The 128,547-nt window shown below is 43.5% G+C and overlaps 3 protein-coding genes across 5 annotated transcripts; 2 read left to right on the forward strand and 1 right to left on the reverse strand.

Moving 5' to 3' along the window:
* Positions 1–2,454: 2,454 nt before the first annotated feature.
* LOC129507656 (creatine kinase B-type-like) lies at positions 2,455–15,181 on the forward strand. Its single transcript, XM_055322221.1, is given in 5 exon segments — positions 2,455–2,517; positions 13,339–13,610; positions 13,612–13,880; positions 13,883–14,164; positions 14,207–15,181. Coding segments are annotated over 4 exon segments (1,221 nt in total). The 5' UTR covers positions 2,455–2,517; positions 13,339–13,404; the 3' UTR covers positions 14,671–15,181.
* Positions 15,182–25,071: 9,890 nt separating this feature from the next.
* On the reverse strand, positions 25,072–67,441 carry ACAD10 (acyl-CoA dehydrogenase family member 10). Of its 2 annotated transcripts, none has more exons than XM_055322220.1 (13): positions 67,419–67,441; positions 62,499–62,698; positions 57,983–58,131; positions 55,897–56,091; positions 51,437–51,595; positions 50,572–50,731; positions 49,244–49,385; positions 45,455–45,523; positions 42,420–42,601; positions 36,979–37,129; positions 35,361–35,512; positions 33,927–34,100; positions 25,072–26,123 (listed from the first exon to the last, which is right to left on the reverse strand). In XM_055322220.1, exons 2-13 carry the CDS (start codon positions 62,683–62,685, stop codon positions 25,984–25,986), a joined length of 1,860 nt encoding a protein of 619 aa, XP_055178195.1. In that variant the 5' UTR covers positions 62,686–62,698; positions 67,419–67,441; the 3' UTR covers positions 25,072–25,983. The 2 variants fall into 2 exon arrangements, with proteins under 2 accessions (XP_055178195.1, XP_055178194.1); XM_055322219.1 differs by lacking the exon at positions 67,419–67,441 and adding an exon at positions 67,324–67,406.
* Positions 67,442–67,540: 99 nt separating this feature from the next.
* BRAP (BRCA1 associated protein) lies at positions 67,541–96,050 on the forward strand. 2 transcript variants are annotated; one of them, XM_055322223.1, is made up of 12 exons: positions 67,541–67,815; positions 70,696–70,857; positions 71,564–71,762; positions 73,084–73,273; positions 78,063–78,176; positions 80,415–80,563; positions 82,702–82,777; positions 83,458–83,596; positions 83,954–84,063; positions 86,222–86,311; positions 90,986–91,089; positions 93,621–96,050. In XM_055322223.1, the coding sequence occupies exons 1-12, from the start codon at positions 67,734–67,736 to the stop codon at positions 93,982–93,984; spliced, it is 1,779 nt and encodes a 592-aa protein (XP_055178198.1). In that variant the 5' UTR covers positions 67,541–67,733; the 3' UTR covers positions 93,985–96,050. The 2 variants fall into 2 exon arrangements, with proteins under 2 accessions (XP_055178198.1, XP_055178197.1); XM_055322222.1 differs by lacking the exon at positions 86,222–86,311 and having other exon boundaries at positions 67,602–67,815.
* Positions 96,051–128,547: the final 32,497 nt, after the last annotated feature.

The raw sequence follows: 128,547 nt of genomic DNA on the forward strand, positions 1-128,547 counted from the left end.
CGAGAGCGCAGCTTTTAACTCCCTGGGTCAGGAAGTGACACGTGAGGCCCGAAGCGTCTTCAGAAGATCTTACGCGTCGGCGAGGAGTTCACAGAAGGATGACCTGCTTGGTTGGCATCTTAAACTCACCGGCTTCTCTCTTAAAAAAAAAAAAAAAAAGTGTTTTTTATTATTTATTTACTTATTTATTTGAGACAGAGAGAGCATGAACCGGGCGGGGAAGGGGGCGGAGTGGGAGGGAGGGAGAGAGAAGCAGGCTCCTCACTGAACAGGGAGCCCGACCCAGCCGATCCCAGGACCCCAGGATCAGGACCTGAGCACAAGGCAGACACCTAACCCGCTGAGCCGCTCAGGGGCCCCCTCCTACCGGTTTCTCCTGGTAGAGACGATGGACCACAAGAGAGCACGGGTGGGGGCAAGGATCTTGCAAACTGTTTAATTCCTGGAACATCCTGGAGCTGGGCGCCCGGGAGGCAGGGAGGAAGCAGAGCAGGTTCTCTAGGAAGGGGGACGGGATACAGGGTCAGATGTGTGCATTTCAACCAGATAGTATCAGTGACAGTCTAATAAGGTTAAGAAACCTGGCAGGAAGATCTGGGCTATGTTTTGACAAAAAGGAAGCAGAGGAAAGGGATCTAGGCAGCAAGTGTGTAGGTTGCTATTGAGGCTCCAGCTCCTGGAACCTGGGCTGAAGAGGTCGACCAATGCCAGGTATCAAATACCAAGTATCAAGTACCAGGCAAAGGTGTTGATCTAAGGTCTGAAGGAGACGCACAGAGTGTGGTGTGTGTGTGTGTGTGTGTGTGTGTGTGTGTCTGAAGAGCTATTGTGGTATCAAAAGGATAACACAATAATGAACAGAGCTGCTATAACAGATATGTCACAAAATTCCAGTGATCTACAATAAAGTCCCTGTTCATGTTGTGTGTCACCCAGATGTTCTCTCCAGGCAGGAGCTCAGGAAACCAGGCTCTTCTCCTTGTATGACTCTGATGTTAATACCTGATTCCCAGAGTCACCCTGGAGCTCAGAGTCACTTCAGACAACCAGAGTAGAAAAAAAGCATTAAATATGGCACACGGGATGTTTTTATGGCTGAGCCTGTTTCATTGGCTCTTCAGTCATTTGGCCATTCTTCCATATAAGGGAGTTTGGAGAATGAACTGTGTGACCAGGAAGAAGGGGCAATAGGTTTGGAAATCAGCTGCAGATAGTCAACTGGAAAGTGAACTGCCCTCTTTTCTGAATGCAGCACTCATTTCCTCTTCCCCAAGACATCTTGCTTTTTTCACTTAATGATGTGTGTGGAAGATGGTTTTGCACCAGCACACAATGAAAGTGTCCCTTTTCTCTTTAATACTTACAGAGAATTCCATGGGATTCATGTGCCATTTTTATTTAAAGAATTTCCTATGGGTGGACTTTTGGGCTATTTCCAACCTTTTGCCTTTATAAACAATGCCAAAATATATATCCTTGACTTACTTGGGAAATTCATAGAAACGGAGCTGCTAAAATCAAAGGGTATTAACAATTTTAATTGTACATTGGCTCTGGAACAAGGGGTTTGAACTATGCAGGTCCATACTCGTGCAAGTTTTTTAGAGTACTATAAATTTATTTTCTTTTCCTTATGATTTTCTTAACATTTTCATTTCTCTAGCCTATTTTATTGTACAAATGGGGAACATAATGCATATATAAAATATGTTAATTAACTCGATGTTATCAGAAGTCTTCTCGTCAACAATAGGCTAGTTAAGTTTTGGGGGCCTCAAAAGTTGCATGTAGATTTTCAACTGCATGGGAGGGTCAGTGCCCCAACCTCTGGTTGTTCAAGGGTTAACTGTAGATATTGCTGTATTACCCTCCATAGAAGTTTGATTAATTTACAACTACCCCCCCCATCTTATATGAGTTTCCTCACATCTTCGAAATACAATTTATCAGGTTTTTAATTAAAATTTTTTTTAAGATTTTATTTATATATTCATGAGAGACACACACACGCACACACAGAGGCAGAGACATAGGCAGAGAGAAAAGCAGCCTCCATGCAGGGAGCCCAATGTGGGACTTGATCCTGGGACTCCAGGATCACCCCCTGGACCAAAGGCAGGGGCTCAACTGCTGAGCCACCCAGGTGTCCCTGTCAGGTTATTTATTTATTTATTTATTTATTTTTAAGATTTTTTAAAAAGATTTTATTTGTTTATTCATGAGAGGCACAGAGAGAGAGGCAGAGACATAGGCAGAGGGAGAAGCAGGCTCCCTGCAGGGAGCCTGATGTGGGACTCAATCCCAGGACCCCGGGGGGATCATGACAAGCTGAAGGCAGATGCTCAATCACTGAGCCACCTAGGTGCCCCCTATCAGGTTTTTTAAAGCTTTATTAATCAGATAGGTGAAAAATACCATTTCACTATATTAATTTGCATTTCTCTTTTCAAGAGTGAGCTTGAACATTTTTCTATATGAAGTCATGTGTCCTTCCTCTTCTACAAACTAACTGTTCAGGTACCTTGTTCATTTTTCCATTGGATTCTTGTTGGTTTCTTTAAAACTGATTTGTAAATGCTTTATATATATATCAGTGCAATTAACATTATATGGTGCAAATATTTTCTATCAATCATCACTGATCTTTACCTAGTTTATGCCTTTTTTTTTTTTTGGTTTTGGTTTTGTCTTAAGGTTTTTATCGTTGTTTGGGGCAGGGCGGGGTGTTTCTTTTCTCTATTTTAAGTTTACTTATTTATTTAAGTAATGTCCACACCCATTGTCAGGCTCGAACCCATGAACCCAAGATCAAGAGTTGCATGGTCTTCTGACTGAGCTAGCCAGGCACCTCATCTAGTATTTTCTTTTATATCTGTGGCTTTTATGTCATGCCTAGAAAGCCCCTTCCACTCAGATTATTTTTTAAATGTCTCCTATATTTTTTCTGTTATTTTTCCCTTTAACATTTTATTTATTTATTTATTTATTTATTTATTTATTTATTTATTTATTTATTTATTTGAGAGAGCAAGCAAAAGCATGGGGAGCAGCAGACAGAGCATACCCTCTGTTACTTGTTTTTCAACTTTATGGAGATATAACTGACAAAGTTGTGTAAGTTCACAGTTCCCTCATATATTGCAAAGTGATCGCCACCATAGTGTTAGCTAACACTGCCATCATGGTACATAATTACTGTTTTTTTGTGTGTATGGTAAGAACATTTAAGGGGAACCTGGGTTGTCAGTCAGTTAAGCATCTGCTTTTGGCTCAGGTCATGATCCTGGGGTCCTGAGATGGAAGCTTGCATTAGTCTCTCTGTTCAGTGGGGGGTCTGCTTCTCCCTCTCCCTCTGCCTGCTGCTCTTCCTGCTTGTGTACGTAGGTACGTAGGTATGTGCTCTCTCTCTGTCAAATAAATAAATAAAATCTTTTTTAAAAATTTAAGATACACTCTTTTAGCAACTTCCAAGTATATAAATATATAAAAACAATACTAGTCATTGTAATCACCATGCTGTACAGATCCCCAGAACTTATTCATCTTATAACCAGAAGTTTGTACCCTTGACCAACATTTTACCATTTCCTTCATCACCTAGCCCCAGGTAACCACCTTTTTGTCAGTTTGGCTTTTTTAGATTCCAAATGTAATAGAGATCTTCCAGCATTTATCTTTTTTGTTTGACTTACCTCACTTAACGTAACGCCCTGAAGTTTCATTCATGTTGCAAATGGCAGGGTTTCTTTCTTTCTCATGGCTGAATCATATTCCATTGTATTCATATACATTTTCTTTATCCATTCATCAATTGCTGGACGCTTAGATTGTTTCCGTATCTCAGCTGTTGTGAATAATGCTGCAGTGAATATGAAAGTGCAGATATCTCTTCAAAATCGTGTTTTCATTTCCTTTGGATATATACTCAAGTGGCATTGTTGGACCATATGGTAGTTTTGTTTTGTTTAGATTTATTTGTTTATTTTGGACAGCAAGTGCATGCAGGAGGGATGGGGAGAGAGAGAGTTGCAAGCCGTCTCCCTGCTGAGCTCTGAGCCCTACGCAGGGTTGGATCCCATGACCCTGAGATCATGACCTGAGCCAAAATCAAGAGTCAGATGCTTAACCACCCGAGCCACCCAGGTGCCCTATGATAGTTCTATTTTTAATTTTTTTAGGAAACTTCACACTGTTTTCCATAGTAGTTGCACCAACATACGTTCCCACCAACAGTGCACAAGGATTCCCTTTCTCCATGTACCCACCAACACTTACTATCTTGTCTTTTTGATGATAGCCATTCTAACAGGTGTGAGATAACGCCTCATTGTGGTTTCGAATTGCATATCCCTGATGATGAGTGATGTTGAACATCTTTCCCTGTACCTGATGGCCATTCGTGTGTCTTCTTTGGGAATATGTTTGTTCAATTCCTCTATGTTTTTAATAAGATAGGGATTTTTTTTGCCATTGAATTGTGCAAGTTCTTTATATATTTTGGATATTAACCCCTTATCAGATACATAATTTGCAAATATTTTCTTTCTATTCCTCTTACTTTTGTTGATTCTTTCACAGGGTAGAAGCTTTTCAGGTTGATGTACCCTCACTAATAATTTTTGCTTTTGCTGCTGGTGCTTTTGAAGTATTTTACACTCTAAAATGTGATTCTTTTATTAATTTTGATAGGAAGGAAAGATTTAGAGATCCAATTTTTTTTCTTTTTAAAGATTTTATGCATTTATTTGACAGCACAAGCAGGGAGAGTGGCAGAGGGATAGAAGGAGACAGACAGAGGCTCCCTGATGAGTAGGGAGCCCAATGTGGGGCTTTATCTCAGGACCCCGGAATCATGACCTGAGCCTAAGGCAGATGCTCAACTGAGTGAGCCACCCAAGTGCCCCTTTTTCTTTTTTTTTAAGTTTCTCAGTATATCTAACACAATTATTCAATAATCTCCCCCACACCATTATGAAAAGCCATCTTTTGTATACTAAGTGCCCTTAAGTAGTTGAATATTCCTGAATTATATTCTGTTTCCTGGATCTGTCACTTTATATCCCAGTAGGTTGCTGTTTTGATCACTGTACTTTTCTTGTAAGTCTTGTACTATCATTTTTATCATTTTTCTTAATCAAGATATTTAAGCCTGGAGGTGACAAGTTTGCAAATGTACTTTGAGGGATCCTCTAGAGATGACATAGAAAATTGGTTGTAGAGAGGAGACAGGCCCGTGGCAGAGAGCTGACATGAGAGATGACAAGGGCCTCTTTAAAAGCAGTGGGGCTGGGCAGCCCCGGTGGCACAGCGGTTTTGTGCCGCCTGCAGCCCAGGGTGTGATCCTGGAGACCCAGGATCGAGTCCCATATCAGGCTCCCTGCATGGAGCCTGCTTCTCCCTCGGCCTGTGTCTCTGCTCCCCCCCCCCCCCCCGTCACTCATAAATAAATGAAATCTTAAAAAAAAACAGTGGGGATGGAGGGGAGGGAGCACGTAGAGGTAGAATTGATGGGTCTCTGCCTGAGATCAAAGCGAAGGAGGAGCAGAAGATGGTGCTGGGTTTCTACCCTGTGCTGTTTGCCAAGAAGGGAAAGCTGTAAATTTGGTTGTGGGGATAGGAGGAGGAAATTCATTAGCTTACAGACATTCATATATGTTGTGGGCCGCAACGTGCCTGGGCCTGGGTCCCTGCCAGGAGACCAGTGCATGGGTGCATGGTTGTGTGTTGCGGTGCAGCATGCACTTTGGCTCACAGATTTATTTACCTTAGTTTGTCCATCCGTGATGCTCACCAGCTCCCACCAGCAGGTCTTAGTTTTGGGGGCCCGTCTTCCCCATGTCCATCCTACCCTCTGTTTAAGGAAATTTTACCTATCAAGATTCTGGCCAAATCCCATCTTCCAGAGAAGTCTTCCACAACCACGTTAGCCTTCATCAGCTGCTTTCACACAATCTTTAATTCAAAGTCATCCAAATGCTGCGACTAAAATCAACTGGATATGCTGAAACCTTAAAATACTTACGGCTCTGTGTGATTCAGGCTGTCCAAAGCATTAACTAAAATTGAACTCTCCACCTAGATTTCTCCCTGACAGCATGTGCTTGTCTTTTATCTCTTCTTTCTTTTAATTCATTTTCTTGCTCTTAAGGCTTTGTTCTGATTTTTTTTTTAATTCTCATTTTCCTTAGATCCATCTTTCTCTCTTGCTCCCCATTGCACTTTGTCTGTGGACTCTGCCAGGAAATGAACTGACAAAAGCAAAGTCTCCTTGAAGGCAGAAGCATAAAGCAGGGAGAGGAAGTAAGCAAGCAAAATGAAATTTCTTTCTAGCCCGATGCAGCCAGGAGAGATGTGAACCCTTGGACGTGAGTGTGTCGGTGTTGTGTTCCCACTGTGCTGCGATCTCTGGGAGAAGCACCAGATTCAGGAAGAGTCATTTCAGTTGCTGAGGCAATACAAACTCTGAGCTTTGCAATACTTCACAACATTTCATGGTTGGAGCCCAATTGTGTGTTTTCAGGTTGAAAATAATCTAGTTCCACCTTCTTTCTCTAACGGGTGGTAACTGAGGTATCCTTTGGAGTCGCAGAGTGGTGAGATTTTAGCTATTTGGTTAGTATCTGTTTCTGGAACCCTGACTCTATCTAATGGAAGCTTCCCCCCTGCCCAAACAATAGATGTGAGGTGCTTTAATTTTTTTTATTTTAAATATTTATTTATTTATTTAGAGCAGAGGGGGAGGGGCAGAGAAAGCGAGAGAATCCCAAGCAGACTCCCCATCATTAAATGCAGAGCTTGATATGGGGCTCAATCTCAGGACCTGAGCTGAAATCAAGAGCTGAAATCAAGATGCTCAACTGATGAGCCACCCAGGTGACCCCAAAGCAACATTTAAACAGGAAGATATCCTGCCTTAGGAGCAGGAGAAAGATGTAGTATAGCCCTAGGCCCAGGCTGCCCTCCTTACCTGCACATACACAGAAACTTGTGGCACACAGCTGGCCCGGCATCCCACACATGCCACCAGGCTGACAGAGCAGACCTCTCCATGCCATGCTGGCTGCACCCCAAAAGCAGTCTGAGATATTCCCAAGATTACCCAGCTTCGAGAGTAGAATCATTGCGAGAAATTCACATACTTTCTTTATGGCAGGACATGCTCCCCTTAACTAGATGGGGCTACCTTTTCCTCCTTCTCCTTTTCCAGGTGAGGCAGCCAGCACCTCTCAGGAAGCCCTACAGAGATCATAAAAATCCATGCCTCAGAGTAGAAAGAGCTCTGCCATCTCTGATTTTAGGTTCAAGTTCAGTGAACTTAAGCAAGTCTCTTTGAACTTCAGTTTTCTCACCTCCAAAATGGGCAGAGAAAAAGTAGTGGCTAATTATTGTAAGGGCTCAAGGTGTAATATTCTTGCACCTAGGCTGTACTAAATACCTAGTGGCTATTATTCTATCCAGGTGGTACAACCTCACTCCCAGGGGAGTCTAGTCATATGCCTCATTCTTGCTTCTCCAGGTGAGGTCCCCAAACAAATAGCAACGCCAGACTTTCTGAATTACACTCTGCATTTGAAGCAGGTCCTCAGGTGATTCCTTTGGACATTATAGTCTGAGAAATGTTATAGTCCTAGCTGGTCCCAGCTGGTCCTTAACCCTGGAGCTCCCACAGACCCAAATCTCAACTAAAGCACAGCCTCCTCTTTAGCCTCCATCACATACAAAACATGCACATGCCTAGCGAGCTTCTTACAAGCTGAGCATCATCTCATCCAATCCCCAAACTGTCTTGGAGGGGAAGTGCTGTGCTCTCCATTTCTCAAATGAGGAAACCAACTCTACCAGATGAAAAATGGCTTTCCAATGTCGTCCAGCTGGTCTGTCACAGAGCCAGGATTCAAAACCAGGCCCATTTGAATCCAGATCCATAGCTGATAAAGACTCTCTCTTTAACCAGACTCTACCTAGCCTGAGCTTCCTGAGCTTCCTTCTTGAGTAGCCCTTGAACTTGGCCTGTAAAACTGCAGACTCTCAGCACAAAAGATTTTTTAGCCTACCCTCCACCCCCACACCACCACATCAAAAGACCTGAACAAACACCAACATAGTTTCTAGCAACTCAAGGCTGCATCCCTAAAATGACCTCAGCCCCCAGGAAAGTGCTGCCTGAGAAAATTTAAGACTGCCCACAGGAAGGTACTCCGCTCCAGCCAACACCCCAAGAGAAGGCATTTATCTCCCAGTCTCTGGGAGACTCGGGACCCAACTTCAGTAAGCAAGTACCACTTAGCAGAACTCAAATGGGTTTCACGTGGACTAGCCCCCACTTCCTGCTTCTCATAGATCCACAGGAAATTCCCTGTACAACTGCCAGCACCCACCCCCTCTTCCCTTGAAAATGCCCACTATAAAAATGGAAGTTGAGGTCAGTGTATGCTGGATCCTCTTCCCTATCACAACAGTAACTTATTGATTAATGTCTATCCCACTGTAATTAGCGTCTGCCTTTGTCTTTGACAACTCTTTACTCTGTGCTAGCTAGTGCTGATATGATACAGAATTCCCAGAAGCCATTTCTCTACTTGGCCATCCTAGTTAAAAGAAATGCTGCTCCCATAGTACTTCTTTGACAGATGGTCACAGATTCGGACCTCGGGTTGCTATAGTCTGAGAATCCTTCATTTGTGTGCTCTGATGCCACACCCATCAGCAAAGTTGACAGAGGGTACAAGTCTGTAGCCATGTGGCAGCACAGAGGGCAGTATAAACACCGACTAAGATGTGTCAGAGATGTTCAGCCATTGCTTCCATTCTGGGCTTCCACAGAGTTTCACTATGACTGTAGAGGGGCAAGCTGCAACAGTCTGGCATGCCCACATTTTCCTTGGGGAGCTCTGCAGCCCTGGGGGGGGGTGACAGGCAGGGGATCTCTGAGCCACCAATGAAGACCCTGAGATGGGGGATATGTGGTGAGAGTACGAAGCCTGTTCTTTGAGATCATTTCCAGCAAAGTGAGGGAACCCCAGCCAAGTGAGGATTATTCTGAAGTATCTGAAATCAGGGCTTGTGGGAGCACTGGCGGCTTGCAGATGCCATGCCCACAAGTTGCTGCCGGGAGAATGAGGAGCAAAGAGAATGGGAAGGGCTGAAAGCCCCCATCAGAGTGATCACTCCTGAGGGAATCCTGAGGATGCTTGACTGTCACGGGATCACTGGGGAGAGTTCAACCCTACAGGAATCCACCCCTCAATGCTTGTCAAGAGTGGAATGGAGGGATGTGTGTTCAGTTGCTTTGGGAGAGAATATTGCTGTGAGAAGGAAAAATTGTTAGCTGTTATGATCACATGGTGTCCCCTTTCTCATAGCTAAGAAGAAGACAGGTCCAGCCATGTAGGTAAGGTGGCAAGATATTTAGTGTTCCACAAATAAAACCGGTCAGGCATGATCATTACCACACCAAGCTTGTTCACGCCCAAGGGTGCACCCGAAACCACAACTGACACCGATTCCAGAGAAGTACAATGCTGAGAGCATCATCCCATTTATTACTACATTTGGCTAACCACAAATGCCAATTGTTTGTTGAAGGTAGAAAAAACATCAGATTAGGACCAGGTTAGATTTCCTATGTTCTCTTGATCCTTTTCTCTATATCCTCTTAAGGCCTTGCCCCTACTTCCTTTTCTTTTTTTTTCTCTTTCTTTCTTTCTTTCTTTCTTTCTTTCTTTCTTTTCTTTCTTTTCTTTCTTTCTTTTTTTTTAATTTTGCTGGTGATTCTTTTAGAGCTGTATGAAATGTTAGGAAACTTCAAGCCAACTGTAATCCTCCTTTATTCCTCCTTCATTCTGGTGAACTTTGGAGAACATAAAGATCTTTTTAAAACTCACATCAAGTCCTATCACACCACTTTCTAAACTCACCACTTTGTTACATTTAGAATCCACACCAACTCCTGACCAAGTTCCTGGAGGCCCCACATGACCTGGCATCTCTGTTATTTCTGCTTCTCACCCCAGGCTTCCTGGGCTGCTCACCAGAGCCTTCTGGACCTCGCTTGCCTGTTCTCGTCATCCATCAGTGGCTCAAAGGTGTCTCTTGAAAAGAGTCCCCTAAGCTCCCAAAGTACCCAAACCTCCACCTGCCCAGCAGTACCTACCAGAGCTTTTTCAGCAGAGGATCTGAGGGAACCATGGGGCCTATCTATTTTCATCTCTGTAGCTGCAATACTTAATAAGCAAAGTTAGCCTTAGAGGCCATGTCACCAGCCCAGGCACTTCCTTTTTTTTTTTTTTTTAAGATTTTATTTATTCATGAGAGACACTGAGAGAGAGGCAGAGACCCAGGCAGAGGGAGAAGCAGGCTCCATGCAGGGAGCCCAATGCGGGCGGGACTCCATCCTGAGCCTTGAGCCTGGATCCCGGGCCTCCAGGGTCACACCCTAGGCTGAAGAGGGCGCTAAACCGATGAGCTACCCAGGCTGCCTGGCACTTCCTTTTTTTAAACCCCCGCCTCCCTCCTGTGGCTGGAGGCAAGAATTCTGCTGGAGTTTGCAAAAGATTGTATGCCAGGGTGGCTAGTGTTTTAAGAGCAATTAGTTTGGGGGTCTGAATTGAACTTTATTTTTCCAGAGCAGCAAGCAGTATGATTGAGGAGGGCTTGCCTCCCCAGACTTCGGGGTGGGGCACCAATCTCTGGTGGGCCCTTTCACAAGTCACCCGAGACTCTCCTGTACCCTGACGGCACAGGGTAGAGCTGTAGCTGTAGGATGTAGGTGCTCTTGGGGCAGAGCGTTGCCTTTGAGGAGGTCGAGTCTGCAGTGCAGCAGATTTGAACAGTCCCTGCCCACCTGGACTAACCAGGAAAGGGCACCTAGCTTTTGGCCACATCATCACAAATTATGAGATTAGCAGACTGGGTCCTAATAGCCAGTGGCTTATCTCTGCATGCCACTTGGGTTCATGGGTCACCTATTTCTCAAAGAACTCAGACCTCAAGCAAGTGAACATTTCTACCTTCCCCAATGAGAGAATATTACTCTCGAAATTGTGATGGCATGCCATCTGCCATCTCCCCTCCTGCCAAATATGACTGAAGCACGTGGCAGCGTGTGGAAGTTGTAGGGGCCCTCACACCCAGAGAGTGTGGGCCTTTGGTAACATCTACATGCGTGTCAGTGAAGTGGCTGATTCAGGACCTACCAGGGCTCATAGCATCTGCATACACACACACACACACACACACACACACACACACACACGTGTATAGGCCAATGCACTTGGTAGGATCCTGTGTAAACACAAGTATCAAGAAGGAATTTACCACTGAGACAGAGGGGCTCTGGTGTGAACCTTTATTCTCAATTCCTTTGGAGAACATTCACTAAGTCTCTCTGATGTGTTTTTTTTACTCTTTGTGTCCCCAGAAGCCTTCTCCAAAATAATATCTTAGTGTTCTGTGCTATGGACATTCAAATGAAGAAAATCAGATGCCAATGGCTTCGTGGTTTTGGTTCATTTTATTTTTCTGGGAGTGCTCTGGCCCTGGGTCCTTAGGTTGTGGCAGGCAGGGAGCCCGACATGGGACTTGATCCCGGGTCTCCAGGATCACGCCCTGGGCTGAAGGTGGTGCTAAACCCTGAGCCACCCGGGCTGCCCCATCACAGCAATTTCTAAAGCTGAAGCTTGCAAGGATGAGGAAGAGATATGGTTCGAAGGGCACACGGGAGGGCGGACGGACTGCTTGGAAGAACCATCAGTTTCACAAGGAGGAGTAGAAACAACAGCTCAGAACAGAGATGTGAGGTCCAGCTGGGCCACAAGCTCCATAAGCAGCCCCTGCCTGGTATGTGAGGTGTGCCCAGTACCTAGTGAGGTGCAGTGGAGGACTCAGTGGTGGTGGGGACTACAGGGGTGACTCAGGATGTTGTGTGAGCAAGTGCTCAGCGAAGCACAGGTTCAGAAACATGGGAACATAGACATCAGCCCAGAGGATGAGGAGCATTACCAGCACGTGCGACTCAGGACAAGGAGCGGCTTGTACTTCACTCAGGGTCACAGCCAGCTCTGTCTCCAACCTAACAATGATCAAGGCCGGCTGGGACTCTGGGGAATCGAGCTGCCAGGATCTGTCCTGGGTCCAGCATTCGAGGCAGGCCCTTGCAAACCTCCTCCGTATTTGGCCCTAGAGGACCAAGAAACCAGGCCCTTGAGCCTGGGCTGCCCTCCCCATTACTGAGGCCTCTCAGCTAAGGGGTGGAGGCTGCCCTGCAAAGAGCTGCAGAAGGCAGGGGTCGCCATGGCCATCGCACCTGCCCACAACAGATACTCAGGAAGAGCCGCTTAAGGAATTGTATCACACTTGGAAAGAAACCTCTTTTGGTTAGTTCCTTTGCTTACTCTGTTTGCCTGACAGCCACAGCAGGTGGGGCATAGCTAAGGCCGTGGAGCCCCATGGCCCCATTGCCCCACTATCTTGGACAGGAGTTCACCAGGCCAACAAACAGAAAGTTCAGGACTCTGTTAGTGTCCCTTTTATATTTTTGAAAAGCTGCCCAAATATTTGCAAGCAGAAGTAAAGCAAAGTTATTAATGTCAACGAGCCACGATTTCTGGCCAAATGAGGAAGTGTCAGGGTCTGTAGATAGCTCAGTTTGGAGTCCCTGACTTCCACCTCAGAACCCAGCCTATGCGAGGCCCCTCAGCCTCCTATCTTATTTCCTGCCACATCCACCCACAAGGTGGGTGGCTTTCTGCACCCGCAGCTGGGACTGCTCCCTCTCCACCCTCCTGGGTGATGGATGTCTGCCAGAGGCTTCCCAGAGGCCACATGGGGCTTCACCCCTGGACATGGGAGATGCAGCCAGAGACGTGCCCGGTAGACGCAGGTGATTTCCAGGGAGAAGATCCAGAACAGACAACATTCACGTGCACCTCAGAGCTAGTCATCACTGCTGTGGTGGCGGTTGCACAAGTAACTTCCAGGCATCCCTTTACTCCTGCGGTCCAGCCCACTCTGGGCAGGCCTGGCTGCGAGGCAGGAGCAGTTTTTTAGATCTGAGCTGGCAGCTGGCCCAGGGCTTCTGGAAATGAGGTAGTGGCTCTGAGCTCCTCACAGGCTAGCGAGGGTGCCCTGTCTGTTGCTGGCCCAGCCTCACATTGGCAGGGCGCCTGGGAGCAGGGTCAGGGTGCCGGAGCCCCCTTGTGGGCAATGGTTATTGCAGTGGGGATTCTAGAATCTGAAACTCACAAGCTATCCGAAAAGGTTGTAAGGGATTCTTTTATTTTTTTCCAGTTTTTTTTTGAAACTAAACACAATTATACAAATAATGTATCTCATTAGCAGAAAAGGTATACATTTTCAGATTAAAAAAAGGGAAGCTGTTCGTCTGCACCTCACCCGGAGCTGCCGATGGACCTGGTGCCAGAGCTGCCGACAGACTGGGTGCCCCTTCCCCACCCAGCCACCTGCCTGCCACCCGCCTGCCGCCCCGCCACCACCACACCCTTCTCCAACAGCCACAACACATTGAAGCTCCACTTCCCGGCCGAGTTCTCCGACCTTAGGGGCCACAACCACATGGCCAAGGTGCTGACCCCTGAGCTGTATGCGGAGCTGTGCCCCCAGAGCACCGAGTGGCTTCGCGCTGGATGACACCATCCAGACCGGCGTGGACAACCCGGGCCACCCCTACATCATGACCGTGGGCTGCACGGCAGGCGACGAGGAGTCCTATGACGTGTTCAAGGAGCTCTTGGACCACATCATCGAGGACCAGCACGGTGGCTACCAGCCCAGCTACGAGCATAAGACCAACCTCAACCCTGACAATCTGCAGGGCGGCGATGACCTGGACCCCAACTATGTGCTGAGCTCCCGGGTGCGCACCGTCGCAGCACCCGCGGCTTCTGCCTCCCCTCCCACTGCAGCCGCGGGGAGTGCGATGCCAGCGAGCAGCGAGCCATGGAAGCTCCGTCAAGCCTGGGCGGCCACCTGGCTGGCCAGTACTGTGCGGTCAAGAGCGTGACCGAGGCGGAGCAGCAGCAGCTCATCGACTACCACTTCCTCTTCGATAAGCCTGTGTCGCCTCTGCTCCTGGCCTTGGGCATGGCCTGCGACTGGCCAGAGGCCCGCGGCATCTGGCACAATGACACTAAGACCTTCCTGGTGTGAAAAAAAAATTAAAAAAAAATATCTTCAACGAGATCAATGAGGATCAACGAGGAAGACCACCTTCAGGTCATCTCCATGCAGAAAAGGGGCAACATGAAGGAGGTGTTCACTCGGTTCTACAACGGCCTCACCCAGATTGAAACACTCTTCAAGTCAAAGAATTACGAAGTCATGTGGAACCCTCACCTGGGCTATATCCTCACCTGCCCATCCAACCTGAGCACAGGCCTGCGGTCAGGTGTGCACATCAAGCTGCCCCACCTAGACAAGCATGAGAAGTTCCCGGAGGTGCTCAAGTGGCTTCGGCTTCAGAAACAAGGCACAAGTGGTGTGGACACAGCTGCTGTGGGTGGCATCTTTTATGTCTTCAACGCAAACCGCCTGGGCTTCTCAGAGGTGGAGCTGGTACAGATGGTGGTGGATGGTGTGAAGCTGCTCATCAAGATGGAGCAGTGGCTGGAGCAGGGCCAGGCCACTGATGACCTCGTGCCTGCCCAGAAGTGAGGCCCCAGCCCGCATCTGCCACCACCACCAGCCCCACTGCTTCCTAACTTATTGCCCGGGCAGTGCCCGCCATGCACCCCGCCGATGTTCGCCACTTGGCAGCTTAGCCCTTAGCCTCGTTGTAGAGACTTCTGTCGCCCTTGGTAGTATTTAATTTTGTGATGGCTAAGATGTTGCTGATGCTGAAATAAACTAGGGTTTCGGCCTGTAAAAAAAGGGGGGGAGTGGCTGGGGAGAAACAAGTGCCTGGCTCAGTCGGTAGAGCCTATGACCCTTGATCTTGGTTGGAGTTGTGAGTTCCAGTCCCACGTTTTGTATAGAGATTACTTAAGTGAATAAATAAGCTTCTTTTTAAAAAGGGAGACAGGGACTCCTGTGTGGCTCAGTCGGCTAAGTGACTCTTAGTTTCAGCTCAGGTCATGATCTCAGGGTCATGAGATACAGCCCTGCACCGGGCACCTTGTTCAGTGTGGAGTCTGCTAGAGATTCTCCCTCTCCCTCTGCCCCTGCTCCCCACCTCCAAATAATAAATAAATAAATAAATAAATAAATAAATAAATAAATAAATAAATCTTTTTATTTTTTTATTTTTTTATAAATTAATTTTTATTGGTGTTCAATTTACCAACATACAGAATAACACCCAGTGCTCATCCCGTCAAGTGTCCCCCTCAGTGCCCGTCACCCATTCACCCCCACCCCCCGCCCTCCTCCCCCTCCACCACCCCTAGTTCATTTCCCAGAGTTAGAAGTCTTTATGTTCTGTCTCCCTTTCTGATATTTCTCACACATTTCTTCTCCCTTCCCTTATATTCCCTTTCACTATTATTCATATTCCCCAAATGAATGAGAACATACACTGTTTGTCCTTCTCCGGTTACTGTGGCCAAGTTCAAAAAGGGTGTTGCCTGAGTTCTCCTCTGGGATTTTGATGGAATCTTGTCTCACATTTAGATCTTTCATCTATTTTGAGTTTATCTTTGTGTATGGTGCAAGAGAGTGGTCCAGTTTCATTCTTCTGCATGTGGATGTCCAATTTTCCCAGCACCATTTATTGAAGAGACTGTCTTTCTTCCAGTGGATCGTCTTTCCTCCTTTATCGTATATTAGTTGACCATAAAGTTCAGGGTCCACTTCTAGGTTCTCTGTTCTGTTCCATTGATCTATATGTCTGTTTTTGTGCCAGTACCACACTGTCTTGATGAACACAGCTTTGTAGTACAACCTGAAATCTGGCATTGTGATGCCCCCAGATATGGTTTTCTTTTTTAAAATTCCCCTGGCTGTTTGGGGTCTTTTCTGATTCCACACAAATCTTAAAATAATTTGTTCTAAGTCTCTGAAGAAAGTCCATGGTATTTTGATAGGGATTGCATTATACGTGTAAATTGCCCTGGGTAACATTGACATTTTCACAATATTAATTCTGCCAATCCATGAGCATGGAATATTTTTCCATCTCTTTGTATCTTCCTCAATTTCTTTCAGAAGTGTTCTATAGTTTTTAGGGTATATTTTGAGAACCATTTGAATGGTAAATGGTTCTCCAACCTTTTATTTTCAGGTTGTAGGTGTCCTTCTGTCTAAAATGAGTCTCTTGTAGACAGCAAATAGATGGGTCCTGCTTTTTTATCCAGTCTGAAACCCTGCGCCTTTTGATGGGGTCATTAAGCCTGTTCACGTTTAGAGTTACTACTGAAAGATATGAGTCTAGTGTCATCATGATATCTATTTAGTCCTTGTTTTTGTGGATTGTTCCACTGAACTTCTTCTTAAAGGGGAATTTTAAGAGTCCCCCTTAAAATTTCTTGCAGAGCTGGTTTGGAGGTCACATATTCTTTCAGTTCCTGCCTGTCTTGGAAGCTCTTTATCTCTCCTTCCATTTTGGATGAGAGCCTTGCTGGATAAAGTATTCTTGGTTGCATGTTCTTCTCATTTAGGACCCTGAATATATCCTGCCAGCCCTTTCTGGCCTGCCAGGTCTCTGTGGAGAGGTCTGCTGTTACCCTAATACTCCTCCCCATGAAAGTCAGGGACTTCTTGTCTCTTGCTGCTTTAAGGATCTTCTCTTTATCTTTGGAATTTGCAAGCTTCACTATTAAATGTCAAGGTGTTGAACGGTTTTTATTGATTTTAGGGGGGGATCTCTCTATTTCCTGGATCTGAATACCTGTTTCCCTTCCCAGATTGGGAAAGTTTTCAGCTAGGATTTGTTCAAATACATATTCTGGCCCTCTGTCCCTTTCGGCGCCCTCGGGAACCCCAATTAAATGTGGGTTTTTCTTCCTTAGGCTGTCATTTATTTTCCTTAATCTGTCTTCATGGTCCCTTAATTGTTTATCTCTTTTTTCCTCAGTTTCCCTCTTTGCCATTAACTTGTCTTCTATGTCACTCACTCGTTCTTCCACCTCGTTAACCCTCGTCGTTAGGACTTCTAGTTTGGATTGCATCTCATTCAATTGATTTTTAATTTCTGCCTGATTGGATCTAAATTCTGCAGTCATGAAGTCTCGTGAATCCTTAATGCTTTTTTCTAGAGCCACCAGTAGCTGTATAATAGTGCTTCTGAATTGGCTTTCTGACATTGAATTGTAATTCAGATTACAAATAAATAAATAAATCTTTTTAAAGAGTATACAGTGAACATCTATGTTAAGAAATAGATTTCTCCAGCATCATTTTGGAATTTCACTGCCACTACTACCTGGATTTATCTGACCAGGCTCCACATAGGTTCTTCCCAACATTTTGGTATTACAATCAGTGTTGCAGTGAACTGCCTAGGATCAGATCTTTTGTCCCCTCCTACTTACTCCCTTGTGACCAAGTCCCATGAGTGGAACTGCCATGTTGATGCTGTGCACCTTGTGGAGATTTCTGGCATGTATGATCAAAAAGCTCCACAAGAAGCTGGTCTGAGTTTCAGCACAGGATGGGGCTAAAGTACCATAACTGAACCCTTAGAGAGGAGCACTTTTTTTTAATTTTATGAGGTTTTTAATTTTTTTAAGATTTTATTTATTTATTCATGAGAGACACAGAGAGAAAGGCAGAGACACAAGCAGGCTCCATGCAGGGAACCTGATGCGGGACTTGATCCCGGGACTCCACGATCACGCCCCGGGCCGAAGGCACACACCAGACTGTTGAGCCACCCAGGCATCCCTAATTTTAATTCCAGTGTAGTTAACATATAGTGTTATATTAGTTTCAGGTGTACAATATAGTGATTCAACACTTCCCATACATTACTCAGTGCTTATTCCTGATAAGTGTATTTTTTTCCTTAAGTGGGCACCATGCTCAACATGGGACTTGAACTCACAACCTCAAGATTGAGAGTCTCATGCTCTCCCTACTAAGCCAACCAGACACCCCTGGAAAGTGTCCTATTCAATTCCTATCACCTGTTTCCCCCATCCTCCCAACCCCCCTCTGGTACCACCAGTTTGTTCTCAAGAGTCTGTTTCTTGGTTTCTTCTCTTTTCCCCCCTTTGTTCATTTGTTTTGTTTCTTATATTCCATATGAATGAAATCAGGTGATATTTGTCTTTCTCTGACTTATTTCACTTAGCATTGTATTCTCTTGCTCCATCCACGTCATTGCAAATGGCAAGATTTCATTCTTTTTTACGGCTAAATAATAAATTGTACATTGTACATATACACCATATCTTCTTTTTTTTTTACACCACATCTTCTTTACCCATTCATCTACACTCAGATTTCTTACATAATTTGGCTATTGTAAGTAATGCTGCAGTAAACATAGGGGTGCATGTATCCTTTCAAATTAATGTTTTTGTATTTTTTAGGTAAATACCCAGAATGCGGTTACTGGACCATAGGGTAGTTCTATTTTTAATTTTCTGAGGACACTTCATACTGTCTTCCACAGTGGCTCCACCTGTTTGCATTCCCACCAGCAGTGCATGAGGGTTCCCCTTTCACCACATCCTCACCAACACCTGTTGTTTCTTGTGCTGTTGATTTTAGCCCTTCTGACAGGAGTGAGTTGATAATCTCATTGTGGTTTTGATTTACATTTCCCTGATGATGAGTGATACTGAGCATCATTTCATGTGTCTGTTGGCCATCTGGATGTCTTTTTTGGAGAAAAGACTGTTCATGTCTTCTGCCCATTTTTAATTGCATGTTTTGTTATTTTGGTATTAAATTGTGAGGAGCACTTTCTTTTTAAAGAAAAAAGAACTAGTCAGTATCAGCTCAAACAGGTGTGAATCACAGAGGGTTTGCTTAGTACTCAAACACATTGGACCACCTTTGTTCTTGGTACAGAGATTCTTGTGAGATATTTGTTTGGTCTCAAGGGTTTGCTTCATTTTTGTGAAATCAACACCACTGATTTGAATTACCATTCCCAGAAATAGCTCTTTTACATGGGCTTCCACCCTTTGAGGGGATCAAAGAATAAAGTTTTCTGTGGACATGCTGGGGGAGGAGGGTGGTCTAGGACTAGACACTAGAACCCCAGGGACAGAAGTCACCAATGTGGGTTTTCTCTGGTATCTGATTTTTCTTTTTTTAATTTTTAAAACATTTTATTTATTTATTTATCTATGAGAGACAGAAAGAGACATAGGCAGAGGGAGAAGCATGCTCCCTGCAGGGAACCTGATCTGGGACTCAATCCCGGGATCCCGCCCTGAGCCCAAGACACTCAACCGCTGAGCCACCCAGGTATCCTTGGTATCTGATTTTTAAAGATGACCTAGTAGCAGAAGTGGTCCTCAGCAGCCCATGACCTTTTGGACTATGGAACTTTGCCTTCTCCTGCCACAGAGGCTGGTCTTTTCCTTCCAATCACCTCGACAGAGCTTGAGACTCATTCCCCTCTGAATTTCAAACTTCACCAAAGTAACAGATACAAAGCAAAGACAGGGACTCAGCTTCTTGGCAAGAACATCATCTTGCTTCACCTGCTAAGTGCTCTCAGCAAACGGTTAGGATTTGAGGTTCAAAGGCAAAACAGACAGGTGGCTCCAGGTCAGAGCAGGCACAGGGAGAAGCACTCAGGAGGGCTTTCCTGAGCACCAAGATCCTCTGTGAGGACCTAGTCGGCCACACACATTGATGGATCCTGCTGAGATCCAGTCTACCCTGGTGATCTTGAAGCCTCAGCCAGGGGCCCAGGACCATGTTCTTCTTGAGCACAGCCACCTGCTCAAACAGGACTTCACCAGGGCTACTGAAACACCTAGAAGATTCCCACTGAGCAGTCTGTCTACCTGTTTCCATTGGATGTGTTTATTCCTTGCCTCAGTTCAGGTCACCGGCTGGCAATATTCCTGCCCTTTACTCAGCCTTCCAACTGGGACATGGTTGAAGGGGATGGGAGGGCAGGAAGGAGCCTATTAAAGCTAGGAAATAAAACACTGATTTACAGTGGTAAATGAATATTTTGCCGTTCCTTTTCTAAAACATAGTGACTCTCCCTTGAACTGAATGAAACTCCTTGGTGGGATGTGACCCTAGTACTGTAGCAATCCTTTGGAAACAATGAAAATGCAAATGTGAACACTGTTGGCAGAGAGAAGGAGCCCCTCCAGGCCTGGAGGTCAGCAATCTACTGGGACCTAGAAGAGAGGGTGTACAGGGCACTTCCTGCCTCCTGTTTCTGTCTTATGTGGCCTCTTCATTTTATAGATGATTGTTTATCTTCTAAGTTCGGAAGAGGGAAAAAAAAAGTATTAAAATACCTGTCTGAAATTTGCCTCGTGGGTGAGATTTATGTATGGAAATCAAATGCAGAAGCACAAGGCCCTCCAGATGTCATCGCATTCTCAGAGACCAGAGCCCTCCCCCCCCCCCCGCCCCCCACCGCCAGGGGTCTGGCCTGAGAAGGAGGAGCTGCAGAGAGGCAGTGCCCCAAGTGAGGTGCTGGGGCTGGGTCCTATCAAAATGGGAGCAGGCCTCTCCCTCTGAAAACAAACAGCCAGTGGATCTTTTGCTCCTGGGGCTGTATTGCACTAGAAGCTCCATGTTCCCTGAATCTGGAACAGACCAATTAAATATCTGAAAAGGAGCGAAGGCATAACAGTGACTCCCAGGTGCATATTCAAAATTTCGAATACCCTGGAAGTGGAGCCAGGGCTCCTTCCAAGCTGCATTGCCCTCTGACACTGTCATGAAGGTTTTTCCTGAAGCCCAGCCATGAACCTCCTTTGTTGAGAGTAAATAAACTAGAACTGGAGGGCCGAAGACTCACAGAAGCCAGCTAGGCTTGAGTCTCGCCTGGCTCCTGTGTTCCCTTGTCCCCTGGAAGACTCCCATCCCAAGCTGCTTTCTTGCTCTGGCTCCAGCCTGCCACCCGAAGCTGTCCTCCCTCATGAGCGCTTGAAGTCTGTATCAGTGTTCCTGCAGCCCATGGAGCCAGGGGAAGCCTGTGAGCACAGGATGGGGATGGACATCCTTGGAGAGGACTAGAATCTCCTTGTATGCTCATGAAAATCTTTTTTGTTTTTAAAGATTTTATTTATTTATTCATGAGAGACACACAGAGAGAGGCAGAGACACAGGCAGAGGGAGAAGCAGGCACCATGCGGGGAGCCCAATGTGGGACTTGATCCTAGGACCTCATGACCTGAACCAAAGGCAGACACTTCACCACTGAGCTACCCAGGTGCCCCTGCTCAGGAATATCTTAAAGAAGGAAAGTTAGTAGCATACAGACATGCTCAAAGTTCACGCAGATGTGCACACTCAACATTGGTCAGTCCCGCTCAGGATCAGCCTCCAAGGGTAGGCAAAGCTCCCATGGTCCTTCAGCCTTGGCTTTCTCCTCTCCCAGGAAAAACACATCCGAGAACTACAGTGGGTGATTTTTTTGTACTTTGGCCTGTGGAAAATAGTGAAAGGGATTGGAAGGCAGAAAGTAAATAGCCAGAAATGAAATGATGCCAAAAATAATGATGTCAGCATCATTGGGCTGGAGAGAAAACCTTTGGATTTTGTGGGTGGGATAAGCCTGAGGAAACCTGGGGTGGCCGAGTCCTAGCCAAGATGGTGATGATCAGTTCACTCCCTGCAATCTCCATATCCCAGACACCCATGTATCCCACCTTCCACCATTGTTGGCATTACTAAAGTTATAATGAATCTTCTAGAACATGCTTTGTGAACATAGGAGACTGAAGGATCTGTTAGCGTGCCTGATAGGAACTGGTCCCAATCCATGTGGCTGCAGCCTCAGCTGCTTTGATATGGTGCATAGGCAGATCCCTGAAATAGCTTCCTTTATGATGGGCAACTTCATTCCTCCAACAAGTAACCCCATATTTCTAAACATAGCTGCTGGCCAAGTAAGTAGGAAGTCCAGCCTGACAGTCAGGAACTCTGGCCTTTAGTCGGCCCACCCGGTTTAGGGCCATTCCTGCCATACCGGGCCAATATACTTGACCAGTCTCTTCCTCTGTGGAATAGGTCATGACTACCCATCTGTCAGTCAGGACTACTGAGTTGTAGCAGTAGTACAACTGTTGCTAACTAAAGGCAAAAAGGAACTGAATGGAAAGGTCCTCAGGAGCTCAGGTGCCCTAGAGAACCACATGGACAGGAAGCTCAGCAGTGCTGCTGGGGAGCCAGTGAGTACCAACTTTTCTTCTTGAACTCTTCACTTTCTGAATTCCAGAGAGTCTGGCTGGCCTTGCTTGGCTCATGTGCCCACTTCTTGGCCAGGGAGGGCTGGGCTGGCACCCTGACAGTTATGCCACTATATTCAAAGAGGGGGGAAAGGAGTGCCCTCAAATGAAACTGGGGTGCTGCCACTGAGAAAGGAGACTAAACCCTAGACAGCTCAAATCCAACCAGTGTCTGCAACACCCACCTGACTGGGTTGCTGTAAAGTTGAAATGTGATGACACATGTAATATAAAGTGTCACAGAGAAGCAGCTGGGCTGCACTAAATGCTAGTGATTATGAATATAATCACCATCACTTCTCCTTGGGAGGGCACCAGCTGGCTTGACCTCTACGTGTTTATTGGGCCTGGTCTAAGGATATACTTCCAGAAGCAGTACATGCACTGGTCTGGTTGTATTAAGCTCATTAGCTCAGAGTGCAATGACCAAGGAGCAAAAGGCCAGATTAACTGGAACAAATAAAGTAGGCTGGGGTGGGAGAAGTAAGAAGCAAGGGATTCTGAGGAAGCAGAACAAGGAAATGGATCTAATCGTGTCCTTGTGTACATGTTGGGGGACCCACAGAATTTGTGGGCAGATCTGGACAGGAATCCAGACGCTGTTAATCCTGGCCGTGTCCCTGGACAAATCCGTTTCCTCACCTTTAAACCAAAGTTAACAATGTGTACCTCACAGGAGTTGTGAAATGCACCATGAATGGCCAAATATGTCTTCCCATTTATGGGAGTAATGACACTTGGGATAAAAGCCACGAGCTAGTTTCACCGCTTTGCCCACAAATCTTGATTATCATGATGTTCCTGTTCAGGTATAACTGGAAGTAGAAGGATCTCTAATCTAGGTTTTTCGTTGGCACTCCTTTTAGGGTCTGGAGGTGTTTGCATGAGTGTTTCCTTTTCCTTTTTTAAAAAATTTATTTATTCATGAGAGAGGGAGAGGGAGAGGCAGAGACACAGGCACAGGGAGAAGCAGGCTCCACGCAGGAAGCCCGATGTCGGACTTGATCCTGGGACTCCAGGATCACACCCTGGGCTGAAGGCAGACGCTCTACTGCTGAGCCCCACCCAGGCGTCCTGAGTATTTCCTTTTCCAATGCTTCTGTGCCCTTGACGGGCTTACATCACATGCGTGGGAATGAAGTGCACTGGCGGGAAGCAGTGGTGGGAAGGGCAATACACACATTCTTGGGCATGTATTAGCACCTTCTTGATCAGAACTTAGCAATAGAAAAAAAAAAAAAAGAACTTGGCAATAGTTGGGTGCCTAGCTATCTCAGTTGGTGGAGTGTGTGACTCTTGATCTCCGGGCTGTGAGTTTGAGCCCCACATTGGGTGTAGAGATTAAAATTTTAAAAATCTTTAAAAAACAAACTTGGCAGTCTTTATTAAAACACTAAATGGTCTCATTCTTGAACCACTATTTTTACTTCAAAGAATTTGTCCTGTTCTAGAAACAGTAAATGTACACACTCAGAAGTATGTAAGAGCATTCAATGCACCTTGTTTGCACAGGATTGAAACCACTTTTTTTTTTTTAAGTAGACTTCATGCCCACATGGAGCCCAGTGTGGTACTGAACTCACAACCTTGTGATCAAGACCTGAGCTGAGGGGATCCCTGGGTAGCTCAGTGGTATAGTGCCTGCCTTCGGCACAGGGCATGATCCTGGAGTCCCAGGATCGGGTCCCGCATTGGGCTCCCTGCAAGGAGCCTGCTTTTCCCTCTGCCCGTGTCTCTGCCTCTCTCTCTCTCTCTCTCTCTCTCTCTCTCTCTCTTTCTCTCTCTGTGTCTCATGAATAAATAAAATCTTAAAAAAAAAAAAAAAAGACCTGAGCTGAGATCAAGGGTTGGACGCTTAACCAACTGAGCCACTCAGGTATCCTAAACCACCTTCATATTCTGGAGGATTCCCTCACTATATTCATTTTGATGAGATCAAGGCAGAGTTTCCTACTGCAGAAGGGGAAGGGGGCCAGACATGCCCTCCTCCTCCTCCCTGCTTTGAGGCAATGAAGGCATGGCCTTGGGGCCTGCTCCCTGGCTCCCCTACCAGCTGAAAATTCTCAAACTCAGGAGTCAAGAGTCCTGAGGAAGCTTCCTGAGGAGACCTCCCAGCTGGCTGCTCTTCTGACAGCCGTGGCCACACTCCCTGTGGCCTGCTTTCCCTTGACTTCTGAAACTGGGTCTTCAGCCTCCCTGGCTACGTGCAGCTAGCTAATGTCCTTTGCTGCTTAACTGATTCAGAATGACCTAGGCCTGCCAAATGAGACATCCACAGCATCCCTCAGCCAAGGGGAAGGTAGATGAATTACATACCCACAGTGTGAAAACCCTGGAAGGTCCATCTCCAGGCACTGATATGTCATTAAGTTAAATAAGCAAGTGAGAGAATCGAATGTATACAACAATCCCATTACCACACAGGAATTTGTAAATATGTAATAGAGACAAGCAGCTGGCAGCCTAATACACCAAGCTGTTGACAGTGATTATCTCAGGGAGCAGAGGATTTTAGAGAAGTCTTTCTATGTCATCAACTCCTTTTACTTTTTTTTTTTAAGATTTTATTTATTCATGAGATGGGGGGGGGGGGGTCAGAGACACAGGCAGAGGGAGAAGCAGGCTCCATGCAGGGAGCCCGACGTGGGACTCGATCCCTGGACTCCGGGATCATGCCCTGGGCCGAAAGCAGCGCTAAACTGCTGAGCCACCCAGGGATCCCCTCCTTTTACTCTTGTCATGTTTGAGCTTTGGTTATTTTGCAAAAGGTCTGTAACTAGAAAAAAAATGGTAATGCCATTTTCTTAAAAAGTAGATGACGGCCGCATCACAGGCAAAATGTGCACTCCTGAAGACCTCAAATAAAACTTAAAAACTAACATAAGCCAAGACTCATCCTGACAAGGAACAGGAGGAATTTCCACTATTAGTTAAAGTGGTGTCACTGCATATCAATAGCAGCAATAGTGTACAGTGGACATTAGCCCTTGGGGTTTAACATGATGGGTTTTTTAGAGAGAGACTTTATTAACTGATGTATTGTATATCACACTGCTTCAAATTTACATATTTCAAATGTGCATAAAATAATAAGCCCACATGTCCAGAGGGCATGAAGTACAGATGTGGCATTCCTCTGCCTGTGTGGAGTTATCCATCCAGGACAGTCATGCGGAAAGAGCAATGAAGTGAAAATGGAGTAATCTAGAGCTAGCTCTTCCTGATGATGAGGGAAAGCAAAGATCATTATTATTTTTTTAAGATTTTATTTATTTATTTGTCAGAGAAAGAGAGCACAAGCACGGAGAGCAGCAGGCTCCTCCCTGAGCAGGGAGCCTGATGCGGAACTCGATCCCAGGACTCTGGGATCGTTGCCTGAGCTGAAGGCAGATGTTTAACTGACTGAGCCATGCAGGCGTCCCAGAGATCATTCAAGTCAGCCCTCCTTTTACCTGTCTAGGAGGGTAACAGATGTATCCAGTCAGTGAGCTAAGGTTCTGCTGTGTTAATGACGTCTTACTGACTCGCAACATGCTGCTTTCCATGGAGATATTCAATCAGCAGGGAAGAGACAGGAGGGCTGAGTTGACTACTGAGGTCCTACCAGACTCGAGCTGGTCACAGGCCCTGCTGAGAACCCCAGGCACAGCAGTTATATCCTCATTGGTGGTTTTGTGGCAGGCATCTCTTTGAAAACCCGGAACCCTTCTTTGACTGCAAAATCCCATGCCAGGTTGGACATATATTCAGTCAGCTTTTCATTTTGTTTGGTGGCTGCCAAGCTTGCTTGCCCTAAGCAGAAGCAAAGAAAAACAGTGATTACTCCCAAACAACCCTTAGTAATAATGCTATTAACAGCTACTACCATTTGCTGAGCATTTGCCACGTACCCGGCACAGTGCTGAGTGTTCTGCTTGTATTATTAAAGCTCATTGAATTCCTGAAGCACAATGACGGTTTCATTCCCCACTTTACAGACAAGGATCTGCTCAAGCTTACAGCAGTGGCCTGGGAGCCAGGAGTCCAGCTCAGCTGGCTTGCTCCTTGCTCCTCATCTCTAAAGAAATTAAATTAAATCAGGAAGACCTCCAATCACTTCTGTTGTCACAGGTGGGTATAGAGAGCCCTGCACGACCCCCCACTGCCCCCACTACAAAACTGGTTAACAGTGTCACTGGGGACCAGATTAGCCCCTGGTCTCTGGACTCCGCTCTGCACAGATCAATGCCAGCACAAGCACCACATAACTCACTCCAATTTACATGCTCACTGTTTTTTCCTTTTTTTAAATACATGCATCAAGACATTTTTGAAAAGGATTTTTTTAATGTAAAAATTTTTAAAGGCTTATTTATTTCAGAGAGAGTGTGCACATGCATGTGTGCAAGGGGAGGGGGCAGGAAGCAGAGGGAGAGGAAGGTTAGGGAGGGGGAAACAGACTCCCCACTGAGCAGGGTGTGCACATGCGGATCCATCCCAGGACCCTGAGATCATGGCCTGAGCAGAAACCAACAATCGGACGCTTAACTGACTAAACCATCCAGGTGCCCCTTAATGTAAATTTATTAAAAATTGAGGTATAGTGTATATACACCTTCTTTATAAAAGTGTACAATTCTGGGCAGCCTGGGTGGCTCAGCGGTTTAGCACCACCTTCAGCCCAGGGCGTGATCCTGGAGACCCGGGATCGAGTCCCACGTCGGGCTCCCTGCATGGAGCCTGCTTCTCCTTCTGTGTCTCTGCCTCTCTTTCTCTTTCTCTCTGTGCCTCTCATGAATAAATAAAATATTTTTTTAAAAAGTGTACAATTCTGTGAGTTTAGTCAGGTAACCAGAACTATCATCAAGATTCAGAATATGTCCATCATCCCCAAATTTCCATGGTGTGTCCCTCTGTACTCAATCCTTTGCCCCAGCCCTTGGCAACACTAAACGATTTCTTTTTTGATCCTTTTCTGGATCTCTATTTCTACGGTTCGTCTTTCCTGCAACGTCACATAAATATATATGTCATAGAGTGGCGTTTTGTATTCTATGTATCACATTTGAGATCCAAGCATGAAGTGTGTATATTGTCTCCATATAGTGAGCTTCTCTACAGCCAGCTCTCCTAGGTTATTTTTAGCATTTCCATATTCTAAAGAGACTGTGTTTTCTTCATTCTCTTTGAATCAATAAATGGATCTTTGCAGAGGCCTATTTTTCTTCTGCCCCTGCAGGGGTCAGTTTCCCAAAAGAGCCATTTTCATGCAGCTTTGAGTTAAAGATATTATGCTATTCCTTACAAATTAGGAACCAAATCCATCTGCTATATAGCAGAGAATGCAGGCCACGGGACAAGTCTTTACTCAGCACCTTCTCGGTGCTGGGTGTGGAGCCACCCCCCTGTGAGGGGGGGTGCAGTCAGGAATGTGACAGTCCCCTTCCTGGAGTCACATGTACAGAGAGCGCAGATGAGCACCAGTGGGTTGTGCTTCCCTTCATTACTCAAACTGCATGGGCACATGGATGGGACGAACCTTCTGAAACCCACTGCTCTTCATAATGGCTTTTTCTTTTCCTTTTTTTTTTTTTAAGATTTTGTTTTTATTTATTCATGAGAGACACAGAGAGAGAGGCAGAGACATAGGCAGAGGGAGAAGTAGGCTCTGTGCAGGGAGCCTGATGTGGAACTTGATCCTGGACCGGGATCACACCCTGGGCTGAAGGGAGACGCTTAACCCCTGGGCCACCCAGGCGTCCCCAACTATCAATTTCTAACAGAGAGTACAAAGTGCTCTCTTAATTTTCTTCCTCTTAATTGGATATCCCTCTAAGAGTGCTGCTGTCTCTGTCTCTCGGAAAGTCACTGATGAGAGCTTGGGTTGACTGAAAGCTATCACTTCTGTGTATTTTCCCAAATGTCATCCCAGAGCAGACTGCGGCCTCTTAAGTTGTGGTCACAAGCACTTCTTCCTTTCTAGAGTATCAGCAGCCACCTACCAGAAACCCAAATGTCACCACCCACTTTCCAAATATAAATCAGCCCTTGGCTCTGGTGGCAGTTCTCCTTCTCCCCACCCAGGGGTGAATCAAAGTGTCCTGCAAAAGACACCATAGTGCCTTCTCCACACCCCACTTTCTAGGGCAGTACTAAGTGCCCCAACTCTTAACAGAAAAATGATTTTAACAGATGATTAGAGAAGACAAGCAGACAGATATCATATTCATGATCATAGAGTTGGGTTTTTGGTTTCCTCTTATATAACATCTTTATACTATTACTTCAAAATATGGATTTTGCTGTTTTGTTTCTTTTAAATAAAAATTTTATTTATTTATTTATTTATTTATTTATTTATTTATTTATTTATGAAAGAGAGAGAGAGAGAAAAAAAGTTCAAGCAGGGAGGAGGGGCAGAGGGAGAGAGAGAAGCAGGCTCCCCAAGGAGCAGGGAGCCCAATGTGGAGCTTGATCCCAGGATCCTGCAATCATGACCTGAGCCAAAGGCTGAGCCACCCAGGTGCCCCTGATTTTGCTGTTTTTATGTGATAAAACGTAGCCACTTGGCTCAGAGTGTCTGGCTGGCTTCCTGGGTGGGAGGGGAAGGAGCACCGTTCGGATCAGAGGAATAAAATTCCATAAGGACAGAACATCTGTATTCCTGTGTGCTGGCAAACACGTGGAGTATTTCACCTTGGAGCGAAGAGAAGCATGGAGCTGCCCCAGTGGCACACAGGATCTTGGAAACTGTCAAGTGGTTTCTTGATAAGCCAGTTAGGACAATCCAATGGGGTTTATGGGTGTAGAGATTCTACAATGGTAATTCAAAATCCACTCAGCCTATCCCTGGGCATGCAAGTAGAATCCAATGAGAACACATTTTCCAAGAGAAAATGCCTACAGGCAGTCAGGCCTGTTTGACACCTGATGGACCCCACAGTCCTTCTGCTCAATTAAGTATTTCTGGTTAGCTTTCATTGCAAAACCCTAACACAAATTGGGAAATGATGGTTAGAGCTAATGCTGTCTGGAGGGGAAAATATGATTTCTAAGAATTCCTGCTTATTGAGACCTCTATTTCCAGATCAGGGAGGGTTAAACTTTGGATGCTGATTTTTCTCTGGACACTGTTTTGCTCATGACTTTGGATTGCTAGTACCAGCCGGCACAGTACCTGGCTTAGTAGAAGTTCAGATACCTGTGAATGAATGATCAATTCCCCTACTATAACTGCCTTTCTCTCTTTTTTTTTTAAATTTTTATTTATTTATGATAGAGAGAGAGAGAGAGAGAGAGAGAGAGAGAGAGAGGCAGAGACACAGGCAGAGGGAGAAGCAGGCTCCATGCACCGGGAGCCCGACATGGGATTCGATCCGGGGTCTCCAGGATCACGCCCTGGGCCAAAGGCAGGCGCTAAACCGCTGCGCCACCCAGGGATCCCTATAACTGCCTTTCTCATGAGAATGTGGGAACCTGGTTGAGGTTAACATGCTGCCACCAAGTTTGGGGTGTCGACGCCCTCAAAGCTAAGACGTTCCTCTAGTATTAGCAAACCCACTGCTGGGTTTCTTTCTACTCATGTTTTAATTTTTCATTTTGGAAAATTTCAAAGATATACACAAATAGAGCAAAGAGTATAATGAACCTACAAGTCTATCACTCGGCTTCAACAATCATCAAAGCATGGTCAATCTTGTTTCATTCTCTGTGATCCCCACCCTCACTACCCTGGGTTTTTCTGAAGTAAATTATAAACATGAGATCATTCCATCTATAAATACTTCATTTACGTCTCAAAACAAAGACTTAAAAACACACAATACCATCATCACACTTAAAAAAAGTTAACTGTGCTTCCTTAATATCATGATATGTCCAGACTGTCCAGTGAGAATTCAAATTTCACTGTCATAAAAAATTTTTTTAGAATTTATTTTTTCAAATGGGGATCTAAGTAAGATCCAAACACTGTAAAGTCTGATGTTTCTTCTAAGTCCCTTTTTTAAGATTTTATTTATTTATTTTACAGAGAGAGAGAGAGAGAGAGAGAGGGGGAGAGAGGGAGAAGAGTGCGCATGTGCCAGAACGGAGGAGGGAGGAGCAGAGGGAGAGGGAGAGAGAGAATCTCTAGCAGACTCCCCACTGAGTGTGGAGCCCTGTGCAGTACTCCATCTCATAACCCTGATCTGAGATCATGACCTGAGCTGAAACCTAGAGCTGAATGCTGGATATTCAACTGACTGAACCACCCAGGTGGTGCCCCTTAAGTCCCTTTTGTTTTTGTTGTTTTTTAAAAGATTTTATTTATTTATTCATGAGAGATACACAGAGAGAGGCAGAAACATAGGCAGAGGGAGAAGCAGATTCCCCACAGGGAGCCTGATGTGGGACTCGATCCCTGAACTGGGATAACGGCCTGAGCCAAAGGCAGACGCTCAACGGCTGAGCCACCCAGGCATCCCCTTAAGTCCCTTTTTTTTTTTTTTTTAAGATTTTATTTGTTCATAAAGAGAGAGAGAGAGAGAGAGGCAGAGACACAGGCAGAGGGAGAAGCAGGCTCCATGCAGGGAGCCCGATGTGGGACTCGATCCCGGGTCTCCAGGATCACACCCTGGACTGAAGGTGGTGTTTAACCGCTGAGCAACCTGGGCTGCCCCACTTAAGTCCCTTTTGATCTGCAGGTTCCTTTTCCATTTTTTTTTCTCCCCCCCTCCCCCAGCAATAATTTGTTGAAGAAACTGAAGTGTCCCAGAATCTGGACTTTGAGTGGCTGTGCCTCAGGCGTGCTGTTTAAATGCTCCTCTGAACCCTCTGTTTCCTTTAGGCTGGTAGTTAGCACTACAGATTTTGTCAGATCCAGGTCTGACTTTTAGGGGAAGCAGCAGGAGGTATGTATTGTCTGGCTGTCTCTCTCTTGCTGATGTCAGCACCACTGAGGCTTATTTTCCAGATCTATTCATATATTAGGGGTGGAAAAGTGGTGATATGTGAATTCTGTCATTCTGTCCAGAATGCTTCCCAGAGAAAAACTTTCCCTCACCAGTTACTTGGTTAGCCTCACCTATAATTTGTATACTTTTTTCCCCTTTTATAAATTTTTATTTTTTTAAAAAAGATTTTATTTATTCATTTGAGATAGAGAGCAAGCCAGAGAGAGAAAGCATGGGCATGGGAAGGGTGAAGGGAGAGAAAGAAGCAGACTCCTCGCCCAGCAGGGAGCCCAATGCAGGGCTCAACCCCAGGACCCAGGAACCATGACCTGAGGCAAAGGCAGATGCTTTACCAGCTGAGCCACCCAGGCGCCCCTATTTATCAACCTTTAGAATACTGGCTTGCTTCCCTGGTGCCCTCCAAACCCACCAGTGAGGTTTTGACTCTGTTTCAGTGCTGCTCTTTACTCCTGGATGTAAACATACTTGATGGCTTCCCATCCATTTCAGCCTCATCCTTACTGGTGCTTAGTGTATCCCGCCAATAGCAAGTGGGCACCTATTCAGGTTGGCTCTTGAGTCCTTTAGATATGACTCTACAGTCTTCCACAGCTCCCTTGCTTGCTGGTACGACAAACTGTTCCGGGTTCATCTGTAGATGTCCTGTCCTAGACCTGAGCAGAGCCACTTCTCTAAGAAGTCTCAGTTCCTCTGGGTGGAAGTGGAATTTAGAGATTATGACATGGGGAAAACAGGGAGTACATAATGCTACTAATGACATGGGGAAAACAGGGAGTACATAATGCTACTGGGTTAGCCATCATTTCTAGGACTTTCCCACAGGATCTATCTACTTTCTTTCTATCCGTCTTCCTTTCCACATAGGGAGCAAACTGTAATCTGCCTTTCTATCTTCTTGACTAATTTAGGATATAGATGATTTCATTTGCTCTCCCATTAGATTTAGAATTAAAACTAGTATGATTATGCCATACCCTCATATATATATGTAAACACTCTGTATATAGGTGATACATTTATTTACATATCCGCGTCCAACTCAACCATCAGTACTCAGTAGCAACACTTAACTTTTCTTCTCGGAAATAAGATACAATGTGGAACCAACTCCCAGCTAGTTCAATAAAGCATTTTCCCACGTATATAAAACCACCATCTAAGAAGACACATAATCTTTTTTCTCCTTCAGCAATCATCTTGCTGGGCAATTTGGCAACATCTACAAAAATTTAAAATGTACATACTTTTAATTTAGCAATTCTAATTCTGGGAATTTATTTTTCAGGTATATTCACAAGTATGTGAAAAAGGAAGTTCACCAACCACTCTTTGTGATTGCAAAGATGTGCGAACAATCCAAAAATATGTCAATAGGAGAACAGGTAAAATAAATTACGCTATATCCATAGAATGGAATATACCATAGAAATAAAAAAGAGGGGATCCCTGGGTGGCTCAGCATTTTGGCGCCTGCCTTTGGCGCAGGGCGTGATCCTAGAGTCCCAGGATCGAGTAGTGCATCGGGCTCCCGGCATGGAGCCTGCTTCTCCCTCTGCCTGTGTCTCTGCCTCTCTCTCTCTCTCTCTGTGTGTGTGTCTATCATAAATAAATAAATCTTAAAAAAAAAAAGAAAAAAAGAATGCTTTCTATCTATATATACTCATATGGAAAGGTCTCTGTGAAATATTATTAAGTAGGAAAAAAAGCAAGGAATGTATCTTATGTTGTTGTAAAGTATATTTATGATAATCATATACATATATATATACTATACACACATATCCTACATATATACACACAGAAATATTTAATAGGAATTCTAAGCATAAAAAATTTAAAACTCAAGGTACTAAAAATGCATGTAGGCTGATCATATTTTTATAAAACTCAGAGGGGGTGCCTGGGTGACTCAGATGGTGACATGTCTGCCTTCAGCTTGGGTCATGATCTCAGGGTCCTGGGATAGAGCCCCACTTCGGGCTTCCTGCTCAGCAGGGAGTCTGCTTCTCCCTCTCTCTCTGCCATTCCTCCTGCTTATGCTCAAATAAATTTAAAAATCTTAAAAAAAAAAACTTAGAGGAAAAGAGAGGAGTTAGATATATAGAAAAAATTGGGGGGCCCATGAAACTTTTAAGGGTAATATTTATCTTTGAGAAGTGATACTGAGAAGAAAGGAAAATAATTTTGTATTCTTCATTATGATTGAATTCTTATTATGTAGGTTTTTACTTTAATGTTTTTTGTATGTTATATTTAAAAGTTTAGGGCGCATGGGTGGCTGAGTCAATTGAGCATCCGACTTGTGATTTAGGCTCAAGTCATGATCTCATGGATCATGAGATCGAGCCCCAAGTGGGGGGGGGGGTCTGTGCTCAGCAGGGAGTCTGCTTGAGATTCTCTCCCTCTGCCCCTCCCTCTGCTTGGACATGCTCTCTCTCTCTCTAATAAATAAAAAATAAATCTTTAAAAAGTAATTTTTAAAATTTTAAATATTTTAAAGAATACATTATTGTGTGCTATTAATGACAGATGGTTGAATTAACTGACTCTTGTAGAATTTGGCTACACTGGTGCCCCCCCCCCCCGAAGCCTCTGTGGCCATGGATGGGTTTCTAGGGGGAGAAGCTGAGTGGTTGTGACTCAGATCCTCAGGCAGCATTACCTGTGAGCGAGTGCTTATAGATTCCTTGCACAACTGCGGCCATGCGAAAAAAGGAGAAAGCCATGTAGAAGTTCCAGTTCTCAGGGGGAGGGATCTCTGAGTGAAGACAGTACATCCTCAAATACTCCTCTGCAGTAGGGATTCCCAGCTGAGTGAAATCACAGTCACTCAAACCTGAGGAGACAGACAGAGCCATTTCTGAGCAGTCAGTGATTTCTGCTCCCCTGTGGGTGCAGGCTTCTAAATTATGAAAATCACCTCCTCCCTTGGTAGTGAGTTCACAGCTAGTTTACAGGGTCAGCTCCTTGTTTCAGCAACTCTTCTGCCCTCACAAGGCTGGGATCCCAGCATGAAGCTAGTCACAAATCCCTGAAACATTTTAGACTAAATTGGCAGTAAAGGAAGGAATAAAAGGCCTCCACCTCCATCTGGATCACAGTTCAGGGTGGAAGCATATTATTTTCCATCAACCATTTGATAAAAAGCAGTATTAAAAGAAAAGTCCTGATCCTGGAGCACCTGGGTGGCATCCGACTCTTGATCTCAGCTCAGGTCTTGATCTCAGGGTTGTGAGCTTAAGACCCACATTGGGCTCCACATAGGGTGTGGACCCTACTTTAAAAAACAAAAAGGTCCTGCCATATTATGAAAAAAAATAATTACAACAGATAACATTTTTTACTGATTTGTTTCATTTGTAACCTTTTCATGGCTAGAAGCATGTAATACATTTTGTTCTTAGGGCTTTGTCCTGGAGTATACCTGTCCAGGAGTATGCTATTCCTTATAGCATTGGTAAAGTTATTCCTACAAAGATGTCCACAGCCTTTTTTTGTGAGGTTGGGAGGAGGTAATATAAAAGAAATCAGAAACAAATTAAATATCCTAATAGGAATCAAATGTCTTGATTAAGTTAATTCTATTCCATAAAATCCTATTCCATCGTTAAAAATGATGCTGTAGAAGAAATACTTAATGGCATGAAAACATGTCCCAAATATATAATTAAGTGAGAAAAAGCTGGCCATAAAACTATAGAATAGCTTTCATTTAATCCAACATATGTACGCACACAAAAAGATGAAAATATTGGCAGTGGTCATCTCTGGGACTAGCGATGACTTTAACTTTTCCCTTCTATTATCTGTTGGCTCCAACATCTTTAAATAAACTTGTATTTTTCATTTAGAAAATTAAATAGAAATTAGTTTTGCAAAAACAGAAGAGGGTTCTATGCACACATCCTTCTCAGTTAAAATACCCCCTCCACCCATTTCCCCTCACTGACAGGAATGCATCCCACGTGCATTTTCCACCAAAACCACCAGACTCTCAATTTCTCGCATCCATGCTGGCACAGCTACTCTGGTGCTGCAGATGCTCAGAGAATGGAGCTGCCTCCTTCCCCGTTCCTTCCCCCAAAGCAGGTCCTACCTCGCAGCAGGGAACTGGGAGAACTGGATGGCAGGTAATGAGCCAGGCAGCTGCAGGCCACATCCACAAGGGGGTCGCCTACGGTGGAGGACTCCCAGTCGAGGACAGCAAGCACCTCGGCCTTTTCTGGATGGAACACTAGGTTGTCCAGCCTGAATAAACCACAGAAGGAATGGAGAGACAGCTCTGCGGAAACTGAGCATTGGGGTGTATTCTGTGCCAGGTGTCTTCCATTTGCCCCTCCAAATGCACTCCCCACCCTCTTTGCCCCTCAGTCCCCTTGTCTACGAGCTCCTTGCCCTCTGGCTCAGGTGGACTCAGCCAGTGAGGACACCAGCAGGAGACAGGAAGGAGCAGACACATAAGGGACACTGGGGTCCTTTCCCACAGCCCACAGCTTTGGTCAGGCAGCCCTCTCCACATAGCAATCCTCTGGGTTCTGGTAGCTCCTTCTCCACTGTGATGGCTTTCAAATACGGCTGCAAATTCTTTGACACTTAAGAGTCTACTTCTTTGGCTTCTAACAAATATAATGCAAGTAGAAGTGATGCTAAAGGACTCCAGAGCCTAGCTCACAAAGGGTGATGAGCTCCCAAACAGTCCTCTCTTGGAACACACACCTTTGCGGCCCTAAGCCCCCAGGTAAGATGTCCGGCCACCCAGATGCAACTCCACTGGAGAGACCATGTGAGAACCACAGAGACAGAGACATAGAGAGACGCAGGGAGCCCAGCTCTTCTGTCTTCATGCCAGGCATGTGAGTGACCCTTCAGGATATTCCAGCCCCCAAATGAAACCAGCTATCCTGTCCTCAGACTGCCGATTTGTGAGTGAAACAACTGTCATTGTTTCTAGCCATGCAGTTTTGGAGAAGATTTTTATGCAGTCATCATAACCAGAGCACACATGTGAGCGCCATGCTCAGCTCTTTTCTTTTCTTTTCTTTTTTTCTTTTCTTTTTTCTTTCTTTTCTTTTCTTTTCTTTCATTTTTTTTAAAATATTTTACTGGGGGATCCCTGGGTGGGTTTGGCCCCTGCCTTTGGCCCAGGGCATGATCCTGGGGTCCCAGGATCAAGTCCCACATTGGGCTCCCTGCATTGAGCCTGCTTCTGCCTCTGCCTGTTTCTCTGCCCCCCCCCACCGCCATACATGAATAAATAAGTAAAATCTTTTTTTTTTTGAAGATTGACAGAGAGAGAGACAGAGAGACAGCACAAGCAGGAGGAGGCACAGATGGAGAGGGAGAAGCAGACTCCCTGATGAGCAGGGAGCCCTATGTGGGTCTTGATCCCAGGACCCTAAGATCATGACCGGAACTGAAGGTAGACGCTTAACCCACTGAGCCACCCAGGCACTCCTACATGTGTACTCTCAAACCTGGGGCAGTAATAACTCCCACTGTTGCACAGGAGAACAAAAAGCTATCTGGCCCCAAATGTCAACAGGCCAAGGTGAAGAAACCCTGCCTTAAAAGGCCACACACAAGCAGATCCTCCATAAAGGGAATAATTCTCAACTGTAAATCAGGCTCAGACCAGCTGCTTAATTTTCCCTTTGAGTGCCCTGCCCATCATTTTTCACATCTAGATATTCACCCCTCCTCACAATGGTGCCTACCTGAAGTCCCCATGCACCACTGTCATTTTCTGTTGCCTTGGAAGATGGCATGGCAGCCATTGGATGAGCCTCTCCATGGCCGGGATGATGCGGGTTTCTGAGGCTCGATACTGTTTAATCCAGGTTTGCACCTGATGTGAAATATAGTCCCCTGAGGAAAGAGAATTAGAACATGGTATGCCACTCTAACATCCTCCAAAAGTTCCAAAAAGTAACCAAAAACAGTAAAAGCCCTAGTAATGCTCTGTGGTATCATCTTCTGATGACTTATGAGTTTCTCACACAATGCTCCTGCTGCTGTGGCTGGATCATCGTGATGTGGGTATTGTTCCCAGCCACGTGGCCTGCAACCCTGATCCCTGGCCCTCTCAGACATCTGATGAGCTTCCTAACTGCCCTTAAGAAATCCCTTTTTGGCTAAATAACAGTAGTTGGCTAAGAGCATGGACTCTGGGGCAGGCTGCCTGGGTGTGATTCCCAGCTCCGCCATGCTCTCTTTGTGATCTCAGACAAGTGACTTAACCTCACTGTACCTTGGTTTTTCTTCATCAGTGAGATGCTCCTCAGAGAGTTGTTGGGAAGATAAAATATGTAAATCTCCTGGAAATGTTCCTGGAGTGTAGAAAATACTCATGCATATTTGCTATTATTTGGTTGTTTGCTAAGAAACCCAAGACATACTACCATAGAGGAACTTATAAGTTATATCTGGGATCAGACACTGGAAGTAGTTCTGGAGTTAGCTCAACTCATAGTCAAGGCCTTCAACTGATTTAAGCCTCTCTGAGCCTCCCTTGCTTCTTCTGTATGAACATATTGACACCTAAATTCCACAGGACTAAATCCATACATAACATGCCAAATACTGAGCTGCACAGAAGGCTGCTCAATGAATGGTGGCCATTATTATTGTCCTGATTATTGTCAACTGGCAATTATTGTCACTGTTAATATAATTAACAAACGTGTCAGGTCCATGGCTCTAGTGAGGCCCTCATGCCTTATCTGAGAGAAGAATGGTCCCCAGAGGCTGAAGGGTTTGAAGACAAGAAGAAAGAGATCAAGCTCTTTCTGCAGAGTCCACTGCACAGCTGGAGCATCCAGATACCTGCCCATTGGAAGATCTAGTTGAGCCATGAGAAGCAGAGATTAAAGTTCATAGGAATTTAATCCAAAACAAATCAAACCTTTAGAAGTAATTTCTAGGGCAGCCTGGGGGGCTCAGCGGTTTAGCTTTGGCCTTTGGCCCAGGGCGTGATCCTGGAGACCCGGGATCAAGTCCCATGTCAGGCTCCCTGCATGGAGCCTGCTTCTCCCTCCCTGTGTCTCTGCCTCTCTCTCTCTCTCTCTCTCTCTCTCTCTCTCTCTCTGTGTGTGTGTCTCTCATGAATAAATAAATAAAATGTTGTGTTTTTTTTTTTAAAAGAAGTAACTTCTAGTTTTCAGAACTACAGGAAATAGAAGACGGAAGTAAATGAAACCATAAGGGAATAATCAAGACGAATATATAAGACGACTGACTTAGTCTGTTAAAAAACTCATTGAAAAAAAAAAAAACAGGTGTGTGGGGGGATGTTCTAGACTCCTTGATCAGATCCCGATTTAAGGGGGAAAAAAATTCATGTATAAAAGATAAAAGGGGAGGGGCACCTGGGTGGCTCAGTCGGTTAAGCATCTGACTCTTGGTTTTGTCTCAGGTCATGATCTCAGGATTCTGAGATCAAACCTCATATCTGGCTCCACACTCAGCATGGAGCCTCCTGGAGATTCTCTCCCTCTGCCCATCCCCCCTAATCTTTCTCACTCTTTTCTCTCTAAAATAAATATTTAAGAAAAAATATATAAGGGGATAATTGATTAAATTTATCTGAATATGGCTGGGTTTTATTTTACTTTATTTATTTATTTATTTATTTATTTATTTATTTATTTATTTATTTATTTTTAAAGATTTAATTTATTTATTCATGAGAGGCACAGAGAGAGAGAGAGGCACAGACACAGGCAGAGGGAGGAGCAGGCTCCATGCAGGGAGCCTGACGTGGAACTCGATCCTGGGTCCCCAGGACCACGCCCTGGGCTGAAGGCAGCGCTAAACTGCTGAGCCACCCAGGCTGCCCTGGACTGGGTTTTAGAGATTCAGGGAAAATTGTAAATTTTTGTGGATGTGATAATGGTATTGGGGAATGTCCTTATTTTTAGGAAATTCATACTGTAGTACTTAAGAGTCAAGTGTTAGGGCCTCTACAACTTGTTTATATATATATATATATATATATATATATATATATATATATATATATATATATGAGAGAGAGAGAAGCGTGAGAGAGAGACAGAGACAGAGATAAACAGAGTGAGAGGGAGAGAGAAAAGGGAATATGGCAAAAGTTAAGCATTGTTAAAATTAGTAGTGGGCATATATAGTTATTCATTGCATTATTTCACATTTCTGTAAGTTTGAAAATTATCCTAAGAAGTCAAATACAAAAACCACAATTGCTGAGCTGGGGCACCTGGGTGGCTCAGTTGGTTTTAAGCATTGGACTTTCAGTTTTGACTCAGGTTGTGATCTGAGTCATGGGATCGAGCCAAGCCTCAAGATCTATACTCAGTGGGGAGTCTGCTTGAGGATTCTCTCCCACTCTTTCTGCCGATCCCCTGTCTCACAACACTCTATCAAAATAAATAAATCTTTTTTAAAAAACAAATAAAAAACCCCACAGGAGCTGAATCTTTGTGAAAGAGCCTTTCAGGAAAATCTCTTACATGGATTTGGGACCTCCCACCACCCCAAACACACCAACCAGCGCTGTACACATTCCCTTCTCATGGGAAACAGTTGCAGCTGCCCCTGTTTCTGTCTCTGTTGGCCACTGGTCTCTATCAGGCCTGCCAAGGCATGGAAACATCCTTCCTCAAGGAGACTGCCCCTCTGGGATAAGAAAAGAAGATTATGTGCTCCCTGCAGGTCAGAAAGGTAGAAAGTTTCTTTGTGGTAATTGGACTGTAACTAAAGGATCTTTGTCAAAAGTGTCTCTTAGTTAGAAATAATGTTTGTGTGCAATCTCTCTTTTTTTAAACAAATTTAAATATGTATTCTTGAAATAGATAATATATTCACATGGCTTGTAATAAAGTGACAAAAGGGCATACAGTAGTCTTTCTCCCACCCCTCTGCGACAGCCACTCAGCTCTTTTTCCCCAAAGGCAACTCATGTGACCAGTTTCTTAGGTACCTTTTTGGAGATACTCACTTGTGCAAGCAAATATTTAAATACATTTAAATACGTAAATATATTTAAATATGCTACCCTTCGAGCAAATGGTAGTATCTGTTTATAGTTAATGCCCTGCCCAGCAGCTGGATTTCTGACATAACCAGAGAAACTGCAGGTTTCTTGAAAAGGAAGGTATGATGCTGGATCAGTGATCAGTGAATCTGAAGCATGATGAAACTGCTTTATGCTATCAGGCTTAAAATATAGCCAATAGCTGGGGCTGGTCCCCCTTGGGTCACATGGGGACAAATGCAATCACATCAGATTTCTGCTTTGCCTCTTTGTGCTAAGAGGTCAGTGGAAAGAGCATCAAGACTATCCACTTAAAAAATAAAAAGCAAAGGATCCACTCAGACAACACATGGAAGAGACTTCCATAAGCTGTTCTCTTTCCAGGGCAGGAAGTCACACTGCCCATCACTTACTTTGCCTGAGCCTTTATCTTCATTCCTAGCACTGGGATAGGTACCACCTCATTTGCTTTTCCTGTCAATTGTGTGACGGAGGCAGTGCAGGACTTGTTTGTTTTCTTTTGTTTTTTTGTTTTGTTTTGTTTTAAACCAAACCTTTACCATTGAGAAAACTCTGACAAAGTGAGGTGACTTGCCCAAGGTCCTTGACAAATTAGCATCCAGCTTCTGCTCCAATGCTCTTGTCATCTTGAAATAATTGATCAATATGGACAACATGTGCTGTCTTTGCCTTTTGGCCCTTTTACTGGTGACTAGGACTGCCAGATAAAATACAGGACACCCAGTTAAATATAAATTTCAGATAAAAACAAATGAATTTTTATTTCCAAATGAGGTGGAGGGGAACCCACACTGAGTTGGTATTTCTAGTCAACAGGCTAGAATGGCAGTGGTGGGGGGTGGTATGGATCTAGCTGTACCTGGAAGGGACAGGGAAAACCCTCTCAATTTAAGCTGGGAAGTCAGCAAGCTTTCTCTGTTGTAGCAAAGTGTTTCAAACTGATTGGCTGTGGGGACTCAGCTCACATGTGCCTATGGAGATATGGAACTTTAGGTGACTTGGCAGAAATGGCAGGAATTGACGTACATAGGACATACTACAACCTCTGATGTGGTCCTACAGAAAACACGTTTTGGTTAAAAGCAGACAAAGAAAATACAGCTTAGCTCTCTCAGCTTCTAGTTGACTATAGCCAAGAATACATCTTGGTCAACTGTCAAATACTCACAAACTTTTCAGGGCAGAAAAAGTGAAATTCTTTGGCTCTATGCTAAAGTTTGTGCATGGAGACAATGGTAATGGTGGTTTTAAAATTGTGTATCTGTCAAATTTATAGAATGCTACACTCTAATACACCTGACTTCAAAAGAAACAAACAAACTGACAATGAAAAGAGGATGAAGAACAAATGGAACTCTCAGACATTAAGAAACAAGCAGAACAAGTTCTATAAAAAAAACACCTTGGCATAATGGCATTTTAGAAGTCAATACCTATTGAAAAGAATACTTAGGGAAAAGAGTAAAAAACAGAAGTATCTGAAAGTACCAAAAAAATAAAGATTGAAATGGTCCAGCAAGATCAAAATCGCAGGGAAGAGTGATTCTGTAGTCCATGAAGGGATGTATTCAAGGATATATCTAGGTAAGTGACACCTCCATTAAAATGAAACTGAGGGACGTCTGGGTGGCTCAGCAGTTGTGTGTCTGCCTTTCGTTCCAGGAGTGATCCCAAAGTCCAGGATCGAGTCCCGCATGGGGCTCCCTGCATGGAGCCTGCTTCTCCCTCTACCTGTGTCTCTGCCTTCTCTCTGTGTCTCTCATGAATAAATAAATAAAATCTTTAAATAAATGAATGAATGGGACACCTGGGTGGCTCAGTGGTTGAGTGTCTGCCTTCAGCCCGGGGTGTAATACCAGAGTCCCAGGATTGAGTCCTGCATCCGGCTCCCTGCGTGGAGCCTGCTTCTCCCTCTGTCGCTCATGAATAAATAAAATATTTTTTAAAATAAAAATTTTAAAAAATGAATGAATGAATGAAACTCAATCTCCAAGAAGGGTCCTAAGAAGCTCACCTCACACTTACCAAACAGTAGGTGCATTAACACCCTGACATCATGCCAGTCCTGAAAACAGGGACACCAATGAAGGACCCATCCGGACAAAAGACAAATGGCCTCGTGCTCACCGTGTTTCCCGTAGTCTTGTAGGCCTACAGCCTTGAGGTCCACACTGTGAATTTTGCACAAGACTCTGTTCATGGCAGTGTATATGGCCTGCCTCTGGCTGAGCTCCAAACCTGGCAGAGAGGGGTCTCTGTAGATGAGGCCTGGGCAGTATTCCATCAGATAGAAAGGAATGCCGATGACCCTGGGAGGGACACGGACAGGGCGTTTCACTAGCCTAGCTCATAATATGGCAGTTGTTAGTCATGGCATTGCTCTTTTTTTTTTTTTTACGATTATTGATTTTAGAGAGAGAGAGTACACAAGAGAGAAGGGGGAAGAGCAGAGGAAGAGGGAGAAAGAATCTTCAAGCTACACTGAGTATAGAGCCCAATGTGGGGCTCGATTCCAGGACCCTGAGATCATGACCTGAGCCGAAAAGAGCAGCTCAGAGCCACCAGGCACGGCTGCATTGCTCTTTTTGACGTCCTATGTGTTTGCTCCAAATGCTGGCGAAGGAATTCAGACCTAGAGTACTAGACATTTCCTTTCCTTTAGACATAAGCACAGAGGGTTAGAAGTACCCCATCCCCAAACCAAATCACACACACAGCCCTGTCTGTACTTTTTTGCCAGCATGCCTCTCTTCTGTTTGGTCCACTCAATGAAGCTACAGGAATGCAGTTTAAGTGTGATACTGTAGGCGCACCTAGATGGCTCAGTTGGTTAAGTGTCTGCCTTCAGGGCAGCCCTGGTGGCACAGCGGTTTAGCACCACCTGCAGCCCGGGGTGTGATCCTGGAAACCGGGGCTAGAGTCCCACGTCAGGCTTCCTGCATGGAGCCTGCTTCTCCCTCTGCCTGTGTCTCTGCCTCTCTCTAGCTCTCTCTGACTAAATAAATAAATAAATAAATAAATCTTTTTAAAAAAAAAGTGTCTGCCTTCAGCTCAGGTCCTGATCTCAGAATTCTGGGATCAAGCCTGGAGTTGGGCTGTGCACTCAGCGGGAGTGTTTCTCCATCTCCCTCTGCCCCTCCCACTTCTCGTGCCCACTTTCTCTATCCCAAATAAATACATTTAAATAAAAACTATGGTAAGTTTTTACTAGGAGAACAGCATGTTGACAGGGAGGCTTTGAATCCATACAGAACCAGGTTTAAATCCCACCTCTGCCATTTCCTAGTAGTGTGATGGTGAGAGATTTATTAAATCCCCCTGGGCTTTGTTGCTTTAATCTGTAAAACTTCAAAGGGCTGTTTTAAGAATTAGGGAAGCAGGGGCACCCTGGGTGGCTCAGCAGTTTAGCGCCACCTTCAGCCCAGGGCCTGACCCTGGGGACCCAGAATCAAGTCCCATGTCGGGCTCCTTGCATGGAGCCTGCTTCTCCCCCTGCTTGTGTCTCTGCTTCTCTCTCTCTCTCTCTCTCTCTCTCTCATGAATAAATAAATAAAATCTTAAAAAAAAAAAAGTAATTAGGGAAGCAAATAGGGCAGCCTGGGTGGCTCAGCGGTTTAGCACCACCTTCAGCCCAGGGTGTGATCATGGAGACCTGGGATGGAGTCGCACGTCAGGCTCCCTGCATGGAGCCTGCTTCTCCCTCTGCCTGTGTCTGTTCCTCTCTCTCTCTGTCTGTGTCTCTATGAATAAATAAATAAAATCTGGAAAAAAAAAAGAATTAGGGGAGCAAATATACATGGAATGCCTGGTTCCAATGAGACTTCAATAAATATCCCTTCTTATTGATGTTCTTTCTGTCATTATGGGATAGTATGTGTGATACATATACCACACTATAGTATTAAGGTGACATACCAAAATGTCATTAATCAATTTTTCAGTCATTACTAGAAATCAGTTTTCTATTGTAAAATGTTGTTTTGAAAATTCTATCATTAAAATTGTTTATTCTGACTTGACCATGGGCTAGCTATTAAATTTATTATTAAATTATTGTTAATTGAGGGGATCCCTGGGTGGCGCAGCGGTTTGGCGCCTGCCTTTGGCCCAGGGCGCGATCCTGGAGACCCGGGATCGAATCCCACATCGGGCTCCCAGTGCATGGAGCCTGCTTCTCCCTCTGTCTGTGTCTCTGCCTCTCTCTCTCTCTCTCTGTGCCTATCATAAATAAATAAAAATTAAAAAAAAATTATTGTTAATTGGGACGCCTGGGTGGCTCAGTGGTTGAGTGCCTGCCTTTGGCTCAGGGCGTGATCCCAGGATCCAGGTTCAAGTCTCGCATTGGGCTCTCTGCAGGGATCCTGCTTCTCCCTCTGCCTCTGTCTCTCTCACTCGCTCACTCTGTGTTTCTCATGAATAAATAAATCTTAAAAAAAAAAAATTCCAAAGAACAGGGATGCCTGGGTGACTCAGCGGTTGAGCGTTTGCCTTTGGCTCAAGGCGTGATCCCAGAGTCCCAGGATTGAGTCCCACATCGGGCTCCCTGCATGGAGCCTGCTTCTTCTCCCTCTGCCTGTGTCTCTGCCTCTCTCTCTCTGTGTCTGTCATGATTAAATAAATAAAATATTTCAAAATAAATAAATTATTGTTAATTATCTTAAGTATAACACTGTTGTGATTATGAAAGAAAATGTCTTGGGGTGCCTGTGTGGCTCACTCAATTAGGTGTCTGCCTTCGGCTTAGGTCATGACCCTGAGGTCCTGAGATCAAGCCCACATAGGACTCTCTGCTCCTCAAGGAGCCTATTTCTCCCTCCCCCTCTGCCTGCTGTTCCCCCTGCTTGTGTGCTTTCTGTCAAATAAGTAAATAAAATCTTAAAAAAAAAAAAAGAAAATGTCTTTATTTTTAGGAGATATATGCTGTATGCAGCTTACTTCAAAAGATTCAGCCACAAGCAATTGATATAGAGAAAGAGAGAATACAGTTATTTATAAAATGTATAAAGTTATAAATTATTAGATACTATAATTACTATTACATAAAATTATGTAATACACATATATATAAACATATATATACATATAGAAAGCAAATACAGCAAAATGTCATGAATAAATAAAAATCTTTTTAAAATAAAAAAATAAATAAATCTGAAGATTACCATGAATCTTTACAGAAGTCAAGAACTTTGGGGACAGGCACTCCAGCATTTGCAAGGGCTTTCATTGTCCTGCCAGAACAAAGAGAAATGAGCAATAGTGCTGGCTGAATTCAGATTTTCTTGAAACTATTTTTCTGAATTAAAATCAGTACATGCAGAAATTAAAACAATTATTCAAGTGACCCCAAAATAGGCAAGAAGAACAAAGAAACAGATGGCACAAACCAAAAACAAATAGAAAAATTATAGAACAAAGTTAAATATTAATAGTTACATGACATTAATTAGACCAAACATTTTAATTGAGACAGAGATTGTCATACTGCATAGAAAAGTAAGACCTAACTATATACTATCTATAGGAGAGATTCTTTTTTTTTTCTTTTTTAAGATTTTATTTTATTTTATTTTATTTTATTTTATTTTATTTTGAGAGAGAGCACATATGAGGGAGAGCAGGGAGGGGGACAGAGGGGAAAAGAGAGAGAGAGAAAGAATCCCAAGCAGAACAGGAAGGCTGTTCCTGGGGCTCCATCTCACAACCCTGGGATCATGACCTGAGCTGAAATCAAAAGCCGGATGCTTAACTGAGCCACCTAAGGTGCCCCTTGAGGAAAATTGTAAATGTTTTATTTCATTATTTATTTTTAAAAGATTTTATTTATTCATGAGACACACAAAAAGAGAGGCAGAGACATAGGCAGAGGGATTAGCAGGCTCCCTCTGGGGAGCCTGATGTGGGATTCAATCCCAGAACCCTGGGATCACGAACTGAGCCAAAGGCAGACGCTCAACTACTGAGCCACACAGGTGCCCCGAAATTTTTAAATGAAAAAATAATTCCTTGGTCTTATCAACAGTAATTGGTTCCTGCTTTTGCCTGCCTGGTGTCCTTTCCCGGCTTCATGTTCTGATAATAATACTTGGGCTTTCCTTTTGGAAACGGTTCTCTGCAGCTGCTGTCGGTCCACATGGTTTGGGTGGGAGGAGCCCAATTGCTGGTTCCAAGGATGGGCACAAGACCCAGATTTGGCCAATCTGAATAATGCATCCTCCTGACCCCAAATGATGATTCACATTGGCCCAATGAGTCAATCTCTGGAGGTATGCCAGAACATTTGCTGAGGTTATGGAGGAAGAAAGAGTGGAGACATGGAGGGAGAGAGAAAATGAACAGGTCCTGGTGACATTATTTGGCCCCTGGATCTAGTCATACCTGAAAGACTTAAGTACTGAAGCCAATAAATTTTACTTCTCCTTTTTAAAAACAAACAAAAAAAACATTTAAGGGGCACCTGGGTGGCTCAGTTGGTTAAGCATTTATCTGATTTTGGCTTAGGTCATGATCTCAGGGTCCTGGGATAGGATAGAGCCCTGTGTTGGCCTCCCTGCTCATCAGGGAGTCTGCTTCTCCCTCTCCTTCTGCCCCTCCCCGCTGCTCCTGCACACATGCACGCACTCTCAAGTGAATAAATACAATCTTTTAATTAAAATATTTTTCAAGGGCTTATAAAAGGCAGTGTGGAGGGGTGCCTAGGTGGCTAGCTCACTCGGTGGAGCCTTGATCTCAAGGCTGCAAGTCCGAGCCCCAGGTTGGGTGCAGAGTGCTAAAAAAATATAAAACATAGTTAGGATAGTATTATATGTGGTTTGTATCTGTTTTTATTACACTAAAATTTTATTATGACATTCTTGCATTATTTAAGTGTACTTGTGTTGGATGCAGTAACAGCATAGTCATGAAGGCTGTGGAATCCTACTGCCCCTGGGTGTGAGGCCAAACCCCGTCACTCACAGGCTAGTTTTGTGTCCCCGGGGACATACTGCTTTATGACCTTTAAGCCTTGCTTCCCTCACCTGTAAAATGGGACCATAAGAGTAACATATCAAAGGTTGTTGTGAGAATGCTTTGGGTTAACAGTACATCTAAAGCATTTATTATAGTACTTGGCATATACTAAACACTCAGTAAATGTCAGCTGTTTCACAAGTAGATATGCCAAGGTTTAATCGTTTCCCAATTATTGTACCATTAGAGTGTTTCCAATTTTTTATTTTTATTTTTTTTCCAATTTTTTAAATTATAAACAACATTGTGGTGTCCCTATTAATGCATAAAGCTGTTTTCCCTATTGAGAAATATTTTTTAAAGAGAGATTCCCTGGGTGTTATTCTGTATGTTGGCAAATTAAACACTAATAAAAAAATAAATTTATTATTACAAAAAAAAAAAGAGAGAGAGAGAGAGAGATTCCTCTTGGGATGCCTGGGTGGCTCATCAGTTGAGTGTCTGCCTTCAGCTCAGGTCGTAATCCCAGAGTCCTGGGATTGAGCCCTGCATTGGGCTCCCTAAATTAAAAATCTTTAAAAATAAATAAATAAAGAGAGATTCCTCTAACTGGAATTTTTTTTTAAAGATTTTATTTAGTTATTCATGAGAGACACAAAGAGAGAGGCAGAGACATAAGCAGAGGGAGAAGCAGGCTCCCCACAGGGAGCCCGATGCAAGACTCGATCCCAGGACTCTGGGATCACGACCTGAGCTGAAGGCAGACACCCAACTGCTGAGCCACCCAGATGCCCCCTCAACTGGAATTATTAGATCTAAAAGTGTGACTACCCTAAGGTTTTTAATAGATTGTGTCATGCTGCTTTCAAAAATTCTCCAAATTGTTCAAATTTACATTTGACATTTTATAAGCAAATACCATGTTATATTTCATCTCCAAATGCACATTTTATTCCTTTACTAAAATGGAAATTCTCTGCATTCCTGGATTTCTAGAATGTCAGTGTAGCAATCCAGAATTCTTCCGTACCTCTGGGAATAATCAGAGGTGTTTGCAAGCAGGGTGCATAAGAACAGAGTGAGGGCTTCACACTTTTGGGGTTTCTCTCCTATAAATACACACCTGCTACTGCATGGCCAAATATACAAATGCTCAGAAATAGCTAAAGGTTTTCTCCTCTAATGACACCCTAAGGCTTCATAATTATCAGTCACCAGTGTGTGCAACACTTGAAAAAGTCAGATTCCGAGAACTAAAAAGTCCAGAGGAGGGCCAGGAAACAATGCAGACAAGAAGGGGCGAAGAGATGAAATCACATTTTCCTTACTACTCTGTGACACTCCTTCTGTAGAGCAGGCTGGGCTGGAAGGAAATAGAGAGCAGAGGAAGAGAAAGGCTTCCAGCGCAGTAAGCCCCAGGCTGGAGCCCACCCAGAATTTTCATCTCATTCTTCGAGTTTGGAGCTAGTTTTTTTTCCAACCTACTAAGTTTAAATTTTCCTATTTGCAAAGGAAACTATTTTATATGGGAGAAGTTGTGATATATTTATTATTTTACACATTTTCTTATGGAAAACTTCAAATACACAAGTAGAAAGATTTATATAACAGACTCCCACATACCCACCGCCCAGTTTCACCAACTATCACATCGTGGCCATGCTTGTTTTGGCCTCAGCCCCACTGATACACTGAATATAAGACCAAAGGTCTTAAGGTCTTTAAGACTCAAGGGTTAGACTAGTAAGTATATCAATAATGCCTTTCTTTCACCCAGAGGTGAAAAAAGTCTAGTTTTCTACAGGGTTAGGTATAGAAAAGAGAAAACAAACTTCTGAATAAATTTGGTTACACGTTCTTATTTGAAATAATTTTGGAAATTCATACTCACAGTGTTAAGTGTGTCAGGGCACTCTGACAGAGTGCTCGCTTGTCATTTCAGGGCTGAGCTGCAGAGACAGGCTGGGGGTGGTGAGAATACCCCAGCTCTGAGAAGTTACCTGAACTCCCTCTCCAGTGCATGGGTGGATGGAACAAGTGTTCCCGGGGGTTTCCTCCTCAGAACCAGCTGGTGGTTGGCGAGCCTGACATAGTAGGTTGGGTTTGACTGCCCCTGCTCAAACTGGAGGAGTTCCAATGGGCCTGTGAGTTTGAAAACCAAGAAAACTAAAGCAGTTCTGAAGACCAGAGCTGGGCATTCCTGCTCTAATGAGCACCACAGTTGGGACACAGAATGTTCCAATTTGGGATGCACCTCGTCTTTGGGCGCTGGAAGCTCAGGTGTACCTCCCGGCTCAGGTCCACTACCATGTGGCAAAGGCTACTCCATTTATCCCATAGTCATTCTCACTTCATACAGTGTCCAATTTTGTTCCTCTTGCCAAATCCTGTTCTGTGAAGAAAAGCTTTTTGGTTGTGGTGTGTATCAACCACAAGTATAGTCATGGCAACCCATCATGCTAAATGGAATGCTTTAAGCCTGAGGATAAAAAAGTGCCCCTGTGTGTCCCTCAGCCCATACTCGGCCAAACCATGCCTGACGCTGGCCTGAAAGCTGAAAGGAGTTTTTAGAGGCCTACAGCCTGAGCCAAATGCTTTCACCAGATACTCTCTCTCATCCCAGGGGACCGAACTCTGTGGCTCCCTCCCAGGAACATCCTAATTAACCCTCAGCTTCATAACAAAACTGAACCTTGGACACAGATTCGTTTCACCTCAGAGGAGCAGGCAATGGGAGTTTGTCTGAGTTAGCTGGCCTGCTCCAAAAGGGCCCCTCAGCTGCGCAGAAGGCCCTAAGAACAATCCAGTCCCCAGAACAGAATGTGAAGCTCCACACAAGAAGTCTTTTTCAAGGACTGAATGGGTGAGGCAAAACCTTATCACCAGGTAGAGATGTCTTCAAAAGTCCTGGAGGCAACTTTTTATAATCTAAGGGTGAAATTCAAAGAATGAAAGAGGGACCTTTGGAGAGATGGAGACAGCTTGTGCCATTTAAACTCATGCAGCTTCTTAAGTCACTTTCACAAAACAGGCCATTATCTCAAAACAATTAGACTCACCCCAGTGCCCCGGGGCACATGCCACCGGCTCCAGGTCCCAGAGGACCCCTGCCACACCACACTGTCAGGTGGAAGAGGGGGCGCATGGCCTTTTGGGGTTACTGCCTTTTCCCAAGCAAGACTGAATGCTGCACACAGATCCACAGAGCCCAGGGGATCTTTTCCTCCCCACACCACCTCTGTCTCCAGCATATTCCACCGGGTTTTGAAAGTGAGGACCAGACTGAAATAACCCTTAGAGAGTCAGCAGAATACAAACACATAAATACCTGTGCTTTGGGTCCCCAGCAAGTCTCTGAGGTACTTCTCCAAGGAATCTCTTGGAATTTCCACTGTTTTTCTCACAGGGCAAGTGTTTGGAATAACCATTCTCAATGTAAAGCCCAAAAGGGTTTCTAGTTCCTTTATGGCAGTCTCTGGGTCATTGACCTGGTTTCAAGGAGAATATTGAACACGTGATCACCAGTCAACCCTGACCTGGCTTCCTGTCTGTTCTCTAAGAGTAGTTCTTTAGGGGGAGATGGCCAAGGAGTCAGGTCTCTGACCATGGGCTTCAGCGGCCAGGATATTCAGCTAATGAAGAAGCTGGAGAATGAGCTTCCTCTTCCCATTTAACTCCTAACCACATTAAGCCTTCTTGTTGGGAAGAGTACCAGTTCAGAGTCCATGCTGCTCCTCCACGCCAGGAGGGCAGACTACTGAGCTGTGGCTCCCACCCTGTCCCAAAGGCCCATCAGCTTCATGATGAAAACCCAAACATAGGGAGCAGATGGGAGACCTCCTCTCATGTGGCTTCTTGAGCTTCGCAGCCATGACCTGGGTGGTCGTGCGGCTGGGAGTTGCTGGCTCCCCACGTCACTAGGACAGCCAACTGCCATCCCAAATGTCTTCAGCCTGCCATCCACCTCCTTGTGTAATTCTTTCTCAAACTCTCTTCTTAGTACGTGCTTGTCCTACTGCCCTTTGAAAATGTGAGGGGCTCATCACATATAGACTTTCTAATTAATAAAAAATAAAACTACAGCAGCATGGGGGAAAACCACTAAACACAACCAGGATTATCAACAGGACTGCACAGAAATGCTTAGGCAAGTGCCAGGTACACAGTGGGGATTCAAAAAATAGTGATATTACCTGTATGGTGTGAATGCCAAGGCTGGCAGCTGCTTTTAGATTCGGTCCAAGATCATCAAGAAAAATGGACTCAGAAGGCTGCAGGCCAAGCCGTTCCAAGCACAGCCTATAGATCCTGGGGTCTGGCTTACAAACACCTTCTAGGCAGGATTCCACCACCTGAGCAAGGGATAGAATGACAGATGAGTGTCTCTAAAACATGGTGCTCCCACATGCATATTACCAGGTTTTTAGAAAAGAACAATAGGATAGTGGAGATTTGTTATAACAAGTTAGCTTAAGAGTGTTATGATATAAAATAATGTTATTTTTAAAGTCAGATATGGAAGGCACCTGGGTGGCTCAGTTGGTTGAGCATCTGCCTTCGGCTCAGGTCATGATCATGGGGTCCTGGGGCTGAGCCCTGCATTGAGTGCATGCTCTCTCTCTCTCTCTCAAATAAATAAATAAAAACTCTTTTTTTAAAAAAAAAATAGGTTGGATATGAAAATACTAGATTACTACTAGGGGGCAAGCTCAGAAAACCAGGGTTCTGGTTCAGACGCAGTGACCTTGTGCAAACAGCAAGGCCCTAATGGGCCTCCGTGTCATCATCAGTAACGTGGGAATACTAATTGTTATCTTACCTATCGTAGCAGTTGTTGAGAACTTTAAATAAAATTTGAATGAGTTCCAAAATGACAAAGCATTTTGCTCATGTTAGACTGTGGCTACACAGAAGAGCTGTAGGTTTCAGCTTTAGGAAAAGTACTTCACCATTTTTTCAAAAAGAAGACACTGTTTACTACTACAAAAGACACATGACCTTAATGTCTATATTTCAGAAGTTAAACACAAAACAGCCATCCGCAACTTAGGTAAATCCCACAGGACAGATGGACACCAAAGATACTGTTTGTGGCAAAGATACTGTTCCTTTTACTCAAAGAGTTCCTTGTGTCTTGACAGCCTTGCTTCAACCAGGTATGTGATCTGGAACTAGCAGGGGGTCGTGGGGGTGGGGGTGGCTGCCAAGGGTTCATGAGAACCCAGCAAAAGCTGTCCCTCTGCCAGGCTACCTCTGATCCATCAATCCTTTGCAGGTCCTCACACTGTCCCCAGGGCTTAATCTCCTATAAATTGGGCCTATACTTGATACCCTCTGGTCTACCCTGAGAGTAGAATTCAGTCTCTGCTCACCCCTGGGAGGACTCACATTCTCCAAGACCAAGGATAAACCTGAGGGCCCCTCCCTCCCTCTACTCTACACTGCATTATTTAGAGTTCAGTGAGAACTGCCCTTTCAGGTAAATACATGTCCTGAATATTTTGGACCTCTCTGCTTAGTCTCCCCTGTCTCTTAAACACCTGAATAAGCTAAAAAAGACAAGCTCCTGGCACACCTGGGTGGCTCAGTAGTTGAGCATCTGCCTTTGGCTCAGGTCGTGATCCTGGGGTCCTGGGATTGAGTCCTGTACTGGGCTCCCTACAGAGAGCCTGCTTCTCCCTCTGCCTGTGTCTCTGTGTCTCTGTCTCTCATGAATAAATACACAAAATCTTTAAAAAAACAAACAAAAAAAAAACACACACTCCCTATAAAGAAAACGTCAGTAGTGGGTAGTAAAGAAGCTGGGTGTTTCAGACGCAGCCCAGTGTCTGTGCCACAGGGCAGCAACACAGCTGTACTGGCTGACAGGGGAGAGGGCCACATTCTCCAAAACAGACATCTCTTGGGAGCCACTACTTTGAGAGTCACCGAGTTGAGGAAGTGAAAAAAATCCTTCAGACTTAAGTTTGATAAGATCCCTGGCCTTCTCTTTCTATTCCATTTTGCAAGTTGAAAAAGTTCTGGAGATTTATTTCACAACAAGGTGAATAAACTTAATGCTACTGAACACTTAAAAATGGTTATGATGGTAAATTTTATGTTATGTGGGTTTTTACAATAAAAACCAATGTAAAAATTTTTTTAATTAAAAAAATTAAATGAAAAAAATATTTTTAAAAGATTTTATTTATTTATTTAAGAGAGAGAGAGAGAGACCGTGAGTGGGGGGGAGGGGCAAAGGAAAAGACTCTCTACTGAGTAGGGAGCCCCATGCGGGACTTGATCTCAGGAGGCTGGGATCATGACCTGAGCCAAAGACAGATGCTTAACCAAATGAGCCACCTGGGTGCCTGAAAAAAATTTTTAAGCTGAGACAGATAAATCTCTAATAGAGTTCAGTCTCTAATGTTGACAGAGATTACAGGATTGCTTATACTATCTTTACGCCATCAAAACATGTATGTGTGTGTGTGTGTGTGTGTGTGTACATATGTATATAGCCTTAGAACTTTAGAGAACAAAAACCTAAATCCTTGCTCTTGAGGAAATGTTTTTAAAACTCCGGGTCTTCTGGAGACCTAAAATATGAAAAACAACCAGAAAAGCTGCTGGAAAGCACATGCCAGAAAGCCTGTGAAGTATAAATAAACAAGTCCATTATTTATTTATTTTTTTAAAACAATTCCATTTTTAAAAGAAGCTCATAGGTCTTTTAAGTTGTAGCTTCATTTGGAGGGCTCAATGTGAGCCTGACCAACTTCATTGTCCAGATGAAGATTAGCTGTACTTAGATAGAAGGAATCTCTGAAAAATAACTGAAATATATAGAATACTTGCCATGTACCAGGACCATGCAGGGAGCCTTGCTGTGAGATGCACAGAGCTACCCTCCAACAAAGAAATTCCTATTCCTAGATTATTGATGAGGAAACTGATGTTCAAGGCAGCAAAGATACTGCCTGTGGTCACCTGGTTTGCAAGGCACAGGGACAGTATTGAATTTGGCTGAGGTCCCCAAGCACTTGCAGGGGAAGGGGCTTGGAAGAGGGCTGTATGTGTAATGTGGGGAATCCAACAATCAAAGCAGGTGGACAGCCAGGCCAAGCATCGAGAGGGGAGAGGACTCTATCTCTGACGGGCTTTCTAAAAGAAGGAAGAAGGATGTGGGAGGTAAAAACAACACTATGTTGGGAGGTGAATTTCCAGCATTTGTGCTTTGAATTTCTGCCTGTTGATTCTACTAGATTTTGTGTTCTAAAACAGCACTATTCAATAGAACCTTCTGCAGTGATGGAAATGCTGTATCTATGCTGCCCAATATAGTAGCCAGTAGCCACATGTGGTGACTGAGCACTTGAAATGTAGCCAGTATGTCTTCCCATAGGGCAAAGACTGTGTCTGTCACATTTGACAGCATCCTTTCATGCCTCACCAGTGCCCCGCACACACTAGGTGCTCAATAAGAATATATTTTCTAACTAAAGTTTAAGCAGATCATCTGTAAATAATTCTTTTTTTTAGATTTTATTTTATTTGTTTATTCATGAGAGACACACAGAGAGAAGCAGAGACACAGGCAGAGGGAGAAGCAGGCACCTGCAGGGAACCCAATGCAGGACCCAATCCCAGAATTGGGATCACAACCACTGAGCCACCCGTCCCCATCTGTAAATAATTCATATCTATCCCAGGATAATCTATTTTCTCTTGCAGAAATGGGGAATCTTTATAGGAGTAACCTCATGGCACAGATCATCTCTTTACTCAGCATGTTCTCAGTGTTTGATAGTCTAGTCCTAGGCCATCCAATACAGTAACCACCAGCCATATGCAATTATTTACATTTAAGCTAATAAAAATGAAATAAAATTCAGTTCTTCAGTAATACTTTATCACAATTTCAAGTGCTTAACAGCCATATGTGACTAGTAGTAACCATACTGGACATTTCCATCAGTGCAGTAAGTTTTATTAGACAGCACTAGTGTCAGGATTAATGCCACAGAAATAGAGGGTAACATCATTGGTCATTTCTTTCTTTCTTTTTGAGGGGGGAGGAGCAAGGAGAGAGGGAGAGAGAGACATGTTAAGCAGAAGCTTCATCTCACAACCCTGAGATCATGACTCAGATTGTTACCTTAGCCAAAATCAAGAGTCGGATGCTTAGCTGACTGAGCCGCCCAGGCGCCCCCCCCCCCTTTCTTAAAATATGGATTTATTTAAATAATCTCTACACCCAACATAGGGTTCAAACTCATGACCCTGGGATCAAGATTCACACAACTTCCAACTTGTTGGAACTGAGCCAGCGAGGCACCCCAACAGGGTTAGTTTTTGAAGAGAAAATGTAGACAGTCCCTTTAAGATGTGAGAGCCAGCAGAAGTTTGCGTTAAAATTCAAAATGTGTGAAAGAGGCTCTACAGCTGAGGTTTCAACCAGTTATCAAACCCCATCAATGCTGGACTTTGCTGAGAGCTCAGTGACATTTTAAAAGACCTCTTTTCACCTTGTTATGTCTAAACCGAATTTAATCAAGTTAGTCAGAAGAAGAAAACCATTCACTAGACACCTGCTAAAAGACAGCTTTTAATCATGCATCCTGAAGCAAGGACAGAGACTCTGTTTTGATTGTTTGGATCACGTTGAGCTTACCACATCAAACTGCTTCCGGTCCAGGGGCAAAAAGCTTTTCCCGTTGGGAAGATAAAAATTATTGCTCAAGACTGCAGTCCGAAGGCCCTTTGCTCGAATTTGAGTTATGGCATCAGTCATCACTGGGAACTGCTTTGCCACTTGCTCGCTGGTCAGCAGAGACAAAAAGGAGCCCACCGGGACGGATGTCTTCGACTAAAAAGCAGGGAGAGGAGGAGAACCAACAAAAAGTAAGAGTAGGAGGAACAGCTTACCAACAGAGAAAACTCTTGCTACCTACAGTTCTCCTCTAGCCCTTGTACAGAACTTCATGGACAAGGCTGTAAACACTGACTTCCAGTGCCAGTGGTGAGAGGGTGGAGCTATTTATACCAATATTCCAGTTAAGTGAATTCTTCATTTTACTCATGGATTGGCAATCTTAAAAAGTATCAACTCCAAAAGTCTATGAAGCAGATCTAAGTTAATTCTGAATGATCCAGAAGACGTGTAAAGACTTGTCTTGCCTCAGCATCACCACTACAAACTTCCATTTCTGACCCATTTTTCGTTTTTAAATTCAGCCTTATGTAGGTTTTAAAAACTCTTCTCAAGTTTCAAAATCTGCAATGGCAGGCACGTGGTTGGCTCAGTGGTTAAGGGTCTGCCTTTGGCTCAGGTTGTGATCCTGGAGTCCTGGGATCGAGTTCCACATCCACATCGAGTTCCCCATGCAGGGAACCTACTTCTCCCTCTGCCTATGTCTCTGCCTCTCTCTGTGTGTGTCTCTCATGAATAAATAAATAAAATTTAAAAAAAAATCTGCAAAGGCAAGTCTGCTGTTTTACACACACACACACACACACACACACACGCTATAGAACAGCTTCGCTGAAATACAATTCACATAATTCACACAGTTGTACCACACAATTCACCACTAAACTGTACAATTCAGAGATTGTTTTTTTTTTTTAAGATTTTACTTATTTATTCATGAGAGACACACAGAGAGAGGCAGAGACACAGGCAGGGGGCTGAAGCAGGCTCCATGCCTGGAGCCCAATGTAGGACTTGATCCTGGGACTCCAGGATCATGCCCTGGGCCAAACGCAGGCACTAAACTGCTGAACCACCCAGGGATCCCCACAATTCAGAGTTTTTAATATGTTCACAGAGTCGTGTGACTATCACCATTTTTATCACCCTGAAAAGAAACCCCATATATACTAGCAGTCATTTCCCATTCCACTCCCCAACTCCCCAATACTCTCAGTACCAGAAAATCAGTAATTATTTTCTGTTCCTATAGATTTCTCTATTCTGGACTCTTCATATAAATGGAATCATACAAATTGTGGTCTTTTTTGACCGGGTTCTTTCTTTCATTTAGCACAAAGTTTTACACATTTATTTGAATTTCTGGTAAAATATACATAACATTTACTATTTTAACCGCTTTAAAATGTGTGGTTGGGTGGCATTAAGTAAATTCATTTTCGTGTAACCTTTAGTACCATTGAGCCACAGAACTTTATTTACTGTATAATAAATCCTAATTTAATAAAGTTATTATTAAGTCTACACTGGAGTTAATGTAAATAAAGAACTTAGAACAGTGCATAGCACAGAGAAAGGGTTCAATATTATTATTGCTTTACAATAAACTTTCTGATCAAAGCCATTATGCAGACAGCTCTTGTTACAGATGAACAACAGCTGATGGAGAAACTTAGTAAAGAATACTTTTACTTATTTATATATGTAGTGAAAATTGAGTACCTGGGGATGAAAGAAGTACATTAAAAACTTATAATGTATATGGGTGATGGGCATTAGGAGGAACACCTGTGATGAGCACTGGGCGTTCTATGCAAGTGATGAATCACTGAATTCTATTCCTGGAACTAATATTACACTGGATGTTAACTAAAATTTCAATAAAAACTTGAAAAAAACCAACCAACCCAAAAATAAACAAAATAAAACTTATGACGGATTATCAGGTTTTTACCTCTTTATTTGCAGTTTAATCAACTTAATGGGTGAGCACGGCATTCACACTATAGCAAAAAAATATGTAAATTTAAGTGTGCTTATCACTCACAATTTCAGAGCAAAGTCTCCCAAATTCTTGCAAGAAATCCTCTGTTGTTATCGCTCCCCTCATAAATTTTATCCAGGGTCCATTTTCGCCACCTGAGATCCAGGCCTTCTGTATAGTTCCAGGAAGGATATGGTTTTGTAGCTCCCATTCTATAGGAAGTAAAATATGCAATAAGTGAAGTATGTTGACAGATGGCTGGGCTTTGGAAAGCTCAAGGGAATTACCATACCAATCCCTGCGGCACTGCTGTGGTGCCAGGTGGATTCTGCTTGGAATTTGGAGAAACTGAGGAAATGTAAAATCTCAGCCTTAGACAGTAATACTGAGGGGACATTGCTGCTAAGCGTCAGGTCCTTACCACCTGCTTGACGTGACTCTGGACGCTGCATTATGCATTTTCTTCCCTGGTCCCTCATTAGTTGGCTTGTGTACACTCTTATTAGCTGGCTCACTCATACAGTCCTGGCATGTAGTAAGGAAATACATGCATAACAAGCCAGATTCTGACACCACTCCAAAACAAGCCCATCCTTTTGTAAACTGTAGTAATCCTCTATGTCAGTGGCGCTGGTGGTATGCTGAAACATTCACTTGGGGGACACTGTCTTTGTGGGCTAAAGAAGAAAATTTCTATCCACAAGAACCCCAGGCAGTGAATGGATCAGCATTTGTGTACACTGGGAACCTTTAGACAGGGGCTGCTTTGTCTTGTAGAAGATTGGTTTTTCGGGATCCCTGGGTGGCGCAGCGGTTTGGCGCCTGCCTTTGGCCCAGGGCGCGATCCCGGAGACCCGGGGTTGAATCCCACGTCAGGCTCCCTGCATGGAGCCTGCTTCTCCCTCTGCCTGTGTCTCTGCCTCTCTGTCTCTCTCTGTGTGACTATCATGAATAAATAAATAAAATCTTTAAAAAAAAAAAAGATTGGTTTTTCTTTCTAAAATATAGCTGCTGTGGGGCAAAAATATATATAGCAATCACAATTATTTCTAAGACATAATATGCTTTACACATTTTTTTATTTTGATAAAGTAGGGCCTGTGCATTGAAAATATCTGACTATAGAAAGTATAAAAAAGGAAAGTAAAATGACAAGCACTTTCGTTCTTCAGAAATAATTGATCTTTCTAATCTGAGATATATCTTCTGAGAACACCAAGACTTTTTTTTTTTTTTTAAGAGAGAGAGAACACACACGCAGGCGAGTGGGGAGGGGCAAAGGGGACGGAGAAAGAATCTGAAGCAGACTCAGAGCTGAGCACAAGAACCTGATGAGGGGCTCAATCCCACCACTGCAAGATCATGACCTGAGCAGAAACCAGGAGTTGGACACTTAACTGGCTGAGTGACCCAGGCATCCCAAGAATAGCAAAGACTTTTAAAGCTGAATCCAAATAATCATACTTGTTTAATTTGAGAACTAAAACGTGTAACATTTTTTTATGGTCTCAGAATTGGCAAGCACATAAGGAAACTGGCACTTTCATATACTGCTGATGGGAGTGGAAACAAGTACAACCTCTATGGAGAGCAAAATTTTAAATGTACATCTGATGTAGTAATTCCACTTTCTAGGAACTTCTCCCACAGATAGATCTACTGAAAGTCGGCAAAGATGTATAAGGCTGTGCAGAATTGCTTATAATAAAAAGAACCAGAAGGGGCGCCTAGGTGACTCAGTCAGCTGGCTAACCCTCTGCCTTGGGCTCAGGTCATGGTCCCAGGGTCCTGGGATCAAACCCTACGTGGGGCTCCCTCCTTAGCTGGGAGTCTGCTTCTTCTTCTGCCCCGTCCCCTGTTCATGCTGTCTCTCTCACTCTCTCTCAAATAAATTTTTTTAAAAAGTAAAAATGTTTAAAAAACTAGAAACTTAAATGTATGTTAATAAATGGCTTGTTAAATCAACTATGGTACATCCATATAATGGAATACCACACAGATGTATAAACTAGACCAAGGATACACAAAATATGACCTGGAAACCAAATCTGTCTCCTGTCGGTTTTTGTAAGTCAAGCTTTATTAGAACACAACCATACCTATTAATTTACAACCGTGTGTCACTGTTTTGTTGCCACAACAATAGAACTGAACAGTTGTGACAGAGATTGTACAGCTCACAAAGCCTACTTAGCCCTTTATAGAAAAAGTTTGCTAATAACTAAAACGCACCTTGGTAAAAGTTACACTGATCTGGGAACATGCTAGCCAAGGACATTCTACCCAGGGAGGAGGTCAAAGAAGTCTTCACAGAAGAGAGGTCCTAAAATTAATATGAACAACCATCACAAGATTTACTGAGTGCACAAAAGACTCTAGGCACTCTGCGGAGTAATACACTGCTTAACTTACCATCAAAAGTACCGGTAGAAAAAAAAAAAAGTACCGGTAGGATTTGAACACGTAGAGGGAGCAGGGAAGGGTAGCTGCCAGCAGAGGGGAGAGAACTGGCAAAGACACAAGAGGGTAAATGTGTTTGGCAAGTTTTAAGAACATCAAGTAGTCCACACACAGTATGGCGACACAAGGTCCTGAGGGCTAATTTGCCAAGAGGTCTGAGATACCACGCAAAAGCTTCTGGACTTAATCTAAGGGAGAAAGTACAGGCACTTAAGGATTTGAAGCAAGGGAGTGAAGGGATAAGATCTGTATTTCAGAGAGGTAATTCTGGGGGCTGTGTAGGAAGGTAGTGCAAAAAACCCAGAGTGCCACGAGACAAAGACAAGAGTTAGGAGGCTCATAGGGTGATGTAGGTGACAGAAGATAGGGACCACATCCTAGGCCAAGGCAGAGGGAGTGGAGTGAAGCAAACAGGTTCTTAAAATATTCTGGAGAAAGTTGAGAAACTCCTGTCCAGTGATCTTTGATCTCTCTAAAAAGAGGAGATTCAGCTGTCTGCCAAGTATGAAGGTTTGTGGCAGGGGGAGCAGGATGATTGATGGGCGGTCAGAACAGCCCTGTGGTAAAATGCCAGAGGAATACGAGCAGAGTAGAGAGGCTGAGGGCCCAGATGGAACTGGGACTAAACATCTGCTCACCAAGTCAGCTTTGCTCAGCCGGCTCACGTGAGAAGGGAAACCTCGCTGAAGTGAAGCCCGGAGGCCAGAAGGGGGAGCTCTCACGCCCTTCCAACTGTTGTCAATTACCCCCAACAGAAGACTCCTCTGGGGAAGGATCATCACAAACTAGCCTCAGCAGATGTATGCTGAACTCACTCCCCCAGCAACTCAGCTAATTAGAAACCCTCATCATGGGCAGCCCAGGTGGCTCAGCGGTTTAGCGCCGCCAGCGGCCCAGGGCCTGATCCTGAAGACCTGGGCCATGTCAGGCTCTCTGCATGGAGTCTGCTTTGCCTCTGCTTCTCTGTGTCTCTCAGAAACAAATAAATAAAATCTTAAAAAAAAAAAAGATCATCGCCTTGAACTCTTGCCTTTTTCCAGTGGACTTTTGTTCCAAACAAGCCCTCCCAATTTCCTCCTCTTTCTCAATAAAATAATGTTCCTCTCCTTTATTGGACTAGCCTCTGGTACTGGCCATAGCTTGCCTGTCCCAAACTGCAATTCTCTTGCTATCCCCAAACTCTTTTTTTCTGGTAAATAAACCATTTCATGTTTAAGGTCAATAGTAATTGTTTACTCAGGGGCAGATAAAACCTGTACTTGGGTTGGTTTAGCAATGGAGAAATGCCCAACCAGCCACCATAGGAGGTCAGCTCTTCAGCCTTTTTTCCTTTCCTGCTGGCTGCAATGAGAACGTGATGGTAAAGGTGAAGCACCCAGACAGACCAGGTGAGACTGGAAATGAAGAGGACTCAGAGCAATACAACAGAAACAATCTAAGTGCCCAATATCACAGAGCAACATACTAGCCCTCTACCACATCCCTGAGCTTTTGTGTGCAAAAGAAACTTTGATCTTGTTTCCATCACTGTTCTGTTAGGGTTTCTAACCCTTGAAGCCAAAATTAATCCAACTCAAGTTAGTGGAAATGAGTAAGGATAAAAGTAAACCAGGAGGGGCTGATAAAGGATCGGAGACGACAGGTTTGACATAGTAGGACCTAAAACATGTTTCTCAGGGAAGCAGTGTGGTTCTCAGAGAAAGGTAGTTAAATTCTACTAATACCAGTAACTACAGTAACAATGGCAACTCATTATTTATTGCGAATTTACGATGACTCACTCACTGTGCTATGCAAGTGCTTCCTGTAATTATTTCACTGAACTCTCCCCAAATCCCAAAGAGGTAGGGGGTAGGTACTATTATAAGCATTAATTTAATGGTAAGAAAACGAAGACTCAGAGAAGTTGAATAATTTGCCCAAGGTACTCAGTCACAAAGTGATGCTTGGAATTTGATTCAAGAACCCGGATGTCAAAAAAAAAAAAAAAAAAAAAGAATCAGGATGTCAACCCACTGGGATACACTACTGTCCAAATGTTTCTTTGTCTCCCTTTACACATTTTATTCCCCCCACCCCGGCCCTAGTCTCTGAGAGTGAAACAGAATGAAACACTCACCTGCAGCCACTCTCCCTGGAGACGGAATGAGAACTCCACCCATGTCAAAAATCACCGCTTTGTAGGTGCCGCCTCCAGAATGTGCCCATCGCCTGGCTCGCTGATGCCTGCCCTGGATGTGTTCCAAGAAGGCTGCCCTCCAGGCCCACTGGAGACGTGAGGACTGGAAAAGCTGCCTTATGTACATTTTGAGGCCAAGACTGCATGAGAAGAAGACACAGGGCCCAGCTTGCCTTCACCGCCTGCAATCCAGACCTCCATCCTGGAGCTCAGGCATGCCAGCTGGACATCTCCACTGATCTGCAAACCCTTCAAACCACAATGGGATTCGAACCCTCCTGGACTACTCTGTTCTTGAAGCTCCTTAGCCCAGTAAAGGGCTCCACCATTCAGGTAGCTGCTCAAACTAGAAAACTGGAATTCACCCCTGACTTCTCATAGTCCACCACCTGGCCACCTCAATTCCATATGCTCTGTGCTGTGATCTTTCCCCTGAAAATTGCCATCTACCTTGTTCCACTTACTGCCCACAGATGATCTTGCCCACAGATCATTGCTACAGCTTCCTAACAGATCCCCTTGCCTCTTCTCAAACCTCATTCTTTCTCCACTCTTCAACCAGAGTAAGAGTGCTCTTTCAAAACTGCAAATTTGGCCACGTCCTAAAATCATTTAAAACTTTCAGTGGCTCCCCACTGCCCTCAATATAAACTCTCAGTTCCTTAACCTACTTTAAGGGGCCCTCTAAGATCTGCCCCTGACTTTTGGCAGCAACTCTCCCTCTTTTTCCACCTTAATCTGGATGATGTGGACATGCAAATCTACATGCAGCTTCCTCAAACACATGATATTCTCCTCCAGCTACCATGCTTTTGCCTGTGCTGTTTCCTTGCCCTGGGCTGCTCCCTTCCACCTGTTACCCGGCTAATTCCAAATTGTCCTTTGGTTGAAGTTTAGCTAGCACCTCCTTCATGAAACCTCTACCAGAAATGACAGATGAGGAATCTTTCCCATAGACTCGCAGGATGCCCAGTATTGACCTCCATCACACCTTACGGTGCCCCCATCACACCACCAGCCCCCTATACATCACTGCAACAGGCTCCTAACTGTTCTCCATTTGCCTTTTTTCTAAACATACTTTCAAAAAGCTCAGGAAAAAAAAAACCATACACACACAACACAGACATATGTATACAGACATACACCTATATATGGGTATAGAAATAAACCAAATGTAGCAAAATGTTTTTAGTCGATACAGGTGAAGGGCATATGATGAAGAGTGTATGAAAGATCATTATTGTACTATTCTTTAAATTTTTCTGTATGTCTGAAACAAAGAGCTGGGGTAAAAACAAAATAAAGCAAATTCTATTTGCAGTCAGTTCTCATGAAAATCTTTACACTTTCTGTGTGACTTCTATAATTTAAACGCTTACAAAAAATCAGGTTTGAACAAAATAGTTTGGTAAGACAGCCTGTAAATTTATGGGAGTCACTTCAATGCCACCATCAAGATTCAATAAGCCACAAAAGACTCCAAAGAAAGGGTCCTCAAGAAGTAAATCTTTGGGGGATCCCTGGGTGGCGCAGAGGTTTGGCGCCTGCCTTTGGCCCAGGGTGCGATCCTGGAGACCCGGGATCGAATCCCACATCGGGCTTCCGGTGCATGGAGCCTGCTTCTCCCTCTGCCTGTGTCTCTGCCTCTCTCTCTCTCTCTCTCTCCCTCTGTGACTATCATAAATAAATAAAAATTAAAAAAAAAACTTCTCTTAAAAAAAAAAAAAGAAGTAAATCTTCAAGATGATACAATGTGTTTTTAATGTAATTGGAAATATGCAGAATTGGGGGGGCGAATTTCAAAATAAAAAACTTTAAAGTTGATTTGCATTTTTTTTTTTTTTACTATTGTTCCCATGCCGAGGGCAATGTTTATGGTAGAAGGAGTTTATTTATAGGCTTCTAAAAGCGTCAAAAACTTTGTGTCAGGGCTTCACAGGGATGAAAAGTGTCTCTGGGGCCTGAAGGGCTGACTTGTATCTTCACTGAGGTTACTAATGGATGAGTGGGCAATGCTCCCATGACCAGCTTGCTTATTCCTTCCAACTAGAGATGATGGTTCTGTTCTAGCCACTTCCCAGCACTTTCTTCAGACTGGCCAAACACTGATTTCTCATACCTCCAAGGCTTGGGTACCTGTCCATTGACTCTAACACCTTTCCCTGCTTCATCTACCAGTACACTTCCACTTATTTTTACATCACAGCCTCAGCTTTATCTCCTCTGGAGAAGCTTTTTTCTTTTTTTTTTAATATAATTTTTAAGTAGGCTCGACACCAAATGTGAGACTTGAACTCAAGAGTCTCGTGTTCCACTTACTGAGCCAGCCAGGCACCCTGAGGCTTTTTTCTTTTTCCAGGTAGGCTCTGGTACTACTTTTTTTTTTTTTTCTTAAACTCCTATTGCTTCTTCTCTATATATACCTTCACTAGAGCATTTGCTCCATTACACAGTAACTGTTTTCACACCTATCTGCTCCTAAAATTGTAAACTCCTTAAGGCAAGGCCTATCTTGGGGAAGGCAGGGGATAGGTTTAGTTGTTGATAGCCACAAAGAACTGTAACAAGCTCAACTTGCCCATCACTAGCTAACAATTCTAGTTCTCTGGAACTGGCATCTTCCTTCTGTACCATAGAGAATATTTGTTTTCTGGCTTTCAGAATAATGAGATTAGTATGACAATATAGACTTGCTACTTAATTTATGCTTTTATAAATAAGCACACATAGTATGTGCTGTCACATATTAAGAAATAGTTTAGTGGGCAGCCCGGGTGGCTCAGTGGTTTAGCGCTGCCTTCAGCCCAGGGCCTGATCCGCATCGGGCTCCCTGCGTGGGGCTTGCTTCTCCCTCTGCCTGTGTCTCTGCCTTTGTGTTTGTGTCTCTCATGAATAAATGAATAAAATCTTTAAAAAAATGGTTTAGTAAAGAAGTTGCATGTTGGCTCTGGAATCAGATTGCCTGGATTTGAATTCTAGCTCTGCCACATACTAAGTGTGAGATCCTGAGCATGTTTCTCTGAGACCCAGGTTCCTCCTCTGTAAATGGGAATAATTATACACCAGTCTCATAAAGCTGTTGTTATTATTGCATGAAATAAAGTATATAAAGCTCTCAAGTTAGTACCTGACACACTATTAAATGCTATCTACTCCTGGGGCACCTGGGTGGCTCAGCTAGTTTAGCATCTGACTCTTTTTTTTTTTTTTTAATTTATTTATTTATGATAGTCAGAGAGAGAGAGGCAGAGAGAGAGAGAGGCAGAGACACAGGCAGAGGGAGAAGCAGGCTCCACGCACCGGGAGCCGGACGTGGGATTCGATCCCGGGTCTCCAGGATCGCGCCCTGGGCCAAAGGCAGGTGCCAAACCGCTGCGCCACCCAGGGATCCCAAGCATCTGACTCTTGATTTCAGTTCAGGTCATGCTCTCAGGGTTATGAGATGGGAGTCCCGTGTCAGGCTCTGTTGCTAGGCATGGAGCCTGCTTAAGATTCTCTCTCTTCCTCTCCTCCTGCTCCCCACTCCTTTAGCTCAGGTCATGATCCCAGGGTCCTGGGATGAAGTCCTGCATCGGGCTCCCCATAGGGAGCCTGCTTCTCTCTCTGCCTGTGTCTCTGCCTCTCTCTCTCTGTGTCTCTCATGAATAAATAAATAAAATCTATAAAAAAATAAAGAAGAAAATGTTACTACTGTAATGCACTATAAAAAGTTCACGAAAAAAAAAGTTCACGAGGTCTCATGTTATACATATATAAGTGAATATGGCATATGCATTTTCACAGCAATTCTCAACAGTGTAATTTTGGTTCCAAAGGGATATTTGGCAATGTCTGGGTACATTTTTGGTTGTCACCACTTGGGGGGTCCTACTGGTATCTAGTGGGTCAGGACAGGGATGCCATTAAACATCCTACAAAGTGTAGGAGATACCACCCCAAAGAACTATGGGGTAACGCAAAGACCGAGAAACCCTGATATAAAGAGTGTGTACTGCAACATTTCATAGGATGCAGTCACAAGCTTTATATACACACGGCATGTTACATGCACGTATAGTCCATAGAGCTACACGTGTCCAGGATGCGCTGTGACACACCTTAAATATCCTTATAGCATATGCTTGGAGTAGCATCCTGCCACGTGTGGGACATGGATTGTGGCTCTCAATATCTATATGCCAAAGACAATCTGAGGTTCTGGAAAGAAAGCTGAATTTAGAAAAAGTGATATATGTGGCTCTATTTATTTCACGTTCATGGCTGTCTGTTATCCCATTCTTATGCCAAAACCTAGCTCAAGGTCCCATAACTGATCAAGGTTGACACAATAAGAACAGGCAGTGTGTGTTTATCTCATTCACGAAAATATCTCCACAGTCTCAACAACGCTTAGGCTCTCAGGAAACATTTGTGAAGTTATGGGGAAGGGAGGAGGGCCCAGACCTGGCTCCAACACCGTGAGCTTAACCCGCCAGCCGCCCTACCTCCACAGTCACAAACACTGCAGTCGAGTCTGTAATCCTCAAGGGCCTTCAGAGAAGCGGATCCACCTCTCTGAGCTTTGGCAGACCTACCTAAAGTGTGGCTAACACAAAGCAACCCCTCTAACGCTAGAGCGAGAGCCCAAACACAACAAAGGCAAGAGCTCGCCACATGGCAGTTTCTCGTACAGTTAGAGGACCCGGGGACCCTTCGCTGTCGGGAGACAGCCTAAGGGCAAGGCCTCTCGGGCAGGTAAACTCGGGCCTGGGCGCAAACCCACCGATAGGCTTCAGGGGGTACCCAGGGCCCGCAGCCTTAGTCGAGTTCCTCTTCCCCCGAGCGGCCGGAGGTCCCGGCCGCGGTGCGCAGACTCACCTCCGCGGCGACACGCCGGTCACGTGGCCGCCACCCTATCCAATCGGAGCGCGCGCTGCTCCGCGCAGGCGTAACCCCGCGGGTCGGCGACGGCGGCCGGGAGGCGGAAGTGAAGGTGGTTGTGGCTCGGAGGGTTGCTCGCGGAGCTGCTGCTACGGAGGCAGCCGCGGAGGCAGCCGCGGAGGCAGCCGCGGAGGCAGCGGCGGCGGCGCTGAGGCGGTGGCAGCGCTGCCGACCCTGGGCCGCTCGGCCTCTCAGCCGTCCTGCCAGCCTCGCCTGAGCCCGCCGGGGCCCGCGCCGGCCAGCGCCTGCCCTATGAGTGTGTCACTGGTTGTCATCCGACTGGAGCTTGCGGAACACTCGCCGGTCCCCGCCGGCTTCGGCTTCAGCGCCGCGGGTGAGTCCCTCGGCGTCGCAGCCTTCCCTTTGGCCTAGCGCCTGGGCCCGGGAGGCTCGCCCTCCCAAAGTACGGGCCCGGGGGTAGGCGGCGGCGAGGGCCTTTGTGTCGGGAAGAAGCTGAGAGGTGGTTGAGATCCCCCTGGTTCCATCCATCCTACAGGGGCCTCTCGGATATCATCACTGGGAAGCCCTTCCCCGTCCCTCCCTCCTGGTTCCTTCCCACTGGCACTGTTTATACCTGGCGCGTCGCGCTCTCCACCCTGGGTTAGAGTCAAGTTGTGTAACTTGCTTTCCTCCAGGCTTTGTGGAGGGAGCGACTGGATCCCAGGGATACTGGCGCTTCGTGATAATTAAATCGTTCCTCTTTGGAAGACAATCTCTTTAGGCGCCCTGCAGCTATAGTAGTAACTGTAGCTAAGAAATCTGTAGACATCCTATGTCCCTACTGGGTACTAAAACACTCTGTGTGCGTTATCTTCTTTATCTGCACAGTAACTGTGTTAGGTTGCTAACACTTAGCAACCCTTACACAGACTGGGAAATTGAAGCCTAGTGATTAAATTAAATGGCTTGCCCATGATTGTAAGTGGTGAGGCTGGGATTCTAACTCAGAGGTGGTCTTAAAAAGTCGGAGCTGTTCGTTTACCAGCCACTCCTCCTTGGTGAGGAGTGCATTTATGACTGTGTTCCCTGGACCTTAAGTAATTCCCTAACAATAACATTTACCCAAGAAATAATTACTGAATGCTTACTATCTGCTGGGACTTTAGTTGTTTGCAGAATCAGACATATTCCTGCTTAATAGCACCAACAGCTCAATGAGGTAGACAGATGAACTAAATATAGAATAAATGTGGAATTACGTCTGTAAAAAGAGTTGTGAAAGAAAGGAAGAGTTTGGAAAGCTATCACAGAAGGATCTTTGGTTTGGGAAGGGGGCCCGGGGCCGGCAGGGATGGTGTCCTTGGAAACTACCCTGAGTGTGTGAATTTTGGAGCTGCAGATTAAAAGTGGGATATGATTTAATGAGTTACAAGCACCTTTTCAAAGGTTGCAAGTGATCTCTAAGTTGTGAAAGTCAACTTTGACATTAAGCATATGTACACTATATATACATGGGTCAGTTTTTGATTCATTGATTCAACAAAGCTTTGAAAATGCTAGGGATTGTGGTGTAAGTGCTGGGGATACAGTGGTGGGCAAAACAGGCCTGGTTCCTGCTCTGCTAGAACTTATATTAAGAGTATTTCAGTCAGGTCCTTTTCCATTTTCCAAGCTCCTTTTCGATTTCTGTGTGTTTCATTGATTTAAGACCGTGATCACAGATTTTCATGGTATGATTCATGGCATGAAGCTAACCCAAGGTGTTTAAGAAGACTATTGCTAAGGGTTTTTGAAAAAAAAATTTTCGAAGATTTTATTTATTTATTCTTGAGAGACACAGAGAGGGAGAGAGAGAGAGAGAGAGGCAGAGACACAGGCAGAGGGAGAAGCAGGCTCCATGCAGGGAGCCCGATGCGGGACTTGATCTGGGACTCCAGGATCCTGGAGTCGAACCCTGGGCCGAAGGCAGGCACTCAACTGCTGAGCCACCCAGGTGTCCCTTGAAATTCTTATTAATGGACTTGATACCTTCATTTGGGGCTCAACACAGTTTCACTTTACCAGAGATTACATAAAATGTAGGTTCATCTGGGCATAATCACTGTCGAATCTCCTCTAAAGCTCTTATTCTCGGGGTCCCTGGGTGGCTCAGTGGTTTAGCTCCTGCCTTCGGCCCAGGGCCTGGTCCTGGAGTCCCCATATCGAGCCCTGCATCGGGCTCCCTGCATGGAGTCTGCTTCTCCTTCTGCCTGTGTCTCTGCCTCTTTCCCTCTCTCTGTGTGTCTCTCATGAATAAATAAATAAAAATATTTTTAAAAAAATAAAGCTCGGGATCCCTGCGTGGCGCAGCAGTTTGGCGCCTGCCTTTGGCCCAGGGCGCGATGCGATCCTGGAGACCTGGGATCGAATCCCACGTCGGGCTCCCGGTGCATGGAGCCTGCTTCTCCCTCTGCCTGTGTCTCTGCCTCTCTCTCTCTCTCTCTCTCTCTCTCTCTCTCTCTGACTATCATAAATAAATTTTAAAAAATTAAAAAAAAAATAAAGCTCTTATTCTCGTTGATTTACTTTAAAGTGCATGATTTCGGGCAGCCCGGGTGGCCCAGCGGCTTAGCGCTGCCTTCAGCCCAGGGTGTGATCCTGGAGACGCAGGATGAAGTCCCACGTTGGGCTCCCTGCATGGAGCCTGCTTCTCCCTCTGCCTGTGTCTCTGTCTCTCTCTCTCTCTGTCTCTCTGTCTTTCATGAATAAATAAATAAAATCTTTAAAAAAAAGAGTATTTCTTGGTTTACTTCTCTCTTTTTCTTCTTTCTCCTTTAAAAAAAATAAATAAAAGTAAAGTGCATGATTTTGCTAGAACAACCCTGCATTTCTGGGGATCCCTGGGTGGCGTACCGGTTTGGCGCCTGCCTTTGGCCCAGGGCGCGATCCTGGAGACCCTGGATCGAATCCCACGTCGGGCTCCCGGTGCATGGGGCCTGCTTCTCCCTCTGCCTGTGTCTCTGCCTCTCTCTCTCTCTCTCTCTCTGTGTGACTATCATAAATAAATAAAAAAAATAAAAAAAAAGAACAACCGTGCATTTCTGAATTTATTGCACTGCGTGTTTATTGACTGCTGGGCACTGAGGAACCCCAGAGGTTAGTGAGATAGATACTGCAAAGGCATCTTACTATCTTAGGGAGGACAGCAGAAAGAAAAGGGAAGCTTATCGATGAATACATTGAAAGTGGAGAAAAGCTTGTTTTAATATTGCTATTAATCATTCATGTTCCTTAGCCGGGGAAATGTCTGATGAGGAAATCAAAAAGAAGACACTAGCTTCAGCTGTAGCCTCTTTAGAAGGGAAGTCACCAGGAGAGAAAGCAGCAATCATACATCAGCATCTTGGTCGTCGAGAAATGACAGATATGATCATTGAGACCATGAAGTCCAACCCAGGTATGCTTTTTAAAACCCTAGACTCATGTATCATAAGCCCCTGGTTGCCTGTTTTATACATGTTATCGCATGAGCCCATGATTTGGACCTCCAACATACTTTTATCTTTTACCACCTGTGTGCCTCACATGAGGTTGTCAACCACATTTCAGCATCTCCAAATATTTCACCTAAATTAATATTAACTAGGTGGGTTGACAACTTTATGCAATGAGGAGAGCTACTTACCATCTAGGTTAGTGGCAGATCACAAATGAATCCAGATAAGCATGTTGTGTCTTCCCACACACACACTCTTTGACAGCTCACTCCAACCCAGAGTGGAGACTGGATGTGTACCATTATCTCCAGCATGGAGGTGATCAGAACTGGTAGTTTTGGTTTTTCAAATTAATACCCCTGAATGGGACATCCCATGTTGGAACACATGATGGAAGACATCTGCTTTTATTATGGTACTGCCAAATGTAAGAGCCATCCTTAAGTTTCTGTGGGTATTAATGAAATTTTTATGGGGCAAAGAGTGCTTTCAAGTTTAGATGCCCCTGAAAATTTGGCTGTTCTGTAAATACAGTTCTTAATGCAATACATTACAATTTTTCTGTTGAAGTTTTTTTTTTTTAATGAATCAAAATTTTAACTTAATTAGAATCCTTCCACATATTTCCTATCCGTTTATAATCTGCTAATTTTTGATTTGTGAAAGATGAGCTGAAAGCCACAATGGAAGAAAGGAAGTCTTCAGAAGCATCTCCCACTGCACAGAGAAGTAAAGATCAAAGTATAGAATGCATAAACGCTGCTCCCGATTCTCCATCCAAACAGCTTCCAGACCAGATTTCGTTCTTTAGTGGAAACCCGTCGGTTGAAATAGTTCATGGTATTATGCATCTATACAAGACAAAGTAAGAAAAACCCTTTTCCTTTTGAATTGATCTGGTTTTTTTTTGTTGTTGTTGTTTTGTCTTAGGGCTTTGAAAAATTTCTTGCCCTGAAGAGCAGTGAATATTTTAAGCTTCATCCAAAGGATAGTACTTTTTCATGTATTGTGTTAGAGAATTCTTAGATGTTTTATATTTGGTTAATCTTATAGATTGGGTCAAAGCTTCTTAGAAAAGAAACATGTGGATACACTTGAGAAAATACCTAAGAAAATAATCTGTGAGAAGGTAGGCATGCAAGATGATTGGAAAATTAAAGGTAGAAAGATAAAAAGGAAAAGAAATTATAAATGGTTCCTAATATCATTGCAGTCTCATATCCCCCACTAAATCTTTATTTAAAGAACTTGTCAAAAAAAAAAAAATTGTCAAGTCAGTCAGTGGACTATAATTTCATCATCTCTTTTTTGCCCTTTTTTTTTGTGGTCCAAACAAAACTTAGAAGAAGCCAAAAGAAAGGAAACATTTGGCTGGATAATCTATAAGCTGGGTCATCAACCCCTTGGATAACTAGTAACTAATCTCTTTAAAGCCTATCCTCCTGACGTGTTTGCTAGGTCCCCCTGGGAAACAGTGAATACTCAGGTTGCCATTTTGGATCATACCTGTTGAAATGAGTTGGCAGCATTTCAAAAAGCAAATTGCATTGTGGGAGGTTTTCTCTTTCCTCTATTCCAGCTATTCCAACCCAACAACACTTTCTGTAGTCTTCAGAGTCACATCTTCGTAGTTCTGAATTCTCTTTCTCCTACTTAGAACTCTACTCTTCTAAACCCTTTGAGAGAAGTCCATAGATAGAGCTGTTAGCTTGTAGATTGAGCCATACTCTGGCTGCCTCTCCCCCTTCATTGGGGCAGTTTTCTTTAACTTCCAGAATAGTGATTTTAAAACTGAAAGAAAGGGAGGGAAAAAAAAGGAAAAACATAAAGACATAGAGTTGTACTTCTGAGTTACCTAATGAGAAATTATTACTGAAAAACTAATGAGAATAAAACACAAACTGCAAATTTATAACTGTAATAAGCCTTTAACTGAAGGTTAAAAATTTCAGTAAAATTTCAGTGGTGGGTGTACCTTAAGTTCCATTGCAGACATGTTGAAGGTGTTCTACATTTACCCAGGTAGTGTGTGTTTTCAGGTATTATAACACTCTGTTTAAATCAATCTGTGAAGTATAACAAGGTTTATTTTTTCTATTTTCTTGGACATAAAAGTTGTCTAATTAGTGTTGTCTGAACTAACCATACCTCATCTATTCAAGGCAGTCTAATTATTGTCTTATTAGTAAGATGACCTCCTTAAAAGAAGATGTGAGGCGCAGTGCCATGCTGTGTATTCTCACAGTCCCTGCTACAATGACCAGTCATGACCTTATGAAGTTTGTCGCCCCATTTAATGAAGTAATTGAACAAATGAAAATCATCAGAGACTCTACTCCAAATCAATATATGGTGCTGATAAAGTTTAGTGCACAGGTAAAAGTTAAGATATTAAAAATCTCTTTGCCACAGAAACTGTATTTTTGAAACTGTGTAATACTAGCTATGTGTGATTTACAACATTTTGCACTTAAGATCTTGATATACCTATCTTCTGGGGGGTGTGGTTGTAATTCTAGAAATATTTTTAAATTCATTAACAGACACACAATGCTAATTCATACCCATATGTTTTTATAAAGCAAATTGGGTATGAAATCTGGGGTTGTGTTGGTTATCCAGTGGTAACTTCCAGTAGAGTGGTAGTTCCCAAACTTTTTGAAATTGACACCATATTATTATCTGCCCTTATAACAACTGTGCCCCTGCTTCTCTCATTCTCTTTTTAAAAGATATTTTTTGACACAATTTAGAAAATAAGATCTGTTTTGTATTTTTAATTTTGGTGATGAGGGATTTGGGGACATTCCTTGAAGTATTAAATATGCTTTAAGAGTTGTAATTGGAAATCACTGCAACAGAGAGACAAACAGAGAAGGGATGGTGATATTTTCAGTTTTGAAAAGTACTTGCACATTATTACAGATGCTTTTTGATAGAAGAAGCTTTTGACATTTGCTTCATTTCACTTGTCACATTAAGCAACATTTTCCGTGCGCCTCAGTTCCAAAGTTGTTAGGAAGGTAGTCTCTTGGTTTTATGTATTCATTCTTAATAGTACACGTATTTCTGTACAAATATAGGAGTGAGATAAGCTTTAGCTATTACTCAGGTTATTAAAGAGTCATTCTATCTGTAGGTTTTGATTTGTTTTGTTTTCTTTTATGGCCTGTTAAATTTGTTCATTCATTAGGTTTTGAAATGTAACTTTGTCAAAAGTTACTTCTTTCTCACAGCCTTCCTGAATTTGGCTCAGATCAACAGTTTTAGCTTGCAGATTAACAAAGGGTGGGTTTGCCTTTGGATCATGTGCGGTTGCCTCTGACCAGTTACCAAGGTTTATGGGTGAAAGGGAGCCCATCACACGAGGCCCACTTGTCATCTCCTTCCTCCTTGCAGAAATCCAGAGTTGATGCCAATAGCTGCCACTTGTTGGCCACAGGAAGGAAATTAAGAGAAGTGAGAGCTGCATTATGTTCGTGCCTATACCATGGGCCATGGAAAGGGAACCCTTAGTGTAGCGTTTGATGTATAAGAGCATACACAGTTATCTTTAACCTTTGCAAAATACCTCACCAGTGAGGTGAGACATTCAAAATATGTTTGAACTCTCCTGCATGCAGACTTCACAAGTTGACCATGAGAATGGAAAAGCAGTTAAACAGCTCTGTTCACTGACTGTCAAGAGACCTTCCAAGGTCATTGAGGAGCTTTGCAAACAGTGGGCAAGTGGTATCTTTTAAATCTGGTAGCACGTGTAATAACAAGGATAATGATAATATGCAATCTTACTGAGTGCTTATGCTAGACTACTCTCTCTGCCAAGTGCTAAATGTGCATTATCTCATGCAGTCCTCACTACAACCCTTTGAAGTAGGTAAGTACTGTTATCCTTGTTTTACAAAGAGGCAACTGACTGCAGAGAGAAGTTAATGATTTGCCCCCCGCCCCCCCCCCCCCCCCCGACTGAGCTGGGATTTGAGCCCTCACTTTTAATCCTAGGTCATACTCTTCTTCCAGTAGGAGTGGATGAAAGTGTGGGGAAGGGAAGATAGTCACTTGGCAAGAAATTGGGTAATGACAATATTTTAGTTATATCTTCTACTTAACAGTTAAGGACAGTCAGCAAGTAGCACAGGAAAAGTCACTGTGACAGATTGGGGAAAAATGTTTAAGGGTGTATGAGACTTTAAATAGTTGGAAGTCTGATAAACCCACAAACTCCCTTCGTAGTGTGCAGGTAATGCTGTGGAAATTTTCTGTAACTGTTAATGGATTTTTTTGTACTTGTGCAGTCTCTCTACCTCTGTACAAGTGCAGGTTGCACAAGTTGATGAATGTTAGTTCTGAGCACAAAACCGAGTGCTGGCTCTTCCCCATGGGGATAGAACCCTTGACCTGGGAACCATGAGTTATCTTACTTATTGCTGGATCTTAGGGTGTGAGGCTTATCCTGTCAGGGATTTTCAAAGGTCTAAAAACACCCTCCTAGTATAAGACTTGAAGTTGTTAAATTAATACCCGGCCCTAATGAAAAAATAGCCTCAAACTGGTACCAACTATTGGGCACTTATTAGATGCCAGGCCTAATAAATACTTTTCATGCATTGGCTCCTTAAGTCCTCTCAACAATGCCATGAAGTAAGTGTTGTTACTTTGACTTTTATAATTGAGGAAACAAGCATGGATAAGTTACTTAACCCAAAGCCACAGAGCTAGTAAGTGTCTGAGTTAAATTTTTAACCCGGGCAGCTAACTATATTCTTATTCCTTTCTTTTTTTCACCAGAGAATTTTTATTAAGAGTAATCCTTCTCTGTATCTCCTATAAGCTCTTGAATTTCTGTTGGCCTCAGCTTTATGTTGTAGGTGCTCTAATGTGATATACTTACACAGTTGTACTGTGACCCTTAGGCAACTTAGTCTTCAGGTAAGGAATTTATATTTCATCAGCACACAGAAAGACTGGAGGGGGTTCAGTTCTGTAGTTCTCAGGGACAAAAATGGAGAGAGAACCTCTCAGTAGAGTGTGCAGGCACACTTTGACTTGCATGCTTAGGACAGCCCAGGAGAGCCCTATTTTTAAAAGTAAAATCATGTTCTCAATGCTATAGTTGATCACTGTGACAGTAAAGGAACCTTGATCATAATGGATTTTTCTTCTTCTGAGTTTATCCTGTGAAGAGAACAATTAGAACGAAAAACAAAAACAAAAGCTGGGTTTCTTAAAATGTTGGGCTCTATACAATGCAAGCATTTTAAATAAAAGGGCTGTTTCTTCTGTATTTTTTTGCAGTTAGCTTCAGGCTTTTGTTTTGTGCATTTCAGTGGTGGGTTGAAGTAAGAACCATGTGTATTTTGTTTTCTCCTCTGGTCCAAGCGTGTAGCACAGTGCCTGGCAGATGCTGGGTGCTCAGTAAATATTCAAACAAGCAAAGAATCTACATTTCCAATACCAAGTTTTTAAAGAAAAAGATCCATGTGTATCAAAAAATATATTTCTTTGTCATAGATAAACAACTCCCCCAAGAAAAGAACCATTTATCTGGTGTTGAGTAGATTTTTGTCACCTGCTCAGGATCATAGACTCTGTCCCTTACCCCGAGGAAGCATGCTCGTTGACAGAGTTGGAGGTCTGAGGAGGGGTCTGCTTTTCTGAGGAAGGTACCTGGCACAGGTGCAGCCAGCTCCCCGTGGTGCTTGAGGCTCTGCAGAGCTGACCTGTGGACCTTACTTCTGGGTGGTCACGTCCCTCAGTTCACAAATCCGGTTGCTCTCTGTGCTGCTTTCTCATCCAAAGTATTTCAAGAAAAAGACATTTCTCTTGAAGAACGAGGGAAGCCGATTTAGTCACCTTTTAGTATTGAAGAGATTTATTGTCCAAGAACTGGTTTTAACATTTTGAAGTTAAAATGCATTATACCCAATATAGGTTGTTTCCTGATAAGGAAGCTCCCACCCCCACCCTCCAAAACAAAACCATTCAGAACTGATCATTTTTCCTCAGCTGCTTAGCTCATTTGGTCATATTAAGAAAGCACAAATAATCAAGAATCTACACTTGAATTACATCATTGGAGTGAAATTAAAAGCCCCTGGGAGGCTTACAAGCTTTTGCCGTCAGGTTCAGAATCCTGTGATGGTAGACAGGCCAGACTATTTGTGCCTTGTACAGACTTGAAACTCTTCCTGGAGGCTGACAATGTGGCGTTTCCTTTTGCAGAGCACCCTTCCTCTCCCCGTGCAGCTTGTCTATGTTGGTAGGGCCAAAGCACACAACTTGCTGTGTTTGGGTTAATGTCCATGTGGGAGTGAAATCTAGACAAACCTTGGCCTCCCAGCTGCCTCTCCAAAGTTGTGAATTTAAAAACTGTAGTCATCACTTTGTTACTTTCTACTAAGGCTATACTAGAAGGTTTGATTTACTTGTATTCATATTCACAAATGCACGGTACCTTTACAGCTTTACCTACAGCTTTACCTACTGTTGTCCCCTGATTCTATTTTCTACTCCAAGGAACAAGAATATTAGTATTTTAAAGGCTGGTTCATCTTGGACCTCTTGATCTTAGCCAAGGGTTTTGCTTTCAATATTATACACTAGGTTGTTTAAAAACGTCCTTATCTTTGATGTATTATTATTACTTGGTTTATTGAAGAGAAGGAGCTGGCTTTTCTTCATACCAGAACTGCTAGTCCTTTATTCTAACATTGACGCTGACGTTTTTTAAAAAGAAATCCTCCCTAACAATGGTCAGTTATGATTGAGTTCTAAATTTCGCAAAAATAAGTGTTTGCTTTCAGCTGTTGAGAAAGTGCTGATTCCAGGAAAAGAAATACTGATATCAAGGGAAATGATGACCCTTGCTGATTGAATATTAAAGTCTTACTGCCTGTCAGCTTATTGCACTTCAGCAGCTTCTGCTGGTTTAAGAGAGACTGTAATATCAGGAAATATTGTAGAGATGCGGGATATTGACCTGCAGAGTTCAACTCATCTATGAACCTGCTTTCTTAGATGGTACTTTTGGCAGTTGCTTTCTCTCCTTTAAGTATACATTTTAAATGCTGATGGAAGAGACTATTGAAGCTATGCATCTTGAATAAAAAGCACGTTTTCAAGATATCTCTCTTAATTTTTTCCTTTTCTCCATTGGTAAACCTAGGCTGATGCAGATAGTTTTTATATGGCATGCAATGGCCGCCAGTTCAACTCAATAGAAGATGATGTTTGCCAGCTGGTGTATGTGGAAAGGGCTGAAGTACTGAAATCTGAAGATGTAAGTGTGCATTGTTTTTATGTTTTTTTTTGTGTGTGTGTATGTATATCTATATATACATACACATATATACACACACACTTATGTGAATATGATGACATAAGGTTGAATGTTAAGATATCTGTGGAATGTCCTGAGTATTCCAATCCGTTGTAACTGGAAGCAGGTTGCCAGGGGCTGGAGGAAGAGAAGAATGAGGAGTGACTATAATGAGTACAAGATTTCTTTTCAGAGTGATAGGGATGTTCTAGAATTAGTGGTAAGGATTGTACAACCTTCTGAATATACTGAAACCTGAATTGTACAGTTAAACAGGGCAGATTTCATATGAATTTTATCTTAAATTTTATTTTTTATATATTAATTTTTTTAAAGACTTTTTATTTATTTATTCATGAGAGACACACAGAAAGAGAGAGAGAGAGAGAGAGAAGCAGAGACATAGGCAGAGGGAGAAGCAGGCTCCATGCAGGGAGCCCGATGTGGGACTCGATCCTGGGTCTCCAGGATCATGCCCTGGGCTGAAGGCATGTGCCAAACCGCTGAGCCACCCTGGTGTCCCATTTTATCTTAATTTTTAAAAGTATCCCAAAACATTAAAAAAAAATTTATCGGGATCCCTGGGTGGCGCAGCGGTTTGGCGCCTGCCTTTGGCCCAGGGCGCGATCCTGGAGACCCGGGATCGAATCCCACATCGGGCTACCAGTGCATGGAGGCTGCTTCTCCCTCTGCCTGTGTCTCTGCCTCCCTCTCTCTCTCTCTCTCTCTCTCTGTGACTATCATAAATAAATAAAAATTAAAAAAAAAATTAAAAAATTTATCTGTGTTACCAAAATTGAGTGTTCATCTATTCTATCTAGATCCATGAAATATGGCTTGGAGCCTAAAAGAAGCATTTTTACTTTAAATATCATCCCTTACTCCTAATCTTTAATTCTGTTTGGATAACAATTCATAATTGCTCTGATTTGCCACCTTCCATGGGACCTTTTCCTACAAAATGTGTTCATTTAAATCATTTTATAAAGTAGTAGATTCAGCTCTGTTACGTTTAAGATTTTTTTTCTTTCTTTCTTCTTTTTTTAAGTAGACCTGAAGGTCTTCCTTTCACCTTGAGATCAGTACAGTGGAAATAAGTTTTGGTTTCATTGTTCTATCATAAGATTAGATGATGTTCTAATCATCAGATTCTTATGTTCTATCATAAGATTAGGTAAAATAAAAATTGACAAATGATAAAATTAGACTTCCTTTATGCCAAGTGCTATGCAAGGCTTCAGCTTTAGAAATTCTTTTCTCTAAATGAACTTGGTTTCTTGAAAGAGTTCCTGGGAAAAGCTACTCTTCAGGGACCATAGATTAATGGGATTTTTCTCAGCATGTCCTTATGTGTATACCTCTCCACCTTTGCTTCAATAATTCCTACTCATTTTATAGCTGGTAGGGCTCAAGTCAGACATCACTATCTTGCGGGGGAGAAGTGTGTGCCTTTCTTAACCACAGACCGTTATGGCCCCTATTTCATACCCTATTAGAGCTTCCTATACTTTTCTTTCATAGCACAACCACTAGTAACTATAATTATAATATTATAATTATAACCACTAGTAATTTAAAAAAAAATTTTTTTTGTCTCTCTCAACCAGATTATAAGCTCTATGAGGACAGGGCCTGACTGTGTCGTTTTGGGCTTGCTCACCATCATGGCACACCCAGAACAGTGCACATATAGCACACATTGCAAGACTCAATTAGTATGTGCTAAATGAATAAATAAATCAGTTTTGTTGATACTATTATCACTTAGTAGAAAGTGTTAAGTTTTAATTTACTCGGTGGAAAAATCATTCTGCTCTATTTCTATTCTTTTATTCATTTGTGTGCTATTATAGCTACAGACCCTTAGAAGTAGAGCCAGAAGTCTGGTAACACTTGAGATTCTCTGTTAAGCTTTTGGCAGCAGTCTCCCTTTCCAGAGTCAGCTCCATGAGGGCAGGGATCTCCGTTGGCATGTTCACCACCATATCCCCAGTGCCTTGCACAGTGCTGGGAATATAGAAAGTGCCGCATCAATATTTGTGTGGATAAAAATCTTACCAATTTAAATTATTTGCACAGAGCACAAATATTGAGAACATCCTACCAGCAGTCAAAAAGCACCAGGAAAACTAGTGTTAAAAACATGTATATTAGAACCATGGATAAAGAGAGAGACTTATGTGAGATGTTTCCTTGTAGGGCGCCAGCCTCCCCGTGATGGACCTGACTGAGCTCCCCAAGTGCACAGTGTGTCTGGAGCGTATGGATGAGTCCGTGAATGGCATCCTTACCACGTTATGTAACCACAGCTTCCACAGCCAGTGCCTGCAACGCTGGGATGACACCACGTGAGTGTAGGCGCTAGGCCCCCACACTATCAAAGCCCATTTCCCACAATTTTCTCTTTGCTTGTTTGTTTTGTTTCTTAAATTTCATATTTGAGTGAAATTAGATGGTGTTTGTCTTTTCTCTCACTTATTTCACCTAGTATGACACTCCTAGTTCCATCCATGTTGTTGCAAATGGCAACATTTGATTCTTTTTTGATGGCTGAGTAATATTCCATTGTGTCTATAGACACATACACCACATCAACTTTATCTTTTCCTCTGTTGACAGACACAGGGCCACTTCCATAATTTGGCTATTGTTGATAGTGCTGCTGTCAATATCGGGGTGCCCGTCTGGCCTTTCTTGATACTAAACAAAGAGATAGACTAGATCATTTAGCTTTCTCTTAGGAAATCCAGAGCCTCCTTTTCTGTGACAAGAACTTCATGTTCTTCCTGCTAATTTTCTTTTCTTGGTTTTATTTACTCAGTTGGGTAAGAAATGAAACTAGTTATATCTTTTTTTTTTAAGATTTTATTTTTATTTATTCATGAGAGACAGAGAGAGGCAGAGACACAGGCAGAGGGAGAAGCAGGCTCCACGCAGGGAGCCTGATGTGGGACTCGATCCCAGGACTCCAGGATCACGCCCTGGGCCGAAGGGAGACACTAAACCGCTGAGCCACCCAGGGATCCCCGAAACTAGTTATATCTTAAGCATTTGTCTTGGTGCCAGTCATAATTAGTTTCAACTATAACCAACTTTCTATCATTTTTGCCCATGAAAAAGCATTTGTTACTGGTACTTAGTGTTTCTTTGTCTTGAGTATAACAGAAAGGCATTAATGGGTTTTTTAAATGCCTTTTCTCCCCCAGGTTTATTGAAGAATAATTGGTCACCAAAAGTTGTATATATTTAGGGGTGCCTAGCCGGCTCATTCAGTAGACTGTGCGACTTGTTCTTGGGGTCATGAGTTCGAGCCCCATGTTTGGGGTGGAGGATACTTAAAAATAAAATCTTTTTTTTTTTTTTTGTAAGATTTTATTTATTCACAAGAGACACACAGAGAGAGAGAGGCAGAACACAGGCAGAGGGAGGAGAAGCAGGCTCCATTCAGGGAGCCTGATGTGGGACTTGATCCTGGGACTCCAGGATCATGCCCTGAGCTAAAGGCAGATGTTCAACCAGTGACCCACCCAAGCATCCCTTAAAAATAAAATCTTAAAAAGAAATTGTATATATTTAAAATGTACAACCTGATGACTCAGCATACATATACATTATGAAATATTCACAACCAACCCAATAAACATATTTTACCTCATACCTTTACCATTTTCCCTTTTTTGTCTCTGTGTGTATGTGCTAAGAACACCCAAAGTTGATCTACTTAGTAAATTTCCAAAACAGTATGATATGATCAACTATAGTCACATTGATGAACGCCACTTCTCCAGAATTGATTCATCATGCATAACTGAAACCTTGTAACCTTTGACCAATATCTCCTGATCGCCACCCTTCCCCCAGACCCTGGTATCCATCTCCCTTTCTACTCTCTCTTTCTGTGAGTTTGCCTTCAGTGCCATTTTAATTGACTCTTTATAAATTGAAACTTGAGTACGTAGCACTGGGTATTCTCTTCCACATGTTCATTTTATGGTAAAATGTCATGTGCATTTCAGGAAGTATGTGAACTTTTTGGGGGTGAAATTTATTACAGATTTTCGTTCTAACTCTTGGGAGCAACCCAAAAGAGGACAGAGTACATTCTGAGTGATTTAGATCTTTGGGAAATGGGCATAATATAGATTGCTTCAGGTAAAAATACCTTATGGATAACCAAATGTAAAATTAACAATTTATCTCAAGTCTCTAATTCTAACCGGTACATATTTAGTTCTTCAAGCTTTAGAAGAGTAGAAGGCATGAAGCAGATCAAGACTCCTTACTTTTATTCTTTATCAAAACTTTGTATTTTTTTCATTTCGTTTGAGGATAACTTGCAAGTGTTCTTTGAGTGGTAGCCTTAGTTATGATGTTTAACCATACAGTATGTAAGAGACTGAAGATTTCACATGCAGTTTTGACTTGGTTCTGTAACAGCTGTCTCTTGTGTTTCATGTGTACTGTTCTGGTTTGGTGTCCTGGACAGGTGTCCTGTCTGCCGGTACTGCCAAACGCCAGAGCCAGTAGAAGAGAATAAGTGTTTCGAGTGTGGTGTGCAGGAAGTAAGTACTGGCTGGCTGCTGGGAAAGAATAGTGAGCACAGCTTTAATGGTCTGGGGTTTGCTTCTGCCCTGTGTGGTTTAAATTCTTTTCAATCGTAAAAAAAAAAAAAAAAAAAATTCTTTTCAATCCTTTTTCCAACTGATTCTTTTTTTCTTTTTGTCTAGGGTCAGGCAAGAAATACAAATAAACTATTTTATACTCCTGAGCAAAATACACTCTTTTTATTCTTTGTGGGGTTTTTTGTTTTTTGTTTGTTTTTTTAAAGATTTTATTTATTTATTCATGAGAGAGACAGAGAGAGAGGCAGAGACATAGGCAGAGAGGTAGGCTCCATGCAGGCAGCCCGATGTGGGACTCGATCCCGGACTCCAGGACCACGCCCTGGGCCGAAGGCAGGCACGAAACCACGAGCCATCCAAGGATCCCCTTATTCTTTGTTTTTTAAAAGGGACTAGACTTTCCTTGATAAATTGGGAATATTTGTTTTGCTCTATACTTAGAAGAACAAGAAAATTATTGACCCCATAAACATTCTTGCTTTTTGGGTTTTAAACATATTTATTCAAAACTCCTGTAGAAAGAACTGAGCTTCATTCTGTGTTAGGCTCCTTCCCACTCAGAGTGACCCAGGTCATGTATTTTTGTATAACTCATGAAGATCTTACCTTCTTTGTGGCAGAACCTATGGATTTGCTTGATATGTGGCCACATAGGATGTGGACGGTATGTAAGTCGACATGCTTATAAGCACTTTGAGGAAACACAGCACACGTATGCCATGCAGCTCACCAACCATCGAGTCTGGGACTATGCCGGAGGTGAACACTGTTGTCATTTTCTAATTTGAATTCATCCTGCATGACCATCTCTCCCTCGGAACCTCTCCGCTTTCTCTCCCAGCTTGAAATCTTCCTGACAGCTGAGGCAAACTCAAATTCTCATGGTGCCCCATAGGGCGCTATTTCCTACAAATGACCTGAATTGCACATTATAAAGAGAGTTAACGCTTCCATACTTGCCCTCTCACTCTTAAACTCAAATGGCTTAGCTCACTTGTACAGAAGTATTGCAAGGCATTTAATTTAGAACCTGTAAAAAAAGTTTTATCAGAGTTAAAAGTGTATGCAGACTGTGGAGAAACAAGCCTTAGTTGATGCATTCTTTCTTTTCTTTAGATAACTATGTCCATCGACTGGTTGCAAGTAAAACAGATGGGAAAATAGTACAGTATGAATGTGAGGGTGATACTTGCCAGGAAGAGAAAATAGATGCCTTACAGTTAGAGGTAAGACACATAATTAGTAATTACTTTTTTTTTTTTTTTTTTTTTTTTTTTTACTGCTTCTTACAGTCCTAACTTAAAAGTTCTTTTTTTTTTTAACTTAAAAGTTCTATCATTACTGCAAAGGATTGTTAAAATATTTTTATTCTGTCTGATTTTCTTCTTTGAAAGTCTAAATCTTCTGTGCCTTATTATTTTGAATGTGATGTTCCTCATTATCTCAGTCTTAGTATTAAGGTTGTCCTCTAGCTGCAGTAAAACTGAAAGTTAAGAATCTTCCTTTTGGCATCACAGTAGCAGCTGGAAACTGAGCAGGTCAGAATGAAGAAACTCAAGTAGTATCCTTCCATACCTGGAAAGCTTTTTAGTATATCTTGGACATTTTATGAATTAGACACTTACATACTCATAGTATGTATTTTATGAATTTGATGTCTATATACATAAAACCATTTGGGGGTATGTATATAGTTGAAGAAACAACAAAATTAGCACAATCTGATTTTTCACTGTAGCAGTACATCCCATCTACTATAAAATTGGTGTACTATAAATTTTACATTAATGAAGGGGAAGTTTAACACAAGTCTTGTTTCGGTTTTTTAAAGATTATTTATTTGAGAGAGCAAGCGCATGAGTGGAGGGAGACAGAAGGAACAGGAGAGAATCTCAAGCAGACTCTGTGCTGAGTGCAGAGCCTGGGGTGGGGCTCAATCTCACAACCCTTAGATCATGACCTGAGCCAAAGGCAGACACTTAACTGATTGTGCCACCCAGGCACCCCTCAAACCGTTTTAAAAACAAGTGACCCTTCTTCTGCCCAGCATTGGGTTCCCTACTCAGTGGGGAGTCTGCTTAACCTCCTCTCCCCTTTTGCTTCCTCCTACTCGTGTTCTCCCTGTCTCTCTCAAATAAAATCTAAAAAAAAAAAAGAAGCTTAACCTTGGGAGGAAATGGATATTTGAAAACTTGTTCATCTCCAGACTTTTATGGTCTAACAGATTCAGTAGAATGACTTAAAATAAGGCTGGTGTTTTTACCATTAATTGTATTGATATGAACAGAGTTTAAACCGTTTACATTAATTTTTTAGAATAAGCAACCCTTCCACATTAACTCTACATATATTCATTCAACAAATGTTTATGGAAGGCTGCTGTCAGTTGCACACTTCCTGGTGCTGGGAGTGCAGCATTGAACAGCTCCCTGCCCTTGTGGAATGTACATTCTGGTGGCACATACACGTTCCCCCATCTATCCTTTCTCTCTTGCACCTTCATTCTCTTCTCTAGCTTACAAACACATTCAGATATCTTATAGTTTTTAGGATAGTCCTTCTGAAATGCAGATGTGGTGTTGCCGCTCCATGATCTACATTTCTCAACATAATATCCTAGAGCCTTCGATGAGACTCCATCTGTCCCTACCTTGCATCCTTGCCTCATTGATGTTACTCCTTTATCTTAACGAGATCCTGAATGTCCACAGCTCACAACTGGGTCCAGTAGTTCTCTGGAATTGTATTTTACGCATCTCCTCCTCCTGTCTGTCGAGAGCCCTCCCAAATCTCTCCTTCTCTCAGAAGTCCTTATAAGTCATCTGTCCTTTCTCTGTGCTTACACAGCACCATTCGTTCATTCATGCAGTCAGGTAGCCAACATTTCTTGATATCCACCGTGTGCCAGGCACTGGGGCTACAGAAATAAAGGTAGAGCCCTCACTTTCAAAGAGTTGATGGTCTTGTCAGGGAGACCTGGTGATTGAGTGCTGTTAATGATGATAGCCACTATACTAAGGGAGCTGAGAGGACCACTTAACCCAAGACTAGGACGGACAGGGACAGCTTCCTGGAGGGGGTGAGCCGATTTGAGTTATACTTTGATTTAAAAGCCTGTGGTTCTTAAAAGTTAGCTTGAACAGAAGCTTACTCGTTCATGTATATTTCTCTGCTTGCTTGTCCAGACTAGATGGTAAGCCCCAGGACAGGAGTGTAATTGACATCTCTGCATTCCCCTGGTTTGTTGAGTAGAGTATAACCAACATACAATACACATTCTGATGGTTACACTCTCTCTTCAATAGGTAATTAAAAGTCCAGTTTTAATTGAATTTAAGAAACCACAGTGATTTATGTTTTGGTGTCTGTTCTCTGTGTTTCTAGTATTCGTATTTACTAACAAGCCAGCTGGAATCTCAGCGAATCTACTGGGAAAACAAGATAGTTCGGATAGAGAAGGACACAGCAGAGGAAGTAAGTTTCTGGTTTGTCACTGCTTACGTGCCACATGGCAGGGCTATCTGATGTTAGGGTGGGGGAAGGCAGAACCTAAGAAAAGAGGAATGCTGGAATCTTCCTTTGTCTGATACAGAGACAGGGAATTGTTTTGTCTCTAAAAAGAAACCTTTGTTATACGTCAGTTATATCTCAGTAAACCAGGGTCGGGGGGGGGGGGGGGGGGGGATGCGGTGTGCAGAGAAAAGAAAGAAAACAAGAATTTGGAATCCATTGGCTCACCCCAGTAATCTAACTTTAGATCAGAATTCCAGAAAGAAGTGGTTAAAAACATGAATCATCGTTCTTTACAGACATAGCCCCTGAAGGCAGTATCAGGCAACAAGAAATTCTAGACCACAATAAGAATGAAATTAGTCAAAAAGGAAAAGGAAGAGACAAAAATAGGCTGTTGCAAATGCAGCCAACTGAGCATTATTTTAGAAGGGAGGGAAGCCAGCATATATTCTCACCTACAATCAGTAAATCAAGAAGAATGGATTAAAATTGTATGCTGAACTTGGTATTACACTAAATATGACAGGAAGAAATTAAATACCTGCTATACCCTAAGAAATGAAAACTTGGATTGAAAGGCTTAAGTATTTTTGATTCGGGAGAGGTGTGTTTATTTGTTAACTTCAATCAGGTTTTCTAGTGCTTTGTGCAATTCCATTAAAAAAATAGAAGTATATACATGAGGGCTTGTAATTCGAGTCTGCCAGTTGGTTTGTCAGCTTGAGAACAGCTGCTTTGAGGAGCTGCATGTGGGCTTCTGCAGCAGTAAGATGGTGCTGAGCTCTTCAAAATCGCAGAGAAGAGGGACGCCTGGGTGGCTCAGCGCTTTAGTGCCTGCCTTCAGCTCAGGGCGTGATCCTGGAGTCCCGGGATCGAGTCCCGCATCGGGCTCCCTGCATGGAGCGTGCTTCTCCCTCTGCCTGTGTCTCTGCCTCTCTCAATCTCTCTCTCTCTCATGAATAAATAAAATTTTAAAAAGAAAAAATCACAGAAGAAAAGAAGGCAGAGGCGCTAGAGCTTCAGTGATTCCCGTGGTGCCTTGTTTGTGTAGGGCAGAGGTTTTTGGATTTTAACAAAATGCTTTAAAGAAGATGCCATTCACTACTCCAGCAGATAAAAGAGAAAAGTGGTATGATTTTGGTGGAAACCCAGATGGAGGTCCCAGGCCTTCACTTGCTTGATTTTCCAGTTGTCTCCAGTGTAGACAAGGGAACCTGACAATTCCAAAGAAAGGAGTTTGAAAACGTGTGAGCTTCTGAGGCTTTGTGTATAATGGGGCTCCAAGAACCTTTCTCAGGTTCTGGGACGGTGTTCATAATTCACTGATCCTCTTAGTATTAAATATAGGCTTTTAACTTTTTTAAATGATTATTTTAGTTACTTTGTGAGTTCCCAGCAATAACTAGACCTTCAGATAGGGGCTGCAGAGCCAGGCTTGGGTCTCATCTGTGGGGTAGCTAGGATTATTCTGGAACTAAGCAGGCAGGGCCAGGCTTACACATATGCCAGGCCCCTTGGCCCCAGTTTCTGGATATGCCTATGAATGAGGAGAAATCGGGCTTCTAAAATTAAGGCTCAGCACCAGCTTTAACATGATCTTTGGTTAAATGGTCTTGATGTAGTTCTCATAAAACCTTCCAAGTGATGAGAGTGCTTTTCCAGAGGCACTCAACATCACTTGATGTGCTAGTTCTGAATAGGGCTTGATTGGAGTACATATGGGAAGAACATGCCTCCCATAGCACTCTGGAGGCAGAGCACAGGTCGCTGCCACTTGGGTGTCAAGTTAGTAAGTCCCAGGGAGGAGCAGTGGCAACTCCGTGCAGCCTTAGTAATGGTTTTTTTGCACAAGGGATATACCTAAAGTGCTTCACACAAACACTTGCAAGCATAGCTTAGGGTCCTATCCACCTTTTATTTTAAGATTCTTTAGGATTAACTGCATTCCCTAACAAATGCCCATGAAAAGCAAGTCAAGGGGCAGGAAAACTAAACACTGAAACTTGTGTTTCCTTTTACATAGGGGTAAGATGGAGGCAAGGGCAATCCTACATAAAAAGCTGGAAGAGCTTGAAAAGAATGTTTTGTTTTCTTAACAAATGTCACTTATCCATAAGTTAATGGGTGGTGTAAGCTTTTTTTTCCTGCCACTGTCCTACTTTTGACAGGTTCTCTGTCCATTGGCACCTCAGGCAGGAGATCATGTGCAGGGAGAAACAGTAACAGACCATGGGTTTCACTGACGGAGATTCTTGTTCATGGGCCTTATTGTGGACTTCAGTTACAACACTCTTCCTGCCCCACCCCCACCATGCTTTAGGTAGTGTAATTATTATAGCATGTGAGAGTCTGTTCTAGAAGCTCACGTCCACTCGAAAGTTCTTGTTTCAGTGGAGCTATGTATGAAGAACATTGAGCAGGCAGTCAGGACAGGTGACATATGTATATGGAGTGTTTCTTACTGTGGGCTCATGGTCAGAAATGTCTTAAAAAACACTAGTTTAAACCATCATAACATTTGTCTATAATAATATTAAAAAGCTTTTTGAGGTTACTTGGTTATTTTTCATCTTGATTTAAGTGCGTTCAGCCTAAGTATCTTCAGTGAGCAAAACATACACAGTTTCATTACTTTCGATAGTGATTTTTGTCCTTTCCAATTTCCCTAAACTAACAGGAATCAGTTTAGGAAAAAATGTACAACGGATCTAGTGGTCTTTTATTTTAAAATAATATTGGCGGGGGACCTGGGTGGCTCAGTGGTTGAATGTCTGCCTTTGGCTTAGGTCATGATCATGGGGTCCTGGAATCTAGTTCCACGTCGGGCTCCCCATAGGGAGCCTGCTTCTCCCTCTGTCTGTGTCTCTGCCTCTCTCTCCCTGTGTCTCTCATGGATAAATAAAATCTTTTTTAAAAAATAAAAATAATATTGGGGAGGAAATTAATACCAAACTAGAATTAGAGCAATTTTTAAGTTATTTTTTTATGACATAGAGGAATCTTCCTCTAATTGTGTGTTCTTCCACCTTAACAGAAGTTGGCTATAACATTAATTTCTACAGTTATTTTCTTATTATTTAAAAATAAAAACAGTGCTATTAAATATCTAGGTAGGCCATATGGCAGGTTTTTAAAAGAAAGTACTAAAAGCAGTGGCACTTTTTCTAACATGATGAACATTTTGTGGAGAGTTTACATCTGCCCAGAGGTCATTTTTTCCTTTGCTGTACTGCTATGGCCTGCAGTGTAGTACAGGGAGGTTTAGAACTTGGCTCTGGGAACACCTAAGTGGCTTCTGCCTTCAGCTCAGGTCATGATCCTGGAGTCTTGGGATTGAGTCCCACATCAGGTTCCCTGCAGGGAGCCTGATGCCTATGTCTCTGCCTCTCTCTGTCTCTTTCATGAATAAATAAATAAAATCTTTAGGGGATCCCTGGGTGGCTCAGCAGTTTGGCGCCTGCCTTCGGCCCGGGGTGTGATCCTGGAGTCCTAGATCGAGTCCCACATCGAGCTCCCTGCATGGAGCCTGCTTCTTCTCTCTCCGCCTGTGTCTCTGTCTCTCCCTCTCTCTGTGTATCTCATGAATAAATAAAATCTTTTTTTTAAAAAATGAATAAATAAAATCTTAAAAAAAAAATAACTTGGCTCTGGACCCAGATTTGGGGTCCAGTCTTGGACCCTCCATGCTCTAGTTGGGTGACGTTGGGCAGATTGCCTCACCTTTCTGTAAGTCTGTTTCTTTATTTTTATTTTTATTCTTTTTAAGCCTGTTTCTTTAAAAAGATGCCACATTAAAGACTCTGGCTTCTTATATAAAGGAGATACTGCTTTCAAAACACCTGGCTGGTATGTGGGCCATATGATTTAAATTCTCAGTCCCTTTCAGTCCCTGTTATTACTGATCCACCCAGCCTCACAACTGCTCCTTCCCACCTAGTCTTTGCTCTTTGTCCTTAAGCCAGTAGAGTTCAGGCAGTTGTGTAGTGTCACACCTGAGTGAATCCAATGTCTACTTAGCTGGACTTCAGAAGACTCTTGATTTCCCACACAAAATACACCAGAATTTTAAAATTCTCTTCAGTTTTTAAGACAATGTAACATGAAATTGTTCTCTCTATATTATACTTACAAATGAACTCAAAACAAGAATCACTTATGTTCCATGTGGCCTTGTGGTACATGAGAAAATTAATGAGTTTCCAGGGGGTCCCAAACAGTTAAAATCAGTTATCATCATTTTCATTTTCTTAAATTAGTTTGTTAGATTATTCAGATGGTAATTTTTGAAATGTGATCTCAGGAGGAAAAAAAAAGTTAAAAGGGGGACCCTCTGCTCTTGCCTCTGACAATCTATCTCCTGCTCCACTAGCTGAAGCTCTTCCTTTTGAGTTTTTTGGCTTGACATTCAGCTGCTCCTAATCTCTTGTTCATCCTGGTATAGATTAAAAGGAGGGGAAAAAAGGACTACTCAAAATGTTTATTTCCACGACAGATTCTTTCAAATGATTGTCTCACCTTTTCTTTGGTTTTTTGAAGTTATAGACAGGTGATTGGAGAAACATTGGTGACATTAGCCCCAAAGACCACACAACTATGCCTCTGTGAAGTGAAACTGACTTCTGTTTGCCCTTCCAGATTAACAACATGAAGACCAAATTTAAAGAAACAATTGAGAAATGTGATAATCTGGAGCACAGACTAAATGATCTCCTAAAGGAAAAGCAGTCTGTGGAAAGAAAGTAAGTGTAATTAGTCTCTTTTAATTAGCTTTTTCATTGTAACAGGCTCATAAACAGGTAATCTCCTTCATTCCTGTGGAAACACTTTCCAAGTGTGTCTATCACTAGGTTGTCGGGGTCTCCCTATATATGGAGCAAACTTATTGTGACTTCCTGTTTTTTTTTTTTTTAAAACTCCAGAGTTTCATGTCAGATGAATGTGGTGTGGAATGCAGTGCTCTCCCCTGACATCTGTGCTTATTGTCTGTGTAAATATCTTTCCTTTTTGCCTGTAGAAAGCAACTGCCTTGTGCTCAGAGTTGCAGCTTCTCTGAGCCATGTGGCTGAGAACTGGCAGTTAGGAGAGAAACTGTGTCTAAGCTAGAGATGGTGTGTACTCCCTCCTCAGACAGGAATTAAAGGCCAGACTTGTTGACTATGGAGCGAAAAGCTAAAGAACAGCATAGCAAGAATGTACTCTACTACTGTTGTAGCAGAAGATGATTGCTGCTGATTGAAATTCTCTTTCTAGTTTAAGTACACTCCGGCAGCCAGCCCGGGTGGCTCAGCAGTTTAGCGCCGCCTTCAGCCCAAGGCGTGATCCTGGAGACCTGGGATCGAGTCCCACGTCGGGCTCCCTGCATGGAGCCTGCTTCTCCCTCTGCTTGTGTTTCTGCCTCTGTCTCTCTCTCTGATTCTCATAAATTAATAAATAAAATCTTAAAAAAAAAAAAAGTACACTCACAAAAAATAACTTTTTTTTTTTTTTACCTCCAGACAAATGGATAAAAAAGAAATTTAGGAGGATAACTTTAAAAAGTGTGTGTGTGTGTGTGTGTGTGTGTGTGTGTTTTAAATAAACCTTTACTCTGGATTTACAGAGGCTGCCAGGATAGTGCAGAGTTCCCATTTACTCTTCACCTGTTTTCCCACTTGTCAAAAGTTGGGGTTATTTTAATAGGTTTTTTTTTCTTTTTTATTGTGGCAAAAATCTATAGCACACAAAATTTGTCACTTTAACTATAAGTGTATAATTCAGTGACATGAAGTGGCATTCGCAACATGCTACTGTCACTACTATCTGTTTCAAAATTTTTTCATCACCCACAACACTCTACCAAAGTTTTTTTTTTTCTTTTAAATATTTTTTTTTAAGTAATCTCTGTACCCACCATGGAGCTCAACTTACAGCCCTGATATCAAGAGTTGATGCTCTACTGACTGAGCCAGCCCGGTGCCCGAAGGTGGTGGTGGTGGTGGTGATTTTTAACTATTATAAAGCAACATTATGGCATTAATAGAAATTAAAATATTCTCCTATACTTTCAGCTCCCTAACAAACTCTGTGAAATAATTAAAACTGAAAGTTTTTTTCCACCCTGTAGATTTTGCTATCATCTATGTACTGGTTACGCCCTATTAATTAACAGTGCCAGTGAATATTTACTCTTCCAAATATTTTGCTGTACCTGTATCAACATCTCACATAATCTTTTTTCTAGAAAAATAGAATAATATTAGGTACTCTGTTTGGTAAAATACTCTGTTTTGGAGATTTTTCTTTTCTTACAGGCACATCTAGATCTCTCTTGATCTTCATAGCAGCTGCACGGTATTCCATTGTCTGGAGGTCCCGTAATAATTTTAACCAGTCCCTATTGATGTATGTTTAAGTTGTCTCAAGTCTTAGACTGCTATAATAATACAGAATATATTCTGTAGGAGAAATTCCTAGAATAAGTGAGGCAGAGGGCATGTGAAATTTTGATTTTTTTTTTAAGATTTTATTTATTCATGAGAGAGAAAGAGAGGCAGAGACATAGGCAGAGGGAGAAGCAGTCTTCATGTAGGGAGTCCAATGTGGGACTCGATCCCGGACCCCAGGATCATGCCCTGAGCTAAAGGCAGATGCTCAACTGCAGAGTCACCCAGGCGTCCCGAAATTTTGATTTTTATAGGTATCGCCAAGTGGACTTCCAAAGAGTTTGTACCAGTTCACACTCCAGAGCCAATGCATGGAATTTCTTTTCCCACGTCTGAGCTCTTTGGCATTCTGATACATAAAAATGGTATCTCAGATGGTGTTTTAATTTGTAATTCTTATGATTAATTTTGAGTATCAAAAATAGGACACTCCCTATTCTTGAAAACTCTCCACCAGCAAATATAGTGAGGTCAGAGCACTTGACTCTCTGAGAATGTTCCTTTTCCTCATAACTTCTTTATTGTAGTAGCTGTTATTTCTAAGCCACAGACTACAAAACAGAGAAGCAGTAGATGTTTTACCATGAATCACAGAGTCATTTCTGCAAATGAAAAATTTCTGATGCTTAGAAAAATTTTCTTGAAGCTATGCTGTTAACTGGAGCAAAATCCTTGCTTTGTATAGCTATTGCAATGGCAGCAAACCAGTGTCCTTCCATCACAGGAGGGAAGAGTCCAGTCCCTAAATGGACTCTGAGATCACAGCACTTCTGTTCAATCCCAGAGCCGAAAAGGGACAGTGTCAGCAAATGAAAATCATAGTTTTGTCTTCCTTTATTTCGCAAAAGGTGCACTCAACTAAACATGAAGGTGGCCAAACTCACCACAGAGCTCAAAGAGGAGCAGGAAATGAACAAGTGTTTGCGAGCCAACCAAGTCCTCCTGCAGAACAAACTAAAGGAGGAGGAGAGGGTGTTGAAGGAGACCTGTGACCAGAAGGATCTACAGATCACCGAGATCCAGGAGCAACTGCGTGATGTCATGTTCTACCTGGAGGCCCAGCAGAAGATCAACCACCTGCCGGCTGAGACCAGGCAGGAAATCCAGGAAGGACAGATCAACATTGCCATGGCCTCGGCCTCCAGCCCCGCTTCCTCAGGGGGCAGTGGGAAGCTGCCCTCCAGGAAAGGCCGCAGCAAGAGGGGCAAATGACCTCTGGGAAACAGATGTCCCTGAGACTATTTTCCCTGGCACAGCAAGGGCATGCTGGGGCTTCAGCTAAATGTGAGAGTGGGCCGTCAATAAGTACCAGTGAGGATGGAGCCGCCGTGGTTTGGACCTTTTCTTTGCTAGTGTGTGGTGTAGTAAATGCAGGGGTTGATGGCTAGGAGAGCTGATGGAAATGGGCTGTGTTAAAAGGTGGCTGCTGTTTTCAACCGTAATAGCTCACTAACCTCAGACATTCTAATGACCATTTTGCCTTCCTACTTGATAGAAGCCCCAGCTCTGCTGTGCATTTTTCTGTTGTATTTATTGAGTTGGTGTATTTTACATTCAGTTCTGGGATCGGTTCGAGGTGGCGTTTTTTGTTTGTTTGTTTTTGGTAACCTCAAAGGTAACATTACCTGAGGTCTTAGCAGCTGCTTTAAAGAGAGGTTTGCGCTGGCCACTGAGGATTTATGGAAATTCCCTAGCCACTAGTCTCACGTCATTGTCATTAGTCCGTGTCTAGGAGTTGAAGAATTGGTTGAATGTCACATGAAAAGAGGCTGGGCCTGTAAGCCTTTAGTCACTAGCCTGTCCCGAGCAGCCATCTATTGCTCCAGGGCTAGCCAGGAAAAACAACCCATGTGCGGCAAGCTCAGCAGACCCAGTGTAGGAAAAATAGTGGCACTTCTACTTTATTTTCGACGACTCCATGCCACATTATGAACCTCAAGTAAGGAGGAGGCCAAATGGTTGCTCTAAGACTCAACTCTTAGAGTGGATTTCCTAGCATCTAGCAAGAATCAGCAGGCAGATTTATCATCCATGTGAAAATGCAGAGTGAGGCCTCTGACTAGCTGATTGTGTATTTTGCTGGGATCAGTGTTTTCTGGATGTTTACAAAAGATTGGGCTGCATGTTCAGGTTGCGGCTAGAGGGAGCTTGGGCAGATTTTCAATTACGCTTTCAAGATACAACCAAAGGCTGTTTCTAAATCTGAAAATTAGAATTTTAACAGAGCCTCTTTAAAACAGTCATGTTTTAAAGTGCTTGTTGCAAGCCAACAAAGGGGCTGTGTACTCTCTCTAGAAACCTTAATGTCAAGTAATTCATAATACGCAGTAATTGAGCAAAGTTAAAGTAAAGCCCATGTTGGAATTTAGCTTCCAAAAGAGGTAGCTGGTTTGGTTAACAAGAGATATTGTTAAATGATGGGGTTTGTTTTCTGCTTTAGAGTTAGCCAGAGTTTTCAAATGATCACATTTTAGAATTGTTTTTTAGCCTATGGTTAGGCCTCATCTTCTTTAGCCTGAATGTCTTACATGTTACTTGTTAGCACACAAACTGTATTGTTAATCGCCATCTGTTTTTGTGGGATGTGCTGTAGCATTTCCCAAAAAAAAAAAACCTCACCTGTAACTTTGCAAAATGAATGTACTCAGAACATTCTCAATTTTTACTTGGGGCAGACCAACTCTTTAAGTCCCCTTTGGACTTATATATACAGATATCCTAAAGCAAGAGTGGGAATGTAAAGCATAACCTAATTCTCTTTCCTATAGAGATTCTATTTTATTTAAAATCTATTTTTACACTAGTTAGAATCCTGCTTTTTTGGCCAAGTACTTGTCTTGCATGTCTGACCTTGCAGAAGCTGGGGTGGATCGTAGCATACTAATTAAGAGAATTAGAAGTAATTTGCAAAGCTTGCTCGCTCCTCATTTTCCCATGATCACCTCCATCAAGCAGCCCTACCACCAGCTGGGAGAACAGAGATTTTCAGTACAGGTGGGATAAATGCTCTGAAAGGCTGTGCCCAGAGGAATGAGCAAATAAGCAGATGTTTCCAAACTACTTAAAGGTTTAAAATGTTTTTCCAGAAATAAAGAATCTTATCAAGATATATTAAGAAAATGTTTTTGAAAAAGGTCAAAGAGTCATGTTTGAATTTGACAAAATTACATAAGATAAAAACTGTTAGTGTTTTCTTCAGGATGGAAATGAACCACTTAATATATCCGTACTACCCTGAACAATGAACTTGCATTAAAATAACCAAACTTTGAAATGATTCTGCCCTATGTGAAATTTGTGTCTCTCTGATTGACATTTGTTTGGGAGCTTGTATCTATAACCTAAGAAAGTGTCAGTGACCTGGATTTAAAGGACGCATTGAAAACCTTCCCCTCAAAAAATAAAAAAATAAAAAAATAAAAGAAAACCTTCCCCTCAACAATATAGTAAGCTAGATTATTCATCTTCCCACCCCTTTGCTCCAGCTTCCCGAACTAATAAAAGGTAGCTGAACCAGATACAGAATAAGGAAAATGATCTGAATTTAGGGGCTCGGGAAAGGCTGAGACTCCGCACACAACTCTTCTGCAAACGGAAAGCAGTTTATACACCTGACAATTTTTACCAGGCCTTGTCGCAAGCTGAGATGGTTTTATTTTTTGAAACTGTCCCAAACTTGACTTGTTAGCATACACTGGGTAAGACAAAGCCTTGAAGCAACTGTCCGCTCCAGGCCTGCACAGCCAGGCTGTCCTCAGCGAGAAGGCTGGGAAGGAGTTGAAACAGCCAGCCAGGAGAGTGTGGAGAGCTTGGCAGATCACAAATGAACAGCCTTCTGTCATCACTTGGAAACCCCTCTCCCGGTAGAATCGGGATACACAAGTTACAAATACTATCCTTAAGATTTGGCTGCTGTGCACTCTGCCACGTTGCCTGGGCTGCTGGCAGACTGGGCTCCTGTGAGGAAGTCAATGGGCTCATCTAAAAAAGGAAAGTCGCTCTCACATTTGAGGAAAGTGATTTCGTTTTCTCCACGAGAAAGCTGAATTAACTGCCACAGTGAATTCTGCTGCGTTCATTTTTTTCTTGGCAGCAGAAAGGACATTTTTCAGGAGTCTCTCATGACCCAGCTCCTGCTCCTTCGTGGTGCTGGGGGATGTCCATACTGCTCAGAGACCTGGCTCTCCCCTTCAGCGAGCTTAGGAAGCCACCAGTGTTCTCTGACAGGCCTCTGCTTCTGGCCAGCCCTTCCATTCTTGTCTGTGAAGGTTCTTGAAGTGAGAGTCCTAGAATATCTGCATAGTGTCTACACCAACAGATGTAGCTTTTTTTTTTTTTTTTTTTAAATTTGAGAGAGAGCAGGCATGCTTGTAGTGGGGGCGGGGGGGAGGGGCAGAGGGAGAGAATCCTCAGGCAGGCTCCCTGCTGAGCACGGAGTTCACCTGTGGGGCTGGATCCCAGGACCATGAGAGCATGACCTGAGCCAAAACCAAGAGCCACATGCTCCACTGAGCCATCCAGGCACCCCCAGAATGGAGCTTTTAAAGTTAAAAAAATTGGGATCCCTGGGTGGCGCAGCGGTTTGGCGCCTGCCTTTGGCCCAGGGCGCGATCCTGGAGACCCGGGATCGAATCCCACGTCGGGCTCCCGGTGCATGGAGCCTGCTTCTTCCTCTGCCTGTGTCTCTGCCTCTCTCTCTTTCTCTCTCTGTGACTATCATAAATAAATAAAAATTAAAAAAAAAAATAAAGTTAAAAAAATTGTAGGTTAATAGGAAAGAGTAAAGCAGTACTGGGGATAAAAGCCTTTCCCTTCAGGAAACTCCCCACCCCTTTTGCCCCCGGATCCAAAGTCTGATCCTGTACAACTTTTGAAGTTCATTTTCTCCCCAAACACCGCATTGCCTGCCCTCAGCCCGGAGCAAACAAATACTTTTGCATTGGTGCATTAGGAGACCTCAGGGAAGTTATATAAAGCTTCTTTTTATTTTTTTTACCCTGGGAGTGGGGTTTAGGGAGGAGTTGTGGCCTCTTTATCCTGATTAATGTCATAATTGACTCCTTTATGCCTTCTTTTCATCTTCTAAAGGTAATGGTAACCATTTGCCACTTACCGGTAACCTTTTTTACCCTGCGTCCCTGGGACTCCTGCCCTCCCTGGAAGGCTGAGGCACTTAACAATAATAGGTTCTGTTAGACATTCATTTGGAAAGCTGTACTCTCAGAAGCCAAAACTATCTCAGCATCATGTTAGCTAGTAGACTTTTCATGAACATGGAGCAGTCCCTTTCTGTAATTCTGGAAGCTTAAGCAAGCATGAAGAGGGCTCTGCAGTTGGTTCTTAATCTGATTTTGCATTCTTGCTGCACTAAAGAAGGCGAGGGAGAGATGAACAATCTGTTGTTTTATACAAGATGATTGTGGCCTTTGGGGCCCAATGTTTAATTGCTTCAGGTCAGAAGCTTCTCACTGGAATCATCTGGAAAATGTGGTTTTGGTACTTGGCACGGAGCTGCACTGGTGCAGATAACATTTGTTACTCCAAGGCTAATTACCAAGTGCGCTAAGTGAACTAAAGCAGCTTTGCTTTTTTTCAGACCGTGTTCTAAATCCCCTGACCCAAAACTCCTTTCAGATCCAGCCTCGAAATAAATGTAGAGAGGTTGTATCCTAGTATAATACGACTGATGGTGAAATTCTTCTCCAAAGATAAAAAAATGGAGCTATAGCACTGAGCATAAATGCTGAATGATGCGAAAAACAGTGCTGACTTGGCCTCTGTGGAGATGGCCTTTGCCACCTTTTGTCCAGAAGGAACAGTAGGTCCCAGACCAAATCTGCTTGTGTGTCTTGTATCCTCATTTAAAAAGGAAGAGTGTGCAAAGCCCCCTCCAGCCATATTGATTTGTGATTGTAAATTCTCAATCCCTTGAGTATGGCCCAATGGACCAAGAGTCCACACTTTCCCTAGAGGGCTAGGCACAATTGGGTATCATTAAAAGAATGATGTGTCTCCACCACTGGAGAAGCTAGATAGTATCACTTTACATCATTAGTAAAATCCAAAAGACTTTGGTGCTAACTGAAAAGAAGGAACATGAACGAATTTCTGGGGCAGAAGAACAGTATCACAGAGAAAGACCTAGAAGTGAAGGAGAGTCCATGGAAATTTTTAGGAGAAACAACAGGGCTGCTCTCCTAGAAACACTCCAGTGGAGAACAAACAAATTGTGACTTATCACACACAGCCAGAGGGTCCTCCAACAGCATTTTCCAAGAATTATCTTTTGTGAAAGACTTAGCCTCACTCGTGGCCATGCCCACTCACACATTCTAACTGATTAGTTCTTGCTCACATGGAAACTATGAGCCCAAAACCCTCTGCAGAAGAGACAGCAATAGAAAAGCCACGTCACAAACCCTCCTCTCCACCCTCCTCCCTGCTACCTCCCCGCCCCACCTGTCCTTGGGGGAAAAAATGAAAATCCTCTTTCCAAAATGCATGCCTCAGGAAAACAGCTTCGTTGCATTTGTTTCCATGCTGCAGAAAATCAACACGAACTGGCTTTGATCCCAAACAGGGCCAACTGCAGAGCGCTGAGGTTCTGCAGCCAGGAACTCTTCGGAGGCCTCCTCGAGCCACCCTCCCCCCGCCCCCAGCACATTCGACTTCAATTAAGTGGGAACATGCCTGGGCTGGGGGCTGCTGCCAGAACTTTCCTGGCCCCACTGGAGGAGGCCCCGCGCTGTGGCCCAGGATTTTTCCTAAAAGTCCGTACAGGATCTCTCGGTTGCTGCCAATCGTGCACTCTCCGTTTGGCAAGATTCCTAGTTCTGCTTGGCCAGCGTCACGCTAAGGCTGTCTCTTCTTACTTTCTTCCTATGTGCCTGGTTACCCTCTCCCCACAGCCCCTGCTCCCCTCACACCTAAATAAGAATCTTCCACTGCTTTTCAGAACCAGAATGATCCTGAGAAAGAGAGCCGGCACCTAGCCCTGCCTCTCCTCTCTGGGCCCTCGGGAGACGGCTTTCTGGTGAACTCTTAAAAATAGTTGTTTTTTGTTCACTGCTGAGATAACATTCTTGTGAGAAGGGAGGTAATTGACGCTAAGAACCCTGATTGGGTCACTGTTAGCCTGTGTGAACCCATGTTGACTTGAAAAAACCTAGAAAAAAACCCTTTCCTGCACTGGTTAGTTGCCCCAGGTAGGCAATCCAGAGGGGCCGACCCAGAATCTGTTTTCTTTGGTAGGACCCAAAGCCAAGAGAGAATTCGAAGTGCAGAATTAGAGAATTCTCCTCTGCTTCCTGAGCATTAGAGGCGGTGGTAGCAAGCTCTGCCCTGTGTCCACGTGTCTGATTCCAGGGGCTAGCTCACATCTGTTGAATTCCTGCTGACCGAACCACAGTTCCTGTGCCGAGTGCTCTCCATGTATTAATCCATTCGGTCCTCCATGCCATCCATGTGTGAGAGAGCGAGCTACCCCACTGCACAGATCGAGAAACGGAGGCCCAGTAGGAGACAGTTCAGGAGGTCTGAACTGGCCAGCATTGGCGGGGGTCACATCGCTGACCCCTGAGAAGGGCAGGGCTCCATCCCAGCATTGCCTGAGTCCAGACTCTGGGCTCCTCACCCCTCCGCTCTCCTGGCCCCCCGCTCACTTTGGTACATGGGGACAGAAAGGACACAGCTCCCAGGTCCCATTTTGTGGTTGCTTTGGGAAAGGAGCAGAGTACTGAGCTGCGGCCACTCTTGCATGAGGAGGACAGTCCCACCACCCTCTGCAAGCCTCCCTGCTCTCCCCATGGAACTTAGTTCTGACTTCTCTCTGTCTCCTCTCCCACTTCAGCCGGAGCTGAGCCAGAGCTGATAGAGAAGGAGGAAGAAAACTGGGCCAATGGTTCTCCCCGCACCCCTCCACCCAAGGGCAGGCTTTGGGAAATCCCTTCATTCCGATTGCCTGTTGGGGCCCCTTCACCCTGCGAGGCTGGGGGCCCAGTCCACAGCAGCCATTTAAGCTGACATCTCAGTTCTTTTATATAGAGCTTCATGGAAGCCGGGGTGCTTCCCCAGCTGGAAAAGTTGCTTCTGGAACAAAACTATCTAGACTCCTTAGTCCTTTCTTGGAGAGTATAGACTCAGTTACTGCCCCCAGAGGCACAGGCAGGAATAAACAGGCTAACTGGAAAATTCTGGAGGGATCAGCTTAACTTGCGGCTTCAGTTTATTACAGAATGAATACAAGAGAGACAGCCTAGAACAAAATTCTTATAAACTACCAGGGGAACATTACAAAGCGGTGTTCACTTGGCAGGTATAGACTGGTCTGTGGGTGTCCACATCTAAAGGTCATCCAAGAACTTTTTCTTTTTTTAATAACAAGTCAGATTTAATTTAGAATAGAGATGCAATACCTATTATCCTATTTACAAATATATAATTTAAATGCTATAAGACAATTGCAAGAGCATTGTATTTTAAAATATACACATACAGCATTTGCATGTTTTTTATTTTTGAGATATAATTAGCATATAACAGAATGCAGGTCTCAAGCGTTCAGTTGGATGAGTTTTGATAGTTGTCCACATCCATGTAATTGCTACCTGAATCAAGATGTAGAGCATTTCCATCACCCCCTCGTCAAAAAAAAAAAAATTGGATGGTTTATTTTTAAAATAGAAAAATAGAGGGATCCCTGGGTGGCACAGCGGTTTGGCGCCTGCCTTTGGCCCAGGGTGCGATCCTGGAGACCCGGGATCGAATCTCACGTCGGGCTCCCAGTGCATGGAGCCTGCTTCTCCCTCTGCCTGTGTCTCTGTCTCTCTCTCTCTGTGACTATCATAAATAAATTTAAAAAATTTAAAAAAAAGAAAGAAAAATAGAGGAAAATAAAAGCACTCATATCTCAACAGAGGAAACCATTACACACTTCAGGGGTGTTTCTTCTAGTGTTTTCTAGACATGTTGTTTCTATATGGTTTATTCATTCTCTCAGTAATTACTCGAGGTCCTACTAAGTGCCAGACACTGTCAGGATCCTAGGGCTATAGCAGCAGATACAACAACCTCAGTCACTGCTGCCCTACAAGCAAACAAATGAAACTGTATGAAATTTCAGGTAACATAGTGCTAAGGAAGAAATAGTGTCAGGGGACAGGAGGGAAGGGCTACTTTAGGTAGGGTAGTCTCAGATGCCTCCGTGTCGTCACGAAGGCCCTCCCTGGCTCTGGGACTAATCTGGCCTCCCCAGGCTGTGGTTTCTCTGCACATCAGCAGTCATGGCTCATTTCGGGTCCTCTCCACCAGCCTTCAGAAGGACAGGGATTCTCAGCAATGGGTCCCGGCCTCCCTCTTCCTTTTCCTCTGTCTCTATGTGAGTTCACCAATTCCTGTGGTTTTGAAAGACCATCTCGATGCCGTGAAATCCCATCCCCAGAATTCTACCTGTGGCCTTGACCCTGCTCGGAGGTCCAGAGTCACAGATCCGTAAGGCTTGTTCAACATCTCTATTGGGATGCACACACATTTACCTTCACATGTTTGAAAGGAAGTTTTCCATCCTCCCCCTGCAGTCTGTCTCTGCCCACAGCTCTGGTCTTTTGTCTCAGAATAAGAACCATCCTCATCCATCCAATAACTCAACACAGAAGCTGGGTATCACCCTTGACTCCTCCGTCCATCCCCTCCCCAGCCATTGGCAGGTCCCTCAGATCTCTGCAGAACCCATGGGGTCCAAGCCACTGTCTTCACTCCTGGACTGTTGCAGTGGCTTCCTTGCTGGTCTTTCCACTGATACTCCTGCCCCCTTCCAAATCATTCTCACACCCCCACTTATGACAGTTATAAAACCTATCCATGGTTTTCCCAGACCTCAGCGTAAAATCCAAAGCCAGATCTTGTATGATCTGGCGCTCACTTACCTTTCCAATCTCAGCTCACAGCTCTCTCCCTCCCTCTCACTGCTTCCCAGCTCCCTTGAGACCAACATGGTGTGTTTGCTAGCACAGCCATAACCAGGTGCCACAAACTGGATGGCTTGAACAACAGAAATGTATAGTCTTGTGGTTTGGAAGCTAAAAGTCCGAGATCAAGGTGACCACATGGGGGTTTCCCTCTCAGGCCGGTGCAGGAAGGATACATTTGACGCCTGTCCTTGCACGTGGAGATCTGGCAAATCTACCTCCCAGCCTGGACGGGCAGTGCGGTGCAGAGGTCTGTGCCGCGGCCCTGGGTTCAAACCCCAGCTCCACTGCTGCCTTGCGGAGTGATCTAGGGAAGCCTATGTGACATCTCTGAGCAGCGATTTCATCTCCAAAATGGAGATAGTAGCAACATCAGCCCCTTGAATCCTGTGGGAGGATTCAAGGAACTGGAGCTTAGCTCAGCTGAGTGGGTGCAAATAGTGGTCTGCTCTCTGGTGGCCACTGTACTTATCTCTGTCACTGCCCCCTGGCTATGCAATTCGAAGGTGAGGACCATTTTTCTTCATCTGTACAAGGCCTGGCCCAGAGAAGCCCTTCAACGCTGGACCGTTCAAATGAATGAAGGAATGAAGGACTGGACAAAGCCAGCAGAGTAAAACCAAGCACACTTTGCATGACTGAAGGCCCGCGAAGGGCAACATCACCTGTACAATGCCAGTGCCTTGCCCCTCCCCTAGAATGTACTTGCTTGCCCAGTGAATGAGGAAGGGCAAAAGGAAGAATGCACAAAATGTCTGAGGGGTTCGGGAGAGGGCGGGGTGATTGTGACTCAGCAGACCGGAAATGGCTTTGGGGACAAGGTGGCAATCGAGATCGACCCTGGAAGGACAGAGCAGGCTCGCCTACCCTGTGGCCTCTGTCTCTGGAGCGTTAAAGCAAATCTGCAGAAAACTGCCTTGAGCAATTCTGCCAGAGGAATGTATCTGTGAGATGCCTTCAGATACAAGTAAGAGAATCCCCACGGACCATGACTCACATGGTGAGGGGCTTATCTCATGCAGGGAGAATGGAGGCAGGTCCGGTCCTGAATGGGTTAATTGAGTGGTTCAATAACCTCACCAGAGACCCAGTACAGAAGCCCTCCAAGGGATTTGCCCTCACCTTCCATGGTTCATTTCCCAAGACTGAGGATGGACTTCACCACCCCTACAAACTCAAAGATGGTGAATATCCAGACAACTGTGCTACTCTCTAGCAAATAGGTGAAATCATGATTGGTTGTAGCCAATCAGGATTGGTAGGATGGTCATATGATGAGATTATGGCCAATGAGATAGAGAGGGAAGTCCGCTGGGGGTTTCTGGAAAAGATTTTACCCCCTCTGCGGGGGAGGAAGGTGAAAATGAAAAAGTTCTTTCTATTCTTGTCTCCTTCCTTCTTTCCTTCCTTCTCAGAATGCCTCCATGTGAGGCTGTGATGGTTGGTGTCACAGCAGCCATTCTGTGACCCAGAGGGACAATGTTGCAGACATGCTGAGGATGACAGAGCAGAGAGAAAGAACCTGGTTCTTTTTTTTTTTAAGTTTTTTTTAAGTTTTTTTATTCATTTATGTTAGTCACAGAGAGAGAGAGAGAGAGGGGCGCAGAGACACAGGCAGAGGGAGAAGCAGGCTCCATGCACCGGGAGCCCGACGTGGGACTCGATCCCGGGTCTCCAGGATCGCGCCCTGGGCCAAAGGCAGGCGCCAAACCGCTGCGCCACCCAGGGATCCCAGAACCTGGTTCTTGATGATGTAGTTGAATCACTGAACTGACACTAGGATTGCTTACCTCCAGAGAGCTAATTCATGCAATAAATAAACCGTTATCACTTTGGTCCCATTGTAGGGTATTCTATTATTTACAGACTGAAGCATTCTTAATTGATAGTCTCTAGCTCTTACCTTACTTCCCTCTATACACTTCTTTGGGGGTAATAAATAAATTTGGGGCTGCTGACCCTCTTTTCTGCCATGTGGACAGAGACCACTTGAGAATAAAATCAATACAGCAAAAAAGGAGAGGGGAGAAATTAAGAGGGACTGGATCTAGCTATGCCAGAAAGGAGCTCTAACTCCCAGACTTTGCAGTTACATAAGCCAAGAAATTCCATCTTCCTGGTCTCCCACTTTTTTTTAAAATCCAGGTTATTTGGGGATCCCTGGGTGGCTCAGCGGATTGGCGCCTGCCTTCAGCCCAGGGCATAATCCTGGAGACCTGGGATCAAGTCCCACATCGGGATCCTTGCATGGAGCCTGCTTCTCCCTCTGCCTGTGTCCCTGCCTCTCTCTCTCTCATGAATAAATGGATAAAATCTTTAAATAAATAAATAGATAGATGATAGATAGATAGATAGATAGATAGATAGATAGATAGATAGATAGATAGATAGATCCAGATTATTTTGGGGCATTTGGGTGGCTCAGTGGTTGAGCATCTGCCTTTGGCTCAGGTCGTGATCCGGGGTCCAGGGATCCAGTCTCTCATCGACCTCCCCGCAGGAACCTGCTTCTCCCTCTGCCTGTGTCTCTGCCTTTGTCTCTCATGAATAAATAAATAAGATCTTTAAAAGAAATAAATCCAGGTTTTTTTGATTTTTTGGAATTGAAAGAGTCTTGACTTATATACTGTGTCCCAAAGTACCATTTCAGGGTCTTTCCCCCTCCCATGCCCAGATCATCACAAAGTGTTTGTCAAGGAAATGAATTCACTACTTTACTTCCTCTTTCCTGCATCCCAGACTTTCGGAAGCTACTTATCCCCACCACAGTCATATTACTGGGTGCCTACAGTGAGCAGAGCATTAGACTAGACCACGAGTTCTTACAAAGTTAAGGCCTGTCTTAGTCAAGATCATTCAGGCACAAGTAAGAAATCCAGGCCCAACCTATAGAAGCAAAGAAAGGGAATTAACTCTCGTTAAGGGAAGTCCAGAGGTGGAGCTGGCCTTAGGAACTGTGGTCTCACACCTGGCCAGCTCACTAACCACCCAGAGCTGTTTCCCTCCAGATTGACCTCACTTTTCCATCCAAATGCAGGCTTCCTCCAGGTGGAGGCTGATGAGGAAGGTGGGACCGCCCCCATGGCTCCAGGTGCTATTCACACTGGCTCACCAGCACTGGCTCACCTGCACCTTCTCTCTCCTGCCTCCATGTAGAATCCCATGACTTCATTTTCTTTAGCCCAGTCTGGGCCACATGCTCCCATCTGGGACAACCACTCTGACTTTGATGGATCATACAGAGGCCTTTAGGGCAATGTGACCCTGATGACCTTGTGTGGGGAAGAGAAAGGTCATCAGAGAAAGGAAGGAAGCTATTATGCAAAAAAAAAGGGGCGTCAGGAATGCAGGTCCTGGTGGATGGAACAGCTGACATCTATCATAAAGCCATCCCACTACAAATCGGGACTTAAAAAAATCTTAATGGATTTCACTAACTGCTTTCGGACTCATTAAATATTTTTTTGCACCTGTTGCAGCACGCCACAAGCTATGTGTTAGGAGCTGGGGCAATAAAGATGATGAGGCAAAAGTCCCTAGTCCTACAGACTTCACAATTGTGTAGGTGACCAGATATGTAAACTGATACTGGGGTTCACTGTCATAAATTACTATGCTCTGGGAACATGAGAAAGGGTGCACTTCATTCTCCCCGGTTGTGGGGATTAAGGAAAGCTACGAAAGAGAAGTGCCATTTGAGCTAAGCCTTGAAATTCAAGTTAGGAGATTGGCAGGTGGAAGGGGTGGGCCAGTCCTTCAGCAGAGGAAACAGCAGGAGCAAAGCCACTGAGGGGAGGAAGTGCCTGCTAGATCTTAGGAGAGCTTCAGGAGTGCCCCAGCTGGCTAAAGCAGGGATGTCATACCTTTGTGTACAGTTGTGGGCCCTCAAAGATGGCCACATCCTCATCCCCTGAGCCTGGGCATATTACCTTATATGGCAAAAGGGACTCAGCAGATGCGATTGAGTTAATGATCTTAAAATGGGAAGGTTATCCTGAATGATCCAGGTGAGACTAAATGTAGGCACAGAGGTCCGCATCAGAGGGATGCAGGAGACCACAGCAGTAGGAGGTGGTGTGGCAACAAAAGCAGAGGGAGACAAGGCCATGTAGGGCCAAAGGCCAAGGAATGTGAGTGATATGCAGAAGAGGAAAAGACAAGGAACAGATTCTCCCCTGGAGCCTCCAGGAGGAACAAGGTAGGGCTAACACCCTGAAGTCGGCCCCATAAGACTCAGTGTGGATCCCTGACCTCTGTAACTGTAAGACAATAAATTCGTGTGGTTTTAATGCACCAAAGTTGTGGCAATTTGTTAGAGAAACAATAGGAAACTAATACAGGTAGGGTGGGCGATGGAAAGAGACTAGGATCAGATCATGAGGACCTTGTCTATCAATTCCAGGAAATTTGGCCTGGTCAGTCAGCATGTCCGAATCCCCTGGCCACCCTAATAGATTAATAAAAGGATATGTGACACATTTCAGCCCAATGAGCACTGGCCCTAGGAATTTTGCGGTAATCCTGTCTTCTGGGATTGCCAAACTGGTCAGAATGGAAGCTTGTAGCTAGAGGGGGCCATCTTTGCTACCAAGTAAGGAGGACTTGCCTGGGAATGTAGTCAATGGAGGATAACATTGCCGAGAGATGGAGAGGGACTAGGTCCCCAAGTCTAATACATTCTTCAGCCAATTTGTGCAAGGCTTTTGTGCCACTTGAAATGGAGATTCATGGGGAGAAGTATGATTTTTTTTTTTTAAGTAGACTCCACACCCAACATGGGACTTGAACTCAAGACGCTGAGATCAAGAGTTACATGCTCTTCCAACTGAGCCAGCCAGAATTCCTGAGTGGGTATGATTTTTATTGGACACCTGTTCTCAAGCTCACTCACAAGCTCACACTAGCTGGCCTCAGTTCCTCTCTGGCTGTGGTAGGAGACTGATTCTTGCTACGTGGGCATCTCCATAAATTACCTGAGTGTCCTCGTGACATGGCAGCTGCCTTCTGCCAGAGTGAGCTGTCTGAGGAAGGGAAAGCAAGAGTGCCAACCCAAGATGAAAGCCGAAGGTTGTTTTGTTTTGTTTTGTTTTGCTTCAAGATTTTATTTATGGGCACCTGGGTGGGTCAGTGGTTGAATGTCTGCCTTTGGCTCAGGTTGTGATCCTGGGGTTCTGGGATCGAGTCCCCCACATCAAGCTCCCTGCAGGGAGCTTCTCCCTCTGCTAATGTCTCTGTCTCTCTGTGTGTGTCTCTCATGAATAAATAAATAAAATCTTTTAAAAATATATTTTATTTATTTATTTGAGAGAGAAAATGAGAGTGATCACAGAGGGAAAAGAAGAGGAAAAGCAGACTTTCTGCTGAGCAGGGAGCCCAATGCAGGGCTTGATCCCAGCGAGTTGAAGGCAGACACTCAACTGACTGAGCCACCCAGGTGCCCCAGCCAAAGGCTTTTTAATAACCTAATCTTGGAAGTGACATACCATCATTTCCACCATATTCATTATGTTTGAAGCTAGTCACTAAGTCCAGCCCAGTCACAAGGGGACTAGGGTTAAGCTTCACTTCTTTTTTTGTTTTTGTTTTTAAATTTTAACTAAACTGCTCCCCACATGGGGCTTGAACTCACAACCCGGAGATCAAGAGTGGCATGCTCTACCTACTGAGCCAGCCAGGCAGCCCTAGCTTCAACTTCCTTAAAGGGAGGCATATTGGAGGATTTGTGGGGCATAATTTTTTAAACCGCTATACCACCAAACTTCCCCCCTGATATGTCATTCAAGAGATTCCGGTCACATGATTCTACCTGAACCAGTCACACTGGGGGAACGGGTTATCCTAAGATTAGTCACTTCTGGGGCTGCGCTCAGTTTCCTTGGGGCTCAAGGCCGCTTAGGGGAAGGGAACTGCCTGAACAAAATCGGTGTTCTGGGAGAAAGGAAAGAATGGGTACCAGTGTGGAACCTGCACTGAGTGTGCCATAGGCAGTACCCTGGGTTAGCGGGGAAGGCAGGGGAGAGGTTTCAAAGGAAGAGGAGCTAAATTTAATACTTAATTAAGCCCCAGATTCTTTAGTAGTATATATTTACAAGAGGCAGAAGGAGAATAAGATGAACGGTGTTTCCTTTCTGACTTGGAACCCTGTTTGGTCCCCTCTGCCCTAGAAATTTTGTAATTTGTGTTCTCTACAGAGACACAATAATCCTTTTTATCACTGGGTCTTTGCAAAAATGCTATTTCATAATGAAAGTCAAGGTTGTGCTAATTAAAGGATCTAACATGAAGCCCAAACAGTTTTTTTAATTGAAGTGAAATTCATATAACATAAAATTAACCATTTTAAAGCGAACCTTCAGTGGCATTTGGTATATTCACAAGGCTGTGTAACGACTTCTGTCGAGTTCCACAATGTTCACACACATCCCTGCCCCCAAACCCTGGACCTATTAGGAGTCACTCCCCAATGACCCTCCCCCAACCCCTGGCAACCGCCAATCTGCTCTCTCTCTATGGATTTGCTTGTTCTGGGCATTTCATACAAATGAAATCATAGAATATGTGGCTTTCTGTGTCTGTCTTCTTTCATTTAGCATCATGTTTTTGAGGTTCATTCATGATGGTATGTTTCAGAACCTCACTCTTTTTATGACTGAATAATATTCCACTGCACAAATATACATTTTGTTTATGCATTCACCCAATTATAGACATCTGGATCATTTCCACCTTTTGGTTACTGCGAATAGTGTGCTGTTACGAACATGCATGTACGTATGTTATTTTGAGTGCCAGTTTTCCATTTTTTGAGGGAGGGTGTACACCTGGGGATGAAATTGCTGGATCATGAAGTACTTCCATGTTTAACTCCTGATGAACCAGCAAACTATTTTTCAAAAATAGCTGCATCATTTTATGTTCCCACCAGCAGTGTGTGAGGAGTTAGTTTCAATCTCTTCATATCCTAGCCAATACTTGTTATTTTCCATTATTTTGAGAGTAGCCAACGTAATGGGTATGAAATGGCAAAGTAGATTTTACAGGTGCCCATTAATTACCTAATCATTTATCTCGACCAACAGGGTCAAAATCTTGCGTTTGATTTTTCTTAAGCAAGGTAAAAAGAAAGTAGGCTTCCATCCTTCATCCTTCCCAGTAAGAGCTGGTTTTTGAACAATTTGAGGGTGGAACTATCCTCCTAAATGCTCTTAGGTTGTTAAATTCACTAAAATGTGCTTCAAAACCAATCAGGGGGCACCTGGGTGGCTCAGTCAGTTACGTGTCTGCCTTTGGCTCAGGTCATGATCCCAGAGTTCTGGGATCAAGTCCTGCATGGGGCTCCCTGCTCAGTGCAGAGTCTGCTTCTTTCTCTCCCTCCGCCCCTCCTCCCTGCTTGTGCGCTCTCACTCTCTCTCTTAAATAAATACATACATAAAATCTTTAAAAAAGAAAAATAACAAAGGAAGAATAGTGAAAGCCTATACTGACAACATTGAGCCAGGGTCCTAAATAACTATCAGAAATGTGGAAAGAATTGTTATCTCCTTGTTACAACTGAACAAAGCAGGAAAAAAAAAGAAAAGCAGCCAGAAACCAATCTATGACATGTATTTGTGTTAATTTAATCATGATCAGGGATCCCTGGGTGGCGCAGCGGTTTGGCGCCTGCCTTTGGCCCAGGGCGCGATCCTGGAGACCCGGGATCGAATCCCACGTCGGGCTCCCAGTGCATGGAGCCTGCTTCTCCCTCTGCCTTTGTCTCTGCCTCTCTCTCTCTCTCTGTGACTATCATAAATGAATAAAAATTAAAAAAAAAATTTTTAAAAAAATCATGATCAGAAGAATTTAATGGAAATGGGCCATTAGAAATTAGATATATCTAATATGTATATTTATCTGCCTGTCTATAAAAATATGGATTTCTATGGATATTGATCTATAAATATGGACATTTCTGGGCTCATTTATGTTGAACTTGCTCTGCTGTCTGTATTTATATAGGTAAATAGATACAGGTGTATGAATACAATTGAACCTTGAACAACATGGGTTTGAACTGTACAGGTCTGCTTATATGTGGATTTTTTTCACTAAGTACAGTAGAGTCAATGTATTTTCTCTTGCTTATAATTTCTTGTTTTTTCTTTTTTAAAGATTTTATTTATTTATTTAACAGAGAGAGAGAGCCAGAGAGCACAAGCAGGGGGAATGGCAGAGGAAGAGGGAGAAGCAGGTTCCCCACTGACTAGGGAGCCCAATGCCGGGGCTCCCTCCCGGGACCCCTGAGATCATGACCTGAGCCAAAGGCAGATGCCTAACCAACTGAGCCACCCTGGTGCCCCTATGATTCTCTTAATAACATTTTTTTTCTCTAGCTTACTTTATTGTAAGAATACAGTATATAATACATATAGCCTACAAAATACGTATTAATGAACTCCTTATGTTACCAGTAAGGCTTCCAGCTGTCAATAGGCTATTAGTAAAGGTTTTGAGGAGTCGAAAGTTATATGGGGATTTTCAACTGTGCAGGGGTTGATGTTCCAGCCCTGCGTTGTTCAAGGGCCCACTGTAGAATATAAATAATAGTGAAAGGGAATATAAGGGAAGGGAGAAGAAATGTGTGGGAAATATCAGAAAGGGAGACAGAACATAAAGACTCCTAACTCTGGGAAACGAACTAGGGGTGGTGGAAGGGGAGGAGGGCGGGGGGTGGGGGTGAATGGGTGACGGGCACTGAGGCGGGCACTTGACGGGATGAGCACTGGGTGTTATTCTGTATGTTGGTAAATTGAACACCAATAAAAAATAAATTTATTATTTTAAAAAAAAGGGCCCACTGTATATCTCTTTTACTTTGTCATTCATTTCCCTGGTTCTCCAGGAGTTCATCTAGCTTTTTTTTTTTTTTTCAGTAAGCTCTATGCCCAATATGGGGGTTGAACTCATGACCCAGAGATCAACAGTCACATGGTCTTCTGACTGAGCCAGCCAAGACCTCCCAGGAGTGTATTTAAAAAACATAACACAGGGGCGCCTGGATGGCTCAGTGGGTTAAGTGTCTGCCTTTGGCTCAGATTGTGATCCCAGAGTCCTGAGATTGAGTCCTATATCAGGATCTCAGCTCAGCGGGGTGTCTGTTTCTCCTTCTCCCTCTGCAACCACACCCCCTGCTCGTGTTCACTGTCTTGCTCGCTATCTTAAATAAATAAATAAAATATTAAACACACACACACAACACATAGGGGTGCCTGGTGGCTCAGTATGTTGAGCACTCTTGGTTTCAGCTCTTGGTTTTGGCTGGGGTCATGATCTCAGACTCTTGAGATCAAGCCAGGGATAAGGCTCTGTGATCAGCATGGAGTCTGTTGGAGATTCTCTCTCCCTTTTCTTCCCCCTCTGCCCCTTCCCTATAGTGCATATGTGCTCTCTCTCTTATATATAAATAAAATCTTTTTAAAAGCCCACGCATGGGCAGCCCCGGTGGCTCAGCAGTTTAGTGCTGCCTTCAGTCCAGGACCTAATCCTGGAGACCCAGGATGGAGTCCCATGTTCAGTTCCCTACATGGAGCCTGCTTCTCCCTCTGCCTGTGTCTCTGCCTCTCTCTCTCTCTTTCTCTGTGTGTCTCTCATGAATAAATAAATAAAATCTTAAAAAAAAATAAAAGCCCACCCTCCACACACATAGCTTCATTTAAAATCTGTTAATTTACATAATTATTAATTCATCTAAAATAAGTGGGGTGCCTGGGTGGCTCAGGTGGTTAAGCAACCAATTCATGATCTCTTCTCAGGTCTTGATGTCAAGGTTGTGGGTTCAAGCTCCACACTGGGACTCTGTGTTGGGAATGGAGTCTATTTTTTTTAATTTTTTTCTAAAGATTTTATTTATTTATTCATGATAGACATAGAGAGAGAGAGAGAGGCAGAGATACAGGCAAAGGGAGAAGGAGGCTCCATGCCGGGAGCCCAACGTGGGACTCGATCCCGGGACTCCAGGATCACGCCCTGGGCCAAAGGCAGATGCTCAACCACTGAGCCACCCAGGCATCCTATTTGGGCTTATTTCTAATGGAAGGAAACAGATGATAAAGAAACCACCAAATATATATCTAGTAGTGATAAGTGGTATGAAGAAAAAGCAGATTATTGGGTACAGAGTGATGGGATAGGTTGCTGTTGTACACAATGGGGTGCTCAGGGAAGCCCTCTCCACTTAGAAGGATCCAAAATGAGCCCAAAGATCCAAATAAGGTAAAGGACTGAGCCATGTATATACCTGGAGGAAGGACATTCCAGGCAGAGGGAGCAGCAAGTGCAAAGGCCCTGAGGTGGGGTTGTGCTTGGCATGTTGGAAGGCTATCAAGGAGGCCAGTGTGTGGAGGCTGGAATAAACAAGCACAAGAGTGGAAGGAGTGGAAAACTGAAGAGGTAGTGAAGGTCCAGATGTTTAGGACCTGGTAAGCCTGTGGCACATATTAAGATGTAAGAGCCATAGGAGTATTTTTTAGCAGGGGAACCACAGGCTATGACCTGTGTTTTTTTTTTAAACTGGATGTGTTTGGAAAATAGACTCAGTGGGGTAAGAGTGGAAGCACGGAGACACGTGAGGAGCCCCAGGCAGGCATGGGAGAGAGAATGCAGCTGGGATAAGAGTGGAAGTCCCTATGGGAGAAACAGGCACACCTGAAAATGGAGTATTGCTGGTCGGCAGCGAGGAAAAACTAGCCCAGGACAGCTCTGCAGTGCTGTTGCTGCTTTACCTGAACATGGCAAGACTGGAGGTAGACGTTTCTGAGGTGGGCATACCGGGAAGAGTGGGCTGAGCTACTACTCTAAGAAGCCCACTAGAACCCTTGATGGGAGAGGTCAGGGCTGCAACCAGCAGTTCACCAGGGTGAGGCTGGGGAGGGGCCATCTGCCAGGAATTGAGGTGCATTGGCCCCAGATTGGATGAGCCTCTCTGGGAGTGTGGAGGCTAGGAGGGGTGTGGCCATGCCAGGGAGGTTAGGAAAGGTGAGGGGGTACTGTGAGAGACTCCAGCGCAGAGAGCCAGGTGGCACAACTATCTTCAAAAGGAGGGAGTGGGGGGATCCCTGGGTGCTCAGGGGTTTGCCGCCTGCCTGCAGCCCAGGGTGTGATCTTGGAGAACGGGGATCGAGCCCCACGTCGGGCTCCCTGCATGGAGCCTGCTTCTCCCTCTGCCTGTGTCTCTGCCTGTGTCTCTGCCTCTCTCTCTCTCTCTTTCTCTCTCACGAATAAATAAAATTTTTTTTAAAAAAAAGGAGGGAGTGGTCAGCCAGGAGGAAGTCTGCTGATACGGCAAGAAAGGGGGGATTCTGCAGTGGGACAGCCATGGCAGCTGTTGAGGGAAGTGTTTCTTTGATGTGGTGGGGCTCAGGAGAGAAGGGCAGTGCAGGAGGGGGACCTGGGGGCAGGCAACTCTGCTCAGTGGAGGGCAGTGCAGGAAAGGAGGAGGTAGCCCAAGGCAGGGAAGTATCAACAGAGGATTACTTTTGTAAAGATGAGAGGTAATTGAGTTTACTTTAAAAAAAATTTTTTAAATAAACTCAAAAATTAAAAAGAAATATTTAGTGGCCCCTGGCTTAGTCACTATAGCATGTTACTCTTGATCTTCGGGTTGTGAGTTCAAGCCCCATGTTGGGTGTAGAGTTTACTTAAAAAACTAATAATAATAATTTAAAATTTTAAGAAGATGAGAGGTATTACAGCATTTGGTTTTGCTGAAGAGAATGAGCCAGAAGAGAGCAGAGCACTGGGGATGTCCCTCAGTAGGAGGGAGACGGTAGGATCTAGATAGAATGTGCCATCTATTAGAACAGTGAACCCTTGGGACACCTGGGTGGCTCAGTGGTTGAGTGTCTGCCTTTGGCCCAGGTCATGATCCCGTGCTCCCGGGATAGAGTCTCACATTGGGCTCCAGATGGGAAGCCTGCTTCACTCTCTGCCTGCTTCACCCTCTGCCTGTGTCTCTGCCTCTCTCTGTGTGTCTTTCATGAATAAATACATAAATAAATCTTTAAAAAAAAAAGAACAGTGGACTCTTCTACAAGTGCAAATAATGTTTCTATGGATTAGCCTGCTACTGAACTTTGAATTTGAACTCCTTTGGGTTTATCTAATGATCTAAGAATATTTCCCATGTTCTCTTAGCTCCAAAGCCACCTGGCAGTGGTTTGTTATTACTACTTTTTTTATTATGGTAAAATATACATGAAATTTATCATTTTAACCATTTTTTTTTAGAGACTTGTTTGAGAGAGAGAGAGAGAGCATGTGCATGTGTAAGTGGTGGGAGGGGCAGAAGGAAAGAGACTCTCAAGCAGACTCCCTGCTGAGCACAGAGCTCTCCTTGGGGCTTGATCCCACTACCTTGAGACCATGACCTGAGCTTAAATCAACAGTCAGGTGCCTGACTGAGCCACCCAGGTGCCCCCATTTTAACCATTCTTAAGTGTATGGGGTCATTGGCATTAATTACATCACGACTATGTCTAACACTTTTTCATCACCTCAATAAATATCAATTCTTGTTATTTGTTGGGTGAATTCCTAGTACAGGGTGGTTTGGCCGATTGGTGCTCTCTTATCACTGCAATGGAAGAGGCAGGTATGTTTCTGGTCATTCTGCTCCAATATTAGTTCAAAGTATATAAAGCAAAAAAAAAAAAAAAACAAAACAAAAAAAAACAAAGTATATAAAGCATGTTGAGGTGGGAGTGGGGAATGCCCAGTGGAAGTGCATTAGGATGTCAGCATTCCAAAGAATGATTGACAATATGTGAATATCCTTATGTGATCCTCACACTGGCCTGTCCACATGCAGTACGTAGAGGCTGTTCCCAGAGCTGTAGCAACTCAGGAATACTGGGCTTTGCCTAGAATTTGAGAAGTTATGAATCTATCTCCTCAGTTCCTGACTACCTGGGGCTTTCCCAAGAGGCCAAGTTGGCACCAATCCAGCCTCATTTTGTCGTTGTAATTGGGCCTCTCATCTCTGCCACTTCTGTTTGTCTGCAGAAGGTGGCACAAAACACTCAGGGCTCCATATGCCAGGACACTCATGGCCTCTTTAGGTGAGGGTGGGGAGTGAAAGAGATCAGAAGGGGAGGGTCCTGAAGGAGACATAGAGGCACAGGCCCCCACATACCCATCACGACCCTTCCCCATAGCCTCTTGTCTTTCTTTCCCTCTGAGCCAATACAGAGTGGGTAAGCTCATTCTACTCTTATTTTTCATTTGCAAGGGGATAGAGATGAGTGGGGATGGGTCTATCACTCAATTACTAGAGGTCAGTCTACAAAACACAACTTCCAAATCTTAGCATGAAATAGCCTATGTTTAAATGTAGTCCATCCATTTAGTGGAAACCTATTCAGCCTTAAAAGGGAAGGAAATTCTGCAATGTGCTACAACATGGATGAATCCTGAAGGCATTGTGGTGAGTGAAAGAAGCCAGAAACAAGAGGACCAATATTGAGTGATTGCACTCCAATAAGGTACTTCAAGTAGTCAAAATCATAGAGAGAGAAAGTAGAAGGGTGCTTACTAGGGATTGGGGTGGAGGGGAAAGGGGGAATTAGTATTTAATGGGGACCGAGTTTCATTTTGGAAGATGAAAAAATCCTAGAGATGGATGGTGGTGTTGGCTGCCCAACAGTGTGAATGCACTTGATGCAACTAAACTACACACATAAAGATAGTTATGATGGTAAATTTTATGTCATGTATATTTTGCCACAAGAAAAAGAAAGAGCCCAAGTGGCAGAAAATAGATTAGTGGTTGCCAGGGGCTGAGGAAGGGGGAATGGGGATTGATTGCCAATGGTTATGGGATTTCCTTTGGGGATGATGAAATGTTCTAAAATTATACTGTGGTGATGGTTGTACAACTGCAAATACACTAAAAACCACTGAACTGTACATATTCAAAATGGGTGAATTACAGAGAATGTGAATTAGATCTCAACAGAGCTGTTAAAAGAAGAGTCCAAGTTGGACATCTTAGGAAAAGTGCTAAAATAACAGATTCTTTTCTTGCATTTGCCTTCATTCTCCCTCTTCTTCCTGCTTTCTTGGCCTTCATTTTTTTTTTTGAATATTTTCAAGAACCTACTATCTAGATGCCTTTCCCCTTCTTATATCTCACATTGTTGAGTATTCTGCTGACCTTTAATGACCTTTGAGGCCTGGAGGACAGGAAAGACCACTAAGACCACTAAGGTCAGGCTGGAATAAATGGTGTATTTGTCAAGTGGAATAATAATATTGCCCAATAAAAATAAGATCAAAGCATTTAACCAGGCCTATGAGGGAGAAAAGTTGAATATCATAGTCTCACAGACCATACCAAAAATCAAGATGAAAGCTGCAAATTTCAGCCCCATGCCTAGTCATCTTATCTCTATAAGCAGGAGTTGGACCATTCAGCATGTGGCCCATTCTCCTTTCATTTTCCTGGAACATAACCTCTCAAAGTTCCCTTGCAGGTGCTTGGCTGGCTCAGTCAGTGGAGCATGCCACTCTTGATCTCCTGGTTGTGAGTTTGAGTCCCACATTGCATGTAGAGATTACTTAAAAATCTTTAAAAAAAAAAAGTTTTCAAAAAAAAAAAAGTTTTCTTGCAACTTGAGAACATCTAATGTGGCCCTCCTGGTCAATGAAGGACAATGAGGATGACTTTCCCAAGGTTATATGATTATATTTCTGGAGAATCAGTGTGTTACTTGGGGTTATCCAGAGAAACAGAACCAATAAATTCTCTATATATCCATATATAGAGAGATTTATTGTAAGGAATTGGCTTGTGTATTTATAGAGGCTCAGAAGTCCCACAATTTCCATCTGCAAGCTGGAGCCCCAGGAAAGTGGATGGTATAGTCCAATTTCAAGTCTGAATGCCTTAGAACAAGGAGCATTGATACTGTTAGGTACCAGTCTGAGGGCAGAAGACCAATGACCCAGCTCAAGTGGTCAGTCAGAGAATTCTCCCTTCTTCTGCACTTTTATTCTAGTTAGGTCCTCAATGAATTGGATGGTACCCACACACAGTGGGGAGGGCAATCTGCTTTACTCAAGCTACCAACTCAAGGTAATCTTTTCTGGAAACCCTCTCATAGACACACCCAGAAATAATGTTTCACCAAATATAGCTGGGCATCTCATGGCGCAGCCAAGCTGACACATAAAATTAACCAACACAATCCGCTTTGCAGAAAATATATATGGTGCTATTTTCATCAGGATGCTTCTAGCAGTCCTGAGTGAGATGGCCAATAATCTGGAGGTTTGAAAGTCGTCAGATTGTTAAAAGTAGGCTTCTCAGCTTTCTTCTGAATACTGAGAGGAGTTTTGTTACAGAAAAAAAAAGTTTAAATAGATTTTCTAATTATCCCATCCCTGATTGTGATAGATTACAAAAAAGGGCCACAAAATCTTTCCTCCCTGCATGCCTCTTCTTTCCAAAGTAATTTTGTACTTTGTTCCATCAAGTGATAGAGTCTGTTTCCCCACCCCTCAAATCTAGGCTTGGCTTTGACTAACGTGACATGGCAAAATGTGACATAAGAAGAGAAAACGAAAAGTGCTTGTGCATTAGGGGAGTCAGGGAAACGGGTAGACCCGTTCATCCCCGTTATGATCAACACAACGTGGCCACATATTTCTAATCATCCTGCAGGCTGTTCTTGGGACCCATGTGACAATGGCCATGTGAATGAGTCCAGGCCAGCCTGCAGGATGATTAGAAATATGTGGCCATGTTGTGTTGATCATCCCCCAGCTGACCTAGAGCCAACAGCCAGATGTCAGTGAGGCCATTCTAAACCATCCAATTCCAATCAAGCCAGCCCAGAAAAAGAATTGTTCAGCCAACTTATAGAATTTTTTTAAAAAAAAGTTTGTTGTTTTAAGCCACTATGTTGGGGGGGGGAATTTTGTTACACAGCAAATGCTAACCAATACACAAATATTTAGGATGTTTTTTAAAAAACTTACAACAGCTTTAAAAAAAAATGATGTGTTGAGATTGTTAGAAATTGCAATAACAGGGGAACCCAGGTGGCCCAGTTAGGTGGCCAGCTCTTGGTTTCTGCTCAGGTCATGGTCTCAGGGTTGTGGGATCAAGTCCTATGTTGGACTCCCTACTTAGCAGGGAGCCTGCTTGGGTTTCACTCCCTCTGCCTCACCCCTCTTACATGTACATGTGCATGCGCTCGCTCTCTCTCTCTCTCATCAATCAATCAATCAATCAATCTTTAAAGAAAGAAGGAAGAAAGAAACAGTAACAGGATTCCTGAGTCATTTTCAGGGTACCAAAAGCCTATCCATTGCTTATTTGATGCATGAACACTTGTCCAGTATTGAGACGCTGAGGACAGACATAAGCCACATGTGCAATGGAAGAGAACAGGAGTGCTGATCACAGGAGTGTGAATCCAGCTCTCACAGGGCTTCAGCAATTACCTCCTCAAGCCTGCCGAAGTCTGGTGACTAAGCGTAGTTCCCCAGGAGGCCCCTTGCGGTTTCCTGGCTTCAGTGTCTCTGATGAACTAGACTGGCACTTTCCCGAATGCTGGTAAGGTCATATCACCAGCTATTAACCAGAAGAGAAGTAAGCTTTATTCAGTGAGTGAATGTGAACTCCACCCAAATCACGTGTGATGGAAACACATGGGTAAAGCAGGCTAGTTGTCCAGCTGTCCCTCTCACTGCCTGGAAATGTTTGGGTCATTAGGGGGTGGCCTTGGATGTTGGCCCCACCATTCTGGCCTGTGGTTAGTAGTCATTAGCAGGTCTAAATAGGAAGTATATGCTATTTCGGGCCCAAATAAGCAAACATGTTTTAACTGAGAACTATTATCTATCAAATCAAGTGAGCTCAGGTTTCTTAAGTGCCTACTACAGATAGACTCAGTAGGTGGCAGGGATGAATGGATCTACCTGTTTCCCTGACTCCCCTATTTGGCTGATCTAGCATTTCAGTACAAAACAATACAAAGGTGGCAGAAAGGGAAGTGGAGGCAGTGTGTGTGTGTGTGTGTGTGTGTGTGTGTGTGTGTGTGTGAAAAGTTTCTGAAACTGGCCCTTTTTTCCTATGGGAAAAAGGTTGAGAATGACAGTTTGTGGTGGAATAAAACAAAATTAAAGTAGTATGGACAGTAATTGATCTTACTTTGGGAAAACAGGGAAGGGAAGTATGTGAGGGAGTCAGTGGTGAGTAACTTCGGGTGGCTCAGGCCACTACTCGTGTCACCACTTCTACAATGGGGTGAACGCCAAAGGAAATCCTACAAATAAAAGTCCTTTAGGAGCCATGGAGTGTTGTATAAACAGTAGTTACTCTTACCAATGCCTAAATTCTATTTTTTTAAATAAAGGTAATATCTGCACAGGGAAAAATAAATTTCTAAAAATAAATTTTCAAACAGTGCAAAAGGTATATAGCAAAAAAACTCTTCCTCCTCCCTAGCCTCCTAGTATTGTTTTTTTGTGCCCCATCTAATCTAGATGTATGCATATATACAGTTAAAAATACATATATATAGTCACACATACTTTCCTTTTGTTTAGCCCAAGTAGGTGTATGCCATACAAAATAATCTACACATTTATAAATTGTTCTATTATTTTATTTTTCAGTTTTCTGCTTTTTGGCTTAACAAGTTTTCCCTCAGCTTTACTGAAATATAATTGGCAAGGAAAAATGTATATATTTAAAGTATATAACATGATGATTTGATCGATGTAGACATTGTGAAGCGGTTCTCACAATTCAGTGAATTAATTTTTCATCTTCCATGGTTATCATTTTTCTCTTTTTTGAAACCACAGCTTTTTTTTTTTTTTTGAGGTTTCATTTATTTATTCATGAGAGACACAGAGACATAGGCTGAGGAAGAAGTAGGCTCCCTGCTGGGGAGCCTGGGAGTCTGATGTGGGACTAGACCCCAGGACCCCAGGATCATGCCCTGAGCCGAAGGCAGATGATCAACCACTGAGTCACCCAGGTGCCCCTAAACATAAGAGGTTTTTAAAGATCCTTTCAGATCAGTGTAAATAAAGATCTACCTCTTTCTCACTGAACAGCTGAGAATATTCCATATTCCACTGCATTTGGGATACCCTATAAGGCATTTAACTTCTCCCTGCGGATGGGGCTTCTATTCTCTGTTCCAAACAACATTGCAGTGATTATTGTGTATTCATCTCTTCACCTTTGTTGGGCCAAAGGAAAGGTGCACTTTTAGTTTTGACAGGCTCTGCCGCTGTAGATGGTGACTTTTACATTTGTCACCTCTCTAATCAAGCAACAGGCAGTCGATGGGGTGCCAGGTCACTAGAACCTTGCATTTGATGAAAACAAGAAGGGGTGTTTGTTTTTCCCAGAGTCCACTCAGACTTTCACTATTTTATATGGTAAAGTGGTTTACGGACCAAATCATTGTACACAGACTGCCTGGGTTCAAATCCTATCTCTAACTTATTTTATTTTATTTTATTAAGATTTTATTTATTCATGAGAGACACAGAGAGAGGCAGAGACACAGGCAAAGGGAGAAGTAGGCTCTTTGTGGGGAGCCCGATGTGGAACTCTATCCTAGGACCCTGGGATCATGACCTGAGCCAAAGGCAGACACTCAACCACTGAGCCACCCAGGTGGCCCTATTTTATTTTTAAAGATTTTATTTATTTGAAGGTGCCTGGGTGGCTCAGTCAGTTAAGTGTCTGCCTTCAGCGCAAGTCATGATCCTGGGGTCGAGCTCTGAGTTGGGCTCTCTGCTCAGGGAGGAGTCTTCTTCTCCCTCTCCCTCTGTGTGCTCTCTCTCTCAAATAAATTAAAAAACATCTTCTTAAAAAAAGATTTATTTGAGAGAGAGTAAGTACAAGTCAGGGGAAGTGCAGAGGGAGAAGCAGACTCTGCACCCAGTGGGGAGCCCTATATAGGGCTTGACCCCAGGTTCCTAAGATCATGACCTGCTAGCTCTAACATTTAATGAATGTGACCTTAGGCAAAGTGACTTAACCTTTTTGTGCCTCAGTCTCCCCATCTGTCACATGGGACTAATAATCCTATCTACTTCATAGGGTTATGCAGGTTTTCTCAACCAATCTTGGCACTATTCACATTTGGAGCTGGATAATTCTTGGTGGTGGTGGTGGTGGGTGGGGGGCAGTATCCCTGGCCTCACTCACAAGATGCCAGTAGCATTTTCTCAATTGTGACAACTAACAATATCTCTAGAGATTTCCAACTGTCCTCTGAGGGACAGCGCAAAACTCTCCCCTTCCATTGAGAATCAGTAGGTATTGTGAGGATTAAGTGAGTGAGTTATTATGTAGAAAGCAGTTAGAGTAGAGCTGGTCCATAGTGAATGCTGTAAAAGGGCCTGCAATTGTTATCATTCTTGTTCTCTAGTCCTGGCCTACCTTACAGAAAATAAATAGTTTTGATAATATAGGGGCTTAAGCAAGACAGTGAGGATTGGTAAGCCCATATCTGACTCCACTCTGAGACAAGAATCCAAGTCTTTATTCTAAGATGATAGGTCAGCAATGCCAGTATTAATTATAGTCTGATCCCTCTGGGGGGTTCCGCTGTAGGGTTCCCAGTATCTTGTAGCAAACTTAACAAGATCCTATGCTAATGGCCACTTCAGCTGTCACCAGTGCTGCACATAACCATTTTAAATCCCCTCCTGCATTCTCCACATGGTGCATGCTTCAAATCTCTGGGTTTCCATAAATCTGTGGCCCCTGGAACAACAAGCTGCCCGCAAAATTCACCCTAAATAGGGGGCGAGTGAAAACAAAAAAAGAATGAGGAAAAACAAAAGGCTGCGTTTCTTTAAATTTCTGGCTCTGCACAGCAGAGGCATTTCCACTGAAAAATAAAGAATTCTTTCTTCTGTGTCTATTTCAGCTGGCATCCAGCTTTTGCTTCGTGAATAATGTCACCGCATCATTATTCTGTTCCACAAGGTAAAACAAAATGAGCAACTTAACAACCAAAGTGTGCTTGTGTGGAGGAAAGACTCATTTAAAAGCTTTTCAGATAATGTTCCTGTTGTTCCCTACTATTTTGTCATCCCCCTCCCCACAAACAGACAAGTTTTTTCAAACCTATGGGAAAGTTGTTATTTTGCACACAAGGTGTATAAATAATGCCCTCCTGGAAGGGCTCCACACCGTACATGAAATCTTTTTTTATTGCTTTAGTCTTTTGGGATTCCTGGAGTGTCTACAAATAGATTAGCCTCTAAGAATTCTGAGTAACCATGGTTAGAAAAAAACACTGGTTTAATTAGCCATGGTCCTATTTTTGAAATTACATCTGCTCTTTTTTTTTTTAAATGAAGATTGATCTATGCAAAAACTTGAAGAGGATGGACTTGGGGGGTGCATGTTAGTTTTGATTTGAATTAATTTTCATGCTTTTGAAAGTGAAATCAAGAGTATTGAGTGAATAATGTATCATCATACATTAAACATGATCAAATGAAGAGCGTTGAAAAGTAATGATTGGAGAAAAATGAATTGCTGGAAATACTGGATCATCTGATGCATGCTGCTGTACTGAGAAACAGAAAATCACTCTTTGCATTTCAGCTTTGCATGGCTACATCCGTTTTTCATCCCCAAATGCTCAGACTTGATTAACCATTGAAGTGATAAAAATTAAAGGGCCATGTGGCTTGCTGAAGGGTCACTGAAGATCACTGAAGGGTCTGAAGTGACTGAAGGGTCACTGAAGAAAGCAAGTATGGATTTCACAGAACTAGGGTCCCAACTTTGAAAGTCTTTATATGCTTCCTCACTTGACACTTTCTTCATTTCTGAAATAGTGGTCGAAATGGCCACAACTCTTTTTTGAAGTTTAAATTTAAGTAATATTTCTCAATGTCAGAACTCTTTCAGAACAATGTTCTTCATTACTTTTGATGACAACTCGCCGGTGACACTTGCTGGTTTGGTTTAAACAGCTGCCTAAAAATCACTTAGGAAGCATTCAAAAATTAATTAATTAATTAATTTTTTAGATTTTATTTATTTATTCATTTATGAAAGACACACAGAGAGAGGCAGAGACACAGGCAGAGGGAGAAGCAGGCTCCATACAGGGAGCTTGATGGACTTGATCCCAGGTCTCCAGGATCTTGCCCTGGGCCAAAGGCAGGCACCAAACCGCTGAGCCACCCAGGGATCCCCAGCATTCAAAAATTTAAATTCTATTGGTTATAATATTCTGATTTCAGTATTTGTCTTCAAATAATTCTTTTTTAATTTTAAAGATTTTTATCTTAAAAAAATTTTTTTTGAGAGTGAGCGCACATGTGTGCACAAGTGGGGGGAAGGGCAGAAGAAGCAGACTCCTGGCGAGCAGGGAGCCCATTGTAGGACCCCCAGGATCACAATCTGAGCCCAAGGCTGACACTTAACTGACTGAGCTATTCAGGTGCCTCTTAAAGATTTTAAGTCATCTCTATACTCAACGGGGGCCTGAACTTACAACCCCAAGATCAAGAGTTACATACTCCCACTGAGCTAGCCAGGTGCCCCTTTAAAGAATTCTGAAGGGGCATCTGGGTGGCTTACTGGTTGAGTTTCTGCCTTTGGCTCAGGTCATGATCCTGGGGTCCTGGGATGGAGTCCTGCATTAGGCTCCCTGTAGGAAGCCTGCTTCTCTTTCTGCCTATGTCTCTGCCTCTGTCTCTCATGAATAAATAAAATTTCTTAAAAAAAAATTCTGAACACATGTGGAAATCATAGGAAATACAGGTTTTTTTTTTTGGGGGGGCCATCTGTATTGGTTGTCTTTTGCTGCATGACAAATTACCCCAGAATTTATTGACTAAAACAACAAAAGGGCTGGGATTTTGGTGTGGCTAAGCTGAGCACCTCTAACTCAGGGGCTCTAACAAAGCCTATTAAGGTGCTTTGATCAGGGCTGCAGCCACATCAAGCCTTGACTGGGTGATGAATCACTTCCAAGCTCGACCAGACCACAGGGCGTTGGGAGCCATCAGGTCCTTACTGGTGTGCTTGTGGATAATTCCTTGCCATGGAGGCCTCTTCAAAAAAGTGAGAGAAGGCAGTCCAAAATAAAAGCCACAGTCCTTTTATAACCTAATCTTGGAAGCAGAAACTCAAATTTTTTTCAAACTTTTTGTTGGAAGGAAGCCACTAGGTCAGCTCATTGTCACTTGGTGGGGATTTCACAGGGTCTGACTGCCAAGAAAACAGGATCATATAGGGTGGTCCTATAGGCTGCCTACCACATCATTTTTTTTTAAAGATTTATTTTAAAATAAACACATGGATGTAAATGGGGCAGGGAGGGGCAGAGGGAGAGAATCTCAAATGCACTCCCCCCACTCCCTGGCTTCTGAGCACAGAGCCTGATGTGGGGCTTGACCCCCAAGATCCCGAGATCATGACCTGAGCTGATATCAAGAGTCAGATGCTTGGGACACCTGGGTGGCTGAGTAATTGACCGTCTGGTCTGCCTTCAGCTCAGGTTGTGATCCCGGGGTCCTAGGATTGAGTCTCGCATTGGGCTCCCTGCGAGAAGTGTGCTTCCTCCTCTGTCTATGTCTCTATCTTTCTCTGTGTCTCTCAAGAATAAAGAAAAAAAAAGTGGGATGCTTAACCAACTGAGCCACCCAGCTGCCCCATACACAATTTTGTTGAAAGGTTCATGATCCTGGCATTTGCATTTGAAGCTAGACCCCTCTGATGTCACAGTTGCTATTAAATAGCCACATCTTTAGATGTCTAGAATGGAGATGAAGGGTTTGCAATAAAACATTTTTTGGTTTTGGGTGGTGATCATCCTTTGTCAAAGAAAACAGGGGTGTGTGTACAGAATAGACTCCACAGTAGAGGTTCTCTTGGTTTCCATTTTGTTTTATTTTTTTTAAAAATTTATTTATTTATTTATTCATAGAGACAGAGACAGAGAGAGAGAGAGAGAGAGAGAGGCAGAGACACAGGCAGAGGGAGAAGCAGGCTCCATGCAGGGAGCCCGACGTGGGACTCAATCCCCGGTCTCCAGGATCACGCCCTGGGCTGCAGGCAGGCGCTAAACTGCTGAGCCACCCGGGCTGCACATCTTGGTTTCCATTTTAATATAAAAGCAGAGTGGTGCCTCAGTGGCTCAGTTGGTTGAGCAGCTACCTTCAGCTTGGGTCATGATCTCAGGGTCCTGGGATCAAACCCTGCATCAGGCTACCTGCTCACTGTGTAGCCTGCTTCTCACTCTGTAGCTCCTCCTTCCTTTGCACTTGTGTGCCTCTGTCAAATAAGTAAATAAAATCTTTAAAAAAAATATTTTAATGATAAAACCTTAACCATTCCAGATGTGGATGTAAAATGGCAATCACTTTGGAAAAGAGTTTTGTACTATCTTTAAAAAGTTAAAAATATAAATTTACCAGACCTGCCAACATTCCATTACTAAGCATCTGCTCAAGAGAAACAAAGACATATAACCACATGAAGACATATGTTTACAAAAATGTTCATAGCAGCATTATTTATAATAGCCCCAAACTTGAAACAATCTAAAGGTCCACCAACTGGTGAGTAGATACACAAAATATGATATGTCCATACAATGGAATACTACTCAGTGATAATAAGTAATGAAACATTGATACATGCTAGGACATAGATTAACCTCCAAAACACTAACATATGCTAAGTGAAAGACGGCCAAGACCACTTATTGTTAGAGTCCATTTATGTGAAATGTTTACAGTAGATAAATTCATTGAAAGTAGATTAGTGGTAGTTGGGGTTGAGTATAAGGATCCTTTTGGGGTGATGGAAATGCTCTGAAATTAATGGTGATGGTTGCATAACTCTGAATTTACTGAGAATCATTGAATTGTATACAAAATGGATAAATTCTGTAATTTGTAAATTATACTTCAGTAAATTGCTAAATATATTTTCAATGATGGTAAAAACTTTCTCAGCCTAAATGAAATCCAGTTTAGTTATCAGCTTCAGGTTTTTTTTTTTTTTTTTTTTTTTTTAAGGAATCCAACTTGGTTTCCTTTTTTATTTATTTACTTATGATAGTCACAGAGAGAGAGAAGCAGAGACACAGGCAGAGAGAAGCAGGCTCCATGCACCGGGAGCCCGACGTGGGACTCAATCCCAGGTCTCCAGGATCGCGCCTGGGGCCAAAGGCAGGCGCCAAACCGCTGCGCCACCCAGGGATCCCAGCTTCAGGTTTTCTTATTCCACTTCTATCTCCCACCTGTCTGCAGTTTGTTCCTAAGATTGAATTCTGGGATCTTGGTTCCAGATATGGTTAAAATCATTAAACCAAAGTTGATTATATTCCTATTATGGTCCTTCTTTTCTTTCTTTTTTATTTTTTTTAAGAGGGCACCAGCAGGGGTAATGGCAGGGCAGGGTGAGGAAGAAGCAGGCTCTCTGCTGAGCAGAAAGCCTAATATGGTGTTCAGTCGCAGGACCCTGGGGTCGGGACTTGAGCTGAAGGCAGATGCTTAACCCACTCAGCCCCCTAGGTGCCCTTATTATGGTCCTTTTTTCTTTTTAAGATTTTGAGAGAGAAAGAGAGAGAGAGAGTGTGAGAGAGTATGTGAAAGGGGGGAGGGGCAGAGAGGGAAGAGGAGCAGCAGACCCGCAGCTGAGCAGGGAGCCCCACACGGGGCTCGATTCCAGGGCTCTGAGATCATGACCTGGGCTGAAGGCAGAGGCTTAATGGACTGAGCCACCCAGGCATCCCTCTCATCTGGTTTTCTAACCTCGATTTCCTTTGGGTTAATTTTTAAAGGATTTTGCAACTGTTGGTTTAAAAGACTTTTTTTTTCCTACTCTCTTTTTAGAAAGATTTTATTTATTTATGAGAGATGCAGAGAGAGAGAGAGAGAGAGAGAGAGAGAGAGAGAGGCAGCAGGCTCCATGCTGGGAGCCTGACGTCGGACCCTATCCTGGACTCCAGGATCACGCCCTGGGGCAGAAGGCAGGCGCTAAACCGTGGAGCCACCCAGGGATCCCATCTTTTTCTTCTCATCCTTCTTTTTACCCCAGATAGGAAATAAAGCTAATTTCCTACTTTCCATGTATTTGCAGAATTATGATAATTTTTGCCTGGACTATCTAGGAGATTAATTTAAATTTGGCTACTGGAGACTTGTGCTTTACTCATTCTCCAAGTTTTTCTGTGTCTTTACCTCTATCTGGCACTTTTGCTTAGACTGAAGGGAATTTTGGTGGTCCCCCCACCCCCATCATTTCCTTAAGTAGTTTTACTTAAAAAACAAGAAAACTTCGATTCTTCGCTCAAAAACAAAACAAAACAAAACAACCAAAATACAAAAAACCCAAAACAACCCTACTTGCTTCCTGTTTAATTGCAACACATTTAAAAAACGCACTCCTGTGCTGGCTAGCAATCTAAGTTAAAGTAAAACTTCTGAAGGGGCCAAGGTCTGAAGTCCGCACATTCTTGTGAGGTCTGTTCCGTCTGTGCCAAGGGAGACCCCATTATACAGAGCTCTACCAATCACGTACATTTCCTTTTGAGTCTCATGAATGAGGAAAAAGAAGTTCAAGTGAGGGAAAATGGGTTCAAATGAAGGTCAGATACCCAAGTTTTCTGGCTACTGTGTCGCTGGGGTGGAAAAAGTGGGGAAAAGGTAACCAGATGTAGGTGGCCCCAGGAGTTTGCTCGATTCCAACCAACCCTGTTGGTCTCGGCAGGGGGAGAGAAAAAAAAAAAAAAAACCCAAAAAGGATTGCCTTTAGACCCATCCA

The sequence above is a fragment of the Nyctereutes procyonoides genome, unplaced genomic scaffold (assembly GCF_905146905.1).
Source record: "Nyctereutes procyonoides isolate TBG_1078 unplaced genomic scaffold, NYPRO_anot_genome, whole genome shotgun sequence".
NCBI lineage: Eukaryota > Metazoa > Chordata > Mammalia > Carnivora > Canidae > Nyctereutes > Nyctereutes procyonoides.

Bases quoted from the DNA above. Each gene is read 5' to 3' on its own strand.
- ACAD10 (XM_055322220.1), bottom strand. From the start codon at position 62,685: ATGTACATAAGGCAGCTTTTCCAGTCCTCACGTCTCCAGTGGGCCTGG. The intron at 50,732-51,436 runs GTAATATCACTA...CCTTGAAACCAG, and splicing joins TTGGCATTCACACCATACAG to GTCAATGACCCAGAGACTGC. The intron at 42,602-45,454 runs GTAATCTTCAGA...TGTCCCTCCCAG, and splicing joins GACTTCTGTAAAGATTCATG to GGTCATCGGCATTCCTTTCT.
- BRAP (XM_055322223.1), top strand. From the start codon at position 67,734: ATGAGTGTGTCACTGGTTGTCATCCGACTGGAGCTTGCGGAACACTCG. The intron at 86,312-90,985 runs GTAAGTTTCTGG...TTGCCCTTCCAG, and splicing joins AGAAGGACACAGCAGAGGAA to ATTAACAACATGAAGACCAA. The intron at 91,090-93,620 runs GTAAGTGTAATT...ATTTCGCAAAAG, and splicing joins AAGCAGTCTGTGGAAAGAAA to GTGCACTCAACTAAACATGA.